Source organism: Phyllostomus hastatus, unplaced genomic scaffold, assembly GCF_019186645.2.
Source record: "Phyllostomus hastatus isolate PE091 unplaced genomic scaffold, TTU_PhHast_1.1 phas_contig_196, whole genome shotgun sequence".
NCBI lineage: Eukaryota > Metazoa > Chordata > Mammalia > Chiroptera > Phyllostomidae > Phyllostomus > Phyllostomus hastatus.
Genome location: NW_025333709.1, coordinates 3,601,429 through 3,722,049, shown reverse-complemented (window position 1 = coordinate 3,722,049; position 120,621 = coordinate 3,601,429). Strand labels below are relative to the sequence as shown.

General features: G+C 56.0%; 1 protein-coding gene across 2 annotated transcripts; it reads right to left on the bottom strand.

Moving 5' to 3' along the window:
• Positions 1 to 781: 781 nt before the first annotated feature.
• Positions 782 to 75,860, bottom strand: STX18 (syntaxin 18). Of its 2 annotated transcripts, none has more exons than XM_045834404.1 (11): positions 75,599 to 75,860; positions 19,469 to 19,536; positions 15,007 to 15,122; positions 13,258 to 13,335; positions 13,029 to 13,095; positions 8,976 to 9,091; positions 6,649 to 6,737; positions 4,949 to 5,007; positions 3,712 to 3,781; positions 2,151 to 2,231; positions 782 to 1,512 (listed from the first exon to the last, which is right to left on the bottom strand). In XM_045834404.1, exons 1-11 carry the CDS (start codon positions 75,767 to 75,769, stop codon positions 1,417 to 1,419), a joined length of 1,011 nt encoding a protein of 336 aa, XP_045690360.1. In that variant the 5' UTR covers positions 75,770 to 75,860; the 3' UTR covers positions 782 to 1,416. The 2 variants fall into 2 exon arrangements, with proteins under 2 accessions (XP_045690360.1, XP_045690361.1); XM_045834405.1 differs by lacking the exon at positions 75,599 to 75,860 and adding an exon at positions 39,471 to 39,519.
• Between the last annotated feature and the right edge of the window lie 44,761 nt (positions 75,861 to 120,621).

The window sequence follows — 120,621 nt, the reverse complement described above, 5'->3', positions numbered from 1 at the left end:
GGGCGGCCGGACGCGCCTCCCTGGAGGTGGTCTGCCACTCGGTGACCGGTGACCGGTGCTGGCCCTTCTGTTCGCAGCTGTCGTGACTAAGTGTGCACCACGGCCCCGTCAGCAAGTTAGTGTTTGGGAAGTTTGTGGGTGGGAAAAGTGAAAGTGTAACTGCCGGTGAGCCGAGGCTACTTCGAGTTAGTTTTGTGGAGCAGACGTAACCCCCCCACCCCCAACCCCGATGTCAGACGGAGGCAGGGGAGGCTGGGGCGGGGCTGGCGCAGCCCTGCAAGGCCAGTGATGGCGTCTCAACCCCCAATCTCTGTAAAAAGTTGTTTCGACCCGAATCTCGACATTAAAGTATGTTTACAAAACTGCCAGTTAGACAGCTAAGTGTGTAAGACGATTAAACAGAGCAGATCCTCAGACATCCTCTCCCTGTGCCCGAGTGTGCTGTTTCTGGCGGGCGCGTCCGAGGTTTCCCTGTGTCTAGTACCCAAGGACAAACGGCGCAGGGCGAGGCCCGCTGCGAAGGAGCACGGCGGCCGCGGGCGTGGCCACCTCCACGCCGCCTCCCGAGCGTGCGTCTCAGACAGACCGTGTTTCCGCCCCAAGGGCCTCTGCGCACGGACCGGGACCGCAGGCGACCGCAGGCGACCGCAGGCAGTGCACACCGTGTGGCAGGGGGCTGCGGGGAGCGTGCACACACTGGTGCCCGCCTGTGGGAAGGTCTCCCGCACCCAGCTCTCTGCAGACACGGTCACGGCGCCAAGGCCCGCCCCACGCATGTTGCTTAGCAGAAAGGTCCTTTATTGACGGTCAGGGCGCTCACACGGGACTCCGGACACTCTCTGGGGGCACACGGAGAACACGAGGGTCCCCGAGGCTGCCCGAGGGGCAGCGCAGGGCCGGCCACGCCCACGCCGAGGTGGCCCAGTGGCCACCAGCGCGCTCTGCACGATGCGGCTCTGGCCGCCCCGTGTGCCCACCACCACTGGGCGTTCCCCACACGTGTCCCTGAGGGTCAGGGGCACGGGCTAGTTCGGGGGCCCCTTCTCCGAACAAACGCTCCTCGGCCCAGAGGCAGGAAGTCGGGGGGCACCCCTCCTCAGTGCCCCCGAGAGGATGGTTGGTGGAGCAGGGGACCTGCTGGGCCGTCCCCGGGCCCCTCGGGCACAGCGGCCTCCGGTCAGACGCGGGGACAGCCCCTCCTGCCCGTCCACCTTGCCCCGTGATCGCCGCTGCACTGACCGCTTCCAGCCTGGGTTCACTTTTCTGCTTCAGCTGATGATGGGCTCGGGTGTCCCTCCTGCGGACTGTGTCTGTCTGTCTGTCTCAGCCCCCGCCCCGCACACGGCTCTGGCGGAAGCTGGTCACGACCGCATGCCGTCGCCGAGGCGGAGACTCGCCCGCACCGTCTGCGGGCGCCTAGCCGTCGTACCAGTCGAGGAAGAGCAGGGAGAAGGAGCACATGACCAGGAAGAAGAGCACCCACACTCGGAAGCCCGCGTTGTTTTTGATGGCCTGGGGGCGGAGCACAGGCGTCAGCGCTGGGCCGGGCAAGCCCTCCCCGGGCCGTGACCCCGACTGTCCCTGCTCCCCGGGCTTCCCCTCAGCAGAAGGCTGTTCATTAAGCAAAACCCGAGTGGTGGTTTAAACCCACCAGGGGACAAAGGGGCGGCCCTGCCCTCCCGGCCAGCCCCCACGTGGAGCTCCCACACCCTGGAGAGGGCTTCCTCCATGCCAGGGTGCACATAGCACAGACTCTAAGCACCGCAGCTGCCCTGGTGGTGTCCCTGGTGGCCAGTCCTTTGTCAGCCCAGCCTCAGGATTCACTCGGAATGAAAGGTCACCCAACAGCTGGCTATGGTGGCCCCCACCACATGCCCAGGTCTCCCTGGCCGGGCCCCGCCCCACCCCTGGGTTTAGGGAGCAGGTCAGACCCTTGAGAAAGCACTCACACCCCCCCGCAGGGAGGTGAGCCCCTGCCCCTCGGAGCCCCGGGCTGGGCAGGGACGGGCTGGGACTGTCCAGCACACGGCAGGGGTCAGTGCTGCAGGCGTGGCCCACGCAGACGCTCGGGCAGCCCTGCCAGTGCGGCTGATGCTCCCGCCAGACTCAGGGTCGCACCGGGGCAGACTTGGGGCCCCAAGGGCACCCACCTCTCGGATGTCCTCGTTGCCCTCCTTGATGTTCTCCGTCGCTCCCACAACCAGCTGGTGGATGCTGTCGATCTCGGCTTCCTGGGGAGGGACAGGGCGCGTGAGCACTGGCACCTCCCCCCACACACCCCACACCAAATAGCAGCCGCCGCACACGAGGGGCGAGTCCGCACCCCCGCACCCGGGAGCCCTCACGGCACCTGAGGCAGACAAGACCCCTTTTTACAAGGGGGGGGCTTAGGGCTCAGAGGAGTTTAGTCAGTTGTCCAAAGTCCCAGCCACCAAGCGGCAGGGCCGTGTTGGACACTTCCTCTCCACCAGGTCCGGGAGGCAGGGCACCAGCCCAGCTTGCAGAGGGAGGTGGGGCTCAGGAGAGCCCCAGACGTCAGGATGTGACCGAGAGCCCAGGTGGGAGCTGGCTGTGTGACTGTCCCCGGCCTCTGCACTTCAACCAGGCTGAGCCGCCTCCCAAAACAAGCCATGACCCTGAGATGGAGGCATCGCATGCCGCTGTCTCGGGTGCCAGGTGGGAGTGAGGACCGTTAGGGTCCCAGGACAGGCTGCACTACGCCTGCTGGAGCCGGGCCGTCCCTGCGCTGTGAAGAGGGGCGACTCCCGGAAACCTGACTTTCCAAACTGCCGTCAGACCCGCGGTGCCGCGTTCCCAGCCTGACCCTGGCTGTGGTTCGGGGCGGGGGTTCTGGGAGTGCAGCGTCTTGAGTCCACAGTCCAGTTAACGGTGGAGAAAAATCTCCTTCAAAGCCCTCCGCAGTCCAGGCAGGCTGAGAGCTCAAGGGCGAGCTGATCAGACCTGTAAAGACCTTGCCGGTTACCGGGCGGGAGAACCTCGGTGGCGGGAGAACCTCGGTGGCGGAGGGAGACCTGCCCTGGGAATCCGTGAGAAGCACCGTAACTCCTGCGAGGACGGGGCCCGGGGGTGCTGTGAGTCGGGCACCCCAGGAAGGCCCAGCCTAGGCTCTCGCATGGAGACTGAGTAAACGCCTCCTACCCGCCCTGGCTGGGCAGCTCAGTGGGTCGGGGCATCCTCCCACGCACCAAAAGGTTGTGGGTTCAATCCCCGGTCGGGGCGTGTATGGGAGGCAACTGATCGACGTTTCAACTGATTGACGTTTCTCTTTTACATCGACAGTCTTTTTCCTTCCCCTCTCAAAAAATCAATAAAAACACACCCTTCGTTTTCATGATTAAGTTTTACCCTTGGTTATTAAAAACCAGTAATAAATAAAAAGCTACTGCCCATCAGGCGCAGGGCCGGCCGTGCTGCGTGCGTCCTCACCGGATGCAGAGCAAGGACCGCTGTGTTTTCTAGATGGGAAACCACAGCTCGGAGAGGCTGCCCCGCCGGCGGTCTGTGCAGAGAGCTGCCCCAGGCGCCCCACGGGCTCTGCCCACAGAGCTCTGCGCATGCGCACTGTCCGCTGCCCCACCCCACCTCCGCCCGCGCGCACAGCTGTGACGTCAGACGGCTTCGGAAGTGCCCCGAGTTCTTCGAATATTCCTCTTTTGAGCTAGAACTTAAAGCAGCTCTTGTTTTTCTTACCTGTTGTAACACCTTTTCTGTAAATATCTCTTGGAGTCTGGAAATCTCAACCATTTTCCCTTCAATTTGCCTTCGTAAAAAAATAGATTACATGTTAACTATTAGCACCTGGTCATCTTGAAAGGAATGTTGCACATTTCTGAACAAATCTCTTTCAAGTGAGGTTGTGTGAGAGAGGGAGGGGACACACTTTGTCACCGGTGAGAGGAGGGACACCACCTCAGGCCCCGGGAGGAAGGTGGGCAGTCCCCACCCCCCCGCCATGTCTCCCAGCCTACCGGGGCGCCCTGGAACCCCACCCCACGTCAGCTGGCCCACCGCCCTGCCTCGGAGTCTGCCAGGCCCAGCCCCCCAGACCAGTGGCCACAGGGACTCATGGGGGGAGTCCAGTGGAAGCACTGACAGCCCAGTCCTCCTGCTCAGGAGGCAGGGAAAGGGTGCGTTCCCCACCGAAACCAGCGCTGTGTGGGCAGAGAAACGGCCTCCGATGCTGCCTGCAGACCTCGCATCTGAGGTCGGCGCTTTCCCCCGAGTGGGGGCGGGCAGCAGGGGTGGGCGCCGGGCTGGCGGGCGTCTAGAAGGGGCACTGGAGCGATCCACTGCCCTGCACGAGCAGTGACAGGCGGCAGGCGGCCAGAGGCTGCGGGCAGTGCCCAGCCCAGGCGGGCCAGCTGGGGGCAGGAGTCCTGACCCGAAGAGCGAGGGGAGCGGAGCAGCCGCCCCGGAGGGATAGCCCGGAGAAGCCCGGGCAGCACTCTGCTCGAGGGTGGGGGCGGGGGGGGCCCTGCGCTCCGTCCCCAGGGCAGGGTGGGCACAGCGCCCAGGATTCACTTCTGCTGGGATGAGCTCTCGCCACAGCGAGAGCTCCGGGCCTTCCTTTCGGGAGGCTGGACACCCCCGGGGCCATGGGCCGCTGGCGGCTCGGCGGGGCCCTCCCCTCCTGTGCTGCAGCTCACTGGGGGTCTGGGAGACAGGCCCGGGGCCGCGCCTGCAGGCGGCAGCGGCCCTCTGCCAGCGGTCCCTCTCAAGGCCCCACTTCACCTTGGAGACAGCAGACCCACAGCTGAGGGGAGTCAGTGGGTGCCGGGGCCCCTCAAGGCTCGGGGGCTGCTCGGTGCCCGGGAGCCACGTGCGGGCAGCGGGGCTGCAGAGTGAGTGAAGGGAGGCCCGCGGTCCCGCAGAAGCCGCACGGGAGGCCGCACGTGCACGCGCACGCAGGCGGGCACGACACCCGTACCTCACTTCGTCGCACAGGCTGTTCATCTCGCCGACGAGGCGCTGGTTTTCCTGTTCAAACTGCGAGGAAACACACGCGTTAAAGATGACGTCACACTGAGCTCAAGTCTCAAAAGTGACGCGGCCAAAGGCACGGCCCAGCAGGACACCCGCACAGGAGCCTCTGAGATCCCTCCTCCAGAATCACCACGGCGCCGCTCCAGCTCGGAGCGGCGGGCACTCCGGGAGCCCCGGCCGTCGGTGTGAAAACATCCGCATCCGGTGCATCCCGGGAGACCAGCGATGCTGGAGGGAGGGCGGGGCCTGGCGGGCTACCTGAAGGCATCTCCGCCATGAGGACATGGCACCCCAGCCCACAGAGGTCCAAGCCAGCTCTGCTTATTATTCCGCAGAAGGGTCCGCAGGCTCTCTCCTGAGACCCTCCACAGCCGTCCCGGGAGAGCCCCGGTGGGGTGGCCGGGGAGGGCCTCCCTGAGGCACATGGCACGTGAGCCCCGAAAGGTGTGCGGGCAGCCATGAGGAGCAGGAGCCCGGGCACACGAGTGCCTGCGTCGGGGAGGCCCGCACTGGGCGGAGACCGGGCCCTTCCTAGCCGGCCGAGCTCGGGAGCGGTGCTCCACTCCCCTCCCGATCAGACTTGGGGTGGAAACGTGCCCCCCCCCCACAGTCGTCCTCAGTGCTGCCCTGACCAACCAGGGGCCTGGGCGGGACCCTCACTGCTTTCCACCGAAGTTAAAAGGAGACGGCCACGCCCCCCCCCTTACTGTGCACATTAAGAGCGTCACAGAGAGAACGCGCACTAGAAGTTCTGTCCCCTGCAGACTGCTGCGCAGACGGAGGTGCCAGCCTCTGTCAGGGACACCCCCCGGGACGCCGCTGTGTGGGAGCCAGCTTCTCAGCTCAGAGGTGAAGGGCAGTGTTCCAGGGGACACCCCACCGCCGGGGCCCGGGGGCCGCCTGGCTGCATCACGCCCTTGCCCGGAGGAGCCACACCGCTGTCCAGGGACTGGCGGGGCTCCTGGCACCCTGTCGGCTCCCTCTGGAGACCCAGCCCGAGCTGGCAGACTACGGCGCGTGGCGGCCGGAGGACAGGGAGCCGGAACGGGGCGAGGGAAGCAGTTGCAGTGCGGTTTTCAGTCACCACTTACGCTGTCCTCACGTCACCATGACGCCAGCGATTTGAGCACTTAAAGGGCAGCAGAGCAGCTATTATAAAAGACCACTTAGTCTCGAAAATATTTTACTGCTGCTGAAAGGATACTAACATTACTAAAATTGTTCCACGGCAATTTCTTTGTTAATTATGTTACTAGAAATTTAAAATATAAAGCATACAAAGAATTAGAAAACCCAGTGGGCAGTCCTGGCTGGTGTGGCTCAGTGGATTGAGAGTCCGTCTGTGAACCAAGGGGTTGCCGGTTCGATTCCCAGTCAGGGCACATGCCTGAGTTTCAGGCCAGGCCCTCAGTAGGGGCCACACGAGAGGCAACCACACATTGATGTTTCTCTCTTCCCCTCTCTAAAAATACATACATAAAATCTTAAAAAAAAGAAAACCTAGTGGACAAATTGTATCTAAAATATAATTTTTAAAGCTCAGTATAAAGATCAAGGCAAGGGTATTTAGGATGACCTCCTACTCAGTGGATATTCTCGCTAGAACTAGTTAAAGATAAACGATTAGGCAGAGAACAGCATTACCATTTGTATTTCTTCTGGGGATAATTCATCTTCACCTTTGCCGTCTCCCCAGGTTCCCAACTCGGGCTGCGCTTCAGCTGGAGCCTTTTCTGTTAAAAAAAAATTAAAACTAAGCAGAAGGCACAATACGCACTTTAGAACCAGCAGACATGACGGACACGGGAAGGAAAAGAACCTCACGTCTGTCCGTCGGCCAACACCCGGGCACGGCAGCGCGGCTCTGCCGCAGTGTTCAGGCGGGCATGTCTGTGTGTCGCACATGCAGGTTTGCATGCACGTGTGCACCTGGTTGGTGTGTGTGTGTGTGTGTGTGTGTGTGAGCCCGCATGTGGGGGAGGCGTGAGGGACCCGTGTGGAGGTTCAGTGCTGCGCTGACCTCGGCAGTTCTTCCAGACCGGCCTCCCCTGCACGTCACTTCAGAACCCACACACACGCCCCCTCGGCTTCTGGAAGAACGGAAGCGTCTGGGCGTTCTCACTGCAAAAAGCCGCACGCACACAGGGGGTGCAGGAACCAATGGCCCCTATCCCTCCGCTCCCATAGGCGGCCTCTGTCACGCTCTGACGTGGCCTCGAGACTCCGTCTGAGCGCGCTCACACGGACTGGTCTAAAACGTGCTTTTCACGGCCTAACGCGTGTCTGGGAGGCCGCCCTGCATGGCTGCAGACGCCCGCCATTCTCGTGAGTCACTGCGCAGTGCTCCCTTGCGAGCGCCCTCTGCTCTTACGTAACCACGGCCGGCTGACGGCCCGGCTGTTCAGCTTTCCCCGGACCACGGCACTGGGTGCCGGTACGAGCTGTGCGCGTGTTGGCGGACCCCAGCTCGGACCCCTGGCGTGAGCGGCTGGCGGGCAGCGTGTGAACAGCCTAGGGCCAGACCTTTTATGGACTCCAAGGCAGGTGCCGCTGATTTCTTTTCTTCTTAATCTCAGGAAGTTTCCCACAGCTGATCCCCGCCCGCCCCTGGAGATGCACAGCGCCCAGAATGTGTGTTCTGAGGCCGATTGGGGAAGGAGCGCAGCGATACACCGACCTAGAGAAGGCCGACGGGCGGCCGCGTGCAGGGCACGGCTGCCCGGGCCCCATCACCACCCAAACCTCCGAGTTGCCTGCGACCCTGGCGAGTGCGTAAAAACTAGCTGTGTGGCTTTTCCCCCAGAACTGTTACCGTATTTGTAAGAGACATAGTTACATATCTTGTACAGTCTGCACACGTGTGAAGTACCTGCGTAACCTAGAGACAAGGTGTATTTGTGGAAGACAGGCGGGAAGCATCTCTGGAAGCCGACGCGGGGCTCTCGGAGACGGCCTTCTTCCAGGGCGAGTACCTGCGCTTCCTTTCCCCCCGCCCCCCGCCCCCAGGGCCCGCTGTCTCCGAAGGGGCCTCATCAGGGCATCCGTGTCAAGCTTTTGCTTTTATGTTTTTTAAGGGTGTGAAATTAGGAACACAAACACCATTCGCCCCAGAGGCAAGCGAAGGTCATGTCTGAGCCGGACGGCGAGGGGAGGGTTAGTTAAGGGAGCTCGCATTCCAACAGGCTCCCCGTGGGCCCCGGGAGCCACGCTGACACGTGCTCGGGGATCAGCCGGCGCTGCCTTCGCTGGTGCTGGTCTCTGCCCAGGCCGGCACGGCAAGGCCAGCAGGCAAGGCCAGACGCCAAGGCCAGACGCCGGGGCCGGCACCCAGGGCCCCACCGCGGTCTGCCCCCCGCCCCCCCCTTTCCCAACCTTCGTTCCTGCCCCCGCCCGCACACGCGCTTCACCCAAGGGGCCTTCTTCCCTGGCTCCGCCCACACCCCTCTCCACGCTTCCTGGCCCCCGAGTAGTACTCGTGGGTTCCCGCTGCCCCAGAACACAGGGCAGCACCCCAAAACTGGGGGCAGGGAGGCAGCGCCCCCTTTCCTGACACACACACGCAACGACCCTTGGGCAGAGACCTCCGACGTCTCTTCCCGAGTCCCCAGGGCCGCCCGTGCTGTGCGGCCCCGTCAGGCAGGCCCCCCGCTCCTGGGCCTGCCAGTGCCCCGGCGGTGGGGGCACCCCCCCACCCGGTCCCAGCAGCGGCCAGCAAGGCCCACTGTGACGGGGGAAAGGCCGCTGCCGAGTCCCTTCGGCTTCAGGTGAGGACACACAGCACACGGGCCCGGGCCCGGGCGCCGTTCCGCCTGCTTTGTGTTGTGCCCGCAGGTCGGAAGGACGGGACGGAAGGCAGGGAGGGACGCGAGGCAGGGTCGCGAGGCAGGGATGCGAGGCAGGTCGGAAGGACGGGACGGAAGGACGGGACGGAAGGACGGGTCGCGAGGCAGGACGCTGAGTCTAACGCGCACCTGGCTGTTCCTCGGGGGCGGGTTTTCCTTCTGGCTCTTGTGAAGGATCTTGTGAGACTTTCTCAGAGGACGTGGCTTCTCTGGTCTTTGGATTTGCTTCCGGTTCCAGCTTGGATCTAAAAATAACCAGCAGCCACACAATTTGCTGAAGCAACCAAATCCCATTTCGACCACAGGAGGGAGCCCCACGTGACCCCGGCAGGCCTGTCCTGTGCCCTCTGCCGGGGCAGAGCCACGGCCTCTAGGCCCAGGGGCCGCCCCCACACGCCTCCAGCGGGCGCTCCTTACAAGGCCCCGAGTCACGGCCTGCAGGGCGGGGACTGCGCACCCCGGCCACAGCGCGCAGGGGGCGTGGCCGGCGTGGGCTGAAGGGAGGGAAGAGCGCAGGAGGCGTCCCACACGCTGACACCAGGCTCAGCACGCGGGCAGCGCGGGCTGCCTCCTTCTCGTTCAGCCCACGCAGATTGTCGGCTGTTTCCCGCCAGTGCAGAGTGCTGCTGAACACACACACACACACACACACCCTTTACACAACACATGGGAAAGTGGTGTCTTACAGTGATTTAAATATGAAAGAACGAGACCTTAAACATCCATTGGATGGAACCAACTTGTCTCAGGAACTGAAAAAGCCTCCTCCCGCTGCTCTGCACTGGGGCGCCCGCCTGTCCTCCCCCGCACAGCCGCTACGGTCCGGGACGACCCCCCGGTCCGGGACGACCCCACCGTCTGTTTCTCGTCCGTCTGGCCCCCACGGCGCACACTCAGGGCGAGGTCCCGGACTCTGTGCGCCCTGTGGGCTGGGTCCAGGTCTGGCCGAGTGCCCGGCACTCGGTGCTTAGTGACCACGTGCTGAAGGAGTGGACGCGTTACCCCTTTCGGTAAAAGGCTAACGCGAGAGAAGCAGCCCTGGTTGTGAAACACCAGCCCCCGTAACGGCTTCCCGGGAACCCACTCGGGGCTACGGGATTACAGGTGGAGTGCCGAGATCTGCGGTGAGTTGTGGGAGCAGGCCGCCAGGCCATGAGCAAAGAGAACCACGTACATTCAGAGGAAGATGCGACCAGTGTCGGCTGACACGGTCCCAAGGGCTGCTCCACCGGAGGGGTGACGCCCGGGGGAGCCCCGGGTGTGTGACCGCAGGGCAGCTGGCCCGCCCGGAGCAGTCTCGGAGGCCCACTCGGCAGAGGCCCCCACGCCTTCCACACCTCCGCCCAGAAGCCACACGCCGCCCTGCCGGCCCCGCTCCACGGCCCGGCTGGGTGCAGCGGCCCACCCGGGCTCCAGGGGAGGGGACAGAGGCCTCAGCCTCTCGGTGGAGCAGTGACAACATCGAATCCTGAGCAGACCTCGTGGGCGGGCGGGCGGGGGTGGGTCTGCTGTGGCCTCCTTTGGAAAATGTGCCCCGCTGCCGTGGGCATCGAAGACACGCACGGTGCCGTGGCCCCAGACACTCTCCGCAGCCCCACCGACGGGGCGGGAGCAGCGACGGGGCCCCGCACCCTCGGTGCCGGGAAGGCACGGTGGCAGAGACTCCGTGTGCAACGCCCACACAGGAGGTAAACGCCAACAATAAAAAATAAAATAAAAACTGCAGCATTAACCAATTTAACAAAAAAAGTCCAAAACCCCTATGTGAAAAACTAAAAGGTGTTCTTAAAAGATACAAAAAAACACTATAATGAATGAGAAGACGTATTATGTTCTTGGAGAGAGAAAAAGAAATGAAAAAAGCCAAACATGGCCAGCAGGCCACCCTCGGTCTGAGTCTGGCCGGCCTTTTCCCGCGGTCGGATTCAGGTCCCGTGCCTCTGCACCGAAGAGGAGGCGGCATTCTCTGCGCACTTTTCCCCTCTTCCTCCTCCTGACCAGCTGCGCCGGTGCTCTGGGACAGCCCGGAGGAGGCGGTGCCTGCCCCGCCTCCCCACCGAGAAGTCACTCCCTCCCGCTTTGCAACCATGAACGCCTGGGGGCAGGGGATGCTTTGGCCCTAGGTAATGAACAATTTCAAACTTTCAGTTTGGTCACTCACTTATTTCTGGCGAGAAGGACGCACGATGCCCTGTTCTGTGCAGTGGGTTACAACCGGCTACGACCAGCGGCGTGGACGCTCTGTCTCCAGGTCGGCCGGGAGAAGCCCCTTCAAATGGCTCATGCCCTTTTCACAAGTCCCCTCATTCTCTGCGACCTTCCTTGCTTTCTGGTGCGACGAAATGCTCCAGGGTCACTGTATACTTGCCCGGCCCCAGAATCGGCCATTTCTCCAGGGAGCCCTGGTTCCTGGAAGCTGAACTTGCCATACAGAAGCCGAGACCCCAAGGGCTACGTGTGCGTATTGCCGCTGGGGCACCCCAGGGCCCAGGCCCTCTCGGTGGACAGCGCTAGAAAATACACCCCTGCGCCTGCACACCTGCACACACACGTTTGCCGCCACATCTGTGTCTACCCACGGAAACCGCAGGCCGTGAGTGCACACCAGTGTCTTCCACTCCCAGCCACCGCCACCACGGGGTCCGTTCCGGCTTCTTCCTCTCACCGCCCCAGCAGGGAGACACCCGGCTCCTGTCACCCTCGCACAGCAGCTGCTATCCGACCAGTCCCTCCGTGCACAGCCCCCCCGCCGTCTGCACCGCCAGCCCTCCGCCCGCTGGGGCCCCGGGGCCCGTGCCGAGCCTGACCTGCTCTGGGAAGCGCGCCCCCCACCGCTGCACGTGCCCACCTCCCTCAGCCCCGCTCTGGGCTGCGCACTGACTGTTCACGAAGGGGAAGGCTTTTTAAAAAATTATCTTCTTACGTTATTACGTTTGTCCCGATTCCCCGCTCTGCCCTCCTCCACCCAGCACCCCCCATGCCCTCAGGCAACCCCCCCACGTCCCTGGGTCATGCGTAAGCTCTTTGGCGGCTCCATGTCCTGTACTGGACTTGGCACCCCCATGGCGCTTCTGTAACTGCCTGTTTGTGCTTCTTCGTCCCCTCCCCTCACCCATTCCCCCACCCCCTTCCCATCCGGCGACCATCAGAATGCTCTCCGTACCCATGACACTGTCCTGTTCCTGTTTGTTGTTTTTTAGATTCAACTGTTGATAGATACATATTTACTACCATTTCATTGTTCATAGTTCTGATCTTTCTCTTAAATAAGCTCCTTTAACATTTCATATAATAGTGGTTTGATTATCATAAATTCCTTTGTTTTTTTCCTTGTATGGCATGCTCATTATCTGCCCTTCAACTCTAAATGACAGCTGTGCTGGGTAGAGCAATCTTGGCTGTGAGTCCCTGCTTTCCATGACTTTGAATATTTCTTGCCAATTCCTTGTAGCCTGCAAAGTTTCTTTTGAGGAATTAGGTGACAGTCTTATGGGAATGGCACTGTAGGTAACTAACTGCTTTTCTCTTTCTGCTTTCAAGATTCTCTCTTTAAATTTTGGCATTTTAATTATGATGTGTCTCAGATGGCCTTTTTGCATCCAACTTGTTTGGGACTCTGTGCTTCCTGGACTTGCATGTCTATTTCCATCACCAAATTAAGGAAATTTTCTTTCTTTTTTTTTTTTCAAATAGATTTCCAATTTCTCGCTCTTTCTCTTCTCCTCCTGGCACCCCTATAATGCCAATGTTGGACCTCTTGAAGTTGTCCCAGGTGCTGCTTATACTATCCTCGCTTCTTTGGATTCTTTTTCCTCTTGTTCTGACTGGTTGTTTTTTTTGCTTCCTTATTTCCAAATCTATGATTTGATTCTCAGCTTCATCCACTCTACTGTTGTTTCCCTGTAAATTGTTCTTTATTTCAATTAGAACAATTAGGACTCTCACCTATAAAACGAGGGGAACAGGTGACCTGCTTTGCGAGGGGCCGGGGGGTGGCTGCGAGCTGGGAGTCTAGCACGGGCCTAACACACGGAGGAGCCCAACAAGCAGTGGCTGTGGCGTTCTGTGCGGACACCCCAGCATTATGGCGCCAAGGGACCTGCGCTGTAACTGTCACCATCATCATCATCATCAATGCTGTCCCCGGGATTAATCATGGAGCCTGACAGAGACAATACTTACAGTCTTTTCTTATCCACCACTCGCTTCACCCGGATGGCTCTTTGTTCTGAGTACAGTTTGCACACTCCTGTTGGAGGGAAAACACCAGAAAACAGACCATTCAAAACTGCTTCTCAGGCAACGGGACCATTAGCTACAGTGAGACACCACGGTCTTCAGCCGGCAGAGCTAAACCGCGCGCCCCAGCCAGTGTGAATGCCGCGCTGGCCGCCACGCTGCGATGCCGTACTTTTCAAGTAGTCCTCGACGAAGTCCACCACGGCGCCTCGGTGCTCCTTCACCTGCTGGGACTGGAGCTCCTTGAGGGCTGCAGAGGAAAGAGGACACTCAGGTCGCCGCACTCACTCAGGTCGCCACGCTCGGCTGCGCGGGGGAAGCAGTCGGCGGCTTCCTCAGGGAGACTGCTGCATTCAAAGCACTCCTTAAAATACAGCTCTGAGACAGTGGGGGGCCAAGTGACAGGACGTTTTGTGAAGAGGACGACTTATCAGGCTGTAAGGGAGTGAGAGATTAAACCTGCAGAAAACCACAGCCACGGGCTCCACAGTTTTTACAGCGCCCCACTTCCTGAGAGCTGACCCGCTCGTGTTAGCGGCGCCCAGGGCTCCCGCTGACCTTCAGTAACACACTGAAATCACTCTCGCAGGCCCGCTGCCGCCGCCGCAGCGCAGCCTGAGCAGTGCTGAGCCGGGAGGCTCCGCCCTTCCCCCTGGCCACGACCACCCCATGTCAGCAGATGAGGGGTGGGACCTCCCTGGACTCCCACCCACAGGGATGCCTTTCGTCTGCACACCGCCACATCTTCTTACAGTCTGCGCCATTTACTTTGACAGGGCAGCTCCCAGTAATGGCGTGGATGAGCACCTACTACGTGCAGGCTGCCAGTAAAATACTCGACACACGTCACTGCTGGTCATCAAAACCATCCAAACGGCTACTCTGACTGTGCTGGTTTCACACACGAGGAAGCGAAGGTTCTGCGGCAACAAGGAGCCCGGGGTGCAGGCGCTGGCACTAACTCCTGGTTTTGTTAATGTTTGTGTGTCTTTTCCAGGACCTGTCAGTGCAGACCCGTAAGGGCAGGGGGCGTGGCTTATGCCCTTCACCTGGGGGCAGGTGGGGGACTCGGAGGGCCCGTGACACTGGGCTTTCATCCGACGCTCCGGGGTTCTAATGGAAGCTCCCAGACGAAAGTCTGTGTCAAGGGCGCAGCAGCCCTTGGTCACTTTGAACTCTACACTGCTGAACGCATTCTGTATCTGCCCAAGCAAACGAAAACACAATCAAGGGGGACAGGTGGCCTGGGAAGCCACCTCAGAGCCTCCGTCAGCCTCGCACACGGTGACCGACAGTGAGGGGACACAACCGGAGGAGGGCCCGCCAGGGTCCTGGGCGCGCCGCGAGGGCTCGCCGCTCACAGCGGCCCTGCGTGCTGTGCCCTGCGATGGCCTCCCGGTCCAGGGAAGGAACAAGGCCCGGCACCATCGGGAGGCCGGCCCGAGGCCGGGAGACTCGGACCCGCTGCAGAGGGCGGCTCCGGAGCCTTCCCCCGAACCGTGGGCGCCTGAGCCTGGCGTTCACCTCACAGCCCGAGTAGAGGGTGTGGACTGGCCTCGCTCGTGGCCGTCCACACGGACCGAGGGAACGCCCCACGGAGCCCAGGCATCACGCACACCCGTGTGCGTGCACACCCGCGCGCCCGCCTCCCGTGCCCCTGGCCCCAAAGTCCATTTCCAGTCCTGTCTGGAGAGTCCTTTTCCACCCCCCTCCCCCCGTGCAGGTGCCTGGAATTGCGGCCTCTCTGTTACTGTGACAGCTCAGGCTAAAGCCCTGACCAGGAGAGGAGAGACTTCACAGGTTTGAAGCCTGGACCCAAACGGGCGCACGAGATGACCACCCCCCCCACCCCGGGGGCTGTGCCGTCGGAAGCCGGGAAGGCGGCAGTCTTGGCTGCCCGCCGCGTCCCCGGACACCTCACCTTGAGTCCTCAGCTGCTGGATGGCCTCCGAGCAGGTCCGCATGAAGGTCTGCGCGTCCTGGTCGATCTGGTCCCGCTCCGTGTCTGTCATCCTCCCGTGCTCAGACATGACGTGGCTGGGGGGGGAGGGGAGGGGTGAGCGGCAGGAGGGAAGGGCGGGGGGGGTGAGTACCTCCCGCCGTCTGCACGGGGTGCGAAGGGAAGACGAGCGCCCCTGAAGTGACCCCGCTGAGACCTGCAGGGGCGGGGGCCGGCCAGGCTGAGAGGGGAGGGGGCATCTGGACGGTGGGACCCACTGGGAAGGCTGGCGGGCACACGGAGCCCCCGCAGAGACCAGAGCCGGCAGCCCCGTGCAGGGAGGGCGAGGAGGGCATGGGGCGGGCGGAGCCCGTGAGGCCCCATCACGACCCCAAGCCCGGACGCAGCACCACGGGCGGCCACCGCACGCACGCTTTCGCACGAGCAGGTGTGCCGACACGAGCTGGCCACCTGACATTTACCAGGCACCATTCCCGTGCACGTGTCTGGTCCTCACGGTTCATTCACGGACTCAATTACACACACCCCTCCGCAGAGCCAGCGCTGCGGCAGGGGTCAGGGGTTCGCAGCTGAACAAGGCTCATTTCTGAACCCCCCCCCCCCAGAGCGTGCCGTGAGACGGGGAGACTGACACTGGACGGGGAGGTGGGACCCGCGGGGGGAGCGACCAGCTCGTGCAGAGCGGGTGCCAGGCGGGCCGAGGGGGAGGCACCCAGAGATCCCATCAGACGGGAAGGCGGACAGGGCCGGGGCAGACAGAGAGGTGCCTGCAAACGACCAACTCCAAGAGCGTCGGAGGAACACCTTCCTGTGCTACGTTCCGACTCAGTGGAACCTCAGCTCGCTGAGACGGAACAGGCCTAAGGGTCAACCTGACAACACTGGTCACACAGCGGTGCTCCCTTCGGACACACTGCACTTCAACCTCCTCAGCTGGGAACCAACAACAGTACGGTTATCCTGTTGGTGACAACAGAAGCCAAGAAAGTCCTGTCGCCAGGATGTTGCGGAAAAGGCCCGTCTACCAGACGGGGGCAGGTCTGTGTCTGCGCGGGCGGACGAGAGAGGCTTCCGGCAGCCCAGGGCCTGGGCAGGAGGACTCGCCGGGACAAGAGGAGGGCAGGACGGCCCCCTCCCTCTGAACAGACTGCAGGCACCGAGGGCACTGCTTCTCCCCTAGGCCCCCCGAGTCCCCGTGGGGTTTCTGCGCCCGTCACCTCCCTGAGGGTGACCCCAGCCTCCTTCCCTCCCCTCCCCCGCCCTGCCCCCGGGAGGGGAGGGCTCCCCCGACTGGCAGCTGGGCAGAAGGACCGGGCAGAACGAGGACGTGCCGGCCACAGCTCCTCTCCCCCTCCTCGCCCTTTGGGGTCTGCCTGCTTGGACGGCAGAGGTTCTGTGCTGCACCCCCTCTCGTCCGCTCTTCAGGCACCCGCCCCTGCTGTCTGTGCCCAGGGTGCTGGGGCTGCTCCGTGGCCCCCGTGGCCACGTGAGGCTGCACAATTCAGGCCCTCCCTCATCAGGGCCGCCTGCCTACCCGCAGGCCCGAGCACGGCCGGCACCTGAGCTTTTGCTGGGGGTGGAACTGACGGCACTTCCCTCCCGGTGACGGCACCTGCCTCCTGCACCGGCCCTCTCTCCTGCTCCCCCTCCCACCTCCCTCTGGCAGGAAACAGAGGTGCTTTCTTTTTTAAACGACCACCCCAACTGCATCATAGGTCAAAGGGTATTCCAATTCAATTACCATTCACCATGGGACTCACGTGTGCCAAGAGCCCTCACACGTAACCCTCATTAAGGACACGGCCCGCAGTTTGCAAACCAGCCAACAAGCCCGAGGCAGCCGTGGAGTGAGCTGCGTGCACCCACGTGACCAACACCTGGCGGAGCTGACGCTGGCTCTCAGGTGTGACGGCCCCAGGGCCCTTGCTCTTCCAGAAGGACCGAACACGGGGCTAGGGATGGAACTCAGAGGACATTCGCCGGCTGGGAAAGGGACGAGAGGCGGGTCAAGACTAGGAGAGCCTCAGGAGCTGCAGCCCCACCAGACACGCAGGTCGCACAGCCAGCGGAGGGCAGAGTGGGCCTGGCCCCAGGAACCCTGGCCCTCAGCCCCAGCGTCCGCTGCCATCGGTGCTGGCGGAGGGAAAGGCGCTGGAGGGAGGCTGGCTGTCGGGGTCTGCAGACACTGGGGTTGGGGGGGAGCTGAGCTGTGCTGTCCCCGAGCCGCCCCAGTGACTCTGCTACACTCAGAGGTTCAGAATAACACCCTGACACAGCAGTCCTTTTTATCAATCAGGTGCTTTTTCTTTTTGCACTGCATTTCAACTCCTGTTGTCATTTTTAAAAAGATTTTACTTAGTTTTAGAGAGGGGAAGGGAGGGAGAGAAACATCAGTGTGTGGTTGCCTCTCATGCGCCCCCCCCGGGTACCCGGCCCACAAGCCAGGCGTGTGCCCTGACTGGGAATTGAACCGGTGACCCTTTGGTTCACAGGCCGGCACTCAGTCCACCGAGCTGCACCAGCCAGGGCTTAACTCCTATTGTCTTAGCTGAGTCTCCCCACTAGCTGGCAAGTGACTATCACCCCGATTACCTCAAGCAGGGCTCCGCAAACATGCGCAGTCTGTAAGCATGTGACACTGTGGGCCCTGTGGCCTGCCACGGCCACTCACCTGTGCTGGTACAGCGCCAAGGCAGCCACAGAAATTCGCCGCCGAACAGACACGGTGCTGTTCCAGGCACCCTTGTTAGCTCACACTCAACTCCGAGTTTCCTATGATTTCCACGTGTGGTGAAGCGTTATTATCCCCCCCCCCCTTTTAAACGTGTAAAAGCTGTTCTTCGTGCGCAGGCTGCATAGGCTCAGGCTGCAGCGTGCTGAGCCCTGGTTTGGAGGAGGACACGGGGTTTCCCGGGTCAAATGAGGCGGCCGGAGCCGAGGCCACGGTAACGCCTCCACCAGCAGGACGCCTCCCCCGAGGCAAAGGGACGTGAGCAGGGCATTCCTGGGAAGGGCTCCTCCCAGCCCCCCACTGGGGGGCCGGTGTTGTCAGGGGCCAAACACAGGGGCCCAGGATTGGAGGTTGAGACCAGCATGAGGAAGTTTCCCAGAGTGACTCCCATTCTAGCGGACTGGACCGTGAAACCGGACTGTGAAACCGGTACTCAGCACACAAACACGTTTAGAAATGCAACTCACACCGCCACCTAGTGTTGGCCGACTCTTTGAGCTAAACTTAAAAAATAAGGACTTCTTGGTACTATGCGTTAGAGTAACTTCTGCTATTGGCTAGAATAATAATTTTAGTATATTTTTAAATTATACAAACGAAATACACTGGAATGTGTAAATCTGCCTGCTTGTTTCAGTAAACAAAGTGGCAGGGACTATCTAAAATTCACCTGAGGCATAGCTATTTTCTCTGTTAAAGAGTTTATACAAACTAGGTTCCTTGTGTGTCCACTGACGAGGTTTCTGAAAAACGCCAGAACGTCCCCTTCCTGCTGTCCCGCTCCGTGAGAGGACGGATGGGCTCTGCGGTGCGGACACCGCTGCTCCCCGACGAGGAGGGCCTCCAGATGCGCCACATGGCGTCCCGTCCGAGGTCCACCCGCCTCCCCCCCCGCCCCCCCCGAGAGTTCACAGAGCACAGGACGCAACCCAGGGTGCGGGGGGTGGGGGGGGGGAGATGGGCGCAGGAGGAGACAGGAGACCCGCCCTGCGGCGTCCCTGACCAGTGGGAGCTGGGGTCTGCTCCAGAAACCGTTCCGGAAGCCTCGGTCGAAACGCTCTCTCTCTTTTTAAAAATCCCCCCGACCACAGCCCTCCCTGGAGGCAGGGGCTCAGCTCCCCACAGGCCGCCGTCACGTGGCTTGCATCGTCCCTCCACCCGTTTACTGAATGTGAGACGCTCTGTCTCACTCACCTCTGCCGTCCACCAGGTGACGGGGCACCCAGCGCTGCCAACGCGTGGGGGCATGGGGACAGGAGACACGGCCGGGGGGCGCTGGTGACTCAGAGACAGGGGTCTGGCACAGCGGCCACCCCCGCACTGGTGCAGGAGCCCCCGTGCTCTGCGGGCCCTATTGCCAAACTGATCTTCCCCCTTTCAACTCTGAGAGTCAGTAAGTAAAAGATAAGAATACAGGTGTGGCCCCGACTGGTGTGCTCAGCTGGGTGGACATCATCCCACAGACTGAAAGGTCGCTGGTTCGATTCCCAGTCAGGGCACATGCCTGGGTTGTGAGTTCAGCCCCCAGTCGGGGTACATCTGAGAAGCAACCAATTGATGTTTCTCACATCAACATTTCTCTCCCTCCCTTCTCCTCTCTCTAAAAGTAAATAGACAAAGTATATTTTTAAAAAATGTAATGTAGGTATGGAAAAGAACAGCCAGCAAATCATGGTAAAAATATGTACTTACCTATAAGCATTAATATAATCTTTCCTGTGTTCCAGAAGAAAATCCCTCAGTTTCCCGATGTGGGAAATCTAAAATTAAAAGAAAAGAAATTTAGAGTGATGTTACCGTCACACGGAGTAAACTTTAAGGCGACAGAGGACGAGAGGCAGGGTGCAGAGAGACCGTGAAGCCACAAGCCGGACAACTCTGGTGTCAGACCCTCGTGCAGCCCCTTCACCCAGGTCGCCCCGTGCCTGGGCCTCGGTCTCTTTCCAGAGGCTCCACCTTCCTGCGGCCGCTGGGCCCTACGGCGGGCGGCGGTCTGCAGAACGATCTCCAGGGAGCTCCGAGACCCCCTGAGGCGCTGCTGTGCCTCCGGCACTGATGACGCAGCGGGTGCCGGGAGAGGGCCGACTCCTCCCCGGTGCGTCTTCACCGGGGTGGCACGGCTGGTGTACAGGGCACGGGTGTGGGCCGGGGCCTCCCCTGCGCGGACAGGGCCGTGCAGAGCAGCAGAGCTGCGGGTCCAGGGGCCACCGTCCACCCCGACGGCAAACCCCCACCGTCCCTCCAGCCACGGGGACAAAAGGAACGGAGACGTGCGGGGGCTTCTGCGCGTGCGGGCTGACCTCCAGCACCGTGAGCGCCGACTCGGAAGCACCCGCTGTGGGTGGAGCACTGTGCACAGAGTTGTGCGCGAGAAAGCCCACGGAATGCAGAGAGGCGGGGGTGGGGGGTGGGGTGGGGTGGGAGGGGCGAGGAAAGGGCGGGGACGGACGTGTTTCCTGAAGGAGGGAGCGACTGGCCAAGCCGGAGGCCTGCTCTGTCCCTCGACCGCCGCTCGGCCAGCTTCCTTGGGGCGCCGTCTGTACTTAGTGCGGACACACACGGCCCGGCCTGAGACGGCCTGCTCGGCTTCCACCTCTTCCACGCAGGCCCACTGTCAAGGCCGACTCCGGCGAGTTTCCGCTCTGCTCTGTGTTGGACAGCCCTCCTGCGCTCCACCCGCCGGCACTCCGTTACGCCCGGCCCGTCCTCAGCCTGAACTTCTCTGCACGGGTGCTTGTCGGGGGCCGGAGCCACGCCGGGAGGGGCCCAGGCACGGGAGGGGGTCAGTGAGTATCTGGGAGGAAGCACGTGTCGGAACACAGAAGTGGTGTTTCCCGAGAGAGACGTTCAGCGGTGGTCTGCGGCAGGTCGGGAGGGGCCTGGCTACATGTCCTACAGAGTCTAGGCTAGCCCCGCGGGCAGTTCGGAGAAGCGCCCTCAGGCCTCTCCAGGGCAGGAACCAAAGAGAAAGCTCCGCGTGGCCACAGTCCTCATTCGTTTCCCAGATGACGGCGGCCGAGTCTGTCCGACTCCCTGTCGGCCGGCCAGGGGCTCGCCTCCGTGCCTGCTACGGCGCCCGCGCCCAGCAGCCCTGGGTGGGCCTCGGCCTCGCTGCTCTGGGAGGGGGACCCTGGCTCACCCCTGGTGTCACCTCTGTGCACGGGCCCGGGCCCGAGGGACCGTTTGAGCCCACATTCCGCACACTTTCCAGCTGGAGACCACAGGAGTTTTCCCAACTCCTGTTTTCCTCTAGAGCTGCAGCGTCAAGTCTGGCTTTTAAGTCTGCTGGGAAAAGAACTTAAGAGACGTGCAAGCAAAGTGTTCACTGCATCACACACAAATGTGACCCAATTACTCTATCTCGGAACTTCCTGTGGTTTCCATGCCCGGCCTGACGAAGGGCCAGGCACACAACAGGAGCGGGTAGAGCAAGGGAGGTGGACCGGCGAGGACCCCTGGCCGCGGTGAGCTCTGCTCTCAACCTGCGCTGCAGCCAAAGCAAGCGGTTCTGCTGGCTGGCCTGCCAGAAAGCAGCCAGCGCCGTTAGCTCTGGGCCTAACCAATGGGGTCAAGTCCAAACTCCAAACACAGCACGCCAGGCCCTGCTCAGTTCAGCTGCAGACGTCCGTCCGTGTGAACTCGGACCCTGCCACCCCGCCCCACCCCCAGGTCTGTGTCCCAGGACTTCCCACTACGCCCACCCACGTGGTTCCCCTGCACTGGGGTGCCCTGTCCTCTGTTCTCCGCTGCCGGGTCCTCCCCCTCCTCCCAGAGCCTCTTTTCCTCCCCACGCCCTCCCCACGCCCAGGCGCAGCCAGGCCCACTCGTGCACGTGCCCCGTGTTAGCACCTGCTCCTCCGCGGCGACGTGAGCCGTGAGGGGCTGCTCCCCCTCGCCAGACCGCAAGCTCCCAGGGGCAAAGGCCCCCCTCTGTGCTCAGAGCCTGTCAGGTGCAGTTCCTGGTGCAGAGCGGAGCCCCGGGGGAGGACTGGGGGGCGCTGCACATCCCCAGGGGATGACACCACCGCAGCAGGCGGAGCAGGGCCGCCCCCCCCCCAAGACGTCCAGGGCCCAGCCCTGCGGCCTGCGAGGATCCTGCGCTGCACTCGGGCGGAAGGGGCCTCAGCGCGGCCCACGGAGCCAGGCTGCCCGTCAGCGGACCTCAGAGCAGGAGAGACCCTGGCCTCTGCAGGCAGGCGGGCAGGCGGGCTCTGTGTCTCCACCACGAGGGCCCTTCCGGCAGCAGAGGGTCAGAGGGCAGCATGCCGGTGGGAGGACGGAGGAGGGGAGCAGGGAGGGAGGGCAGGCGGCCTGCACACACCAGGCCGGGCCGGGCTGGGGAGCGGGCTCCCCTCTGGAGCCTCCCGGGAAGAACAGCGCCCTGCCCAGCCCAGGAGGGGTGTCAGCCCAGGGAGGCCCCTTCGGGCTCCCGACTACAGAACCACCAGGCGGTAAACGGGTGCTGTTCTGAGCCACTGAGGCGGTGGTGATTTGTTGCAGCAGCAGTGAGAACGGACACGCCCCGTCTCAGTTGGTCTGGGCTGCCCTAACGACACAGCGTGGGCTGGGCGGCGTGGGCAGCGAACGCCACGTCTCAGGTTTTGAGGCTGGAAGGCCCCTTTCCCAGGTGCAGACGCCGCCTTCTCACTGAGCCCTCACCTGACGAGAGGGAGGGGCAGGGAGATCGCCTCAGAGCGTCCCTTCCGGTCTGCGCTCTGCCCACGTCTGGCCACGGGTCGAACGCCAGCTCGTCCACTTGGCTCTGGGTATTCTGACTCCTGCATTTCTCTTTCAGTTGGTTCCAAAATTGGGCTGGGAAGAAAGGGGTGCTTTTATAAGCTCCCCTAAACTCTTAAGCTTTGCCAGCTGAAGTTTTGAGCAAGTTGCCTAATATGCCTGGGCTTTACAACAAAGGGAGGGCCGTAAAAATTGTTTTTACAGAACAGTGGTAGCACGAGCTAAGAGCCAACTTTTATTCAGTGCATACTATGCGGCGGGCACCACGCTAAGTGGCCCGTATCCACTCCCCGATTTGCTCCTGGAAACCATCGTATGAGACAGAGCCCGTTACGCGTGCACCCTACAGGTGAGAAGACACCGAGGTGACACGTCTCGGGTAGACGGTCCAGAACAAACAGGAGACGCATCTGCCCACAAGGACACCCCTGCCGCCCCGGCGGGGCGCGGGGCTCTCCGCGAGCTGCTCCCCAGGAGCACAGGCAGCACCTCGGAGAGAAGCAGGAAGCACGGACGTGGAGCAGGGCGTCCTGTCCCGGTTAAGGGCGCGGTCAGGGCGCCGGACAGCACGGAGCTCCAGCCCGGCCAGCTCGCTCGGCGAGCGCCCGGCTCCCTCAGGGAGCTGCTGTCAACCAAACCATCTGCTTAACTCCATTCTGAGACCACGGGTACTCGCCCGACTCGCCTTTCTTTCTCTGAAGATAAATCGGGTTCACTGCCAAGTGGCTACGGGTTAATAAAGCTAATTCTGAAAGCCACCAAGACACTGCCGCTCTCCACACGACCCACCCACCGCAAAAGCACACTGAGTAGGGAACAGCGCAGTGGGTCCCTCCCCACAGTCGCTGCATTCGAGGGAAAGGAACGTCGAGTGACTTGTCCTTACACACAAGGGTTTTGTGCGGAAAGAGCCCAAACAAAAATGAAACATCCCAGCCCGCGCACCGTGAGGTCGGGCCCAGGGGCCGCCGACAGGGCAGGTTCCCCACGAGCGCGTTCCGCGTGGGGGAGTCCACGGCTGCCGATGCGCACGCTGCGCGGCCCACGTGCACGGGACACACGAAGGCGCGCCGCTCACGGGCAGAGGGGGGTCTGAGGCGCCGCCCCTGAGCGCTCGAGGCTGTCTGGGCGGGCAGACGGGGAGGCTGCCGCAGCCTCGACACCTTCCCGCACCTCAGAAGTCCTGCGACTAGCGCGCACGACCTTGGCAATCAGAACGCTTTTTTAAACAGAAAGGTAACCCGCCTCCCCCCGCCACTTCCTGAAGTCTGCCCTGACTCCAGGGTCCAGTCCAGCTCCCTCAGTCCAGTCCCACGGCCCTGTCCCCACTGAGCCTTCCCCCACCTCCCAACGCTGCCGCCTCGCCCAACTGCCGGGCGCCGCGCCTCCACGGGTCTGTGGGCCACCACAGGCCAGGCCGAGACCCCTCTTGCATGTTACCCCCCTGGCTCTGAAATGCGGTGCAAGCTGCTCACAGGCCCCGCCCGGAGCGGTTCTCCGATCGGGTTTAAGGCTGCTCTCCTCTCCTGTAGAATGAACGCCGCCCACAGGAAGTCGGCGACATGCTTCCCATTACCCACTAGAGGGCAGCACAAGGACTACGGAGGTAGCAGTTACAGGAGCTCAAAAATAGCACGTTTTTTCCCAAGGGCTTTTAATGTTCTCTGGTTCTTTGTCTTTGATCTAGAATCAAAGGGCTATTAAAAGTTAACTGTCCTGCGCGGCAGGAGCTGAAGTGACATTGTTTAAAACGCACACGTGCACCCGGATGAGCCCAGAAGGGGTCACCAAGGGGCTGGGGGAGCCTGGCTGCCGCCTGCCGTCCCAGGCGCGGCCCAGACCTGTGCACCCGTGTCACCCACAGGCCGTCCTGCCCAGCTGCTCCTTGGTGGGCGTTCTGCCAGTGGCCCAAAGGAAGGGAAGCGCAGAGCAAAAACCCTGGTGTAGATGACGACGACAGCGGCGGGGTTCTTCGCACAGGACGGAGGACTGGCGTTTTGGCTGCAGGGGAGTTCAAAGCAGGCGGCACTGTCCTCGGAGCCCAGCAGGCGCCTGACTCGCCAGCCACTCCCCCATCCCGCCCCCCAGGACGGCAGGAACTCTGTTCTGGGGCGCTCCCAACCCTGCCAACAGAGGCCTGATGGACTAGGAAACACTGAGCACCGATTTGCATAATTTGCCTCTGCAGAAACAACCATTGTTCAAGATGAAAGAGACTCCAGTGGGTCCCTCTGGCGTCTTGTAAAAAGTTCCCTGTAACACAAAATCATCACTCTTTTCATTCCGTCAGTGGGCACAGCTCACTGTTCAGGTTGGTGTGCCGCCGGCAGCACAGCCAGACCCACCGCTGCTGCGCGGGGATTTGCAAACTGCCGATCGGGGAACACAGTGTTCCACGGCGCCCTGTTCCCGCCTCTAATTGGGGGGCCCGCTCACCGAGTCCCGGATCCACTGCCTTCAGTCGTAATTGAAAACCGCACCCACGCCGGCTCCAGCTACACGTCCAGAACCAGCACACCTGCGGAGCGTGGCGGCCTGCTGGCGGCACGGTGGGGGCTGTCTGCGTCCTGTCCCCGTGCTGGAGAAGCTCCTCAGCACCCCCGAGTTGCCCACGCTGGAGCCCGGCGCTCCGGACCCTGCATGGGGCTGGGGCGCAGCAGCAGCAGGGGGCCTGTCCAGGGGCCGTGCGCACCCCTGCCTCACTCGCTCCTGCATGCCAGCAACCGCTCAGCGCGCGGTACCGCGGGTGGGCGTCTCCCGCCCTTCCCCGTCATTCCCTCTGCCCGGTGCCACCCTGCAGGAGCTGCGGGCGCCGGAGGGCGACCATCACAGTGGGAGCCCTGGCCGCTGCTTCCCAGTCCTCACGCAAGCGCCGATGCCGATGCCAACACCGACGCTGCCCCTGCCCCTGCCCCTCCGAGGGGCTGCCCCCCGCCACGGGCTCCCAGGACACCTGCCCTCCAGGCCCTCCTCTCAAGGCCCATAGCGCCTCCTCACCTCCACCCTCCCCTCCTCTGCTTCCCCTGACCTCCCACACTCAGGTGCAGCCCTCACGCCCGCCCACAGCTTCCTTGACTGTCCCCTGAAAAGGCCCGCCCAGCCCCCCCCCTCACCCTCCAGGTCCACACGAGTGGGTCCCACTGTCCCCTCCTAAGCACCAGGTCCCGAAGCACTCCCACTCACCCCCGGCCCCCGCAGCCCCCCCTGCCCCCACCCCCCAGGGGGGAAGCGCTCTCGCTGCGGGCTCTTCCCTCCCTCTGGCGCACCCCACCCCCACCGAGTGAGCCGGTCAGTGGGGCCTGCCCACTCACCCCTCTGACGGGTTGCCCTAGGAGCCGGCCTGCCCCCCACAGCGCCTTCCCCTCCCTGAGCCGCCCTCCCCCTGCCGGGAAGGCCTTCCTTCTCCTCGGCCCCCCTTCCACTCCCATGTGCTGGGCCCGGGGGGTTCAAGGTCTGCCGTGCTGGGTTCACGGCCTGCATTCCCTGCGCCAAGCCTCCTGGGGGCATGCTGTCTGTTAGTGAATGTATGTGTTATATACATTATATGTGTATATGTATATAGATAGTATTACATGTCTGTAAGTAGTATATGTGTACGTGTATATATAACACTGAATATATATCCCATATAGTATTGAATATACTCATATACACGTAATTGTACGTATTAATATATTGAACATATACACATTGTACATGTACATATGAATATATATGTGTATGTGTATATTAAATACTGAACATTCGGTACAATATTGAATATATTTACTGCTCCATCACATCAGTCTGGAATCCCCTTAGAATAACACACAAGGTGGCCTTGATCTAAGAAAACCTGTATTTAGTAGTTAAATAACCTGTTCAGAACCAATGTCAACCTTACTGTCATTTCCAAAATTCAGCACATGTCTTTTCATAAAGTTACTTTCAGAGAGAGGGAGGAAAAGGAGGGGGAAGGGAGAGGGAAAGAGAGAGAAACACGGGTCAGCCGCCTCCTCCGCGCGCCCTGGCTGGGGACCAGGGGCAGCCCGGGCGCCCTCCCCACCTGGGAGCTGAACTGCCGACCCTTCTGCGCGTGGGGCGGCCCAGGCGGGCCTCGGCGGCCGGGGCGCAGTGCCTTTCAGGAGACGGAGACAGGACACGCGTGCCCACGCAAGAGGGACTGGCTGCCGGGTTCTGAGTCCCGACCGCAGACGAGGCCGGCCCAACGGGGCGCAAGGGCGATGGGCGCCGGCGGGGTGAACTTGACAGTCTGGTTTTTACCATTAGCAACTATCTAACAACCTGAAACGTTCGCTCCATCCTACTGTTAACGTGAAGCCCCATCCCCTTTTAAGAAATTCAGAAATTAAAAAAAAGGTAAGATCTTACATTTTTAGTGTTGACGACATAATGAAAGTTCATGACTTGATTTTTTTAAAGTTGATGGGCACCCTGGGGTGCTCAATGACCCGTGAAGCTCAAGGCAGCTTCTCTTCTAAAAGAGATCCAGGACGGCTCAGCCGCAAGAGGCAGCAGAGGCCTGTCCCGGCCTCCAGCCTCCCCTCCCGCCCCCTCGCTCTGTCTGTCTCTTTCTGTCTCGCTGCGGCCGCTCAGCTCTCATGCAGCCTAACAGAACCCCCAGCTCCAGCTCCCGGAGCTCCGCAGGCTGCCCGCACTGGGGCACTGGGGACACTGGGGACGTGTCTGAGGCCCGGCCCTCGCACTGGCCACCGGGTGACGCCCGGAGTGCGCAGTCCCAAGGGCAGCGGGGCCGGAAGACACGTCCCTGCTGCGTCCACGTGGGGGCCCTGCCTCCTCCAGGTCAGCCGTCCGCTCACTCAATCTGCTGCTGCGCCCCCTCCCCCCACCCGAGTCTCTGCTCTCCTCCAACCCGAAAGCCCTCGGTCCTCTCGAGAACTGCTCGCCCCCCACTGACCGCAGCAACTCCCGGGCCTCAGACGTCAAATCTGGCCGGGGAACCCGGGAACGGACTCGGGGCCCGGGGTGCCAGCAGGAGCATGGAGGAAGCAGGACCCCGCTTCCCCGGCTTCCACCTCGGGCTTCTAGCGACGTCCCCTGTCCCCTGCGCGTGCACTGGCCTGCACGGCCCTGTGTGAAGGGGACTTAACGTCAGCGAAAACTACTTCTGCGACGGCGGCTGCTGCTGGTTCACTACGGTTATTTCTCCCCCTGGATTCTCATCACTTGCCATTCTGATCGTCCTGCCACGGGAAGCATCTGAAACTGAAAACCATCAATTAAAAAACGGGGTGTGAACAGGGCTGAGAAAGCGGTGCGGAGTTACAGCACCTCCCTGCGGTCCGCCAGCTCGCCGATGCCCCCCTAAGGGCCCCAGTATTCGGCCCACTTTAACAACGCTCCCTCCACCAGAGTGCCGCCGAGAGGCCGCCGGCCGCCTCCCTAAGTCGGAGTTCCTCTCCTGTCTGCCCAGCCACCCGACCCGAGGTTCGTGCTGCGGCTGGCGGGCATGGCTGCGCTCCGCAAACTTACGCTGGCTAATCGCCAGCGCTTTCTGTGTGCTTGAAAACCTGTCTCCTATCTGTTCCTTGACAAACACGTAAGACCCCATGCAGGCCAGGCACGGTAAGAACGGAGGTGACGAAGAGAAAGGGAGGGGGGAGGGGGAGGGCAAAGGCACAGGGAGTTCCACCCGGAGGACCTGACGTGGCCGTGCACCGCTCTCAAACCCAGTCCAACGCCGGTCCGGTCTGGCGGCTGAGTGTGGGCTCTGTGCACCGCGTGTGTGCAGAGACCGCGTGTGTGCAGAGACCGCGTGTGTGCAGTGACCGCGTGTGTGCAGAGACCGCGTGTGTGCAGTGACCACGTGTGTGCAGTGACCACGTGTGTGCACCGCGTGTGTACAGAGACCGCGTGTGTGCAGTGACCGCGTGTGTGCAGAGACCGCGTGTGTGCAGAGACCGCGTGTGTGCAGTGACCACGTGTGTGCAGAGACCGCGTGTGTGCAGTGACCGCGTGTGTGCAGAGACCGCGTGTGTGCAGAGACTGCGTGTGTGCAGAGACTGCGTGTGTGCAGAGACTGCGTGTGTGCAGTGACCACGTGTGTGCACCGCGTGTGTACAGAGACCGCGTGTGCAGAGACTGAGCGTGTGGGGTGTGCATGGGTGTTGCGATCTTCCCAGCCTCGGTCACTTAGGCACGGACTCCAGAGTCACAGAGGCCGGGGCTCAGATCCCAGCCCTGTCACTCACTAGTCACACGGCCTCGTGCAAGTGACTGCACTTCTCTGGGCTTTAGCCTCTGTGGGTAAACTCGAGACCATGACTCTGAGGGTGACCACCAGTCGTCTGAGGAAACAATGTCTGGGACACGGCAGGTGCTCAGTCGGCCCAAGTCTCCCTCTATTTCCTCTCCGTCACCGTGTGGGCCTCACCCTGGAAGCCAGGTCCGCCGGGACTGCGGGACAGCAGGCGGGGGGGAGGTGCGGGGGCCTGGGCCTGGAGGTCACGCACAGAACCGCGGCTCAGAGGACAAGGGCGGGGGGAGCTGCAGAGGCAGAGAAGAAACCCTGGGCCTGGCGCACGTCCAGCCCGACAGCAGAACAGGTGGCGGCAATGCCAGAAGCCAACGTTTATTGAGTGCTTACTATACGCCAGACACTCTGCTAGGAGCTTTGCACACACTTAACTAATTTAGCCCTCGCAGCCGCCCCGCGAGGCCGGCGCTGTTATTACCCCTCGTGAAAGAGGGGAAGACGGGGCCCAGAGAGGGATTAGACGTGCTGCCCAGGGTTCCACAGCACGCGAGCGACACGGCGCCGTTTGGCTGCCGTGAGTCTGGCTTCAGAGCCCACTCTGCCTGCCTGGATGGGCATGGGTGGCCCCCACGTGGGCCAGGGCCAGGGGCCAAGGCAGGGGCAGGCGCAGAGCAAAGTCAGGCGTGACAAAGGCAGCCCGAGGCCGGCTCCGTGCTGCGATGGCGGGGCATCTGGAAAAGCCTTTCTTGAAAGCAACTTGGGGACAACTTACACCGGGGCACCACCAGCTCCGAAAAAGACCTGGCCTGGGCACGTGCCCTGCTGTCTGTACTGCTGTCCGTCCTGCTGTCCATCCTGCTGTCCATCTGCACTCGGGCCGCCCCCACGGCAGGGCCGCACCTCACATCAGTCCTAGCTTGAGTGCACGTGGAGAAAGCGCCCGCGGTCCTCAAGCGGCGGGCAGTGGCCCCTCCGGGCTCCAGAGCGCTCTCATTTCAGAGCGCCCCCCCCCCCCAGCTGGGACAGAGCACTGCTCCTTCAGCCCTGCACCAGGAGGAGCGGATGCTTTGAGCTCCGGAGCCGTGGGGAGGGAGCCGTTACTCCTGGGCGCCGGGACCACAGGCAGCAGAGGTCCCAGGGAAACACCACCAGCTTCAGGGCCCGGCGGCCCTGCCCCGGGCCGCCTCCCTCCCTCACCTGCCCTGCAACGGCTGGACAGGAGGGTCTTCTGACTCAGAACTTCCGAGATCACCTGCTGGTGCGCCAGCAACTTAAAAGTTCCCTCCGACCCAACCGTGCAGGTTTCTGTTCATTCCTTTCACGCCTTCTGAAGTGCCCAGCGTGAGTCGGAGGGTCCACCTACAGGGTCCTCACTCATCAATGAGGTGTAGCGCCTCGGGCCGTCCGACCAGAGGAAACCAGACTTACACCTGTGCTCACATCCGTAAGGTATGGGTCAGCTGGACGACAGAAGACAAGGCAAACAGGCAGCTGACCTGTACTTACTGTGACTGTCGTCACGCGAACACGCAGCAACGACGACGCCGGCACGTTTGCACGGCACTGCACGTGTGCCGAGAGGAGCCACCCCGGCTCCGTCCAGGTCGCTCCAGGTCTGGTCGTCAGGGCCCTAGGAGGCGGGTACCATCACTACCCCCCTTACAGGTGGGGGCGCTAAGTCACTCGCTCGAGGTCTCGCTAGGAAGCGGTCGAGCTGAACGTGAATCAGCAGGCTACTCCAGGGCCTACACTAACTTCTCCTTGCTCTTACGATTCTTCAGAACTTTGACGAAAGGAGGAAGAAGAAAAAATATTCTGTTTATACTTCAGCCCCTCAAATTAAAATCTTATCTATATCCTCAAAATTATTTCTGTATCGTATAAAACAAACAGTGTGAAATTCAAGTGTGAGTTTCATCTCCAGGAGGGGTCAGATCCCTGGCCTCTGGAGCGGTCTCCCAGAGAGAACCGTGAACATCTGCAGTGCAGGGGACCTCTCCGCGGGGCCCAGGCCTCTGGGACGCCGACGAAAGCTACGAGTCTGCCCCCTTCCCTTAGGAAAACGAACACCCCCACAGACGCACAACCCTTCTGCCCGCCGCTGTGGGCTTCAGGGACGCTGCGCTCTCTGAGGCTCGGGTTAAGGACCTCCATCCCAGACACGGCCCAACGAGCAAACACCCAAACGTCACGCGTGTAAGGAAGCGCTTCCAGCCCAGCCCTGGAGACAGCTGCTGGCTACCCATCAGGGCAGTCTGTCGACACAGAGGCGAGTGACACTGACCAGTCCCACCCAGGGATGGGCGGAGGGGCCTGCAGGTGTGGGGGAAGGACCGAGTGCACCGTGACAGTCACTCTCACATCTGCCTTACAGCTCGCAGAAAAGGGGGGAGAGAGACGATAACCATCACCATCATCCTCCTCATCCTCAATATTCAGTGCGCTGTACGAAGCCCCTAAGATAGATCATCTCTTTATTCTCGTAACAGACGAAACCGAGGCATAGAACCACTAGGTGACTTGCCCGAGGTCACACAGCTAGCAGGTTGAAAAGCCAAGGTCCACACTCCAAAACAGACTGCAGGGCCTGCGCTCTTAAATCCTTCGCTCTGCATCTCCAAGCCGGGGCTCTCCGAGGACACCAGTCGAGCTGAAAACCGGACCAGAGCAGAGATCCCACGCAGCCGCCTCCAACTTCCCACACGCCGAACGCAAAGCCAAGCCATCCATTTTACTCACCAGCTCCTCCAAAAGCATCTGCTGGCTGTCGTCTCCATCCTTCCCACCCGCGGCCGGAAACACCAAGCAAACACACACACTTACTCCCCACTGCAGGGCGTGCCACGCCGCAGGGATGCGTTCACCGTGTCCCGCGGTGGAGAATTAGAAGACGCAAAAAAATTGTACGTCCAAACAGAACTGTATCGTGTTCACTCTGGATTCCGAAGCCCGGCAAGGTTCCTAGCTCAACAAATGACCGGACAATGAGGGACACACTGTATCAAGAACTTGTCATTATAAAGCAAACATTGAGGACAGCCACACCTGCGACCGGGGGTGACGATGCAGGAAAGGTGTTTTTCAGATGCGGGACTTCCTCGCACCATTTCCGCGCGTGCCCCAGCGCACAGGACAGACTCGACTCGCCATGCCCCAAGGCCAAGGAGCCAGGGCCTGCGGCTAGGGCCAGCAGTGTCCCCTCTCACAGGGTGAACGGCTTGGGTGTGGCCCCGAGGCAGTCTCCTGCCAGTAAGGTGGCACCTATTCCCTCGGGAACATGCAGTCCCCGAAGACTGAAGGCTGCCCTCTGGACATTTTTAAAACCCGCACCTTTTCTTTGAATCACAGACCAACTCCAGGGAGAAGAGAGAAGCTGGCAAGGACCCGCACCCACCCCTTCGGCAGTGAGGAAACCAGATAAAGCGGGCACCTCACCACTGCCCCCTGCCCCCCACCTCCCCCTCCGCCCGGACCCCAGCCTGGGCAGAAACCGGGAGCGGGAACAACATAAAGCCCCACTGTTTGCGAGCCAAGGGGCCGGAGCCCGTCCACACAGACCGGTTCTCCGAAATCTCTACCCACCGCGCAGGGGCAGCTCCCGTCCACCAGGTGGTGCTCTCCACCACCTCGTTCCTCGGGGACCCGTACAGTACATCAAAATGACAACAGCCTGGTTTTAAGATGATTTGTCTCTTGAGGATATACATTTGGTTTAAGTTTCCACTGCAAAGTTAAAGTTCTTAAGATAGGTCATGCAGATCAATTGCTCCTGTAACCTGAGACTCAAAAGAGCAAGTAATATCTAAACAAGGGGAGGGGGTGGCCTGAGCTTAGAAGGTTCCCTAAAAGCCCGGAGACAGTCAGCCTGGCTACCTCTAATCTCATCATCAGAACTGTCACCCCGGCCCGTCTCTGCTTCCCATCAGCGGGGCGGGCAGCGAGATCGACCGCTGTGGTGCCGCGGGGGAACGCACACTTCTCGGCAGATGCCGGTAACTCCCACCCGACAGAAAACGCTGCTCGGTAACATTTGAACCCCCGAAGTTTAAGTGCTTTGCTCTATCAGAACGTATTTTTTCTCCGCCCGCAGAAACAAGAGCAGAGGAATCGATGTGCGTTTTCTCACGGGGCTCTGTGGAACAGGGCCGGGGTAACGAGACGCAGGGCCTCCCGCGGCATCGCAGCAGGGTGCCCGGGATAAAAAGCAGAGCACGCTGGCCTCGGCCCGTCACACGGATGTCCAGATCCCAACAAGACCCAGCGCCTTGGCTCACCATCCCCTGTGCTCCGGAAACCACAGGTCCCTCTCCCCGGTCGTGGTGTTCCTCGGGGTCAACGGGGCACGGAACTGAAAGTATTTCCGTACATAAGCCAAAAAAAAAAAAAGAGGCAGAAATATTATTCTAAGAAATAAGTTACAAAAAGTTCTAACATCGTCTCAGCTTGAAAAAAATGAAAAAAAAAATAGTGGTTTCTAAGATTGAAAGAAACTGCATCAAATTGCTAACTGGTAAGTTTTATAAAATGGGGACAGACTAAGTCTGATAAAAATTCATTCTTGGTGAAGTGTTCAAAACAGCATAAACTAATCAGTCCTAGTGTAACACTTGCCAGAAAAAACCTACGTGTAAAAATAACCAGAAAAACGACGGTGAGACCCTGAGCTGCACATTACACATCTTGATTTTTGAGAACCAAAGTGTATCTTTTCATCCTACTTTTAAGATTTACTGTTTTACTAAGACAGAAAAATTTTAAGTCCTGTATTTGAATTTTATATCCAGAGCTCACTTTTAAAGCTTTAAAAGTTGCACCAGTATATACAAGTTAAAGCCCTTAACGGTTTTTCAGATAATTAGGTAAAGCCTTTTAAACACAGCATGCATAAAAATTTCCATTCTTATCACAGCAACAAATTTCAGTTAAAATTGCCTATCAATTTGTAAGCAATAAAAGTGTCATCGAAATGCTACACTGACTGTCCCCCCCAACACACACACACACACACACACACACACACACTTTTAAGGGACAACGTAACAGCGTCCCAAGGAAAGGACGGTCAGACTTGACCATGCCCCAGAGCTCCTTCGAAACTAGAGGACTGACCCGCCGGCGCCTGGTCAAATGTTGGCATGGTTGTGATTTCAAAAGTGTCCGTGGGTAGCAACTAGTAAATAGGCTTCTGCATTTACAGTATTATTACAGTAAGAAGTAGACAAGTTTCCCCAAGAATTGGGGTACGAGCAACTAAAAATAAAATGCTAATTTGCAATTGTGAGGTTACTGTTATCACAATGAGATCGAAAACCAATTTTAGGTTAAGGCTTTTGAAACTTATTTTTATTTATACTTTACTTGAACCAACTACAATCTTTTTCCTCCTTGCAAAAGTACGGATTTCCCTATATGCTAAAATGGAATGCTTATTGTATGAAAAGAGTTGAAATTTTCCTGGCAACTCAGCGTGTATTCTGTTTCCCAAACCGAATCTATAAACACACACGCGCCGCCCCCGCACCCGCCCTGGGAGAGGGGCGCCGGGGGGCCGTGCCGGGCGCGGAGGCCGGCTCTAGAACGCGAGTCCCCGTGTGGGAGAATCCCTGCCCAGCCCTTGCTCTCACGTGGGCCGGGGCCTTTGTTCCGGAGCCACAGGAATCCCCATTCTTTCCCCGAAAACGAGTTTTGGAGAAAACGTTATTAAAATGTTACATCTGACTTTAATAGAGTCTCCCAATTTGCTTCCGCATGTTTATTATCAAACTCTAATCACGACTTTCCCAAACTTATTTATACTTTCACACAAACTTCCAAAGTTCTCCAAACTTAAATACAAACCCACAAAAACTGTGGGAAATGTTTCGCCTGAAAGATAAAAGTAAATCGGCCCAAATGTACATTTGCCATAAGCAGTGTTTACTTTCGACGCTCAGACCTTCGGCTCACGGCACTCCCACTGTCTGCATTCAGCGGCGTTTCCTCGTCTCACAGAAAAGCGGGGGGAGTCCTTTTCTTTCCCCTGCTGCTCTCAAAATATAAACGCGTGTAATGCGGAGCATTCCTGGACAAGGCATGTTTTAAACGATCAGCAAACCTAGTCTCAGCAGCATTGATATTGCATAGGAAATGCCGTTTTTCAAAACTGCAGTCTGAATAGTTCATGAATCTAATTTCGCTTTTCCTAATAAAACCACGGTGTTTTACTATGTAAGACCCCATGAAAATTTTAGTAAATGAAAATAGCCAAAGAACTGATATAACAAAACTAAAGTGGTCAAGAGGATGAGCATTAATTCATTTACTTAGAAAGTTGGGTTTTTTTTCCCCTCTAAGCACCTCTGATACAGACTTTACACCACACTGATGAAACTATGACAAACCTTTAACCTGGGGACAATTTACCAGTTAACATTATCTCCTAAAAGAGGAAATCTGCTTTGGGTAAGTGAAACACTGGAAACTGTTTATGCTACCCTTGTTCAGAGCTGCTTAGGAAACTGGGCTAAACGCTTTGAAAATGATGACTAAAAACAGCCCAGAGGTCTGCTGCGACACAGCCAGTCCTCGGACGCCGCTGAGTCCGAGACAGACCCCTGTCCGTCGAGGGGGACCGAGGCCGCCCGCTCGGCGCTGCGCGTTTGAGTTAATAAAACTATAAAGGAATGTTTCCGAACAGAATGAACGCATTTTGAAGTCTTCGTGATTGGCAACAGAAAAGATTTTTTTTACTCTTTGAAACAAAGTCTCCTGACAGGAGGAGGTGCTGGCTCTGAAGTGTGTCACCCCAGCTCCCCAGCCACGGATCCCAGTTCATTTTTCAAAATGAGGTCTATTTCCTGTAATTTTAGATATTTTAGAGTACAATTATTTTACATTTTTATGATGCCTTTGGGGTATCATTACAAATATTTTTATGTGTTTAAACTTAGGAAAGTAAAATTAAGTAATAGCTTCTCTTAAAGGGCGCTGTCAACTCTCCCCTGAACAAAAATCTTTGTTTTAAAGCAATCTGGAGATTTATATCCCGAGTAACCATAGAAATTAATCTTAAGCTTTAGGAAAAAAAGTGCATAAAATTCTCTTTATTTAATTAAAATCAGAGCTCTGCTCTTAGAAATAAGGACCCTCTTTTGAACAGCAGGAACTTTCCACAGAGTAGAATTGTTTTAACCCAAGGTGGCAATTGTTGTGATAAATTAATCAAACCCACGTTTAATTGGCTAGAATCTGTGTGCACAGGAAGTTAAATATTTTGTTGGAAGGGGCTTGCTCAGGGAGCACATCGACCGAGCACTTCCAGTGAGAACAGAAAGTGAAACACGCAGGACCCAGGCGGTGTTTGCCGATCACCTCCGAGCGAGCGGAGGAAGAAAGAGCAGGGACAAGGATTCAGTTACAACAATGGGGAGAGGGCCCTCCCGGCGGGACTCGCTGTTCTCATTAGGAAACTGGAGACACCGTCCGCCGCGCCTGAGCACGGAGATCCGTCACCACATCGTAACTCAAGTGGCGTTCTGGGGCAACTCTCACTTTTCCCCTCACACGCACTAACTAGAGACGTGACCTGAATTCCGCTCATCACCGCGTGACCCAGGAGTTCCCTTCGGGTGGAGAAGCAGGCAGGGAGGCCTGGGGGGCTCCGGGAGGCCTGGGGGGGGGGGCGGTCTGAGAGGCCCCCGCCCCATGGACTGAAAGAATCTGTGCGTGTGAAGGAGGGTGAAGACAAACTCAAATGTTTTTTAAAAAGTCAAAGTTTCAAAGCTTATAAAACTCAGGTTTTGATGAAATCTGTGCACCACCAAATTTGATTAACTTATAGCTCCAGGTTTTTCTCTACAGTGAATAATTTTAAAAGTTAAGCCATATTCTGTTTACATTGTATCTTAAAAAACCCAGACATTTGAACTTTTCTGTAAAAAGGAGATAAAAAGAAAGAAGGTTGAGAGTTTGGTGTAGAATTGAAGCGAAGATGCTGACGGTCACGTCGAAAAGCAGTCCGTGTGTCTGTCAGTGCGCACGCAGTGCGCTGGAGGCACGAGCCAGTCTGAGCCACCGCTGTCCCTGCTCTCGGACTCCGAGGCCAGAAGTGGGCGCCTCTCTGGGGGCGTTCAGGGCTGCTGAGAATGCTCGACCTTTGTCATCATCTTCTCTAAGCAGCCCCACTTTCTGGAAAAGACACCGGCGTTTCCTGCCCCCACTGTCCACGGCTAATGTTACAGTCCTACAAAGGAAACCGTTCCCGAGCGTTTAAGAGAATCGAGACGTCTTGGCATATGTAATGAGTTGCAAAATGGGATAGAAAATGTCGAGGCCCCGGCCAGGCAGGTGGCTCAGTGGGTTGGAGCATCGTTCCATTCACCAAGAAGGCTGCAGGTTCGATCCCCAGTCAGGATCGTAGGGAGGCAACCAACTGATGTCTGTCTGTCTGTCTGTCTGTCTCTCCCCCACTCCCTCCCTCCCTCCCCTCCTCTCTCTCTGCAAGCAATGAAAACATGTCCTCTGGGGAGGGGAGATAAACACCACGGAGGGAGTGACCTGGGACCGTGGGCGTGGCAGAAGAGGGAAGGCCTGACCGCCCTGCGGTGGGCCCAGGCACAGTGTGATTCCGTCTCCTCTGGCCTCTCCGCAGCCCCCAGAGGACTCGGACGGGCTGAGAGCCCCTGGGGGAGGCGGCGCAGGCGCAGGACAGCGGGCTGTGCAGTCGACCGGCCCGGGTCTGATGCAGGCCCTGACAGCCACTAGCTGTATGGTCATTCCCAGACTGCTTCACCTTTCTGTGCCTCAGTTTCTTCATCTGTGAAACGGGAAGAGTGACGGTGCACACCTCTCACGGTGCAAGAGGACGAGTCCTTCTCCGCAAGGGGTTACGAAAAGCCCGGCACAGGAGCCCTGCACCAGGGTGGGAAGGCCCCGAGCGCCCAGGAAACGGGTTCCCGGGAGCCGAACACACAGAGTGTTCCCTTGCAGACGGCGGTGACAGAGGACAGCTTTCTTCTTTCTTCCTCTTCCACATTTAGGTTGTATGTTTAAGTGCAAAAAGTAAATGGTAACTTTATGCCAATCCAGGAGCGGCTCCAGCTCCCCCACCCGCGCCTGTGTCTAAACTCTTACACAGGGAGAAAAACAGTAAAATTCACGTTTAGGTGGAGTACTCCGTGGAGTACACTGTAACGAGGTTTTCCTACAGGAGGCTCTCACAGCAACCAAGCGTGAAGAAACGGGACAAGTTAAACTGGGTCTGCGAGTCCAGAACAGAGCGACAAGGTGCAATGGCAACAGCTGTGAGCACACGCGCTGCGGCCGGAAACGGTGCGCGCCTGAGACCCCCCCAGCCGGTGCACGTGGGGGGACGTCCGTGACGGCCGGGCCTCGGCCCCCCCCGCCCCCGCGACCCTGCAGTTGGCCACACTTAAGTAAGTGTGCCTGCATTGAGACGTCTGTCCCTTTCAAAAACAAGAGCTCCCTCTTTCTTTCCCCCACTCGTTCTTTGCATTCCCAAGAGAAAGGTAAAGCGAGTGACCTTTCCAGGGTCTTCCAGTTGAGAAGGAAGTGAGAGGGGGCGAGGGACTGCCCAAGGCCACCACTCAGTGACAGGAACACTGGTTTCTTAAACAGCAACCCCAGGGGACGGGCAAGGGAAAAAAGCAGGGGCTGGGGCAGCAAAACGAAACCGTCCACAAACGGCGGAGGCCTCTCTCATGTCCCAGTGAGCCCTCCCCGCTCTCAGAACGGCCCACGGGCACCCCGTGGCCACAGTTCCGGTGTGAGCCTGCAGCGAGCTGGAGGACGCCCCGTCTCCTGGCCCAAGGCTGGTCCTGGGCCCCGCTCCTACTGCGTGATGCCAGCAGACCCGTCAGCAACGCCCGATTCCACCTCGGACACGGCCCCTGAACCCTGCCCCTTCTGCGCATCCCACCAGCCGGGGGCTCGGGGATTCCTCCCTGCTGTCCGACCCACGTCCACACTCACCCACCTCCCACCCTGCAGCCCGCGCCTGCCAGGGGGGAGGAGCCAGCCTGGGCTGTCTGTGGGCCTCAGCAAGTGGCTGCGGCCTTCCCACCTGGGGGGCGAGGGCCTGGCACTCCACCTCTCGCCCCTTCCACGCTCCCTCTCGACTGTGCCGTGGGCTGGGGACTGAACACACAGCCTACCACCCGTCACACGAAGCCACAGTGTCTCACAAAAGCCGCAAACTCTACAGGCACCAAGTGCACAGGACGCATGGGGACAGCTGCTCGGAGAAGGTGGGAGCCGAGACCCGTGTCCTCTGCAGGAGAAGACTCGGCCACACCGCCAGACAAGTCAGCCTGCGTCCGCGAGGACTGGGAGGGGCTGGCTCCTGAGTGCTCCACGCAGAAACGAACTCCACGGAACCCGAGGCCCTCCCAGCAGGGCCCTGGGGTGCACAGAGCCCGAGGAGCTGGGAGGCTGCTACGGGGACAAGGCGCCTTTCTGGGTTCACGCGCGGCGGCTCAGGCTGAAGGCCCAGGGTCACACGGACAACGCGCCCGCGAAGAGCACAGACGTCCAGTTTCTGAGATGTCTGTGAGGCCCCGTCAGTAGAGAAACCCTGGCGGGGGGGGGGCGGGCAGTGGACAAAGAAAAACTAGAAAAAAGTCAGTCTCCATTCAACTTACACAGCATCAACTGACCAGGCCCTGGAGCTGTGAACATTACTACTTTATTATTACTCTGTGATCAATGCCGAAATCATTAACTGATAACTAAACATCTACTCACCTGCTCACCAGGAAAGTTATACGCTGACCTACTAATACTGACCCAATTCTCAGTAACCACCTCACAAGGCAGCTTTACTTTCTCCGTTTTACACGCAAGGAGACTGAGGCACAGAAGGTTGGCTACGGTGTCAGACACCTGCCCGGCTGACGCCGCGCGACCGGACCCAAATCCCGCGACTCTGGCTCCAGAGTCTCCGCCGCTCACAACTGCCGCCACACTGTGCGTCACGCCAGCGAGAAACGTGTTCGCCGGTCCTCACGGTCCCCTTGTCACGTCAGGCTGCCGGGCGTCTCTCACGCCCGGAACAAAAACCGGCCCCGGGCCTGCCGACTCGGAACGGGGCGGCTTCCCCTTCTGAAGCCCGGGGCCCAGGGACGGCCCCCGGTCAGGTGTCCACACCCAAGGTGCGGGGTGCGCGCTGAACACGGGCAGGGTTGCCAGCCACTGTAAGTGAACCAGAGCTGTGGTCCCCTACTGCTCAGAAAAGCCACACGAGATTTTAATAAAATATTAACCAAGACAATCAAACTTACTTCTTGCTCCACAGAACCCCAGTGCTGTGCGTCACCACAAATTAACAACTCATTTATGCATGTCTTTGTTAACTTTGGAAGATTTTTTTTCCCTCCTTTTTAGAAAGACTTTTCTCTGGAGGGAACCACCACGGCCAAAAAACAAAAAAGAAAAAAAGAAAGAAAAAAAGCAAGCAGATTTGAAGGGACCCTTCTACTTCTCGGGAAAATGCAACAAGCTCAACTGTAATAACAGCCCCCCATAACAGCACTGCTGCCGGTGCGTCCGGTGGGCCTCCCCGCGGGCTCGCCCTCCCCGTGCGCGCGTCTCCGACCCTCGCAGAGCCCCCCGGTCGGTCGGGCAGTGGCTCCCGAACTGCCAAGTAAAGGGGGTGCCCCTGTCCGCACCACGTCCCTCTATCACGGGTCCAGCCCCAAGCCAAAGACTCCGCAGAGTCTCCAGCGAACCCAGCTCCGCGGCCCCGCCTCACCGCGCTCACCACCGCTGCCAACCGCTGCCAGGGCGGGACCCTCGGCTCTCGGGACAGAGGCCTCGGGGCGCTTCGGGAGCACAGTTAGGGCAGTCCGCTCATTTCCACCCGGGCCTGAGTCAGCAGTCCAAAGTGTCCGGCGAATAGCAAGGCAGCGCAAGCTTCAGAAGAAGTTCTAGGTTTCGCGTGGAACGAACGAGGAGGAGGAGAGAGAAGTGGACGGTGAGAGAAGCGAACACGAGGCACAGGGGGACCGTCCTGTGACGGGGGGCACGGACACCCCACCTCACAGGCCGGGGGCTGTCCTCCCGGGGGGACAGGGGCTCGCCCCGCCGGCTCTCGGACCCCCGGCCACGGGTCTGAAACGACACGTATGACGAGGCTGACAGGGAAAACACGGAAAAAAGGTGGCACTTCTTAGCGGGGGCACGACAATTTGAGAATACCATGATTTTACGTAAAACAAACATTTAAAAATTTTTTCCCAGTGCCTAACAAACTTTCCGTAAAAGATCTTTTCTTTTAAATTAGAAACAGTAGCTTTATTAATGCGCAACCCATTTCAAATTTGAAACACAACTCTGAGCCGTACCTTGCGGAGTGGAAAGCCGTAATTGTGATGTGGAATGAGACCAACTGAAATCAATGGAAGAAATTTGAAGTAAGCAAATACTTTTTTTTTTCCTAGGGGGTAGTATAAAACGTATGAAATTACAGTAGTAAGAAGTTATTAATTTGAAATTATAAAGTGGAATTGAGGACTTCAAAATATTCATAGATTTTTCAAAGAATTGTGAGAGCAGAGAAAACCATACCCCGCTCTGGAAAAGCTTCCCTTTCAGAAAAACGGCGCTTAATTTGCACAGCGGCCGCCGCGCCGCACCGCAAAGCAGCAGCGACACGCATCCCACCCGGCCCTGCCCCGACCGGGGCTGTATTTCTGGGGTCACAGGTGTCACCCCGACGGCTCGTACACAAACACGCACTCGTTAATAGCTAACCCCATTCGGTTATTAAACCTGAACCAGGTGAGAACAGGAACTGTGCCAAGCTACCCACAAAACAGAATACTCTGGCACGCAGATTTATGAAAGTTCAACAGTCACTGGGCAAAGAACCCCTGGTTGCAGAACATTACCTTCAAGGCAGAACTAACTTGTGCGCTCTCGAAAACATTTGCTAACTGAAGGGGTGAAGGAATGTTCGCTCCGCAGGGGAAATGGCTGCTCGAGTTTAGTTTTCCCCAGTGAAGCAACTGCCGGTGAGCAGCGCAGTTACCTGTGAGTGTTGCCCCACTGCCCACCATCCAGCCGGGGCTGAGCCGCGCGGTGGACGGGGCTGGGGCGGCACACGCGGCCGAGGCTATACATCCTTTCCGCGGTGGGGTTTTAGCGTGGTTTCCCACCACTCCGTATTACAAAGTAATTGGCCTTTTCAATTACATTTTAAGTTTCTTTTTTTTTATAACTTCATTTTCTGCTAAGAGGGGAGAGTTTGTGAAATATGCAAAATACAAAAAAGAAAAATTCAACCCATAATATCATCACCTAGAAATAAACTTTTACTACTTTGATGTATTATTATCCATTTTATGCATAAATATCCTTTATATAATTGAAACCGCATTAGATGTACAGTTCTATTGCCTACTTATTTTAATTAACACTATAACAAGCACTTCCCCATGTAATTAAAATTCTTCTAAAAATTACTTTAATGTCTACATGACATGCCATTGTTTAAATGTATCATAGTCTGACTCTTTCTCTATTACTGGACAACTGAGTTGTTTCTTCTCTTTCTCAGGAGGGTAAATTACGATGTGATGAACATCCTTTCACTAAACCATGAAGTAGTTTTGTATACTAAACATCTATCTGATTTTGTCATTCCTTAAGACAAAGTATTAAATGAGGAGAATGACAAGGTGAAAGGTTACACACATTTTAAAATCTCGACATGGACGGCAACCACCGTCTCTAAGAGGGAGGGGCCTAGTGGTCCCAGGCCGGGCCCAGGGCAGCAGCGGGCGCCCGGAGCCCCCAGCCCTCCGCTTGCCCATTCAGACTGCGCCTCACAACAGGCCACACCGCGCGTATCCCAGTGCCGGGAAATACAGCTCCTCTGCCTCCAGTCAGTGGGCGTTTTTTATCTGCGGGGCACGATGAGACGGCAGCTTCCTCATCTGGAAAACAAGGAGAGCCAGCCCAAAGGGCCGCTGAGGCTCTCTGAACTCCAGGGCTGCGTGGTTCTCACCTGTCCCGTGCAGCCCCAGCCTGTGTGCGGCGCCACGGGACTCGGAGGCAAGAACAAAACGTTGCCCACCCTGGTCCCTCTTGGAGCAAACCACGAACAGTAACTCCGGCAAATGGTACATACTTAAATACAACTGCCATACCGTTACCTAAAAAAGGTAACATTCACTTCTGGTATTTGAATACATAACCTAGTTTTGGGTTCCCAATTCGGGCTCCATAAAACTAGATGCCACAGCTGGAAATCCTCATTCAGAATTAGGACTTCACAGCAAGCCAGACAGATGCTCTGCCGAAGACATGGTTTCCTGCAGAAGTGCAGCGTCTTAAGAGGTGATCGAAAACCTGTATCGGATTTTCTGCAGACACACAGAAACCTCCAGGACACCACTACAGCATTAAGAAGTTGCACATTAACATAAAAACAAAGCTGTCAACTCGCTCCGTATTCCCTAACAGCAACGTAGCACCTTTATCTGATGCGCGCGCACGGGTCTGCCCCCTGCAGGTGTGACGTGCCGGACAATGTCTGCCCGACTCCTCAGAACCACCGTGGACGCAACGAAAACAAACGACAGCACTTTTTTAACCTTTGAAAACTACACTAGTATACAAGGGACCAAAAATATTCTAAACATTACTTCAGTGGAGAACTCAAGCAGAACCCTGTTATTTGAGAAACAGTAAAAGTTACCTAAAACAATGTAATTGGGAAAACAGAGAAGAAAGAATTTAGGGAAAGCAGAATTATTATTAAGTCAGGAAGACAGCTACTGAGTCAAAAAGTTTACTTATGAAAGAACACTTTTATTCTTGAAAATAAAAAAATGACTTCCTAGCATACACTACTGCTCAGGAATTTTAAAATTATCCCTTTCGTGTCTTTTTAAAGCAAACTGGAAAGGCTAACAGATTTGCAGTCGCTACCAGTGAACTCCTTTCACCGAGTCCCCACTGAACACACGGTGTGGTGGCAACGAGGTTTGGGGGAGAAGGCCCCCGCCAGGCCTGCGGGGCGGGGTGGCGGGGGGGAGTGAGGGCGAGGTGAGGGGGTGAGGGGCGGGGCAGACCCGGAGTCCCAGACCCTCAGCCTCCACACACTCCTTCCTGCCTGCGGCCTGCAGCCACCCACCCCCTGCTGCCCACTTTCCGTCCCTCGTGCCCTAGCAGCCGCCCTCTCCCGCAGCGCACAGGCCGGCCGGGGCTCTCACCACTGCAGTGCGTGGGCCTGGACCACCCCCCACCCCCAATTGTAAACGGGGAAGGCAAGGGCTCTCGTGATGGGACCGCATGTCCTTTCCCAGGTCTGGGGCGGGGCCCCAGCTTTGTCCATTGAACAAAACGAGGGAGGGTCTATCTCCCTGAGTCTCCGGTCAGACAGGTCACTGAAAAACAGCTTCGAGGGCAGTTTCGGCACGTATGGGAGGAAGTGCAGAGAATGGAGGGCAGCGGCAGCGGCCTCACAAACCTTCCCGGCCGTCCACTGACGTCCACTGACGCGCACACACGCGGCTCCCCCCCTCTGACCTCGAGAGCAGTGCAAACGGAGACTCTGGCTGACGGGGCGCCCGTCCCAGTCTGGGAGCAAAGGATGGTCTTCCACCTGCACACGCTCTAGTGGGAGAAACACACACCCATCCATCGCCTTAAGGGGCTTTGTGGATAAAACAGGGTGGTTTTTTTTTTTTTGTCTTCATCCATGTACACTAATGATAATCACAAATGTAACTCAACACAGAACAGCTCCACAGAGAAGGAACCACAGCCTTCTGGGCATCACCGGAAATGTTTTTAAGTTAAATCTCGCCTTGCACGCCCTGCACGCCCGTTTGGCTTCACGGAAGCACGGCGGGACGGCCCGCCCGGCCCGGGGTTCTCAGGCACGGGCGGAGAAAGGGTGCTGGTACTCGGGGGCGTGAGGTGGCAACAGGAGTTCAAGGAGAAAGAAAAGTTTAAAAGTTATGACTATAAAAAAGTTTTCCCAGGGATTTTTTTCAACCAATGATAGTATGAAACATAGTTATTTTGATTTCATGAGATACACTTTAAAAAGTGATCAAAAGTTTCACTTTAAAATGCCAACTTTTATAAGTATACTAGAAATCATATCCCCTGTAATTATTAAAATTTATGATGAAAAACGGTAGCTGTCAGTTTGAAATAAAGGTTGAGTGATTACCCAGTTTTTTAAAAAATTCTTTTCGGGGGTAAATGAATGCACACACTCGAAGGGCACTGGATTCCGCTCTGACGGGGTGGAAAATGCACACACTCGCCAACAGTTCCAGTTCCGTGGGGCGAAAACAGGGGTCCTACAGGAGCATAAGACGACGCGCCCCCGTCAGTCTGGGGGTGGGCAGAGAGGGCCTCTGCCACATGCAAGTGGACCGGGAAAGGACAAGGGTCACACCTGTCTTGTGCACGCTCGCGTCCCCGGGGTGTGGGACAAGCGAAGGACAAGGACGTGTCGGCCAGGAGATAGAACCGAGGAGCTGGGGCGGCAGAGAGGGGGGAAGAGTGTTTCAGACGGAGGGAACAGCACGTGCAAAGGCCACGGGGCAGAGAGGAACGGGAAATGTTCAGGGGCTCGCGCTGGTTCAGGCCATGCTTACAGTCTGTACTAGAAATCTTTTTTTTTTTTCCCCAGAGCGGTAATGGGAAAGAAATATTTTAATCAGGGAAGTGACCTAATCAGGCTTCTTTTTATATATTTATTATATCTCAGGGGGGAAAATCTGTTGCTAATCAGTAAGGAGTAGAGCTCATTCACTCATCCATCAAATACGAACTGAGTGTCTGTTTTGTGCCAGATACTGTATCAGGCTCTGAGGGCGCCCAAGGGAGCAGACGGTGACGCCCTGACAGCGGGCGGCCCCTCCGTCCAGGGGCGTTTCATTTAAGCGAGCTGAAACAGAAGCTAATTGCGAGGCTCAGAGAAAAGACTTGCCAACCACACGTCTGCCAGGGGACTCGTATCCTGGATACATCAAGAACCCTCCATGTCCCGCTGAGGAGACAGCTCGGGTTTAAACCGGACAGGGAAGACAGACACGGACACCCCACCAAGGCGGGCGTGCAGGCGCAGGAGACAGAGCCACCATCGGCCCCCAGGGACGGGCTCACTGACGTGAGACGCCGCCACAGGCGTCCTGAGCAGCTGAGACGTCAGACGCTGACGACAACACCAAGTGCTGGTGCGGACAGGAGGCCCCTCGAACACCCGCCCGCACGTTGCTCGTGAGGGTGCGAGACCGTGAGGGTGCGAGACCGTGAAGGTGCGAGACGGTGCGGCTGCTCGGGGAGACGAGCGGCGGTGTATCCACCTCTTTAAATAGCAGCCTCGCGGAGACACAGTCCAGACCGCCCATGTCTCACCCGCGTAAAGCGTGCGTTTCAGTGGCATCTCGTATGTGTATTGGACCACCCCCCCACCCATTCTAGAACATTTTCATCACGCCCGTACCCTGCACCCGTGAGCTGTCACTCACCACTTCCCCGACCTCCCAGCCCTGGGCGGCCCCCCACTTTCTGCCTCTGCGGACTCGCTCACTCTGCACACTTCTTACAAATGGAGTCGGGCAGCATGTGGCCTTCTGGTACCCAGCGTCTTTCAAAGTGTTCAGGGTTCATCCAAGTTGTAGTATCAGCTCTTCGTTCCTTTTTGTTGCCAAATAACATCACTGTATCAATATATCACATCTTTTTAAAAAACATTTATTTTTAGAGAGAGGGGAAGGGAGAGAAACATCCATGTGTGGTTGCCTCTCATGTGCCCTCTACTGGGGACCTGGCTCACAACCCAGGCATGTGCCCTGGCCGGGAATCGAACCGGTGACCCTTTGGCTTGCAGGCTGGCACTCAATCCACTGAGCCCCACCAACCGGGGCTCAATATAGCACATCTTATTCACCCCATTCATTCATCAGTTGGTGGACATTGGGATGATTTTCACTTTTTGGTCATCATGAATATAACGCTGCTGTGAACCTTTGTGTACAGGTAGTTTTTGTTTTTTTTTAATAACTTTAAACATACACGCCTGGGTATTGGCCCTAAAGAGATGAACATGTGAGGTCACACACAGAAAATCTGTACAAGTATTCACAGCAGCTGTGTTCATAACTGCGCCCAAACTGGAGATGACCCACATGGCCTTCAACAGGTAGTGAAACGCCCACCGCACCGCCACGAAACAGAGCAGGGCCCACTGAGGAGGAAGGGGGGAGCGGCCGACACACGGCACCCCGAGCGAGCCTCAGAGGCACTGTGCCGGGCGACGGCAGTCAGTTTCAGGGGGTGTCGTACCGCACGATTCCACGGACGCAGCGTCCTCGGAGAAACGGGACTGTGGACGCCACAGCAGGGAGGCCAGGTGGTGTGGGGGGGAGTGTAGGGGGCGGGAGTGGGGGGAGCTAGTGTGGCTACAAAGGGGTGACGTGAGGGGGTTCTGGGCGTGACACGACTTCGGTATCCTGACTGTAAATGGTTATACCAGTAAGATGTTGAAATTCATAGAACTGTACCGTGGAAAGGTCAACTTTGCTGTATGTTATGTTAAATTTAAAGTGAAATTAAGGAGAAAATCGCTACTAACTGGGAAGATGCCCACCGGCACCTGCACCGCAGCCTGAAGTAGGCACTCCTGCTGCACTGACCACACCCCCACGGCGACCTGCCCCCGTGCCACTGGCAAGGACGGCGCCCGCCCCACCATGACATAACTGGCACTGAGCCCGAACAAAGGGCATTTTTAAATTTACACACTCGCTGGCTCCCGTGACTGCTGAGCAGAACTAGGAGTCACCCCTGACCGAATGGACCGCAGCCAACACTCTGCCTCGAGCAGAGGACACAGAGATGCCCTCGTGGGGGTCCGGGACTTCCATCCCGGGGCTCACGTCCCAAACGGCTGCCCTTGGGGTTTCTCCCTGCTGTTGAGATTTGTGTTTTGTGTTTTGGTTTTGTCTGTTTTTGTTTTTGTTAGGATCTTGTTTATTTTTAGAGAGGGGAAGGGAGGCAGAAAGAGGAGGAGAGAAACATCAATGCATGGTTGTCTCTCCCACGCCCCCTACTGGGGACCTGGCCCGCAACCCAGGCATGTGCCCAGACTGGGAATCGAACCGGTGACCCTTTGGTTCGCAGGCCAGCACTCAATCCACTGAGCCACACCAGCCAGGGCTGTTCACATGTCTTTATAAGTCTGTCATGTGGGCCTCTCAATGTTCTGCATTTAAGGGGCTCTGGAAGTAAACAGCCTGTCTTTCTGGACGGCCCCTTCTCGTCTCTCATTTATGCTGTGTTATCCCTGGGAGCAGCCCAAACCTAGTTTCCAAATGTGGCGACAATCCAGGGCTTTTGGTGTTGCAGTCAGAAACAAAAAGCAACGTAATTTAATTATGTAGATTATATACGTGAAGTTTGCTGCTCTAAGGCAAAGACTGAGCCCAGAACTTCAGCACACCAGAGGCGGTAAGTCCCCAAACGTCAGGATCATTCAGAAGTCAGCAAGCAGGAGCTGGGTGGTAACAAAAAAAGTGAACTGGGAATCAAAAAACCCCTATTTCAATGACCATGGCTTTGCTTATCATCCAGCCAGGTCCAGAGAGGTAGGAAGCAATAAATACATACACACGTTAAAGGTAACATCATAATGAGCACTAGGAAGTCTGTTAACAAAGTGCGTTGGGTGGTGGTAAGTGTCTCGGGGAGGGAAAGCAGCAGCAGGACGAGGGGCGGGAGCTGCAGGTCCGAGTGGGAGGGAGGCGGTGAGTCACGGTTCTAAGCAGTGTGGTCAGGACGTCCTCACCGAGACAATAGGTGAGGACACGTCAGAAGGCGCAGAGACACCTGGGAGGGGGAGCAGGTAGAAGGGCCCAAAGACAAGAGTGCACCCGGCGCGTGTGATGCAAGGCTGGGAGGCCGAGTGCGTGTCAGACTCCGGCAGAGACACCAGGTGGAGGGTGTGAAAGAAGTCTCAGTCGGAATAACAGTTCGGGAGATGCTGGAAGTCAGATAACAGTTAGCGCTGTGGGGCCGGACGGGACCGCCATTTACTGTTCTTTGAACAGATATTTAATGAGCCAGTGTGTCAAATACGTGTCAAGGAGGGGAAAACGAGAGAGAGATTGAGAGAGGGAGACTCATCCTCACAAATGCTCTCCAGTAGCTTAACTAGAGCAAGGGGGAGGCCAGGAAAAGGATACTGAGACACAGTACCCAGTCACGGCTTTCAGAAAAAGAAAACCTTGAAGAAGGTTAAGGGGAAAAAGGAGGTAGTGTGAAACGTAGGTGACACTGAATCTGATTCCTCACCCAGGTGGTGACGGCAGAACTGGGCTGTGTCGCAGACCCTCGCTGTGAAACCATCCCCCACTTCCCTCCCACTGCGTGCACGCTGAGGCCTGTGATGGGGGGTCAGGAGCTGGGCCCGAGGCCCCCGCTGGCGGCTCCCGGGCCAGCCCCGCTAGTGCAAGGCCCCCCGAGACAGCAGTGTGTTTTCTTCCACACAGCTGAATGTTTGGTTTTCATCATACTTACTCCTAAATGGGCATTTCAGCCTTGGCTGGTATGGCTCAGTGGGCTGAGTGCCGGCCTGCGAGACGCGGGGTGGCCAGCTCAGTGCCTGGCTGGGGCTCGTGCCTGGGTCGTGGGCCGGGCCCGGGGGTCGGGAGCGTGTGATAGGCAACGGGTGGGTGTATCCCTGGCATGTTGCTGTTTCTCTCCCTTTCTTCTCCTTTCCCTTCTCTCTAAAAGTAAACAAAATCTCTTAAAAATGAATATTTCACCCCTGATATATGGATTTAACATAGAGTTCAGAAGAAATCTTAAGGAGGGCAGCATTTTTCTGATGCAATCCTAGTAGCATAATGTGCATGGGCCTCACTTCAGGAGTTCTCAGGCTGGGAGGTGGACTGTCAGGCACCTAAGAAGGCCTGCACATGTCCAGCTGACCCGAGTGGTGACGGGGACCCACAGTCCCTCCCAACCTGGGGGACAGCCTATCTGTGCATGAGGTCAGCCACGTGCCGGAAGTTCTCACTGTGGGGCTGCACTGTGCAGCACCCACCAAGTGCTCACGTTAGCCTACGGTCACCCCCAGGAGCTGATCTCCTCTAGACGGACGCTAATTCCAGCTGGCTTTCACACGGGGTTGGGGAGGGAAGGAGGCACTAAATGGACACTAAGGCTATCCACCGTGTTTAAAAGGTTAAAACTCCAGGTTTATCAACCTCAGCCCTACTGACATTCTGAGCCAGAAAATTCTTTGTCGTGGGGGAATTATTACTACTGTGGAGGAGAGCTGTCCTCCACATTCTAAGGCGTTTAGCAGCACCCTGGCCTCTCCGCTCCACGTGCCAGTACCGGTCCTCTAGCTGTGACAACCAACCATGTCCGCAGACACTGCCAGATGCTCCCTGGAGGCAAAAGCACCCCAGGGAAGAACCAGCGGCTCCATGGGGGAGGCAGGGGGAGGGCGAAGACGCCGCTGGGCCCCTCAGACACTGGAAGCAGGCGTTTAAACCTGCTCTGCAGCCCCCTTGATTTCGAACCCCCCGTTCCTCTGTATTTTAGCTTTAATTTTCTCATTGCAGCTCAGCAGTGGGGATGTGACCACCAACGGCTCCTCCTGAGTTTTGTTAAAATCCAGACCCCTAGACAAAAAAAAAAAAAAAAAAAGACCTTTTCTACTTCCAATTTGTGAAAAAATAAAAAACCCCAGGGAAGGATTCTGATTGGCCTGATCTGAGCCTGGCACCTACCCCTGTTCTTTGGCCCGGGGCGGGGAGGATGTTAGTTACATGGGGACAGAGCGGCTTCTGCCGAGACGACAAGCTCCAGTCCGAGGCAGTATATGCTCCCCAAAGCAGGCGAGCGCTGCTGCTGACAGAGCACAGCGTGGGGACAGAAGCATGGTAGGCGTCCCCCACAACCCTGTGACACTGGACAGCAAACAGGCCGGACATCGGCAGCCTTCAGAAGGGGGACCGGGATTTGCTTCCCTGCGCCTGAGGCATGGCTTGTGAGTCAGGAGTTCTGGGGAGCACCTGAGTCCCCTCGGAGACCGTTCCCAAGTTCTGGGTAACTGGGCAAGTTCAATACATAATGTCTATGCTTGGCTGTCCTGTCGCTGATGTCTTTTAAAGTGAACTTCTCGATGAAACGCTGAAGCAATCCACAGATGGAATCTGGGAATTTCACTATCACAGTAACATCCCTGCCCACAGTCAGACGCGACAAGGAACTGACAGTTGGTATGCGCTGTGGGCTACTGTCAAAATATACTTTTAAAATGCGGCCCTGCCTAAGTCAGCGGAAGACCGTAATTGAACATCCATCGCCCAGTTTGTGGGCTAACAGAAAACCAAATGTTTGCCTTGAAAGTTTCCAACTAAGTTCAAGAATAAATCCAGGAATACGATAATATACACATCACACGGACACGAGTGCATTCAATTCAGAATTCAGAGGAGGGGGCAGTCTAAGTTAAAGTTTCTAGACTTCCCCAAAGGCGAAAGGGAGGCAGGAGAGGAGCCCGGCAACCCCTCCCTGGCTCCCTCGCGGGCAAGTCGCAGCGAGGAGTTCTGGGCTCCCTGCAGCGGCCCCTGCACCCGGGGGGGGGGGGGAGAGCTGGACGAGCGTGGGTCTGGCCCAGGCCTCTCGCCTCGGTGTGGCCTCGGGCAAGCCGAGCTCATGGGGTTTGCCTTGCACCTGTGATCTCCAGAGAAGTCGGCTCACACAGCTGGCCGACCGCCACCTTGTTCCAGGAGAAGCACCCTCTGCTGGGCCAGGAGCCCAGTATAATCGGAGGAAGGACAGAGAAAAGGATGGAAACGACAGGCAAGTGTGAGGAATTTCAACCTGCGTAGGCACCTCTGTCAGCTTTCCAGGTGCCGGGGCCAATGGCCACAGCCCTCTCTGCTCTGTTCTTGGATTTCACTGAGTTCCACTTGGTTGTAGGGGCCACATTCCCCGGAAAGCGACACACAGGATGAGCAATACTTTAAAAGTCCACCATAAGGATTACTTAAATGTGGCAGCTTGAGAAAACTCTCAAATCCCCATGTTAATACAAACCACATTCCTACATTTCAAACAGACGCGGGACGAAAAGGAACAGCCAACAAGATTCTCCGTCTCCCTGGGGTCAGAAGCGCCCCAGCACTCACATCGCTGCTGCAGAGCCAGAGGGCCGGCCTGTGGCTGTGCTCACGCAGGAACAGTGTGCGAGCTGGCTGCACGCAGATGACCACACACTTCTGTCTTGTCTCATATGTGACTGACGTTCTAAATGACGTTATAAATGACGTGGTTTCTTCCCACCTGGACCTGAGGGCCTGGGGGCGTGAGGCGAAGACGTAAGAGTGAGGACCGGAGGCATGGCAGCGAGGGCCCGCCCGCCTTCCGCGGAGGGAGAGCCCAGCCTCACGACGTCGGGAGCTCACGGCACCCAGCAGCGCTCCAAAGCGCGAGACGACTGCCGGCTGACCAAGGGCTGTTCCTGCTCGGCCTCTCCACGAGTCAGGGAGACACGTAAATGCACACGTCGGAGAACGTTCGCCACCTCGCACTGCAGATGGGGACGGCAGCTGCACAAATACTGTCCTAAGTTGAGCAACCCGCTGGCCAGGCACAGCCATAGATGCAGTCCAGCTTCGGTGGAAAACAGAGGCTGCTTCGTGCGTGAGATTCACTCTGCCACCGACCTTATTTTTAAAGCGAGTGAGAAACAAAAACAAAGTCCTCTCTTTCAGCTTTTTGAATACGGCAAAAAGGAAGAGGTGAAATGTCATTTCCGCGTGACCTCCACCGCGGGTCTTCTCTCCGCCCTTCAGTTCTAAGGACCCTCAGTTCTAAGGACCCCAAGTGGACAGTCCCCCGGTCCTCCCTCCCCCACACGCCACTCACCGGACCCTGGCCTCACATCCTGGCTTCCCCCTGAACTCCTCTCGGAAACTAGTCTCTGCACGACAACCAAGTAGCCTGGCCCGGCCTCCCGGGCGCTCTCCCGCCTCACCGTTCGCTCGTAAGCAACCATTCGCTCTCCATCCTCTCTTCCTGGGGGTCTGGGCTAGTCCCGCCTGCGGCGTGGCCAGGAACCATCCCCAGCTCCCGCTGAAGCGCTCTTCTCGGCACCTCCCTCCCGGGCAGCGGGCCTGCGGCCTTGGTGCGGAGCCGTCGGGTGGGGCGGGGCGGGGCGGGGTGGGGCGGGGCAGGGCAGGGTGGGGGGACACGCAGGAACCGCCGGCACGTTTGGCCGCGGGCACACTCTTCTCCCACGGCGCGCAGGGCCGGTGCTCGGCTCCCGCACTGCCCGTCCTCACGCCAGCTCCCTCAGCTGTCGCCGCCGCCGCCGGAGGTCCCAGCAACTCCGCGGCGTGTCCCAGCATGTTCACAGCTGTGCGCATCAGGCGTGTGTGGACGCGCTCCCCTGTGGATGCCTGCCTTCGCGGCCCAGCGGCCCTGCGTGCTCTGCGTCAACAACACAAGCTAATACCGAGCATCTACCACGGGCGGAGCACTACTACACAGGGTTTGCTCTTGTTACTATCACCTCCTGCATTATTTTCCATACGAGCAACTGTACACCTACTTCTGGCACACCCTGCAAGTGACAGCCCCGGGGGCGGAGACCTCGGTCACCTCCACCTCACAGAGGGGGACACTGGTGCAGAGGTGGCCTCGCCCGGCTCGCGCGGGCAGGAGGAGCCGAGTGCGGTGGACATCTAGGCTGACGGAACCCCCGCACCTCCGTTCCGTTCTTAACCTGCACGGGGCAGCGCCTCTGCGTGACCCGCTGTCTCCGGAAGGGAGGGTCGCACACTCGCGGAGGCGAGCGCGGTCTTCCTCCCGGCGACTCTGCAGCGTGAGCAGCGCGCTCTGAAGGAAACGGGGGCGTCTGGTCTACACCGGTGAACGGACTGCACGTCCTTTATCTCTTCACTTGGCCCATCACGCTCCCCCGATATGTGTTCTGCGTTTCTACTGGGACCACGCGCCGTGGACCGAGGAGCGGACGGGACAGGGCCGGGGCCCGTGGGAGGAGGAAGTGGGAAGAGCACCAGTAGCTGCAGGGTGGCGCACCGAGGGGTGAGACCGACGACCACGGGCTGCAGCACGCCGGCCAGCAACAAACCTGCACCGTCTCCCAGGCGTCCGGCATGCACGTACAAACAAAACCCAGAAAACGCTCACGGAGGTCTTGATGGGCCAGAAAGGACAGGGCGTTCACAGCGAACTCGAACCTGAACTCCCGTCCGGATGCTCTGGGGTTCATGGCTCAGGCAGGTCAACCCGGGTTCTCCGAAGCCCAAGGCTCCTCTCTCTCAACAGGGCGGGCTCCCTGGGAGGGTTGTGAGGGGCCAGCGAACATGGCAAAAGCTGGACTGCTTTGAAGAAATGCTAGGTCTTATTCACACACTTAGCTCTCACGGGAGCCCCACAGCAACACGGCCCGAAAGACACTCTGGCCGACACCAAGAGACCAGAAAACAGCGTCCTCAACCGTAAAGACGTAACTTCTCCAAGGCCGTGCTCCGTGAAGTGCAGACGCCCGGCAGGTAAGCACGTGAAGAAGAAGGTGTGGCCCGGAACAGTGAGGGTCCCCGTTTCTTTAAAGGAAGAGCAACGGGTGGCTCGGAGGAGACCGGTGGTGGGTGTTCCGGGGGGGGGGGGACCCGTGGGGGCCAGAGGCACGCACGGAAGTGCAGCCCAGGGGCTGGCCCGGCAGGACAGGAGAAGGAGAGGACGGCCAGCAGTGGGTCACGCGGGGCCTGGCGGGCCTGAGAGAGAGTGTGGACGCGGCGAGGGGGCCGGCCGGTGGGAGAGAGGAAGGCAGGCAGTGCACCCGTCATGCGGTCCAGGGCCGGCCACGAGCCGGGCCCTGTGTCTGGTGCTGCCACACAACGGGGCGTGCACGCACGAGAGGCCTCAGGTCCGAGGGAGGGGCCCGCATAGGCTGGCAAGCACACGCAGAAGTCCCAGCCGTGCTCAGTGCCACGCAGGAGGCGGCTGCGGTGGCCCACACAGCACGTAACGAAAGCACAAACCAGGAGTGAGTGCTGGCCTGCGGAAGGGACTGGATAAGGGAGCGCCGGCACAGGGTCCGAAGGGTCTCTCCAGGTCACGCCCAGGAAGACTGATCTCCGGCCTTCCCTACGGGAGCCTAAGCACCGGGGCAGGAGGAAAAGTCAAGACGGCGTCTGGTCCCGGTGTTCTGGAACAGAGGCCCCAGGGCGGCGAGACAGAAGGTCTTGGTGACCCTCTTCAGGTGTCACTTCCCAGCATCATCTCCTCAAAAAGCTACATTCATGCAACGAAGTAAATGTGCTTTCTTCCCCCAACAGGACCTTTCAAACCTCCCCAGGAAGGGGAGACCTAAACAAACACAACTTAAAGAAATAGTACAGCGTACTGGCCGTGGTTATAAAATTCCTAGAAAAATTCATGCTCTGATACTTAACGATTGTATCCAATAAATACCTCAAAACATTTGTTTCCAATGCTAATTGGAATGTGAATGACTTGAATACTAAAAAATGGGTGGGGGGAGCTTTGACCATTGCACAAGCAAGCATTCTAAAAAACTGTGGTCATCTTTTGTTTGTTTTGTGTTTCAAGAAAAACTTCAATTGCCAAGATTCCTAGATAAAATTTAAATATTTGAACTGGCCACAGCCGTTCATGGCAATTCTCACGAAAGACTCATCAAATCGTAAAATAACTTTAAGAAAAATGGTTTGAGGAGGATTATGAATATTATCCACTATATCTAATGGATACCAGCCTGATGACCAAATGCAATAAAAATGTATAGAGAGAAAAAAACTGTATGATGTGTAATAAGAGATTTGTTTTTAGCAGTCTACATGTATTTTTAAAAACATCTTATTAAGTGTACAAAGCGGCTGAAAATTTCTCAGTTTAAGAGGAAAATAAATTATTTTTTTCCTAGCACATAAAAAAGGAGTTACAGTCAGCAGCAGCAACATTTTAAAGGCTACTTTTAAAAAATACTACTCACGGGTGCCAGCCCCTCCCCCACCCCGTGCAGTCTTTTCCCCAGTGCAAATTATTGATTTGCAGACAAAAGTAGGCATTCAGAAAACAAACATCTGATTACGGCACGAACTATCACTGATACCAAAGCTATGGTAATGAGAAAAAGCAGTATCTCAAATCTAAGAAGGTGAAACGCCAAGTAGCAAGAGTGAATCCTTTAAGAACCGTCAAACCAAACAAAAAACGAAATGAGATGTAAACTCAAGTTTTAGACTGTGGTCAATGGAGGTCTAGACAAAACCCCGCGCCTGCTCGCTGCTGAGTCTCCAGTCTGCTCCAAGTCTGAAAAGGTAATTGAACACAGTCTATAATTACTGGATTAGACACAGATGGGCTCTGTACATTTCAGGGGGAAAAAAGCACTGTTTTGATTCATTTTATGATTGCCTGTAAGGTCAGACTTTTCAAAATGTACTTTCATCTGTTAAATGGTTTCTCAGATTCCCTGGGGTATATCTTCAATAACTGTGATGTTTTAAGCAATTTGGGCCTATCAGATCCTGTCTTTGAATGTAACTAGCTGCCCATTTTCTAGCATTATAAATGTGCATGTAGGTTAATTGCTACATCTCTTACATATTTTCTGAAGTTGCAGTTTTGGGGGAAAAAAAACTGAAAAATTGTGCCCCTTTTCTGACAGGAATTGGTCATATTGACAAAGATTTTCAATTAAAAAAAAAACTTAGCTATTTGATAACAAGTGATTTCATGTCATCCAAAGTCCATGAAAAATATTTTCTAGCTAACTCAAGTGAAAAATAGAAATAAGAAAACATCAACATTTTGGATAAAAGTTGTAAGCAAAGTAAGTTTAGATTTCTTGCAACTGAGTAAGTTATAAATCATACTTGAGTCAAATCCTATGCATTTTTATTTGGTACCTATAAATAACTATGAAGTACGTCGTCTGTACGAACACAAAAAGGGAAAAAGCATTTGCTGATCTAAAAGAAGAACCCCCTAAACAGGGCGCTCTGTATCACTCGCAGTGACAATGATGCCATTATGCAGCAACTATTAGAATTCACGGGGGAAGACGACCTCCAGCTCGGAGAGCTGGGCACCTGGTCCCCTCGGTGCAGAGCCATCCTGTTTCCAAACATCTTCTGTTGAAACAGTTTATTCAACAGAGCTGGACACAAAATTTTTAATTAACAAATTTGTGGCATACTCAACAGCTTGGGTCAAATGCCAGAAAAAGCCGTGCCTGCCCAGCACGCCTGCCCACAGGAAGTGGGTTCCGAGGCCGGAGTGCTGGTGACAGGGCCCCGGCTCCGCAAACAGGAAGAGCCGAGAGGAGCCGGGGAGGCCCCGGGCTGCCGCGCGCGGCCCCAGCACACTGGCTCGCTCCCACCCGCCGCTCCCAGCGCCCCTGCCTGGCCTTCGACTCTGCGCTTTCTTTAAAGATCCTTTCCAATTACGGCTTCATTTTCTACTCCACAAACTCTCTTTGGTTAGCTACTCTGGGATTCCGAAGGGACAAAAACATCCCAATACCAGAAAAAAAAAAAGAAAAAAAGAGTGTAGAGTAAGGAATAATTTCAAAAATCATGTTTACACGTTTTAGGAAGTTGGTCATGTGTGTATATTTCAACACATATGGAAAGGGGAATTTGCAGTCACATAAAACCTAAGTGGATGTTCTTCACACAAGCACACATGCCAGTAGGAAGCACCGACGCTGAGACAAAGACAGCCGCGCCCAAGAAAACTGAGCAGACGCTCTCTGCAGACGCACTTCTGTGATCACTTGTAAGCTCCTCCTGTCACAAAGCCAAGGAGGTTCTCAACAACAGACACTCGTGTTTTTAAAAACACGCTGATGTGAACAGAAAATTTTGTGCAAACAAATGCTTCTATCACCTTGACACGAACACAGCAATCATTTCATTTATGTGTTCCTATGAAATGTTGCAAATATAATGATCTTACATGTACTAAGGAAGTGATTCTCAACACTAAACCTATTATGTACTTGTTAGATCTTTACGCACAGTGAGCAGCTGCTTCTGTTTTAAATTTCCCATCTGTGTGGACTTTCTCGTAACAGTTTGTTAAGCCTAAGATATATCTGCATTAAGTGACCGGAAGCTCCGGGTACCAAGTAAATGCTACAGAAAATTACTAACAATTCCGTCCTTGCCCTCCTTGGGGCTCACACACAAGACCAAGACGGTATCAGACACGTGACCCACGCACAGGAAGCCACGCAGAACCCGGGCCTCGTCGCTGCGCTGCTTGGCGTTTTCCTCGTGAGGGTGTGTGCGAGCCGTGTGCAACAAGCCCGCCGGCACGGTGGGGCAGCTGAGGAGGGGGGTTTCCCTGGGTAAATCTACTGGTGAATTTAAATGGGAGTTTCTCAAGACTGGTTACTAAAAATGTCACCTTAATACTGATTATAGACGCACGGGAACTTAAAGAGAACACAGGGGTCTTTTAAGAAAGATGTCCATGCTGTAAATTAATTCCGTTCTCCCTTCCTCCATCCCTCCCTTCCTCTCTTCCCTCGCTTCACCGCCAGAGTCACGGAAAGCACGTGTTAGGTGGCCACACCGCGGCGACTTCGGTCTGCGCGACTCCGACCCAGCACGGCCGCAGCCCCGCTCCAGCGCACGGCCCCTCCGCTCACGGACACGTGCGCTGTGCGTTCCAACAGCAACACGTATGATACACCGTGAGCTCCAAATCGTGGACATGGATGTAAGGAACAAAAGAAAGCCGGAGAGGTTTCTTCCTAGCCTTTCTCAAAAAAGGCCTTTCCCTTTTTAAACAATTTACATGATGTTTTATGGTCCTTTTGGAAGAGAATTATGGTAAATGGCACCCCGAGCGGGTTGTGTGAACCCACAAACCGCTCCTCATAAAAACTGCTGTAATTTTCTAGGACAGGGACAATAAAACATCATACCCAAGCCAAAGCTAAATCACGGTGTGACCACAGTAACAAACACATTATTTTCATGAAAATTAAGCATGATAAAGCTAACAAAGAGACGAGAGAAAAAAAGAACCTTCTCATACATTTTCTCAAGTACTTTCACAGCGTTTACAGACTTTTCCTCCATTTTACTAAGTGGCTTGAAATCCAGGTGCTTATCTTACACCCGAATTTTTATATGTAAGTTCATGTGTTTCCAGTAAGAGACTAAGAAAGTAAGCAATTTGAACCGTTGCTCAGAGACACTTTAAGTAAACCAATCAGCCCACTTGAAATTGTCAAAGTTTTTGTTTCTAATCAAATGTTATGCTTTATAGAAAGTTCTAATGGCATTTTCGAGACACGCACTTCCCATTTCGGACCACTAGGGACCAACGACGGGCTTCCCCTCCCACACCGGCGCTCACGGGCAGCAGACACCGGCAGAGTCCTCCCTTCTCCCCAGCACGGCCAGATAGATCCGTTATCTGCAAACAGCTGAAAAGATCCCAACACTGAGTAGAAACAAAGGAGGATCCAATAATTTAAGAGATGAAGTAGTTCAAACGGTACAGCTCTTTAATCATCACTACGCTGAAAAACCGTCCCCCTTTCCCTGCCCCTTGGTAGAGTCGCTGAACAGTGACTCTGGAAGCAACAGGAAAACCACGGTCTTCTCACTCCGGGGCAGGAGGGACCCGAGCCACAGCCGCAGGGAGAGCGACGCCGGCCGGGCGCCACCCGCGGCCGCGGGCCCGCGGCTCAGTGCTCAGTCAGGCACGACTCCGCAGTCAGGGTCGGGGAGCCACGCCACGTATCTAGAAAACAGTATCGTTTATGTAAGAGAGCTCTTTTAAATGCAGCTATGACGATGAAGAGAAACGGCATTTTCTGCCTCGACCCGCTATTACTAATTCTGGCGAGAGGGCACCGGTGAGAATGTGTACAGCGCCCCCCCCACCCAGCAGAACGCCGGGCGAGCTGGCTGCTGGCTGACGGGACGCGACAGAGGCGTCTTCGCTGCTTTCGGATTCTCATGCGGAAACGAGCGGCTCTTTCCAGAGTAACAAATTATGTTAAACCTAAATAGTATTTCTGCACACGAAATTCCTAAGTCTTTCCAAAAGGGTACTGTTCATTCACAACTCAAATTTCTAGGAGACTGTGGCAGCGATTCAATTAATCTGCTGACACGCTGTGCACAGAAATTTGCTGTCCTCTCTCACACACACGGTATGAGAGAAGCTCTGCAGCAGTGAGCGACAGAACAAAAGGTGAACACCTGAAATGTATACTTCTAAAGTCCTTTAAAAAATGCGCTTTTACATCAAAAAATATTTTTGCTTCTAAATCAAACTTTAAGAAACAGGACAGTTTAAAACTATGTGATTAAATACAAAGAAACTATGTGATTAGATATAAAATCAGTCACATTGAAATAGTGTGCTGTTAAAAATGAATTTATTATTTACAAGGTTAAAGTTTTTATGACAAAATAAATTGCTGCGTTTGTTCAGACAGTTCAGTGGGCCTCTACTTGTGTTTACTGGAAATGCCTTCCATATACTTCAGCCCCAGATCAGCACTTCCCAAGCGGAATCTGCGGAGAAAAATAACACTGACCCCCACCCGCGAGAAAGACTGTGCAAACAGCACACAGTTCCAAGGTAAATACATCTATCCAAACCAGCCAAACCGTTCCTCGGGCTAATCAAAAACTCCATCCTAGAAAATATATCTTTCAGAAAACCTATGACGTCCAGATGTCAACTTACAATTAAAAATGATCTTCAGAATTAAAAAAATTTCCATTAGCCCAAACACAATAATGAACAATTTATCTAGTTTTGCAAACAGATTTCAAGAGTCTTCAAAGATGCACGATAATCTTCACCTCAGCCTGCAAAATCCAGCCTGACTCCTGCCCTGATCATCGGTCTACCCAACCCCCCAACTCCCCCCTCCCGCCCCCTGCACCCCCCGCCTTGACTGGGCTCTATGTTATTTGCCTAATATGGCAAAATCCTCATAAGCGAAAAGAATTCTACTGAATCTGAATCTCTCTTTGCCCCAGAGCCTGGGTTCCTTTAGGTGGCATCGCGGACACTGCTGTGGCCCCACAGCAGGGGCGCAGGCCAGTCTGCATGTGGCTCCGAGGGCCACCACAAGGCCTTCCCCACTGCCCACGCAAACGCGACACCGCACTCGGGGCGCCCTGTGCACTCAGACGCCAACGCGAGACTTACACGGAGGTAAACTGCAGACATAAATCTAAAAGGGTAGAATTCTACCCAGTGATCCTAAAATTACTTCAAGGAATCAATCCCCAAGAATGCATCATGAAATCAGAAAGGCTTTAAGGGGGGGGGGGGGGGTGGGCGGGGCGGGGGGGGAGCAGGAAAAAAGAAAGTGAAAGACTTTAGAAGAGGCAGCGAAGGTCTCACCAATCATTATACCATTGAAAGGGTTCAAGCTACAGATGAAGTTAGAATATAGAAGATTGTGGAAAGGGCATTTAAAATTATTAACTGATCAAAAATTTGTAGTTGTCATAAAAAAAATACAACTTAGCAATTCAGTTCAGAAAGAGGAATATCCCCAGAACACACACATCTGTTTAATATTACAAGCCAACTGTCAACATCCTAAGTGAAGTTTTAATTTAATATTTTTTCTTTCTTGATGTTTTACCTTTAATCAATGCCTCATGAGAGTATCAGCTTTCTATAAGAAACTGTTAAATATAAAGAAATGTTATTGTAGCATGTTTATAAAATCATAGTTCGAGAACTTTTTATTTTTCCAAAGCCTGACCACAACTTAATTATCTGCAGGACATTCCAGGCTCACAATCGCAAGCTCCGGTTCCCGGGCAGCCCTAAACAATGTCGACTGCGCCGGACGGAGGGTGCACGGCAGACCGCGGCGCGGCTGCGTTTCCCAGACTCAGCACCGGGCCCTTTGGACATGGTTTCTATTTTCATTAAGCAGTATTTGTTTCCTCGCTAATCATTAAATGGTTTTCATCACTGTTGCCTGTTTTCCCTTCGCATGTCAGTTGTTAGCGTCGGTGTCTGTGTGCGTAATAAAGAGGAGAGTGACCCGCCCGGTTCCTTAAAAACGAACACCCACGACGCCTGGCTCCGTCCACGGCGTGAGGGGCTCGGCAGCACGCTCACGCCCCGCGTGCTGCTGCTGCTGCTGCTGCTGCTGCTGCTGCTGCTGCTGCTGCGCTTTAACCCAGACTTTAAAAACTTCCATGGAGTAACAGACGCTGCAGTTCCCCTTTAAAACCGGGGTAAGCTCCGGGCCTGCCCGTGCTATCGTGGGCAAACTGATCTGATCAGCGGTTCGAGACACTGACTTGGGAAAATGGAAGAGGAAGAGGAAAAGCCAGCAAGGTCATATTCCTGACCATGATGGGGAGGAGTCGAGAACGCTGCCAGTTCCTCCAGATGGATGGGAAAAGTAGCCTGATTAGCAGTAACGTGCCAGAAACTGACCAAAGTGTGGGGGAGCAGCTAACACAGCATTCCAGGACCTTGGGGATGATTCTGGGGAAGGAGATTAAAAAAGTAAGACAAAGAAGAAGGGGAAGCTGTATGCTGTGAGGCATCAGGAACAATTTAAAGATATGTTAAGTGTGGAAGAAACACAGAAAAGTCCATCGATGTCAGAGGTAAAATTGACAGTCATTAGAAAAAATAACCCCATAAATGATCTGGGAAACCTTCAAGAAGCCGGACCCGGCGCTGCTGCCCCAGAGCCCCCAGCCTCCCCAGAGGAGGGCCCCAGCGCAGCCCAGACGCGCTGATCTCGGACTTGGGACGAGCCGGGCCGCGGGGACAGAGGGGCAGACAGGCGTGCTCACTGGTCTCCGTGCTTATGCATCACAGCGCTTTGCTCGCTGAACCCTCCCAAATCCGGGGCTGCTTCGTTCCCATTACAAAGGTCCGGAGAGGAAGGTAGGTCGTTCGCCCACGAGTCTCAGGCCAGCAGGCAGCAGAGCCCAGAGTCCGCGCCACACACCGTCCCAGGTGGCACTGCCTGTATCGAGGCAGGAAGAGGTCGGTCCCTGGGAGGGCCCCACACACGCTGAACTTCTCCGCCGCCCCGTCCTCCGCCGGCCTCTCCCACACCACTGCCCGGGGACGGCCGAGGCCTTCTCCCCACCTGGAATTCCCCTTGGGCCCCTTCCTCAAGCCTTCGCCCCCCGACCCACACACCCCCTGATGCCTCTCTGCCTACAGCCCTCGCTCGGAAACCTCTCCTGAGTCCGTTTCTGCACTTACAACCGCCTCAGGCACAGGTCCCTGGGGTGTCCAGCAAGCACCTCAAACAACAACAGAAACTGAACTCGCCTTGACCACCCACCCGGTCACCCACCCCCGAAACCCCGGAGTCATCATTCAGAACCACTGACTTCCCACGCGCACACCCGACGACTTCCGCCAACTGCATCACCAGACTCGCCCGGAATCGGTCCTGTCCCCGTAGTCACTGGCGGAGGTGAGGCCGTCACAGTGTCTTGATTAGACTCAGTAACTGGGTAACTGCAGTAGCTCACCTGGTCCTCCGCCTCGCTGGCGGTGCCTCTCCCCTCCGCCCACCCTACCAGCGGCCAGCGGCCAGCGGCCAGCGGCCAGCAGGGTGGTCTTTCTGAAACCCACACCTGATCCCATCGGCCCCTGCTGAAAGCGTTTTACGGTTCACCACGGCCTCTAGGAGAACCCCTTTCTTTCCCAGGCTAGGACAGCCCCTGCCACCCTTCAAGGCTCAGCTCAAAATTCACCTCTCCTCTGAAGCCCTCCCCATGCACCCCTCCCACTGAGCTCTTCACGTCTACCGGGGCATCCATTTCTACACACTGGGGAAACGGCACTCACTACAGCATGCACTTGCCTACTAGTCTGTCCTTTCACCGAACGAGTTTCTCCTAGTCAGGGCTCGTCTCGCCCACGTTTGTGCACTGATACCTGGTTGCAAGCCCGGCATATCCTAGATGCTCAATAAACAGTGACTCGGTGAGTGAAGAATTCACTGCCAGAAACCCCCTCAGTTCAAAGCGTTAGTGAGCTGTTAAGGTGGAACGAAGGACACAATTTTGAAGGCAATGCACCATCTACTATGGGCCACCCCCCCACCCATGGCTCCCCCCATCAGGGACGACCTCCCCAAACTTCCTTTGGAAATCCTTCTTCCCCTTCTCTCAGCCACACGTGTGATCCTCAGCAGACCAAGCTGAGCAGTGCACCCTTTCCCTCTGGAGGTGGGTGGGTGGGCTCAGGATGGGCACAGGACTCAGTGTGAGCCCATGAGGATGGCTGAGTCCCCGGCTCCGGCAGGTGCCCGGAGGACGGAGCCTCTGCTCCCCTAGGTGGGACATCGTGGGAAAGCAGGTCTGTAGTGTGTAGCTCTGCTTCTGCGGCCACGCAGCCAGAGCTCGGCAGTGCCTCGGGGAGGCCGGCACCAGGAGGGCGGAGCCTGCGCCAGGAGGGTGGAGCGCTGCTGGCACCACCTTGCCCCCGGGTCCCAGCCATGCCAGAGGTTAGGTCACACCAAGACGCTGCCCAGTGGCGTGAGTCTGTCAATGCCCGTGATCACGCAAGCTGATTCCCACGGGCTGCCGGCGCCTCGTCATCACAAGACTCCCGACACAGCGAGTGGCGTCTGTGGGGAGAAAGCCAAGCCACGTGTTTAACGAAACGCGTACAACGAGGAGCGGGTGCGAGAGGGCCCTCAGTCGCATCTAGTAGGCGATGAAGACAAGTCACCGGGACACTCCCGACACAGACAAAAGACCGAGACACAGGATGCCCTGCACCCCAGGCAGCATTAACTGGCCCTCACAGGGGTGTCCGTGGTACATTTGTGAAAAACAAAAAAAAAAAGTTTTATAAAGAGCTAGAAGAAGAAATAAAAAATAACGAATGCTCCTTTTTGAAAACGCCTTTATGAGAGGGAAGAAAAGGGCTCTGGGATAATTTAATCTGGAGAAAGAAAGTCCTAGAGGCAATTTAGCTTGTTGAAGGGTTATTTATAAGGAGGTGACTAAAAAGCTGTTCTCCAATTTCACAGGGAGAAGAATTAGAGGACAGTGATTTCCATTTTGGTCCGAAGCTGGAAGCAGGCGGAGGGAGGAAGCGCTTTAAGGAAGACTGTGAATGATGAAATAAAGCCCAGGGAGAACCTGGGTTTTCACGGCTTTTGGAATATAGTAAAATCACCTCTGCTGATCCTTTTGGTGAAACTACTAAACAAACGTTTGAGAGTGTCTTTATCCATGCAGTCACGTGCCACGTCCTGAACCCCTACCACGGGCCCGCGCGGCGCCAGGCACTGGCGATCCGGGAGCGACTGCGAAGTGACACCGGCCCTGCCGAGACACTGCCACACCGGCTGCGAGAGGCCCTGATGGACGGCCCAGCAGCAGCACCTCAGGGCCCTGCCCTCTCCTCTCCTCGCCCACCCCGCTCGAAAAAGCAAACAGTGCAGTCCAGGACACAGCTCAGGAGCACCCTGAAGGTGCAGCGGCGGTGAGAACCACTGGGCGACACCCAACCACAACACGGAGGCCGTCACAGCCACACGTAGCTCCTCGCTCAGTGAGGACAACAGGCAGCAGCGGACGTGAATTCAGGAGACAGATCAGGAGGGCGGACGGCACCTTCAGAGACGGGGTGTTTTGAGTGAGTGACGGAGAGCGAGGCACCGGAGCAGGAGGTGGAGCAGGACACCGACGAGAAGGCAAGGGAGCAGAGGCGGCCTGACTCGGAGCAGCGTGGGGAGCCGGCGTGGTGGTGCGGGCAGTGTGGGGCGTGAACCTGGACGAGCGGGCGGGGCTGGCTTCACAAAGGCCTCTGGACACCAGCCACACAAACCAAGAACCTGAGAACCCGCCGCGTGGGGAATGGGCAGCACTGTGCGCGTCTGCTTCGGAGCATGATGACGAGAGCCGCGTGTTCTGCACGGTGGCGTGGCCCGGGCTGGAACGGGGGCCGCGCCCAGTGTCCTGGGCGCAGGACGGTGAGGGTCTGGACCCACAGGGTCGCCGTGGGATGGCCGACAAAGAGGAAACGCAGGGCGTTCCTTCACTCAGCCCATCTCACACATGCGTGTTAACTCCGCGCTCCGGGCCGCGCAGTCGCTGTCCTCTTGGGCCCGGAACACGGAGGCAGACGACGGCAGCGACGGCGGGCAGGGCGGACGAGCGCCCGGTAGGCTCTGAAGCCTAGAACCTCATTTATGTGAGCCGGAGCTACACCAGAATGCCGAAACACAGACAGAGAAACCAAGCCTCCCAAGACATCGCCTCGCGGGTATCGGGGGAGACACTGATCTTTGCTGGCAGCTGAGCCATGGAAAAGCGTGGGGGCAAACACGCCTGTGTGGACTGGACGGGACCGAGGAACGAACACACGCAGAAAAGACTTTCCAGAGAGAGAGAAGGCCCCGTCCAGGACAGAAAGGTTCCCCGAGTCCGTCTGCGGACACAGCGGACACAGTCGCCTTCGCAGACTTCTCCCTCGCCCTCGCCCACAGACAGGTATTCAGGGGCTTTCAGAAAATTCATCACCTCTCCTTGGTATCTTTTTTTTTTATTTCCTTCCCTTAATTCAATTTTGATTTAACTTCCTCTTGTCACTGCTGGCTTACAAATCACGGCCCCCATGTCTGGAGCCAATTAGGGCGATAAAGTGCCCGCCACGCCTGCGTCGGGGACCCGTCTCCGTGTACTTTCGTATTTCAAGGGGGAGAACTAAAAGCCCGTAACTCCAAAAGTTTCCAATCAACCATCACATTTTATTCTTTGGAAAAGTATGCTTCTTCCCACAGCTAAGACGACGACATCAAACTGCCCATTTTGCAAGAATATTTCCTTTCCACCTGTGTAAAGATGAACTGTGCTTTGGGAATTCATTCGCCCAAAAAAATGGGTTGAGTGTGTATAATACATGCTTAATAGCAATACATTAAAAAATCTTTCTACCATTTAAAATTGAATGTAATTTCCTTATTACTTTAATAGAATCCCTTGGAGTTGAAGTATTTAACTAGTCCCTTCACATCAAGTATTCATTATATAATTCCCTCTTAATATTCGGGATGTTTGGTATGTAAACTGTCCGCTGACAGAATGAAAACACACATTTCCCCTGGAACAAAAACAGGAGAAAGACAGGGCAGCTTGACTCAGTCTGATAATAGCTTGCAGATTCCATTCCATTCGGATTTATAGTCAAAAATGCCATAAGAACCATTTACCACCTCTAACCCTTTAGGTCATATTTGGAAGAAAAGTATGAACTGCCGCATCACGAAGAGAAAATCTGTCTGAGCCTAGAATTCCTGACTTTCGCCTGCTGCAACGCTGAGCCAGAGAGGGAGAAGCTCTTCCCTACGACCCTCTTAAATGAAAGGCGGGGGTGCCATGTCCGTGGTTCTGCCGTGGAGACGAAGCCCGCGGCCCCGGCTCTCAGGCACAGGGCTGCGCCGCTGCCCTGACTGCCACTGGCCGGCGCCTGAGCCGCGGACAGGCGATGCCAAGCCTCCACCCAGGTCAGCACCTCCCGCCCTGCCCTTCCGTCCGCTGGAGCCGGCCACTGGCTGCACTCAGTTAACGGCCGGAGAGCAAGGAAACCCAGCCACGCATGCCAGGGAAGTCAGCCGAGGGGGGCACGAGCAGAGAGGAAGGGGTGGGGAGCCGACCAGGAAGGGCCAAGGGGCGACGTGCAGCACGCCCCACTGCCCCCCGCCCCCCCCCGCCAGCTACACGGAGCTCCCCTCAGCGGGTTTCCCATCCTGTGCACCGCCCCCCGCCCCTCGGCACCTCTGTCGTGCTCCTGTTCTGTTTCTCCTCTCTGCTCCCAGGTGGGGAGACCAGCGAGGCCCACCTAAACGTCACCTCCTCCAGGACATCGCCCCTCAGCCTCACCCAGAGGGAAGCTCTGTCCTCCGCGCTCTCCAAGTCCCTCTTCGGAAGATGTCTCTGACTGCATGAGCGTGTCTCGTATTTATGAGTTTACTTACCACGCTACCTGACAGAAACACTTTTCTGCACCTGTTTACTTCTTTACTGTAAGTTTCCCATGAGAATATACACCTCAGGAGAGCAGAGACGCTCTCCGTCTTCGCTCTATCCCCAGGGGCAGACACAGTGAGCGCACGGCCTACAGCGGGTGCTCCATGAGTCTTCGCTGAGCGAATCCACGGGCGAGTGAACCAATGCCCCCTTCTAGACTGCGATGCGTTGGTGGCCAGGTGAGAAAACCTCACCCGCATTTCTACCCCAAACCGCTGTCTAACTGCCCCCTTTACTCCCAGGAGCCCGGCAAACACAACTCGGTAAGAAAGCAGCTGCCACGTACTGAGACCCTGCAGTGCCAGGGCGGTGCAGGAGACCGGTGCCAGCAGCTCCACACAGGGCCTCCCTCGGTCCCCAAAGCGCCCCTCAAAGGCACTGTGGTGAACCTGCACCTTCAGGAGTGAGGCCCCGTTTCCCTCCTGCAGGAGGAAGCTGCCCTGCTCCAGCGCTGGGCCTGGGGGGTAGGGGGGAGCCCACGTCCTGTGGCGGCCAACACAGAGAGAGGTTTTAAAGGCTGGCCCCTGCCTCATCAGGCAATCCTGAAAAGTCGTCTCAGCTCGGAAGTTCTCCATAAGAAGACTGTTGAATGAACAAATACACAAGAGAACAAAACAGTATCCCACAGACAGAAAAAGGAGTTACACTTTTTTAATGTCTATAATGTGTAAGTTGAGTCTTCTTCCTTCTCATAATTTTACTAAAACCACAAATCTTTTCCCTTTTCCCCCAAAGCATACCTCACCACTACCTGTGAGAAATGCATTAAAACACATTAACTATTCAAATACAGAAACATAAATAAATCTCTATTAGAAGGTAATTATTGATTTTTTTTTAAAGTTTGGTTTGGAGGCAGCTGTAGTGCCCCGAAAGCTAGCCGGGCACTCTTCAGGTGTGTGCGATTCACGGAGCAAACACGCTCCTGAAGACGGCAGATGCCCTGACGACACGCCAAGGAGAACACGCAGCGCGAGTCCCGGGACCGCACTCCGCCACGCACGTCGACGCGAAGAGCCTGCAGAGGGGCGGGCAGGTCCAGGCGCACAGCACACCCCCGTCCTTGCTACGTCACCCGGGCAGGTCACGTGGCCTTGTGGCCCTCGGCTTCTCCACCCGTGAAGGGTGCCTCGCGCCTAACTTGCAAGGGCAGTCAACGCGGCGATAAAGCTTCCAGCCAGTGCTGGGCGAGTAGGTGCTCAACAAGTGGTAGCCATTATTATCGTTTATTATTTTTTAGAATGACAACCAGAAAGCTAAGACATCCATGCAACACTTGTGGATGATTTTCTTAGGCAGGTTAAGGAAGTCTGAACTGAAAATCCAGCTGAGTTACAGGAAAATTACTCCTTTACCAATGGTCTCCCCGTGGACTTCCTTCAAACAGGGACCCCTCCATTGTGCATTTGATATACAATTAGACACTGCTTACGCTTGGCATTTTTCTAATCAAACGATATTAATTCTCCATTTCCTACTGCAGCATCTCAATAAAAACCCATCTTTCACGAGTTTTACTTTGTTCTGTTCTGCTTCTCATTTCAAGAGTAAGCATGTGCTCATCCAAGAATCCAGGGCGACAGAAGCAGAAAAATAAACCGCCCCAGCGAACAGTCTTTAGGGAATTCCCTGTAATCGCTGTTTCCACACCTAGGGTGCTCTTTGTTTCACGCGCACAGTTTCGGCCGTGCCTGGTTGGGGCAGCGGTGTTCCAACCTCACACGGGAAGCAGCATCAGCGTCTGTTCATGTTCTGACACGCCCTTCAGGATCCCGCGTTTGCCCAGTAACGTCTCTGTACTCGAAATGTTTCTCTCCCTCTCTTTCCCCCTCCCTTCCCCTCTCTGCAAAAAAAAAAACAAACGAAGACACAGAATTAAAAAACAGAAGTAAACAGGACTGTGCAGCACAGCCAGGTGAAAGGCAGGCCCTCTCGGGGGCTGGATGCAGCCCGCGGCTCCCTAACGAAGCTGCGACAAACGGGCTGATGCCAGCGCGTGGCGAGGGGGCTGGCGCACTCCAGGACCCACAGACTGCGGGACCCTGAGAGCGGGCGGGGGTGGGGGTGAGGGACACAGTGCTGCTGAGTTTAAAACCCGCGGTGCTGCAAGCTTTTCACCTCCGAGCTGCAGGAAGGAGTTCTTGCAGCGCACCGCACTTTCATCCTTCCGGTTCGCACGCTCTTCCTCGGAGAGGTTCCCGAGGGGCCTGGAAGCCTCGTGTGTTTTACACACGTTGTTCCTCACAGTACTGGCCGTAACTGACCATGGCAGACTTCGCTGGTACTTCACCCACCAGAGGGAGCCCATACAGATGTCCATGTCAAAAGAAACCTCAAACACCAAGTCTGCACGAGTTCTCGATTATCCACAATACAACCAGTATTGTAAAATCACTTAATAATATATTTCTATCCCAGTAAGATGAAATGAGACCAGGTATGTAAAGTCTCTGACAGAGTACCTGACCTGCAGCAGCAGCAGCTCAAAAATAAACTGCTTTTCCAAAACTCGCATCCTCCACAGCGCCCCAGTGGCTGCGCCGATATTCCGACTTCCGCACCAGGTGACGTGAGCGCGGCTGACGTCGCCCCGGCGGAGGATCCCACCCCCGGCCTGCGCGGCCTGCGCGGCCTGCGGGCGCTCGGGTGCTCGGGCCAGCGAGGCGCAACCAAGCCTGGGCGGGGAGAACTCTCCTAACGCGTCGCCCGGGGGACCTGGTGCAGCAGCAGCCCTGACCTCGTAAGTGACACAGCGAACTGCTGGGGACCTGCCGCCCAGCAACTGGGGAAGGGAACTCTGCCCCGGTCCAGGTGTTTCTTGGCACGAAGGAGACGAAGAACTGGTTGTCCCAGAGAGCCACGCTTCGACGGTACGTGGTGACGTCATTACCACCGAGACAAGCTCGCGTGCCCGAGGAGACGGCGCTCTGTTAAGAGCCCGGCGTGGGGAAGGGCCCCGATGAGTCCCCGAGGCTGACCTGCCTTGATTTCTGCCCACGTGGAGGAAGGCCCGGCCTGCTTGTTGGATTTGAGAGGCGGACCCCTGAACAGCACAGGGGTGAGGGGCACCAAGCCCCTGTGCTCAAAAATCCGTGTGTGACTTTTGACTCCCCCAGAACTTAACTACAGTCACCCCTCGGTACCTGCAAGGGACTGGTTCCAGGACCCCTCCCAGATACCAAGATCTGCAGTGCCCGAGTCCCCGGTGTGGAATGGTGTGGAGCAGGGCACGAAGCTGGCCCTCCGAACCCAAGGGCCCCGAAGCTCCAGACCAAGACGCTGTTCTGGAACTGAAGCGGGGCACAAAACCAGACCCAGGGAAGGCTGACTGCCCGCCTGTTTCTCAGACCCTGCGGGCACGTGCACCCACACAGCTCACACCTGGGCTGGCCCAGGGCCCGCTGTACTGGCCATCTTATCGGCGACTAGCTGCCTCCGAGACTGAAACGTGGCCAAGCAGGGGAACCCCACTGGGCTCTGGCCTGCTCCCCAATCCAGGTCTACAGGAAGCGCTGCCACTGGGGAGGCGTCCGCCTCGGGCCGTCTCAGGAAAACCCCAGGCCGCCGGGCTCCTCGGACCCATTCCCTGCTGCTCGGAGCCGGGCAGGAGGAAGGCAGGAGTAGCGGGCATCCTGCTCCAACTCCGAGAAAAGTGTCACCGCGACATTCATTACCAGGTAACTCTGCCAGCAGACACTGGGCATGGCTCCACCTCCCATTCCTTCGAGCCCCACAAAGGAACACCTCGGCTGAGCCTTGCTCTCACGTATCTCCTGCATCCGTCCACTCCTGGCTCGTGCTGCTGTCGCTAGCTCGTCGGCTCTCCCGAGTGGCTGTGGCAGCCCCCCGCCATCAGTGCCTCCCGATCAGCGCTTCTGTGTCAGCCTCGCACACTCCAAACTCATCCTCAAGGCCGACCATTACTTTAAAACACAAACACGGTCCTTTCCTGTCTCTGCTTGCAAAGCCCGGAGCAAAAGCTGCAAGCTCCTCAGACCGCTGCCGACAGCGCTGTCACCTAAGGGCTGGGAAACGTCCTCCTGAAGGGCCAGAGAGTACACATGACCGGTTCTGCGGGCCTCTGCAGGCCACAGCCCGGCCACCGTAGCCCACGCGTAAACAAACAAACAGGCTGCACTCCAATAAAACTCCACTTAACAAAGGGCGGCAGACGGATGTGGCCTGGGCCTGGTGGTGTGAGAAAGGCGAAGAGGCAAGGGTGCGGGAGGAGAGAGTCAGAGGAGAGTGAGGGGAGGTGGGGTCCTCGAGGAGGCAGGGACCGGGTCATCTGGCTTTAGGTCACTGCAACAACTCTGGATTTCAGCCAGGAACACAAGATAACCCATTCCTAAGAAAATAAAAACAAACGACATTTAACTTTCACAAAAGCAGTGTATGATAAAGAGAACCTCACCTGCATGCCTACCCTGAAGATAAAGTTGCCAAAAGCTCGGTCTCTATTATCTCATATGTAATCAGAACACCTTTGTTCAACAAGGCGTCACGGCAGTTATCCAGTCTAAGCTCTCGGTTTTATGAGTGTGGAACCTGGGGCCCAGGAAGGCCACACGGCCTGCCCACCTGTGGGCTGGCCTTGAGCCACAACACAGGTTTCCTGTGCTTTGCACTGGCCCTGCTGCCCCAGACAGCTTGGCTGCTTCTGGGGGTCTCAGCTCCCCAGGGGCTGCCCTCCCTGGCCTCGGTGACCTTTGTAATTCAGTAAGGAAATGAAGAGCGGCCACCATGCGGCACCTCCAGCCACATCCCCACACCCAAAGCCTGTCACTTACGAACCCCCACAGTCTAGGTTTTCATTCCCCACAGCGGCGAGAACGGCCAGGCAGGTAAGGCGAAGGCAGGTCGGGTAATGTGAGGACTGTTTGCGTTGGGTCCGCCTGCCGGACACCTCCCGCCCCACACCCCCCAAAGCAGCACCCCTCTTCCAAGGTCCTGGCAGGCCAACCACCACAGCAGCCCGCCCACCTACTGGAGGGGACATATGACCTGGGCCATTCAAGAAACCCTCTCCCTCTGGTGCCCCAAGTGAGGGTTCGGGATCCAAGGAGACCCACCTGGAGTCCCTTCCTGGGGTTATACGGATGAGAGCTTGGGAGAGGAGCCCCATCCGGGGTTTCCCAGCTGTGTGAGCCAAGCCACCCCCATTCTGCCCAGGTCACTTTACATTAGGTTACTGTCACCTGCAACCAAAACATTCACACTGGGGCAGGCACCTGCATACCTTTTCTCATTTCATCTGCAGAACAACTTCATACAGTTGTTATTACTCTATTTAAGGTTAAGCATCTTGCCCAAGTTCCTACAGCAGTAAGAGGCATTCCAATTCGGGTCTTTCTGCTCTAAATCCCATTCAGTCTCCAGTTATGAATCCAGTAGTAACTAAGGAGAAGACTCACCGCCATTCCAAAGCCAAAGAACTGACTTCTTGGTTTAGAACTATAGTGAGAATTAAAGGTAGGGGTGGGGGAGGGGCATACAGACAGCATTAAAGCACCTGCCTCCTACTTCTGGCTCTGTCCTGTGACCTCGGGTATCAGGACTCTGGGCAAGTCGTGCCTCCTAGCTGGGCATCAGTTTTCCCACTATAAAATGAGACACCTATACAACAGGAACTTAAGATCTGTACGTGCAGAAAGAGCAAAAGCCAGGGGTCAGCTTTCGGAAGAAGGTTCTATTTTTAGTACATGCCAGGTAAGACATCAAGCGGATTTCAACTTGAATGTCAGGCCCAACACCTGGCGGCGGCTGCCCGGGGCACACTGCTGCAAAGGACGCTGAGCTGCACAGTCTGCTGGGAAATCAGCACTGGCTTGGAGTGAAAGCACAGGAACGCCAAGTGGTTTACAGCTTGGCACCAATGATGAAAACAGTCTAAACTAACCCCATGGGCTTGGGGACAGCAGTGAAGGGAACAGTAATAACCAGAATGTATGTTTATGATCTTATGATACAGTTTCATAAGATCCTAATAATTTGCTTATCAGTGAAGTAGGGTATCATCATGCCCTTTTCATAGAATGGGAAAATGAGACTCAGGTCACAGAACTTGCCCAAGTCGCCCACCCAAGTCATCCACCTCTAAGTGGCAGAACCCAGACCCAAACACAAGTCTCCCAGCTCCAAATCCCACTTCTCTCTCCACTCCCAAGGCCCCCACTGGTCCCACAGTCCAAACAGTGAACTAATCAAGCTCTCACTGCAAAGCGGTAGAGTTATCACTGTTTGGAGTTGTTCAGATATAAGTTCCTTCCCCCACAATTCGAAATATCCTTATTGCCTAATTTGTTTGTAACTTAATGGGCAGACGTGCACTGAGTACATACATTGAGCATGAAAGTGACCAATCTGCACACCTTTGTGCACACTCTTCTCTCAGAGGGGCCTGAGACCCTCCCCTCTCTGCCCCGTCTGCACCGGAACCAAGTACTCCTCCTTCCAGGGTTAGTGCCAGGAACTATCACCTCTATAAAGCCGTTCTGGGCACTCAGGAGCAACCAAACACACTTCCTGTGTGCTCTGCACACCATCTACGAGGCTTTATGGCACTTGTTTTGTTAATGTCTGTTGCCGCCACCAGACCCTTTGAATTGTGTTATTCTAACACAGTGCTGGTCAGAAGCTAGGTGCTTGATCAGTGCTTACTGATAGGTTGACTGGATTCATCTGGCCAATCTCCCTCCCCGGATGGTTGAATAGCCTCTGCAAACTGCCACTCATTAATTCATGTATACATGCATTCATTAAAAAAATATCTGAGCATCTGCAAAGTACCAGGTGTCGGGCTGTGTGCCAAACAGAAGTGGATTTACCAAGAAATTAACGCAGTTGACCTTCAGAGCCCCTCCCTTGAACCTCCCAAGGCTTTGAACCTTCTTTGCGAGTTTGTGTTTTTGTTTCTTAGAGGATAGACAGAACTGTCTAACCTTCAGGCTAGGCAGAAACAACACCAACCCTCAGTGCCAAGGATACAACAGCGAACAAGGCGCACATTATCTCTCCCCGTACAGAGTGTAGTGCAGAAGACAGACACCATTTGTTTATTTTTTCTTTTTTTTTTCCCCATTCAACCACCATATACTAAGCAACGCTGAGCCTCACTCTGGCGATTCTGAGATCAAGCCAAGCCTGTTCCCACCCTCAAGCAGAAGGACCCTGCTCTCCTGAACGAAACCCCGCCGTGCTCAGGGAACAGAAAGGAATTTAGATAACTGTAACACAGAGTGTCTGTGAAAGATAACCCTAAATCAGTCTCAAGACGTACTGATGATCCCTACCGTGCACCCTAATCTACTGCAGGAGGCCCGGGGAAGGGAGAGGTCTGCGGAACACGATCTTTGACCCCATGCGGCGGGGCGGGGGGCACGAGACAATTAAACATTACAGCAAAAACAACGTGGTCGGCGCTGAGATGCAAAGCCATCGGCTGTGGAGACACTTCCCCGGCGTTCAGGTCGGCGGTGACCGCGAACTCATGATCTTACAGAGCAGCCCCTGAACTTTGCGAACAGAGACTTCTGAGCGTCTCTCCAGCCGCACCCCCTCCCTCAAGAGAAATTAGGTTCCTAGAATGCATCTTGCTATACGTCCCCATTCCTCGAAGTGAGGCTGTTCCTTTCCCGAGGCAGCTGTCGGCTATCCGGGGCCACCTCTCCGGTCCCCCCTTTAGACCACTGGTCTCCACTCGCTTCTTCCACACACTGCTTATGGGACAGGCTCTGGTTTGGGGTCTGGGATGTGCGTCGGGGGTCCGCCCCCACCTCCAGCCCTCCGTTTCCATAGCAACCAGCTCACCACTTCTCGAGCCCGGCTGGAGAAGTCGCCCTTGGGCCGGGGGCTCCGGCGGAACAACTCTTCGCGGCTGCCATCAACGCCGCCGCCGCCCACCGCCACTCCCAGCGCTTTGTTCCGAGTCTTCACGGTCTTGACGCTGGCCCGGAACAGCAGCGTGATGTCCACCGCCATGACGACCCGCACCTACAGCCCGGGACCCGGCCGGCGCACGTCAGCAGCCGGCGACCGCTGCGCGAAGCCGGCCGCCGGAGGACCGTTCCGGCTCTGCACGCCTCCGCCCGCCAACGGCGACGCGAGAAGAAAGGTTCCGGCCTCCGCCCGCGCTCGAGACGGGTTCCCACGGCGCCCGGAGCCCCGAGACGCACACACCGGCGCCCCTTTCTCCTACCAGCAAAACCGGCACGGCTCGACCGCAATGGGAGGTCCGGAGTCTGGGGAGTGTGGACCCCGGGAGCGAGAGGATCGGGAAGCCAAAAGGCTCCATCCCATCTGGTGGCTCCCGCACTGACTTAGTCCCGCCGCGCGGGTTGCGGGGACCAAAGGCTACCCGGCCTGACCTCTGACCCCAAGGGCCCGCCTGGTGCTTGGCCGAAGCGCGGGGACGGTGACCTTTTGAGTAAGTTCTAAGGCAGGGCAGGTGTGCATCATGCAGCTAGAAGCATGAAGCCTTTGATTTTTCATCCTTGAACCACCTGAAGCCAGAACCTTCTTCAGAGTGTTACTGTGAGAATTAGTGTTAACACGTGTATTTTGGCGTTGCCTGGCTCCTAGTGATCAATACAAATTAGTTACGGTTGTTAATAATATCACTAGCACTGTTGTATTTACGGTGAAGAGCTGTATAAAGAAGGCATCGCTATTAGAGAAAGGCAGGTTGGAAGGATGACTAAGCATTTATAAGGTGGAAACAAGGGCAGAAGATGTCCCTGGCTTCTGTTCACCCTTGACGTGGAGTTTTTAAATAGAGTCACAGTTCATTAAATTGACTGTTAGCCAATGAGTTCTGACTCCAGTTTGGCGCGAGGTTCAGATTTAATTCATGATCTCATTGATTTCAAGTTTGTTTTCTTTTTTAAAAGAGGTTGAACAACTCTGATATGTATTGAAACAGTGTTGTCAAAGAGTGGTCAGCAAGATGAAGTTGTTTTCATAACACTAAGATGTTATTTGACTTTTCACTCGTTCTCTCCTGCATTGCACACAGCTGAGTTTTCCAGAGGCTGTGTGGCTTGGGATGTTGCAAAAGCAATGAATGCAGAACAGCTGTCTCCTATTAAGCCAGACTTAGCGAGGTTTGCAAAAATGTAAAACATTGTCATTCTCACCAAGGTTTTTAAATTCGTTTTGGAAGTGTATTTTTTCATGAAAAGATGCATTTATGTTAATATGTAAATATGTAATATATTCATTTTTGTTTTTAAATAAATGACTATTTAAATTTTTTGGTTTTTAATATGGTAAATACCAATTGATAAAACCCATATAAATCTGTATACACAAAAGTTAATATTTAGGACCCTCAATAATTTTTAATAGTTTAAAGGAGTTCTGAGACCAAAAATTTGAGACCCATCCTGTTAAATGAGTTTATCAAAGATAGATGTCAAGACAGGACATAGTGCCTAAAAGGAAGAGGGAAAACCCAGACTCGCCACTTCAGCCTTCCTGTGTGAGGAAAATAAGTTTCCACAGTTTTTTTTCTACCTACAGAGTAAGAGAAAAAATGAGAACGAAATTACAAAACCTCGGCCAATGATTCTGTAGTGCATAAATGGACCTTTGTTTTATTGAGACATTAATGAGGCTTTGACTATGCAAAGGTAAGCCTGGGGCAGAGTAGAAGAGAGTTAAGCAACTCTGCATAATGCAGTGAACAGGACTGAATTAAGGGTAAGAGGGAGAAACCAGAACCCAGGGAGGAGGCCCGTCTGTTGGGAAGGGTTTTTGAGGAGGAGAGGGGTCTGAGCCACACCGAATCCTCAGTGTGAGTGGTGTGTTTGGTGCTGTTCCCAGTTTGGGGAGGGAGGGTAAGAGAGTGGGGACAGAGGCCTGAGTCTTCTCTCTGGGTCTGCAAAGGCAGAGAAGACTGTGGAGATGGGACCCAGGTGAGCTCCATAAGGCACAAGTGACCACAGTCCGTAATAGTCCCCGAAAAGCCACTGAGGAGGCCATTAGTCTTCCCACGGACCACAGGACATAAGATTTCGCTTTTATTATTACTATTCTTTTTATTTTATTTTATTCTTTTCACTGTAGACAGCAAGGAACCTTCAGCCGACAGTAGACTAGTAACTATTCGAAACCCCACGAAGCTGAGAGGCCACATGGGTGAAAAGGAAGAACAGGGTGGAGGGATGCTATGAACTGCCCAGTTTGATGTAGCGCATCAACGAGGTCTCCCAAGCAGCAGAGTTTCATTCATTAGGCCAGGCACCCTCCTCTTGAAAAGGAGCAAGGCGTGTTGGAATTCCGAAATACAGCTCCCTACAGCCACGCCCTCCTTACCACCGGGACAGATGCAGGCAGCTCAGGATCACTGGGGGCCTGCACAGAAGTCCTTAAGCGTGGCCTCCGCCAGAAAGCGTGCATATTGCATTGCATATCCGGGTGCCCAACCCACATGCTGTGAGAAACAGGTGCCAGCCACCCAGCTGTTGCCCTTGTCACTGCCTTTGGAAATGTGGGTTGGATTGCCCCACCACGCTGGGAAAGAGGGTATAGCAGGCATTTGCCGCTTGGAGCATGTCCAGTGCCCGAAAGTACCGATTCCTATGGGGTGGCACGGGAGACCAGCATCTCCTGGGCCCACGGAGCCAGGAACTTGCCACGGTAACATAGTAATGGAGACTGCAGTGGTCTCTTTCGTTGTTTGCTTGTAACCAGGGCCTCTCCCTAGGAAAGGATTAGAGTTCCCTGACCTATTGATGACCAGCTACGCCAGGTGATTCTTTTTAGCCATAAAAAGTGACATGTGTTGCAAATTTAAGAAATAAGGTGTGCTTCTCCGCTCCCTTTGCCCTCTGCCACGAACACCCATAAGATTCCAGTGTTTCATCAGCCCGGCCCCGAGTAGAGGCAACACGGAACACAGCCGGCCGAGGACGTGTGCCGGCAGTGAGAAGTAAGACTCTGTTCTTGCTGTCCGGGGGGGTTTGAGGGTGGTTGGTACTGCATCCTAACACACCTATCTTCATTCATGAAACCCGTATCCAGATAGCTGCCCAAACAAGACCATTGGATGCCTTCATCACTTACCGTCATTACCGGGTGGGACTCGCAGGCCTGGGCCTCAGGCAGAGACAGAGGCCCGGGCTGCTGCGTCCCCAGCGTCTGCCGACGTGCGCGCTCCAGGAACCAACCACACAGGTGTGGACACCAGCAAGCAAAGGCTTCCGAAGGGAGCGGGGAGCTGTCGTTCTGTTAACCTTCACCCGTATCCGACCTACAGCTTCTGGACACTGGGAGGCCCAGACCAGCCTCAGCTGTGTCACCCACTCATGTTCTCCGCTCTGGACAGTGGGGGCTCTGGGTGTTTTAATGCCTGTGGAATCGTTGTAGAATGCAAAAGGGCGACATCGTGCAAAGAGACTTCTGAGCTCTGTCTCGTTTAAAAAAATAATAATGAATGAGGAACAGGAAAAGCAAACAAACAAACAAAAAATACTTGAGATTTGGAAACGGAAAGACTGGAGTTTGAATTCCGGCTTCCCTACTCACTCACTGGGTGACTTGAGGCGAGTTACTTCACCTCTCTGGGCCCTGTCTGAAAAAAGTATGAAATGCAGGAACACCTATGACCTGCTCCTGATTCTATGAGGAGGAGTTTCCGCCTAAATGCCTCTTCCCCCTCCCCCCGGAGCCAGCATCAGTCATCTGGTGGTTGGGGACAGCCACCAATCTGCATCTCTCGGCTGGAGTACGTGTCTGAGCTGAAGACATTGGCTCTTTTGTGATGTCAGTGGGAGGAAGTGACTGGGTGAGGGGTCTGTTGTGCACGCTTGTACTTCACCCTGGAGGAGAGCTAGAAACCAGAGTGCTACCTGACCCCTCTCCATCTCTGTCTCTCCCTCAATACAGTTGTCTCTGCAAACCGGCTCCCTCTGCTCCTCAGTTCCTGTGGCCGGTCACAGGCCACCATCAGCCCCTGAGTTGGTGTGGCACGTTTCTAGTCACTGCTCTATCAGTCCCAAGCCCCAGTTCAGGGCACGCAGGGGAAAATCGGTCCAGCTATCTGTGGCTCAGCATCCAGAGACATATGGTTCCAACATGGCTGTCAGGACACTCCGCTGGCTGGGGGCTCAGGAGCTACATCCGTTTCCTGTGGCAAATGTGCACAAACTTAAAACCAAGCAAGTTTGCTATCTTACCGTTCTAGGAGCCGCAGTTCCAAACTGGGTCTGGCGGGGCTGCAACTGAGGTGTGGGTAGGGCCATGTTGCTTCCTGAAAACTCTAGGGGAGGATCCACTTCTTTGTCTTTTTTCTCCAGCTTCTAGAAGCTGCCCACATGTCTTGGCTTCTGGCCCCTTCCTCCGTCTTCAAAGCCAGCCACAGCGGCTGAGTCCTTACCGCCTGTCACTCTGACAACAACTCCTTTCTCTTCCACACGTAAGGACCCTCGTGATGACCTGGGGTGCGCGCAGGTCGTCCGGGGTAACCTCCCCAACTGAAGGCCAGCTGACCGACAACCTGAATTCCATCCGCTGCCCCAGTCGGCCCTTGCCAAGTCACATAACATAGTCACACAGCCCGAGCCTTCGGATTTGGACTCTATTCTGCCGACTGCAGCCGGGGGAGCTCCAACAGAAAGGTGGGGTGGTTATGAGCTGGGCAGACACCCTTGCAGGTCTTCCCGGGTGAAGAGAGGGACCCACCCAGGATTTCCCACTTCTCAAACAACGTGTCTGGGCCAGCTCCTTATAACACTCCAAAGGGCTGCAGAAACAAGGAAGATGGAAGTCGAGCCCAGAAAGGATCTCCTCTCCCAGGAGGCGGTCACGTGCCCGAACGAAAGGGCGCTCTCCTCCGACATCTAGCCCGCTCTGCCTCCCTTGAAGAGGAACTGTCCCCCGGTGCCTGACCCATCTGAAAAGAACACGACGCACAGCAATGTCATTAACAGTTTCCAGAGTTCAAGTCCTCTCGCTCCCTTCACCCCCACCCCCACCCCAGGTTTGGAAGTTGATGCCACTTCTTCCCAGCACTCACTTGGTCCACCCCAGGAGTTTCATAAATCACCTCATAAAAACTCCTTTACTGGTTTCCCCAACATAATGGCAGAAATAAACCGCTAGATAAGCGCTTGGAAACCCCCTCCAGAAAAGGTGCGCGGCGTTTTGCTGGCACGGCATCTCGGTTTCCTACCTGGATTCCTACCGCTCTTGCCTTCTGACGGTGTCTTCCGTAATTAGGACGGCTGGATCCTCCGCTTTTTATTGAGTTGGATGGCAAATCGCAGAATAAATGCTTTCCTTTGCACTTTAAAAGGATTTAATAGGAAAATATTTTTCCTACATCCTGTTTCAAGGGGAAAATGTGATTTTAGGGGACATTTTATAGTTCACAACAGGATATTGAAGGGCATTTGGTTTTGCTTAGTTTATTATGACTGTGTTTCTCCGGCATGAAGTGCTGTTTGTGTGTGGGTGTGATTATTTAGATAAGTCTGATTGAGGTAGGTGGGTAGCCACGGAATTGTGGGAATGTGGGCCTGGAAAAGGCCTCAGCTATCATCCGGGCCAACTCCCTTTGCGTTTTGGATGAGAAAGCAAGTGACTTATCTAAGATCACACATTGAGTTAACGGGGGCGGGGGGAAGGTGGCGGGGAAGGAGGTTAGATTCTTTTTCTCCCAAGTGTTTAATGTCCTCAGACCAGGGTTTTGGGGGTGGTGGGGGTGGGGGGAGAACGGCATGCACACAAAGGAATCTGTATGTGCTGTACTTGTAAGTACTTTTGCATTTGAGACCTGGGGTAATTAGTGTGGATCTGTGTGTGTTTCTTCTATCCTCAACCTTCCTTCCATACATCCATGCATCCATGCATCCATGCATCCATACATACATCTCTTCGTCTGCTCGTCCATCCATCCATCCATTCGTCCACCCTGTCACTCACTCATTTTCCAAACACATTGTGTCTACTCAGTAAGTGGCACTGTGTGGGTACCGAAAATATAAATGCAGATCTGAAGTCCCTACCTTGGAACAAGTCAAACACTAATGGGGCGGACAAGTGTGTACATAGGTAATTATAATTAAATTTAATAGGCGCAAAAATAAAGTTTGTTGGTTTTAGACAACATCTCTGAAGAATTAAATTAAAAAAAAAAACAGCTTTACCCCTGGCTGGGTGACTCAGTTGGTTGAAGCATCATCCCATACACCAAAAGGCTGCAGGTTCCATTCCTGGTCAGGGCACACACCTGGGTTACAGGTTCGATCCCCAGCTGGGGCATGTAGGAGAGGCAACTGATCAAACTTTCTCTCTCTCCCCCTCCCCCCAATTCCTCCCTCCCTTCTTCTGTCTCTAAAATCAATAAATGTATCCTCAGGTGAGGATTAAAAACCACAGCAACAAAACAGCTTTACAGATCGCCCACCTACTCTCCGTAGATAGGAAAAGATCCTGAATGAGAACATGAGTGGGAAGGGGACTTGACCCCAGACACAAGGTTGCAGAGAAGGTGCTTTTGTGGTCCTTTCTGGCCATTTCAGTCGCCCAGTCTTAATGGGAGTCTGCAGAGCCAGACCCAGGTCCCAGCCTGGCCCTGCGGCAAGAGCGTGGGCTCTGAGTCAGACAGACCGGAGTTCTAGTCTCAGTCACTTAGTAGTAGTGAGAGCTTTAGAAGATATTTCTTCAGTAATATATTGTGGCCCATAGGGTGTCGGGGTCAATAACAGCCAGGCTACACGTCACACTGGAGGTGGTGGAGAGTCCTCTTCAAATGCTGGATGGGGCCTCGGCTCCCTCCGCAGGTGGGATGTTGCCAACGAAGGCTGAGACTGCATCTTGGGTGAGTGCGGGAATAGGAGGAGGCACTTTAGGAAGGAATTGGCCACCGGGGTTTGGGCCAGTCTCAGAGAACGTTTCTGGGGGTCAGAGTGTTTATTCTGGAGACGACAGTCCTCGAGCACGTGAACCGGGGGACAAAGAGCATCTGTTCCCTCTTTCTGTTCTGGACCGAATGACAGCCATTGAGCTCCCACTGAGGCCTGAGGGATCTAGGCTCAACGTTAAGAAGTTCCCGGCTGCTGGGGCTGTTGGACTTCAGAATGCATTACCAAGTTCAATGTCAGACAGTGTCTCTTCGGGCCATGCAACTTTACGTGTAGGGACTGCTACACTCTCAAGCTCTTTCCCAACTAGGTGGTCCGCGACACTAGCAGAATCCTCCAACACAAGGTCACGCATCTCAGGCAACCTCACGCCACTGTCCTAGACCTTGGTCTGTCACAGGAAAGAACGGGGATACCAGCTGGATGGTCACCTCTGGCAATCTACCGTTTGAACATTCCACAGATGCCACAATTGCTTACGTAGGCCACTCCAGCAACCAAGCACCGCCTCTCTTTGAAATTTATTAAGAAATTCTCTGTAGGGCTTCTTTCACCAAAAGTGCATTTAATAAAGGTTGGAATTTCCTCACAACACATTTATTCTTGTTGCTATATTTTTAGGTCTCCATTATTACTTGTCTTCACCTTTCTGCTCTGTCGGCTTGAGGCGGGCCGGCACGGCAGGGTGCCAAGAGTTATCAGTAATCAGGAATTGGCCACACCGCTGGAGTTCTCCCCAGCCCTCCCAGAAAAGCCACGTTTCTCCTTGTTAATTTAGGAAGCCCTTAAGCCAGTCACTGGTTTTAATAATTATTCATTAGAAAGGCAGGCAAATTACAGCTCTAAGTTCAAGATCGAACATGAAAGTCTCACTGTGACCATCAGGGGGAATAGTTTTGAGTTCCATCCCCACCCCCCAAAAAGGTAGCTTCTGATGGGTTAGGTTTGTGTGTTCAAACAGATTTAAAGTGGAGTGGCTATAGCTCGGAAGAGATTTTAAACAAAGAACCTGTATACTGGCCATTCAGCTGTGATCAACTATGCCCCTATATACCCCAAAGTATTTTGTTGGAAATGCCTAATTTATTATAAGAATACATTACTTTAATTTATAAAATCCCTAATTATACCCGAAGGGCTTTCACAGGCCGGATGCCCTCATTACAAGGCATAATTACGGACGGGCCCGGTCTAGCTCCCTCCCCTCGTTGTGGAAGGAAGGAGCCATGGTTTCCACAGACGGACAGACTTGCTCTCACCAGGTGAGTCTCCCACAGAGCCCAGGAACGTGTGCAGGCCCCTCACTTCAAGTTCCTACCCACACGAGGCTGGCGGAGGGAGGGGGGCCCGAGGCAGCTGCTCGGCCCAGCCACGGTCCCGGCCCCTGGGGCCAACAAGGACCTCCGCTCTCCATTCCTAAGGCACCCCGTGGCCGCTTTCCGGTCTCCCCTCAGGCCTTTTTCTCTTCTTCCCTTCTTCCCTCTCCAGCTCCTGGGTCTGTGCAGGCCCTGGAGGTCCCCGGGGTCCTGCCCTTCCTTGGGTTGTCAGCCAGCTTTGCATCTGCCGCTCACGCGAGGACCACTGGGAGGTCACTCTGCCCCACAGGGTGGCCTGGGTAAGCTCCAGACCTTCCATCAGAGCTCCCAGCATGCTCCGCTGCCTCCTCTGTTCCTGTGCCCCCGCCCCCCCGGCACTTGTATCCCCTGTCTGTCTTCCCCTTGGGGAGGCAGGTCCCAGGAAGTGGAACATCGGGGTGCAGTGGAATGCCCCATTCCCCACAGGTAGATAAACGGAACATCCTTGCTTGGGTGACTGGTTGTCACTAATAGAGGCAGAGGGTGGTGAAGAAGAAGATGATGATGGAGGCGATGATGCCAATGATGATGATGAGATAGCAGATCACTTACAAGCACTGTTTTCAATGCTTTATGGACAATAAATCACACCATCCTAAGAGGCGGGTAGTCTTATCATGGCCATTTTATAGACATGAAAAATCAAGGGACGGAATGGGTAAGACACCTGCCTAAGGAGACACAGCTAGTTAGTGCAATAGACGGGCAGAGAGGGACCCAGGCAGCCGGGCTCCAAAACCCTGGGAGGCCCCCCGGGAAGACAGCTGCCATGCTGGGGGTGTCTGTGGGCCAGCCAGGTGGGCACGGAGGGTAGCTGCTGGAGCTCCAGAATTGAATGAGACCAGAGGGCCCCAAAGACAGAACTCAGGGGCCATCTCTCCTCATGGGCCCCTGGCCTGGCCAGACCCCCCCCAACCCCCCCCTCTGGGCTGCTTGTCCAGCTCTGCCTTGCTGGCCACACCAGCCTCCTCTCCTTTTCTCCTTTTCACTCCCTCCCACCCATTCATCCTCCTTAGAACCAGCCAGTCCCACTGCAGGCATGCCCAGCTTCCTTTGCACTTGCTGCCCTTGGAGTCACTCCTGGTGCCAAGGTGGCCGCCTCACCCGGATTCTGTTGCCCGCCCGTCCGTCTGGTTCCGGCCCCCCTTCACATCAGCACCCCCGGAGCTCACGGGTACACGCGGCAGCCCCGGGGGGAACTGGGCTTGGAGGCGAAAGCAGACGCAGTTAGCGCGGCCGTCTCCCGGGGCCAGAGCACGTCCGCCAGGCAGCTCTCTCGCCTCATCCTGCTCTGCCCCATCTCTGCTCCAGCTGCTGGTGTGGGGAGGGGCGATAGCCCCGTTCAAAGAATATAATTTACATAAAATAGTTTCCGAAGTTATTCAGGGAGCAGACACCAAGAGGAAACCCATAATTAAGGAGTTTTTGCATGCATTTGATATCTTTCCACTGGCTACAGTTTCGTCTTCCTGAATGGATGAGGCCTGGACAGACACGGGTACAAAAGTACGCTCCGCTTTCAAGACCTGGGGCGTTTGTCATGGTGGGTGGGGCAGGGGCGGAACTCACAGGGAAGGGTTAGAGGCTGGTCCTTTGTGGGTACAAACAGGAGAAGGGGCCTCAGTCTGTATGCAACTCGCTGTCTGCCCATCGAATTTTAACACTTATATTCTGCTTTGTTTTCAAAAGCCAGACGTGTGGACCCAAGAACAACCAGGGGAAGAACGGGTCAGGCAGGCAGCAGGAAATGCCCATGATCAGCTTCACGTGGGCCAAAGGCCACTGTCTCCTGAGTGACAAAGAGCCACTGCTGGGTTTGGAGTCAGATGCCACAGGTTTTGGATCCCGGCTCAGCTAGTTACCACCCTTGACTAGTCCTTCCTTTCATTCCTGTGTCTCTGAGGTCAGAATCACCCTGAACCATCAACGGGTTCATAAATGAATGGTGCTATTAAGCACGTGCTCATGACGTGATGTCGGCCATCAGGGCAGACAGCGACTGCGTCAGCCATTCTCCAGGTTCCCCCTGAGCGGCTGCTGTGGGCCAGGCACTGCTCTCGGGGCGGGAACGACGATGGGGAAGAGAGGGCCCTGCCCTCACTGAAATTCTCCCCAAGGGCCTTTGCTCATTAACAACCCTTACCCGAGGTAGAGGACGATACACAATTCTTCTAAACCCGGGAGACCAAGCAAGCAAGAGCATCGAGGCCAAGAATCTCAGAGACACGGGCTCATAAGATTTCATCACAAAAAAGTAACAGGAGGTTTTGCTGTTTGTTGTTTGTTTTTTAGGAAACTTATAACTGTTTATAAAAAAGAAAAAGTAAATATAACTGGATGTTTCAGCTTCAGGCATTTTTTTTTTTTCTAAATCCCACAAATGGTTGTTTTCACTTCTTCAGAATGTCTCCCCCTCAAACACAACCCCCCCCCCAGCGTCCTTTCTCCTCCCATGGAATAATATAAACAAACCCTACCAAGAACATTGTAGGTAAAAGGCACCGGCGTAGAAAACACATCACCCCTAACGAAGTCCAAAGGGTGCAGGACTCACCCATTTATTCATTCACTCATTCATTCGACACATGTTTACCAACAGGTACTGTTCAACAAGTAGTGGCTTGGCCAAAAACTTCGTTTGTCTCTTCCCCACGATGGCTCTAGTAGCGCTTAGTTGTCTTGAAGTTGACTCAAAACAATTTTGTTAGATTGTTTTGTGACAGCTGTCCTATCAGCGTGCATTTGTTAAAAACTTATCACAATTGGTGAAGTTTTGTGTAGCCATTTTAATATTGAAGATGGAAGAAAATACTCAACATTTTCAGCATATCCTGCTTTATCATTTCGAGAAAGGTAAAAATGCAACTGAAAATGCAAAAAAAAAGATTTGTGCAGTGTATGGAGAAGGTGCTGTGACTGATCAAATGTGTCTGAAGTGGTTTGCGAAGTTTCGTGCTGAAGATTTCCCGCTGGGTGACGCTCCACGGTTGGGTGGACCCGCTGACGTTGATAGCGATCACATTGAGACGTGAATGGAGAAGAATTAACCTTATACCATGTGGGAGAGAGCCGGCACACTCAAAATATCCACATCAATAAAGTTATGGGTGAAAATGAAAAATGTGTCTTTCATTTCGTGGAAAAAAGCGTTAACGGACTCTTTGGCCGACCCGATGCTACGTAAGTGTTCGCAATAACATGGCACAAGAGGAACAGCTCAGGCCTCGGCAAAGAGAGGCTGGTGCCCAGGGAGACGGTGAACATGCTCCGTCAGTGACCCTCTACTGCAGTGACATGCAGAGACCGAGGCTGTGGGTCTCCTCCTCGAGGCAGGGAGAGGGGAAACAGCCTCAGGGGGTCCACGCCCCCGGCACTGGCCACCGTTCCTTTCTTCTTTCCTCCCTCCCCCTTCTCTACGGAAATCCCTGCTAAAAGAGAAATGAACATCTGAGAGGCCAGGCATGGTGGGGACATTACCATCTAGACTTACAGAATAAGATTCTCAGGACTTAGAACTTCGCTTCTACTCCCAAAACGCCCTTGCATGCATAGCTCTCTCCTAGGGAGGCGGCACAGTGAGAAGCCAGGGAAAGTTCTCGGTAAGTGGAATGGGGAAACCGGGACGGACTGCTGAACAAGCTGGCCATGCAAGTCAGAGGCAGATACAGAAGGTCAGGAGGGTGGGAAGTCCAGGGTGCCTAGCAACGGACAAAACTGGTGGTCTTCTATCCCCTGGCACATCGCCCTTCCTGCGGTTCAGACCCCTGAGCGAGTCTCCTCCCTGGAGACAGCACGTGGGCCTCAGCTGCGTTTCAGCCCCAGGCCCAGAGAAGCAGTAAAACCAGGTGGGCGGTGCCAGAACCTGCTGCAATGGCTAATGACCCTGCCCTGGCACTGACCAATCAGTAGAGACCACGACCCTGAAGGGGCACACCTGGAAAAGCAGGTGAGCGTTTTACTGAGACCCTCCCCTAAACTCCCAGCCTTTAAAAACCCTCCACGCAAAGGCTCCAGTGAATGCTCTTTCTTCTTGGGGCGAAGGCGGGGGGCGGCGGGGGGCGGCGGGGGGCGGCGGGGGGCGGCGGGGGGGCGGGCATGGCATGGCCACGCCCCTCTTCCTCCACATGTATACAACCAAGGGAGCAGTAGGCAGCAGCAGCTTGCCCCAGGCTAACCCCTGAACCTGTCTCCCAGCCCCCTTTTCTCTGATTCTCCGGTGAGCTGCCAGCGGCCCTGCCTAAGCTCGCTTCTGTCTCATAACGTTTCTTAGGGAGCCAAAGAAGGCCTATCGAGGCCCTCCCCTCTTGCTTCTTCTGTTCTAGGCCTTTCCTTGTGTCACTGCCCCCAGCTGTAATAAACATACTCTCGAAATCATCTGGATAGGCTAAGGTTTGGTCCCCGGTCAGGGCGCATATGAAGCAACCACTGAATGCATCCATCAGTGGAACAACAAACGTGTTTTTCCTGCTTTCTCTCAAAGCAATCAACTTAAAAAAAAATCACCTGGACTTGTAAACTCTTTCCCGCACAAAGTCAAAAACGCCACAGGCCTGCCAAGACGGCCCCTCTCTGGGTCTGTTCCCTATCTGGTAACTCCGGACAAACCCCAGCAAGGAGGTATTTGTGCTGCAACACCCCCGTGTATGCAGAACTCGCCCCTTTGTGAGGAAGCTTGTTCTGTTTTGGGACGCTCCAATTTGTTCATCCGGCAAATACCTACAGAGCCCAGCACGTGTTTCTGGTTGGGTGCCGGGCACTGTCCCTGCTCTCCAGCTGCTCCCAGCCTCCATCTTCAAGGCCACCTCTTGTGCCCTGCTGCCCCCTGTTCCCTCTGCTGTGATGTGGCATCTTGCTCAGTCACTGTTCACCCCGTTACTCCCCAGAACGGAGCCCCGGACTTCAGGTGTGGTCTAGCTCTTACACCTCCCGGGTCTCCCGTTCTGAAAACTGCACTTGTATTAACTCGGCTCAGAAGCTCATTAATGTTCTCGGCAGCCGGGTTCCAGTCCTGACTCAGGGGGAGCTGGTGACCCCAGCCCTTTGTTGCACGTGCTGCTGTTACGCCCCACCTCCCCCATCGCCTCCTGTGTGGGGCAGCCTGGGACAAATGTTCTGAGCCTAACACCTGCCCTCGTTAAACCGTCTCGTTACATTAGTCCCCTTGTGTTAGCTTCTCGAACTTTGGAATCTTGTTGGTTACCCAGGAAGACTCAAAAGCTCCATTTGCATCTCCTGTGAAAGTGTGTGTGTGTGTGTGCAACACGTGCACACATGTGTACATCTACATGCATGGGCCCAGCTTTGAGGACCCCACCCTCAGAGCTTTCTGAACGTAGCTTTCTGATCGTCCCTCTGTGAATGCAGCTCATTCGCACAGACTCATTCATTCTGCAACGTTTATTCAACACCCCCCCGATTAAACTGTTGTTCCCTTGAGAACTTTTTGCCTAGGTATTATGAAGACAATGAAGCAAAGTAAGCCATCCTAAGGAGTGACTGATTGACAGTGTTCAGTGTCAACTCAGTTACCTATCCAGGGGTGTTTGTTTGCAAACTCAGGGGGAAAACCTTATTGGTGGTGAAACAGCAGAGTAACATCCAGTGTCAGCGGATATTTTTGGATCGTTCAGCTGTGGCAAAGACCTCTCCATGCTACCGCCCAGCCCTCTCCTCCGCTGGAGCTTCCGGGGAAGGAGGCCGGCCACCCCAGGATGCAGAAGTGTTCGGAGGATCTTCAATACACACTCTGCTCTCCCCAGTTACCTGCCGGGAACAGCATTGCGCTCAGAACCCCGAGATTCTCAGATCTGTCTCCAGCCTCAACGCACAGATTTCTCCCTTGGTCTTGGAAGAGGTGGCAGGCAGACCTTGGCTCCAATCTGTTCCTCAAGGCGATGTCTTGCCCAGACCACCCCCAGCTAGAGTGCAACTCCAGCTCACCATGCTGGGGGGAGTGTGAACGGCCTGGGGACTGGGCCCGAGGAGTCTGGGTAGAACTGGAGTAGCAGAGCTTTAGCGGCGCCGGCCTTGGGAACAGTCAAACGGGATAATAATACCCCTTTCTCACAGGATTAACTCCACAGCTGAAATGGCTCAGGGCAGGACGAGCTCAGAGGAGGAACTTCCTGGGGGAGCAGGAAGCTCCCTGTTGGGTCAGGCTCAGAGTGGCACCTGGCCCACGTGCTGTCCTTGTGTGCCCTGGGCCCTGTCCTGCTCTGCTCCCCCCACTCCCCTCCTGCTTCTCCCTGGGAGCTCTTCCTTAAAAAGTCCCTGGTCCACTAACTCTCCCCTCAGTCAGCGTCAGGGAAGCCTGGTCCAGACACTGTCTGCCCAGCACCTCTCTTCCCTGGCTCCCAGGCGAGAGGCTCTGGGTCCAGCCAGGACTCCGGCAGCTGGTCTGGCTCCAGAGTTCCTACGCTGAACAAGCCAGCGCAGGCGCTGGAGGCAGGAGAAGCCTTCTAGGGAGTGGGGAGCAGCAGGGCCTTAGAGGAGGGTGGGAGCATTCCAAGGACAGGGGATAGCTCGTGGGTTGAGGGGTTGCTGCCACAGACCAAGGATCCAGGAAGGTCAGTGTGATGGGGGAAGGGAGGGGCACGCGTGCTGGCTCGGACCGACGCCCCCTCCCCCACACCTGTCTCTATTTGAGAATGACCACCTCCCCCACGTGCCCCCACGCCAGGTCCACGTGAGTACCCGTGGCACTCAATCCAGCCAGGCCCAGACCAACAGCTGTGGGGCATTTTCCTCCCACGGGTGACTCTTCTCCCGGTCGGCTTCATGGGGTTCCTTTGGTCTCAGAAATAGCCAAGGGGGCCTATTTTATTTATGAAAAGGAGAAACTGAAGGTAATTACGCACGCGGCTTGACTGAAATGGACAAAACGCACTTCATTATTGACCCCCTTTGGGGAGGGCGTCCTCGCGACCTCGCACCAAAGGGGCCGCGGTGAACCGCGAGCCCCGACGCCCGCGTCCCTCGGTGTCCAGGGCACGGCGGGGCAAGGGCGGCCCTCGCGCCCTCTCGGATCGTCTGGCCCCGTCGCTGCGCGGGCGCGGCCCTGGCGGGATCGCCTTCGGAGCCGGCGGGTTGCGCAGACTTTGAAGTGCAGACGGGTCTAATGAGGGTCTTGCTGGGCAGCGGGATCAAGTGTCAGCGGCGTCCCGAAACGCCGCCGGGCAGACAAAGGACTCCGGGCGGCTTCCCGGCTCCGGGACGAGCGGGACAAAGGCAGAGACGGGCGCACGGCGGGGTCCCGCGAGCCCGGTTCCGGCTCCTGGGCGCGGCGGCGCCCGGCCTGCTGTCCGGGTACCCACCCCCTCAAGAGTGTTCCCGAGACGGAAACTGCAGCGTAGAGCACCCCAATCTCAACCAGCCCGCGCTTTGGCCCAGCCCTGGCTCGAGCGAAATTCTGTTTGCAACAGCAAGACCTTCAGTTTCTCCTACAAGGTGTGACGTTCTCCCCGAGTGCAATCCTTCCTTTGCACCGTAACAGTAAGGGTTCCCGGCGCCCAGTTGTCTGGGCGCTCTTCTAAAGCCTTGAGCTTCTTCTAGTCCATGCCCTTCTCCCGTAACTCGGGGCGGAAGGAATGGTGAGCCCCACTGCACAGATGAAGAAACCGGGGCAGGAGATGAAGCGCCAGGCACGCAGCTGTCACGCGGTGTCATGGGGCTGGCTCACCCCAAGGCCTCCGAGTTCGCTTATCTGGTGTCCCCCACCCCCCGCCCCTGCGCTTGCCCTTTATTTTGCTTTTAAAAAAAATATTGTATTAAACTATCATTTATCGGGTGGTTTTGTACCCTCTTAAATTTTGCATCCCGAGGGAGTGTGGTTCTCCCGAGCTGTAACCCACTCCTTCCTCCCGCTGGGCGTGGGAGGCCTTTGGGTTCTCCCAACAAGCCCTTGCGGTGGGGGGGTGGGGGGGGGTTACTGACTCGCCTGAACATTTCAGAAGGGGAAGAACCCAGAGTTCGGTGACTTGCCCCAGGATCTCCGGCAGGGCAGCCGGACACCAGCCCTGAGCTAGTTACCGCACCAGGTTCTGGGAAGTCTGGGCCCTGAGGTAGCTCTGTCTTGGAAGGCCCCGCCCTCCTCCCAGCGAACCCTTAAGAAGAGCAGCATCACACACATTGCCTATAGCCTTTTTACTACAACATTTTAAAGGATTTTAAAAATAATTTTAATTTTGCTTTCACTTGGCTATGAGGCCCTAATTTACAACGGCTGCGATTTCTGAGGACTGACTGGGCAAATTGGGAAATTCTTGCAAAGTGAGAAAATCTGAACCGTTTTCCCATGTAATGAAATTTTTAGGAATAATTAATTTAGCAAGTTAATGATGTTGACACGGTGCTACCTTCTGTAGACATTTAATTAAACATTTATTAATTTTGACTTCGCAGTTTTCCTTTCCCGTGGTAGAGCCAAAAATCACTACCCCAGGTCTCCAACATTTTTGTTGGAGAGCCCTCCCAGCAACTCGAGATTCGCCTGCACTTCGCCTCAGGTACCCAGCCCCTAGATTATTAGTCTTGTGCACCGCGCCCCCCGCTGCCCATCCAGGCCCCGCCCCCTCCAGCCCCACCCCCACGCTGGTTCTCGGGCGGGGGGACTCCGGAGGAGGAGGGGTCCCCTCACATCCTTCCCCTGTGTGGTTTTCAGGTAAGCAGAAGTGGCTTGGCTCAGCCCTGCTCGGCTGCGAGCTTCCCCAAGGGGGGCCCTAACTGTAACTGTGTCTCCATCACCACCTACCCCAGATAGAATGAGGACATTTGTCAGTGTTGGCTGATCTGTGACTTTCCCATGGGAGGGGAGGAAAATGGATGTGACACAGGAAGTGTACCGGAAAAGGTGTGGGAGTCCCGGTGCTTCTGCTAATACAGGGTGTCTCTAAGGAGCTCTCTGCCGGTCTCTGTGCTCCATGGCCCCTCCTGGGACTTGAAGATGCACCAGGAGACTGCAAGCCCGACGCCCCTTTCAATCTGCTGGTCGGCCACAGCCTTCAGGAGAGAAGACAGAACTTCCCTCCTCGCTGGACTCGGCCCCATTTCCCCTCAGCCCGCCAGAGCCAGAGGCTCTGGCTGAAGGCAGCTGTGCACCAGGGAGCCTCGGAGCCGGGGTGCTGGAGCCCAGCTCCCGGGCAAACTACGTGCTTCTGTAGACTCAGCAGTTCCTCGGCCTCTCCGAGCCTCTGCGCCCTTGGCGGCACGCAGAGGCTGAACGGGAGCTGCGCCCCTCTTCCAAGGGCCTTGTTAAGTCGCAGTCCGGTTCCCGGAGGGCTGAGGGCAGGTGATGCCATCACTCCTCCCAGGCTTCGGACCAGTTTCCAGGAGCCAAGGACCTAGGAGACTCCTGAGGTTACGTCTGGCCTGGAAGGGCCAGACCTTGAGGCCTGGCGGCAGGCACGTGGAACATGACACTTGCCTACAGGTTGGGCCAGCCGGGGCGGGACAGAATAGAAAATGATTCCAAAGGGTCCTTTCAAGCAACGGCTACAAAAATCGTCACCGCCATCGTCATCATCAACGACAAACATTTGTGCGGTGCTCTTCACCGGCCAGAGCGGCTGTCACATCCCTGAGCCCAGGCGACCCCTGCGTGCACCCTGGTGGGAGAGGAGGAGGCAGCTGGGGAATCTATTCAGCCAGAGCGGGAGGGTCCGGCACGCTCACAATGGCCTCCTAAACTATTGTTTCCCCGCGGCCCTTTGATTTTCTCGGCTTTGTTTTTCTGGTGCCTGCTCTCTAACCCCATGCTCCTTTGTCTCCAACGGCACCTCCTCCCGGCTCCTCGCCCCCCCTCCCCCGACACGCTGTCACACAGTGTCAGGGGGAGAAAACCCGGTGTGTCCGCCCCCAGATTTCCCACTTTTGATCCTCTCTCCCCTCTGACTGAGGAGGACTCTGCTCAGGGATGGGAGCCCTGACCCGTTTTGGGGCGGTCCGAGGCGGCTGGTCTCCGCTGACGTCACCTCTCTAAGACCCACTTGTCTCATCGGTAACGATGGTCCTGTTCCCTAAGGTGCCACTTGTGGAGAGGCCTTATACTGTAAGGGACACTGTGCTCGATGGATCCATCTTCATCACAGCCCTAGGTAGGAAGGCCTGGGACTGTGCACATCTAGGGATCGGGGAGACGGGCTGTAGGGAGCTGACCGGCTCCGAGTCGGCCGGCTGGCTCGTGAGGCAGTCAGGACGTCGTGCCTCGGCCGGCCGACATCCTGACCTGTTGCAGGTCCACATGCAGTGGTAAGAAATACACAGACTGTGTGCGCACCCCCTTCCAGGGCTCCCCAAAAACATCTTGCAAAGCTCTTGTGCGCTGTCACCACCAGGATACTGACACTGATACAATCCACCCATCTTAATTGGATTTCCTCAGTTGTACTCATGTGTGTATGTACATGTATGTATTTAGTTGTACTTGTGTGTGTATACATGTGTGTTTAGTTCTCTGCAACTTTATCGTGTTCACAGGCGTGTGCATTTAGCAGCACAGTCAAGATGCAGAGCAGCTCCACCACCCAAGGACCCCTCGTATTGCCCTTCACCCATCCCGCTTCCTTAACCCCCACAACCATGGAATCGGTTCTGCTGCAAGAACGTCCTATAAATGGAGCCCTGGCTGGCGTAGCTCAGTGGATTGAGCTCAGGCTGCGAACCAAAGCATCAGAGGTTCAATTCCCAGTCAGGGCACATGCCTGGGTTGCAGGCCACAGCCCCCAGCAGCCACACATTGATGTTTCTCTCTCTCTCTCTTTCTCCCTTCCTTCCCTCTCTAAAAATAAATAAAATCTTTTTTAAAAAAAGAATGTCCTATAAATGGAAGCATTCACTTGTATGCTTCTGGGATCAGGTTTTTTTGTGTTTCTCCCCCCTCAGAATTAACTCTCTTGAGATTCACTCCAGTTGTGTGTATCAATAGTTGGTTCTTTCCCACTGTGGAGTAACTAGAAGCATTCCACGGTATGGCCTTGGAGTACCGCAGCTAGTCTAACCGCTCACCCTCCGGAGGGTGTGACCCCTGCATAGCCTTTCCCGCCCCTCTCCCTCATCCTCAACAGCTGGAGGCTGCTCCCCTGCTCTGCTACTGAGGAAGGCAACCTCCGAGGAACCACACAGTGTCACCCTCTGAAGCTCGGCCTTTTCCACTCAGCAAAGCTGCCCTGAGGTCTCCGGGTCGCCGTGTGAGTCGGCGGCTCATCCCTGCCTGTTGCTGAGCAGCATTCCAGGGGCGCGGGTTACACTGTGTCCCCCAAGCAGGCAGTCGGGAGTCCCTAGGCCCTGGTCACAAGTGTGTGACCTTATTTAGAAATAATCTTCGCAGATGTAACCATGCTAAGATGAGGTCACTAGGAAGACCCTAACCCAATATGACTGTCCTTACAAGAAGCAGAGGGGAGGGGCCACGTGAAGACAGAGGCAGGGGTCGGGGTGGTGCAGCCACAAGCCAAGGACTGCCTGGGGCCACCGGGAACTGGGGTGGGGGCCAGGAAGGGCTCTCCCCCAGGGGTGTGGGTGGGAGCAGGGCCTGCCAACGCCTTGAGTTTGGACCTCTCTGGCCTCCGGAGCTCTGAGAATGAACTTCTGTCGGTTAAGCCACCGAGTTTGTGGCAATTTGTTCCGGCAGCCCCAGGACACCGCACGTGGTACAGAAGGACCACTGTCTGTCTGACCAAGTACCCACTGAGGGCAATTCGGGGAACTTCTCGTTTGGGGCTGATAGGAGTAACCTGCTATGAACTCCTGTGTCCAGGTTCCTGCAGGAAGACAAGCCTTTGTCTCTCCCAGAAAAACGCCGTGCTTGTTTATAAAGATTCAAGTCATCACTTTCAGGAAGGTGCCTTTTCCTCCTAGTTTGCTCGGACTTCTTATCATGAACAGGTGCTGAATTCTATCAAACACGTTCTATCTGTTGAAACGATCATAAGACTTTCTACCAATGTCTTTTTCATAGAGTGAGTTACACCAGCCGGCAACCGAGGGGCCAGGCAATCCTGCATTCCTACCACAAACCCAGCTCATTCATGACGAACCGTCTCTTTCACGCTAGAAAACACGGGCTTTGATTTCCCATAATTTCGTTTGGGATTTTCACCTCTGCGTTCATGGGAGACAGTGGCCTGTAGCTTCCTTTTCCAGCGACGCCTTTGTCGGATTTTGGAATCCAAGTCACACAGGCCTCTCCCGTTGGGACTGCCCCTTGCTTTCCATTCCTGAAAGTGTGTGTTTAGACGGGTATTATTTCCGCCTGACACGTGGCTGCGTCGGCTGTTGCTGTCACGTGGGCCTGGAGGTTGCTTGGTGAAAAGGTTATTTACAGACTCAACTTCTTTCATAGATACAGGAAATTCAGATTTTCGACATCTTCTGATGCACTGTGACGACGTTTTAGTTTGCAGCCTGTCCATGGAATCTGTTTCCAAACTTACTAGCGTGACGTTCATAACGTCTTTTTATCATCTTTAAAAAAATCGCAGAATCTGTAAGAATGTCCCCTTTCAGAAAATGGAAGTGTGTGCTTTCTGATCCCTCTTTTTCCTCAAAATGCTTTCCTTGTCTGCCAGCATCCGTGCCTTCAGCAGGTTCCCGAAGGGTCCCCGGGACAAAAAAAAAAAAAAACACAACAAAAAAACGGCAAAGGGGCCGTGACCGGATCTGAGAAACTGAGGCAGCCCGAGAGGGGGGCGGTGTCTTAGTTTTCTCTGGCAGCCATAACCAAACACCAGGACGGGGGGGCTTGAACAACAGACGTTTATTTCATCGCAGATCGGGAGGCTGGAAGTGCAAGGTCAAGGTGCTGCCATGCTTGCGTCTGGAGAGGCCTCTCTGCCTGGCTCCCAGACGGCCACCTTCTCTCTGGGTCCTCACGCGGCCCTTCCTCTGGGTGCATGGAGAGGAGGCAGAGTGAGTGCTCTGGGCCTCTCCCTCTTCTCCTAAGGACACGAGTCCAGCCCTGGCTGGCGTAGCTCAGTGGATTGAGTGCAGGCTGTGAACCAAAGGGTCGCCGGTTCGATTCCCAGTCTAGGGCACATGCCTGGGTTGCGGGCTGGGTCCCTAGTGGGGGCCATGTGAGAGGCAACCACACGTGTTTCTCTCCTTCTCTTTCTCCCTCCCTCTCTCTCTCTAAAAGAATAAATAAATAAAATCTTTTAAAAAAAGAAAAGTTACCCAGATTAAAAAGGAGGAAATAAAACTTAAAAAAAAGTAAAAAAAAAAAAAAAAGAACACGAGTCCAACAAAGGAAGCCCCCACCCTTCTGACCTCGTTTAACCTTAATTATCTCCTTACAGATCCTGTCTCCGAGTACGGTCCTATTCCGAGGTTCTGGAAGTTGGGACTTCAACATACGGATTTAGGGGGGACACACTTCCCCCTGTGACAGCAGGGCTGTCCGTAGTTATGGCTAGTGACAAAAATGAGACTGAGGGTGGACAGCCCCTGGGCCCCCCCCGACCCCAACAGCGAGCGCCCCGTGCGAGAATGTGTCTTCTCATAAGGAGGAGTAGCTGCCCAATGATCATGGTATGGAGCCAAGTGAGACTAAGAGCTGTCACTGGGGTCTCTTCTCGCTCTACAGTTTCTCTCTTTCATCATGTAAGAGCCGTGGCCCAGAGAGGGTAAACGGCGTGCCCACGGTCACACAGCAAGTTGGTGGCTAGAACCCAGGTCTCCAGCCTCCAAGCTCAGGGCTCCCTCCCCAACTCTGACCCCCCCACCCCCCGCCGGTGGCCCTCTTCCAGTCCTTCACTCCCTGCTAAAATCAGGGGAAAAGGGAGCAAATCTGAGCATTGGGAGGCAGCACCAACTCATTTCCTCTCACAGGATATTTGCGCTTCACTCCGCGCCAGGCCGGGCCGGGGAGGAGAAATCGAAGCCATGTGTGAGTGTGAGCGCGGGGCTCTCCCGGTTCCTCAAGGCCGGGTGGGTGGGGGGCAGAGGCCGAGACGCAGGGCCCCGCTGGGGAGGCGGATTTACTCGGCCTCCCAAGCCTCCCACCCCAAACCCCAGCCTCGTCTTCTGATGCCTGTGTGAGCCTGTGCGTGGGTGTGCATGCGGGCACTGGGCTTCCGCAGCCAACGCTCCGGTTTCCCAGCCCCGAGTCCCACAGGAAGGGAAGACCGAACCAGCTCACGTCCTCAGGTCCAAGTTCTACTGTGAAATAATCCATGAAAGAGAAACGTTCCTTAAAATCCTCAGGAAAAAAAGGATTTCCGTTTCCAGGATAGAGTTGAAAACGATACTGTCCCAAAGCGAGCAGCCCTCTCACTGCTAGTTAGAGTTGGTGAGAAAGCTTCCTGAACCTTCCAAGGTGGTGCCGCTTTTGGCCTTGCCAACCGGCGGCCGGCTGGCGTTTGGTGAGCCCCCTGCGGTTCCAGACTGAAGTCGAGCAGGGGGACCACGTGGTCGTGGGTTTCCCACGGCTGCTGTCACAAAGCACCACCGACCACAGTGGCTTAGAACAACCCGAAGGCAGGGAGGAGGAGGCAGAGCCAAGAGGGCGTGCCGGCCGGTGAACCTGCTCTGTGGGGTGGTGAACGTGGACACGTGTTAGCACGCACTGGTCAAAACCCGTAGGACGCAGACCACCAAGAGCGACCTTCACGGAGCCCTGTGGCTGACGGGTTCACATGCCCGTCTCCGGCAATGACATCCGTCAGAGCCACTGGGGGAGCAACGGAGACACAGCGGCGGGGCCCGGGGCCCAGACGCGCTCATTCAGCAAGTGCAAGGACGGGCCTGAACACTTGTATTTCATGCTGGTTCCACGGCGATGCTGAGCGGCCGGCCCCGGACCCCACTGAGGGCCACCACGCAGTAGGACATTTCCTGGCCAACCGCTGAGGCGCAGGAGCTGGAGGAGACGGCCGCCAGGAGGCAGGGGCACGAACGTCCAGGTGGTTGTCCAGGGGTGCCTGCTCCGGGGACAGTGTGCGGCCCAGTCCACCAGGAAGGTGGGCTCAGAAGTGACAGACGGGGGCTGGCAGAGACCATGTGGTCACTGAGCCCCACGGGGCAGTGCATCCTGAGTGCCGGCGGAGGGTCCAGCGGCCGGGCCCGGCCCAGCCCGGCCACAAGCACTTCCAAAGCAGGGACTGCCGGCTCAGGGGGCCGCTGCGCCGTGGGCTCCCAGGGACACCCTTGCTGGGACCACTTTACCTGGATCTTGAAGCCAGAAAACAAGCCAGAGGGAGAATCTGCTTTTAATTCTCAGAAACGAGGAGCCTGGATCAAATGACCCATGGGGCCGGCTGACCGGCCCAGCCCGCCAGCCCGCATGCCCACGGCCCGCAGCTAATGATGTCTTGGCCCTGAGCTGTGCCGGCACGGCGGCGCGGCGTGGCCGGTTGATGGGGTTCATCAGCTCATGTTAACACGCTGATGATCATGAAATAAAGACGACCCTTTCCCTGGGCTACCCCGGGCTGAGGGGCTGCGGTGAAATCATTTGGACTTTTACAGGGGTCACGGTTGAATTATCACAAAACTTCCTTTACTCAAAGCAGATGCTTATTAAGATTAATTTAGTGTGAAAGGTGAACCAGACTGAGCATAAAAGACATTGTCTCCTCAATTACGTAACGGGACACCTCCTCATGGTCCTCTGCGCACTGGCGGTGACGGGTGCTCATCCTCGGGGACATTGCGGTGCACGGTTGAGCCGCCGCGCAATCCCTCTTTCGGGGACGCTCAACGAGGTCTCGGCGTTCACACGCAACGTGGGCCCAGACAGAGGGGGGCGTCGATGGGGAAAACGGGGGCTGAAGACGGAGTCCGTCTTTCTGCCGAAACCACATACTCAGCGGTTCCTAGAGAGGTGCCCCTTGTGTGGAGACAGACAGACACAGGGAAATGACTTGCCCTCTTGTGAAGGAAGAGGCACTTGCGTGACGGGGCGTGGCCAGCGTGTGGGAGTGCGGGTCCAGGGAGGGGGGCTCTGGCGGGGTGTCCGGTTAGGCCCCAGTGACCGCACTCGCCTCCCTTCTGGGCCCCTGCAGAGGTTGGCGTCTCCTCCGCATTTTCTTTCTTTTCTGCTTTGAAGTAAGTAAGGTTCACTCCTCTTGTTTGTGTCCGCAGTTCAATGTGGTTCCTTCTTAAAATTCTTTTCCCTTTGTTTCCGAGACCCTCTGGGGCCCTGGCCTGCTTCCTACCTCTCAGCCTCCCCTGCTCCTCCCTTCCCTGGACCCTCTTCGAAGGGGACACCTTGGCTGCTGCTGCTGCTGCTGCTGCTCCCCGAGGCTCCGTGCTCTGTATCCACTCACGGGGAACACGACTGTCCTGGAATCAGTTTGTGCAGTCCTGTGGTTTCTGCCACGACTTGGAGCCTTGAGACACACCAGCAGGGCTGTGCTACCGCCCTTCATAAAATGAAACAAGAGTCTCCCGGGTGAGCCCCGAGAGAATTTCCTGGTGGGAAGGGGGCACTGGCCACGTGGTCCCGTCTGCACCTCTTTTTTTGGAAGTCTCGCCCTCCCGGCCTCTGGAGCCTGTCAGGGAGGGCCTGTGTTTCTCTGACCAAGGCGTGAACAAACCCTGCCCCCCGCGAGTTTTCCTAAAATGCATTTGTGATGAGACAGTTTCTCAATGAAGCAGCAACGCACAGAGGAGACTCGGAGAGGAGCAGGTGCATGAGGCCCAAGAAGGCAAACGACTCGGCTGCACGAGTGACCTGTTCCTGTGCAACCACGTACCCCGATTCTCCTCGTGGTTCCCGTGGTTCCCGAGGCCTCCCGTGGACGCCTCCCACTGGAGGCCCCTCCTGTGGTTGCGCTCGTGCATCATCAGCGGGGGCTGGCGGAACCCCCCCGCCCAGGCGGTTCACTCCCGCGGCCGGCCAGTTCTCCCAATGCTGCAGGTTGCCCGCACGAGTTCTCGTGGGCTGCCCGTGGGGGGTGGCTGGGGAAGGCCGGCTGGCGACGAGGAGGGCTGCGCAGGTCGGACGGTGCTTCTGTGAGCATTGGGAAGGGGTGCTGCTCTGGGCCCAGGGCTTGGGGGCGGAGTTTGGGCTCCGTCCTCCTCCCTGTGGAGGGGGGTGCTCAGCCTGGACAGCCATGCAGGGCCCTGACTGAGAGGCCGTGGTTCAACCAGATGCTTGTCTCTCCGTGAAGCGAACTCCCAGCTTCCCACACAGGTCCCCCCGATTCTCCTCTAACTCCGTGGGGATGTTGGGCTCCGAGCTGGAGTTGCATCTACTGCCTGACTTGTATTTTTCTATTTTAACTTTTTCGTTGACATGTAATCGACATACACTATCTTATTAGTTTCAGGTGTACACGGTGATTCAGTATTTGTACACATGACACAATGATCCCCATGGTGAGTCTAGTTACCCTCTGTCACCGTGCCTAGTTGTGACAATGCCATTGACTGGACTCCCTGTGCTGTGCCTTGTGACTTATTTATCTCATAGCTGGAACTTCGTGCCTCTCCGCCCCCTTCACCAACCCCACCAGCCCCCTTACCCCGTCTCCTCTCTGGTCACCATCAGTCTGTGTCTGTGGGTCGGTTTCTGCATTCTCCTGTTTGTTTGGTTCTTTAGATCCCACATGGCAGTGAAGTCATCTGGCAGCTGCCTTTCTCTGCCCGACTGACTTCTCTTAGCATGACGCTCTCCAGGTCCACCCGTGTCGTCACCAATGACGAGCTTCCCCCTTTCTTGTGGGCGACCCACATTCCAGCGGGCAGCAAAGCGCGCTTTGTTTATCCACCATCTGTCGACAGACACGTGTGTCGTTTCCACCTCCGAGCTACCGTGCCGTGTGCCGCTGTGGTAGGCATGTGCGCGTTTTCGGGCGGACACCTGTTTTCGGTTCCTTGCGGGTGTGTTCCTGGGAGTGGAACTGGTGAGTCAGACAGTGATTCAATGTCTCGCTTTCTGAGCACGCACCAAACTCTTCCACGGCAGCTGCCCCGTGTGCCATTCCCATCAGCAACGTGTGAGGGTTCCAGTTCCTCCACGTCCTCGCCGACACTTGTATTTCTCGTTTGAAAACGTGCAAGCCGTCCTGGTGGGTGGGGAGTGGTATCTCACTGTGGTTTTGATCTGCATTTCCCTGGTGACGTGGTTTCATGTGCTTGTTGGCCATTTGTATACCTTCTTCGGAGAAATGTCTCTTCAAGTCCTTGGCCCCCTTTTAGACAGAGTTCTTCGTCTTTTTGTTGTTGCGTTGCAAGAGTTGTTTATACAGTAGCACCCCCTGTCTGCAGGGCATATGTCCCAAGACCCCCAGTGGGTGCCTGAAACTGCACCCACCAAACCATATACACACACACACACACACACACACTACCTTTTCTCCTGTGCATACATACCTATGATGAAGCTTAAGTTATAAATTAGGCACGGCAAGAGGTTAACAGTAATAACCGATAATAAAATAGAACAGCTATAACAATATACTGTAATACACATCACATGGGTGGCTTTGGGGCCATGCCTCAGTGCAGTAAGGGCCCCTGGAGCTCAAGCACCGTGTCATTGCAGCTGTCACCCTGACAACCATGCCGGCTGCTGAGAGGCCGGCAGTGGGGAGCTTCTCTGGGGCTGGGACACGGAGGGAAGCGATGGTTCACTTCCCAGGCGGGAGGGAGCGTCTCGTCACTCAACTCAGAACGGCACACCGTTGATAATGTACGACTTGTTTATTTCTGGAGTCTTCCATTTGATAGTTTCAGACCCTGGCTGGCCATAGGTGACTGATGCTGTGGAGAGCAAAGCTGCAGGTCAGTGGGGGGGTGGGGGCTCCCATGCGCCCCGGGTGCTGCCTGGCTTCTGTTCTGCTGCATCAGGGGTGCATTAGGCCGTGGGTTGCCGTTTGAAAGGAAGACAAATCCTCAGTGTAAGCCTTACCTCTTTCTCTCTGACTCTTGCAAATGTCAAGAAGTTACTGGGCACCTTTGTGTCAGTTTCCTTATCTGGGAAATGGGGGTGATAGGAGTCCCTGCTGCCCGGGGTCGTTTTGAAGGTCAAAGGAGCTAATGTGTAAAGTGCTACATGAGAGCCCAGTAATGATTAGCCACTGCTATCATCATCATCATCATCATCACCATCACCACTATTTTTATAAACTGGCACAACCACTGTCACCATCGTCCTCGTTTCACATCCTGAAGACGGGCAGAGGTGAGCAGAGCAACCCTGGTGCCCAGGTCCTGTAACGCTGAAGTCGCTTTCCTTACGGCTGTTAGGTTTCTCCACCCTACGTCCATCGGAGGCAGGTAGAACGATCATTTGAGGAAATGGGGCTCGGAGAAACTGCCCAAGGTCCACAGCTTATCCGAGTAGGATGGACACCCATGTGCCACCTAGATGCCTGTCCCCAGCTGGTGCCCCAGCTGCTGTCAGCATTCCATCGGCCCTTCCAGAGGAGAGGGGCCCCTTGCCTAAGGTCACAGCCCTTCCCAGGGACGCCTGCATCCAGCTGGTCAGAGAGAGGGTGGCCAGCTCCAGGAGCGGCCCCTGGGGGTTCTGGGAGGTGTTGGATGGGCCTGTGTTTACTGCAAGGAATTGGCTCACGTGACTGGAGTCTGAGAGGCCCAGACCCAGGCGAGCCAGTGGTGTACTCTCCAGCCCTAGTTCAAGCCCAGAGGCAGGAGACCAATGCCCCAGCTTAGAGACAGTCAGAGAGGGGGAGGGACGGAGTTCTTCCTTGCTCAGCCTTTCAGTCTGTTCAGGCCTCCTGTGGCCCGGATGAGGCTCCCTCTCCCCCTCCCTGGGAGGGCAACCCACCTCACTGGGCCCGCTGAATGGGACGTGAGTCTCACCCAAACGCCCTCGAAGGCGCGTCCAGCACCGTGTCTAACCAGATGCCTGGCCACCGCCTGGCCCTGTCGGAGTGGACGCCCAAAAGGAACCATCCCAGGGAGCACACGTGCCTGCAGACGCCTAACCTGCACCCTCGGGGTTGCTCTTGGGCCGGGCTCGGCAAGGCGTTGCTGACTGTGGGTCGGATGACCGGCTGCTCGAAGGGGCAGTCGTATCAGGCACCGGGCACTTCTAGGACGTGGGATTCGGGACGCGCAATCTCACGGTGGGCTGGAGTAGCCATCCAGGGTCCCCGAAACTTGCGTATGTCTCTGCACTGATCTGAATAGCGTCCCGTAAAGACCCACGTCCTCCCAGAAGCTCAGAATGGGCCCTTATTGGGAATGAGGTTTTGGCAGAGGTCATTAAGCTAACATGAGGTCACGCTGGAGGAGGGTGGGTCGTAAGTCCAGCGACAGCATCCTCATAAGAAGAGGACACACAGAGAGATAAACAGAGAGAAAGTGGGCATGTGCAGATGGAGGTGGAGGCAGAGTGATGTGGCCACAAGCCCAGGACCACCGGGGACCACCCGGGGCCACCCAGGGCTGGGAGAGGCACGAAGGACGCAGCCCAAGAGTCTTTGGAAGAGGGGGGTGTGGCTGTGCACACACCTTCATTTGTTCTTCAGGCCACCTGGACTGCGAGAAGGTGTGTGTGTCGTGTTCAGTCCCTTGGTTTGTGGTCACCTGTAACGGCAACCGCAGGGAACAAACTGTCTCTGTCTCGGACAAGCACCCCTGGGCCCTTCTGCCTCCCAGGGGTGATTGCCGGCCACTGTCTCCCTCCGGGACACGCGGGGGGGCTTGGCATGGGTGCCCTCTCGTGGGCCCGCCCCCCTGGACTGGGGATGCTCTGTCCCTGTGGGTCCCTTTCTTAGTTTTCCATTTCCCTGCTGCTTATCTGGGGCAGAAGGTCCAGGTTGAGTTTGAGGAACTTATTTGCATTTTAGACAAAAAAAGGCCTGCTGACGCTGTGCAGTAGATGCAGGGGGTAGGGGAGGCGCTGAAATCGGACCCACGGGGCCGCCGAGCTTTTCTTTCGCCAGGCACAGCGGGCGGGACCCCGTGACCATCCATGAGGCAGGCCGTGCACAGCGCCCGCGACCTCGCAGGCTTCCCGCCCCGCCCCACCCCGCCCCACCCCGCCCCGCCCCGATGGAAGGAGTTTCGTCACTTCTTTTCTAAGTGTGACGCCCCCGCACATTCACAGAAGACCATGCAGACAGTCAGGAAAAGTGTGAAGTGGCAAAAACGGCCCAGGATGTCGCACCATCATTAACAGGGTAGCACATGCCCTCACTCCGCCCGTGTGCACACCCACGCCTCAGCCTTCGGTGTCGACGTCTGTGTGTGTTCGCACTTTGGGAGGACCTGTGCGCAGCACGCTCCACCTTGCCAGCGGCTTTTTCACTTTGTAACATGCTGTGCGTGTCTCCCCACACCACCCACGACCGTGGACCCACGGCTGCAGTTTCTCAGCGGCTGTGTAGGAGTCAGCGGTTGCTCGCCCCTCCTTCCTCCAGCACCCACCCCCCCCCGCCACTGGCACTGAGGTCCCAGTGTGCCGGCAGGCTGGCGTGCGCCTGGCTGGGGCTGAAGGGGAGAGTTCCAGGCTGGGCCTGGTCAGTGTTGAGTAGCTTTCACGTGTGCCGTTGTTTTCCTGGATCCGAAGTGTGTGTGTGTGGCGACTTTGGTCACTGCTTCCGTCGGATCTCCCCACCGTACTGGAGTTGAAGGGGAGAGGCAGCTTTCAGGCGGTTGGCTGGAATGCTGAGTTGTGAACTAAAAGTCCTGAAAGTTAAACCCGCGGGGGGCGGTGAAGGGGGAGGTGTGTTTGTTGCATTTTTCACTGTGGGAACTTGGAGAGCAGTGAGAGAGGAAGTCGTCTGAAAAGCCGCTGTTGGTGGCGGGGCAGGCTCAGGCTGTTTGCCTGTGCCAATAGGCCGATGAGCAGATAGGGGTGGAGGGGGGTGCATCGGGGCCCTGGAGCCCACGGCTGGTATTTAAATCTCACCCCCACTTGCTCCGAGGACAAACCGGGGGGCTCCCTGACCTCTGTCCACCTCAGTTCCCCACACTGCGTAGGCTGGTGGCTGAATGCAACAGGAATGTCTTCCCTCCCCGTTCCGGAGGGTAAAGTCCAAAATCAAGGTGTCGGCAGACTTCCAGCGGCTGGTGGCCCTGGCCGTCCTTGGTGATCCTTGGCGTGTCACCCCGTCACTCTGATCTCTGTGTCATCGAGAGGCCCCTTCCCTTCCGTGTGTCTCTGGGTTCAAATTCCTCTCCCTTCTCGCTCTTTTTAAAGATTTTATTTATTTATTTTTAGAGGGGAAGGGAAGGAGAAAGAGAGGGAGAGAAACACCAATGTGTGGTTGCCTCCCAAAGGCTCCCCACCCGGGATCTGGCCCACAACCCAGGCATGTGCCCTGACTGGGAATCGACCTGGCGACCCTTTGGTTCACAGGCCAGCGCTCAATCCACTGAGCCACACCAGCCAGGGCTCTTTTCTCTTATAAGATGCCCACCACTGGATTTAGGGCCTACCCTAACCTCACGTGGCCTCCTCTTACCTTGATGACATCTACCAAGACCCTCTCCCAAATAAGGTCACGTTCAGAGGTTCCCGGTGGACATAAACTCTGGGGTTACCTTCATTTAACCCAATACGCCCGTTCTCTGGGAGGAGATGAACTTGGGAGAATTAGTCAGCACACACCAAGCCCTGAGAGCCGAGGCTGGCCCCGGGAAGCCCTCACGGTGGCGGTCACTGGGGTGTGAGGGACCTTTGGAAAGGCGCAGAGGAAAGGTTCTACGGAAATGGCCGGCCAGGCACGGTCAGGCCAAGCCAGTCCGTCTCTCTGGGTCTCTGTGTCCCGTGTGCCCGAGTCGAGCTTTCCCCTCGCAATCCTTCCATTAAAGAATGGTTTATCTGTCCGTTTGCTTATGTGTGGAAAATGCATAAAAATTTATAAAATAAACCCATTTATTTCCAGACGAAGGTTAGCATTTTGCCCGGAGTGAATTTTTGTGGCCGGGTTATAAAATTCCGACAGCAAGGGTTTCTAATGAAACGGCGCTACCCTTTAATGAACATCGCTGCCCTCGCTGTAATAAAGAATGTACAATATTTGGCATGATGCACTCTGGAAAAATCGCCTAATATGTAATATAAGTGATTGCCCACTCTGGGAGCCAAGCTCTGTTTCCATTTCGTGGGGGAATTCAGCTCAACAAATGCGTATTGAGCGCCGACGCAGCCTCGGCGGCTGCGCTGGGCAGCGGGAATGGGAAGACACGGGGGGGGGAGGGTGCAGTTCTGTAAATAATAATGCGTTCTTGACCAGGTGCATGTTGGGCGCTGTTCTAAGCGCTTTATGTACCCACGTAATCCTAACGGGGTCCCCACGTACAGACCGGGCACCAGAGGTACAGGGAGGAGGGGTCCGAGTGATTGCCCGCCATCGTGCAGCCAGCAGCTAGACCGGCGGGGTTCATGCGCGTCCAGGCAGCCCGGCGCCAGAGCGCATGCGCCTCGCCACTTCCTGGGGCAACTTCATGGAGAGTCCCTGTGCAGCGGGGTGGACACGGGGGCCGTGGAAGCTCACAGGCTCCTCGGAGGGCCGTCTTTCCAGAGAATCAGAGCCTGGGCTGGTGGAGGAGAGGGGACAGCACCGCCCCTGGCCGTAGAAACAGTGTGGATGGATGGCCCTGGGTGAGCGGCTCAGAGGGTTGGACCAGAAGGTTGTGGGTTTGATTCCCCAGGCAGGGGGTGGGTATGGGAAGCAACCGTTAGATGTCTCTCTCTCTCTTTTCCTTCCTCTTTCTCTAAAATCAACAAATATATCCTGGAGCGAGGATTTTAAAAGTATAAATAAGTTAGTTAATTAACGAAAAGAAACAGCATAGTGAGGGCACACCTGCGGGGCTGTGCCCTGCGTTCTCAGAGGTGTGCTGGGGGCAGAGGGCACCAGGAGGGTGGACCTGGGCAGGTGGTCCAGGGGCCCGCTGAGGAGCCCTGGACAGTGCCCTGAGGAGCCTGGAGAGCCCCCTGCAGGTGAAGGAAAGCCAAGCCAGGGGTTTGAGGAGGAGAACGCCCCACCTCTGCCTGTCAGCCTTCCTTGCTAAACCCCAGTATCTGAGGCCGTGTCTCCCGGCTGTTCGTTTGGGAAGAAGAAGAGAACGTGCAGGGAAACTGTATCCATTTCTTCGTTCGGCCCCAAAGGTCTGAGCCGTGAGTCGTTGCCGAGAGCAGGGGGTTCCTGCCCACGGGAAAATGACCACACGCAGCTCTCCCGAGTCCCTCCTGTGCCCAGATGTCGCTGCAGAGGCGCCACATGGTTCCATTCACTTCATCCTCACCAGGGCTCTACTCCAGGCAGCAGCACTGCTGGTACCCGGCTTTCACGGGAAACTCTGAGACTCAGGGAGCTTCCTTGGCCTCTGGACGCTGAAAGGGGCTGAGCCGGCATTTGCAGCTGGTGAAAGGCTCCATTCACTGTCTCAGTCCACCGTTGCTCAATGATGGGCGTTTCCGGCAGGCAAGCCACACCGTCCGTCTTGTGCTGTGGACTGAATTGCGTCGCACACCCCCAACCTGTGTTGAAGCCCTCACCCCCGTGGGGGTGGGATTTGGAGGTGGAGCCTTTAGGAGGTGATTCGGGTTAGATGAGGCCACGAGGAAGGGGACCCACGGCGGGATCAGTGTCCTTGATCAGAAGAGCGCTTGCTGCCTCGCGCCCTCTGCCCCAGGAGGAGGCCGCGAGAAGGAGGCTGTCTGTGAGCCGGGAGGACAGTTCTCACCCCGGACCCGACCTCGGTGCACCCTGACCTCGGGCCTCCAGCCCCCTGCACTGCGGGGGGGGGGGGGGGAAGGCCTGTTGGTTAAGCCTCCCCGGTCTGTGTTCTCTGCAGCAGCCTGAGCTCACTCGTAGGAGGGGCGCCAAGAGACGGACGCCAGCAGCCCCGGGGCAGGTGGAGACGGAGACGCACACTCGCTGGCTGCTTCTGGCTGGTGGCAGACCCCGGCGAGTGGACCCACTCTGACGTGACCTGTGTGTGTGTGTGTGTGTGTGAGCCTCGGCAAGACACAGGCAGGGCCACGTTGTGTCCCGCTTTGGAGTGAAGGGCACTGTCAAAATCGGTGAAACCTGGTCCTGTCGGAGGACTGGGCCTGGGGGCAGACCCTCAGGGGCCGGGATGCAGTCTCTGCCACTCACAGGCTCTGCACAGCCCGGAGCGTGTGCAACGTCTCTGGGCCTCAGTCTTCTCACCTGCAAAATGGGGGCGATAATCCCCCCATTTTACCGCATCAATGTGGCATTTATAAGGAATACTGTTGATAAAGTGTCTAGCACACAGTGGATGTTTAACAGGTGGTGGGCAGACATTAATATGATAAAATTTGTTTTCAACACCTAGCTCAGGCCCTGGCCAGGTGGGCCAGTTGGTGGGAGCATTGTCCCATACACCAACATGTTGTGGGTTCAATCCCAAATTGGAGCACGTATGGGAGGTAACCAATCGGTGTTTCTCTTTCTTTCTCCCTTCCTCTCTCTGAAATCAATAAACAAACACATCCCCAGGTGAAGACTTAAAAAAAACCAAAACCCTCTGCCCTCTGTTTATTCATCCCTTCCCTGCTCTCCCTCACCCACGTACTAAATAAACAAACAAACAAACAAAACCGAGCTCAGGCCGCCCCTCCACCTGAAAGCTCTCCCTGGCTCTCCCTCCCCGGTCTCCTCTGTGCCTCATGCACTCGGGCAGCGGCTGCTCCTTGCCGTAGATATGAGTTCCCCGCTGACTCGTCCGCCAGCCTCCCGATACACGTCAGCTGGTTGGGGCCTGCAGCAGCGGTTTGGAGGAAGGGCTGGAGACCGGTGCGAGGCCACGGAAGGAAGGTCATTTCAGAAAGAGGCATGTTGTCATGCAAGAGGGGGGCTGGGGTCTCTGGGTGAAGAGGACAGGAGCAAGTAGGGGTGCCAGTTGTGTGGGAGGAAGGAACAGGGGGAGGTTTTGGGGTGAGCAGGGGTGCAGAGAGCTGGGGCGTTGTCCCAGGTGCACCCATGGGCCCCGGCAGGGTTTTGAGCAGGGAGTGACGGGCTCAGGTTTGCTAGAGCCAGGGCCCCGCCTGCAGCGTGGAGATGCCCCAGCACGGGTGGGCCTACAGTGGCTTGAGGAGCCGGTGCAGCTGGGGCCCCGGGTCCCAGCCCAGCCTCTGGGTGACTCAGAGAGTTCCTCTAGAAGACAACGGCTGTTAATGCTCCCACGGCGGGCTACATGGTCCCCAGACCTGCTTCAGGGACCCCCTTCTCCCCTTCCCCTCCGTGCCATGGGGAAGCCGGGCTGGAGATGGGAAGCTTTCTCCTACTTTTTTGTCCCGTGATCATTAGGCTTGCTGATAAGCAGGATTATTAATTAAAGGGATAAAGTGTATGCTTCCAAGGGTGATTACCGTTACTGTAAATCAGACTTAATGGCGGCAGAAACTCATTAGGGATTCATTTCCTAATGATAATGAATTGGTCGGAGCAGATGTCAGACGCGTCCGTGACCGTAATTGTAATTCTGGGCTTGGGGAGGGGACCACGTCCGGGGAGGGGACCGCATCCAGGACGGGGAGGAGTCCGGGGCAGCGCCCTTTCGGAGGCGTGGGCCCCCGCTCTGCCGCTGGCCGGGCTCGTCACGCTCCCCTCCAGGCCACGCGCCAGCTACCGTGTCTCTGGACCGCCACCTCCCGTGGAAGTTTCCCCTGACCACTCCAGGTGGGCTCGGGCCCCCCGGGCTCCCAGAACACTGACCACATCGTCATTCCCTCGGGGTCAGGGTTGGGCTTGACTCCACCTCGGCGGGCCCAGCACCTGGCGCGGAGCTGGCGCCCCGGGAGCTGCCCGGGTTGATGGGTGGTGAGTGAGCAGGTGGGTGTTTTGCCGAAGGCATCGGACAGGGCTTACGCTGCAGCGCGCCATTTCTGTCGGGAGCTGGGGGCCGGTGGAGAACCGCCTGGGGCAGGCAGGGTGGGCCGCCTGGTTGCCTGGACCATTAGGCCTTCCCATTTGGGCTGCGGTGAGTCCGGGTTCTTCCTAGATTAGGTGGGTCCTGGGTCTCGTGAAGTTCAAGGAGATTAACCTTGGCAGCAGAGGGAGAGAGGGCCTCAAGGACGTGGCTGCACCCAGGCTCCTCACCTGTGTCCCTGGTTACGGGGGGGACATGGATGAACGCATGTCATGCCTACGTCCTGAGCACAGTGCCCGGCTCCTGGTGGGTGCTCAGCAGATACCAGCATCATTATTTTGCAGAACTGACGAGGCGGAATCACCGAGCTGGTGACGAAAGGAGACCGTCTGTGTCTGTAGACAAAGACCCAGGCGCAGGCTTGGGAAGGGCGTGGCAGGGCGTGGCAAGGCGTGGGGTCAGTGGGGAGGTAACAAGCAGGCCCAGGAAAGGTTGCCCCCAGGGGGAAAAGGGCAGGAGGGTGCCCAGCGAGTGGGGGCGGGAAGCATAGATGGGGTCTGGCCCGCTGAGTGCCATGTGGCCGAGGCCATGGTCCCTGTAGGCCTCTGGAGCAGTCGGGTCAGGGACATGGGCTCAGTGGATGGAATGACTGTCCCCAACGCACACACAGCCCTCCTGTATCTGCTCTGTCCAGCCGGGTGCTTGCAGAGTGAGTGGGTCCAGGTGTGGGCCCCTCTCTGGCTGAGGACCCAGGGTCCGCGGGGCTGAGCCACCCGGCCGCAGGTCACTGAGACGGAAGCCCCATCGGTCCGCCTGCTGCCGTGTGCAGAAGCCTGACCCGCTGGTGCCAGAGGAGGGCACCGTGCTGACTGGGTGACCGCCGAAGGGGAGGAAAGTCCTTTCTGACACTGTTCTATTTTGTGGCTGGGCTGGGAGTTAACATGTGGGTCCGGTGAATGGCCAAAGCCCCTTGGGAACGGCACACAGAGGTATCCATTCTTCGCCTTAGACACATCGTTCCCTCCAATCCTGAGCCCTGCTGCTGGGACTCTGTCCCGCAGAAATGCAGCCCCAGCACAGAGGCCACGGGAGCCGGTGTTTTGTGGTGGCGAAAACCTGGAAGCAGTCTCAAAGTCCATCGGGACCGTGAAGGTTGAGGAAACTGTGATACGTGCCTTTTGGAATGTCAGCCTTTTTAATCTTTTTAAAAAGTGTTTTAAAAAGATGTTATTTACTTTGAGAGAGAGGGCAAAGAAGGAAGAGAGGGAGGGAAGCAGCAATGTGCTAGAGATACATGGATCGGTTGCCTCTCATACGCCCCCTCCGGGGGCCCAGGCCGACAACCCAGGCATGTGCCCTGACTGGGAATTGAACCAGCGACCCTCTGGTTCACAGGCCAGCACTCAATCCACTGAGCCACACCAGCCAGGGCAAATATCAACCTTTTTTAAATTGCATTTCTATGAAGTAATCTGGAGTAATGTCCTCAATACGTTAAGTAAAAAACAAACAAACGAAAAGCTTCAAGTTAGCCAATCGTATGAATTATGCAGCACCATAAAAGTAAAAAAAACTTACATATGGACATTTCTATCAGTTTCCTTGAGCCGCCGTAACACTGCACCACGGGCAGCGGGCTGGGGGCGGGGGGGACTCAAACCGCAGAAACCTGTTTTCTTACGGTTCTGGTGGAAGCTCCGAGTTTGAGAGCAGGGGTTGGCAGGGCTGGAGACTGGGAGTAGCTTGGTGTCACTAGACTCTGGGTGACTGAACATGGCAGGGACACCTTGGGGAAGGAGCCTGGGACCAGACCCTTCCACTAAGGGATAAGACTCGGAAACAGGGCAGGTAGGTAAAACCGTTCAAAAAGCCTTCCACGTTTCACCTCGCTGAGGTCGGTGGATAAACTAGTAGTGTCCCCATTGTACAGGTGGGGAAACTGAGGCAAGGAGCGGGTAGGTGACTTGCTAAAACCGCTGAGCTGGTTAGCGGTAGGTGAGCATTCCCACCCAGGCACGGGTGTTCCACAGGCTCTTCGCCCGGGTTGCCCAAGTCCCTGTGTCCCAAGGCGCCTGCACTCTTCTCATGGGTGACCTTGACCAGGCTTTAAGCCCCCATGACAGCAGCTGCTACATCTGTTGTGCCTCGTGCTGAGCCTGGTGCCCGGCAGATCCTGGCTCCGTTCTTCAGACTCGGAAGAACAAATGACCTGGTGAGACAGGAAGGGAGTACTGTGCCCATTTAACAGATCAGGAAACTGAGGCTTTGGGTACTTACCCCCCTGGCCGAGGTCATGCAGGCAACTCCGTACCCAGGATCCTCTCCTTCCCTGTGCTGCCTTGCAGACCCCCCCAGCCACCCTGTGGTAACATCAGAAGCGTGTCTATCCCCCTGCAGGCGTGAAACGGAGGACCCGGGGGGTTAGGATCCTGCCTGCCTTCTCACAGTAAGTGGAAGGAGACAGCGTTCTAGTTTGGTGACGTAGGGCCTCACCTCACCCCTCAGAGGCACGGCGTGCTCACGGCACATCTGGATGCGGTTGGCAAAGGGCCCTCGTGCGAGGGTTTTCTGTCTGAGTGCCTTCTTTATAGGCTTGTGATGAAATTCCCTGCGCTTTGCTGATCCCAGCTTGCTGCTGCAGGAGATAACTCCCTCTCCGGCCGGGAGACGGAGGCTTTCTCTTTGCTTCCCTCTCCACAGCTGAGACAGGTGTGCCGCTCTTGGACGTCTGCACGGCTGTTTGGAAACGGGTCCTCCCTCGGGGCGGGGTAGGCCGCGGCGGGGGCAGGAGAAACACCGTGCTGGGTGCTTTCGCCAGGATCGCATTCAAGGCCCCCGACGTCTCTGCTGTGTAGGTGCTATTATCGTGTCTCGACAGAAGACGAGACTGGGGTTCAGTGAGGATGTGGTTCCCGCCCAAGTAAGCGGCCGAGGCAAAGCTCGCTGTTTGAACAGTCAGGGATCTTGGCCCTCCTTCACTGTTTTCTGAGTGGCGCCTGCCTGGGTCCAGGGTCTTTCTTCAGTGCCCATCCGAGGCTCTGAGCCTGCACCTTGCCCCTTCGCCTCGCTGCTGCCAGCTCTTCCAAAACCATGAGTCTCTCCAGCCGTGTTCTTGCTTCAACCACCGACACGTCCCCGTTGGCCTTGGGAGAAAGCCCGCTTCCTCGGCTGCGCTCCTCTCTTCCGTTTGGAGGGAGTGCTTTCAAAACCCATCTTCGCAGGAGCCGTTCTCGCAGAGGAGGGACATGGCGGCAGGACAGGCGACAAGAGAGGACGACGGACGCGCAGGCAGAGGGGGCTGCAGGTTCGCACGGCGCTCCTCCGCAGGAAGAGAGAATGCGCTTCTGGGTGTTCTGTGCGCGAGCGAGCCCGTGCCGTGGGCGGCTGCGGAAGGCAGAGGGCCCCAGTCCGACAGCCACGGCTCCTCCGTCTGTCCCGCAATGGCACGTCGTCTCGGGGCCGCATGGTGTCTTCCAGGCAGGTGCTCAGACTTCTGGTTTCTTCTCCTCCCTTGGCATCTGAAAGGACTGGGGGTGAGGCATCCGTGACGCCATGGAGGCAGGAGGTTGGGCTGTCTCTGGGCCTCCCTGTCTCTGTGGTGGCATGTCCAGCTGGCTGATCTGGTCCCTGGGCCTCTGTGAGGGGTTCATGAGGGACAGCGGGGCCCAGCTGGTCCTCTGGGCGTGAGCTGGGCACTCAGTGCCGATGGCCTTGGCCATTCGCTCTGCTCTCGAAGTCCCTGCGCTCTGTGGCTCCTTTATGCTGACTTGGGCCCATGCTGGCTCCCTTTGCCATTCACCTGGGCATTTGGGAACCTCTTGATCCTCAGCCAGTCATGGAGAATGAGCAGTGTCTCCTTGAGGCCATGTACGTAGACATTTCCTCTGTCCATGCTTCACTGTTGCTCTTGACCTTCATGTCGGATGTCACGGCACACGTGATGCGGGCTTCTCCTAGAGGCCTGCAGCCCCCTCTGCCTCTGCCTGGGCGGGCAGCTCATGAGCCTGATGCCCACCCGTTCCTCCAGACTATCTGGACTTTTCTGCCTCAAGGTCATGGGCCTATTACTTCCCTGTCCTATCTCCTTCTCTCTCCTCTTAGGGAGCCAGATGGGTTTGGTTTCACTCTCCTCCTTGTCTAGTAGGGACTTTCCTAGGTCAAGGCCTCTTCCTTCCGAGGTGGCCTTCTCCTTCCCCTGTCCCCTGTCCCCGGGGACCCTGTAGCGGAGCGGCCAGCAGGGACGGGATCCGCAGTGTGAAGAGGGAATGGAGATGCACCAGCACGAGGCACGCAGACATTCACATCAGAGTAAGCAGAGGGATCCGTGGAGTTTCTCGGGGGCCTGGGAGGTGGGAAGGTGGAGGGATACGGGCTCGTAGAGGTGCAGTGATTTCTCAGGGTCACGCGGAAAGTCAGTGAGGAGCCCAGGCTTCACCTCGGAACCCTGACTTCTGGGCCAACGCTTGTTCCCCCAGACAGAGACAAAGGGACATGGGGGTGTGTGGAGCACACAGGCCTTGGAGTCAGACAGACCTGGGAGTGACTTCCTGTCCCCCACCACCAATTCTGGGAAATGACCTTCAGAAAGCTGCTTCACTTGGCTAAGCCTATTTCTTCAGCCAAAAATGGATGCTATTAATCCTTCAGGACTGTTGTCGCAAGTAAACAGAATAGTGTAAAGCACGACATACGGCATGCACCGTTAGGATGCATTGGGCTCTAAGTGAAAGGACACCCCTCCTCAGCTGCCTGATCAATAATGAACTTATCTCCCATGAAAGGAAGTCTGTCAGTGGCAATGTCCTGGGGTTGGCTAAGTCGGCAGCTCAACAATGTCAACAAAGACAGGGGGTCCTGTCCATCTTGTCTCTTTGCCACCCATCCTCAGTGTTTTCACCAGCTCTCCTCATGGTCACAAGATGGCTGCTGCAGCTCCAGACATCAGATTCTCACACACGCATGCCCAGACACAGAGCAAGGACCTTTATCCCTGGGCACATCTCCTGAAGAGTAAAGGAGTCTTTCCCAGATGAGCCCTATCAGCCTTCCATGTATGTTTAATTTGCCAGAAGAGATCACAGCTTATTCTGGATACCTGCAGCTACATAAAAAAATTGCTTCTCAATTCAGTGACTAGTAACCACAATGATCATTTATTTTGCTTAGAAGTCTGCCTTTGGAAGGGGGCTCCCTTGGCAAGGACAACTGGACTCGGCTCCGTGCGTAAGCTGGGGCGGCCCCGTCGGGAGCTCCAGGACCCAGCCTCGAGAGGACGTACGCACACAGCCGGTGGTTGGTGCTGGCTCTTAGCTGGGGGCCCAGTTGGGTTCCCCTCATAGGGCGCTCCCCATGGACTGCTGAGGCTTCCTCGTGGCACAGCCACCGCGCTCCAAGAACAAGCATCCTCAGAGAACTGAGTGGAACCTGTCTTACCTTGCATGGCCCCGCCTCGGAAGTCCCAGAGCATTCTTGTACCATAGACAAAAAGGCGACCCAAGTTCAAAGGGAGGGAACCCAGACTCCCGGCTGTCCGTGGGAGGCACGTCAAAGCCGTAAAGTCAGAAGGCCATGGGGAAGGGGATGTATACCGATGCAGACGGCTTTTGGAAAAAGCAATCTGCCACACACACACTTCTTAACTAATCAGTAACAAGGAGGAAGAGACTACCCTGTGTGGCTCAGGTCTACCTGGATTTATTAGAGGGGTGGCGGGGCAGGACCTCAGCCACTGTGGGCGACGTGGGAACTGCCGTCGGTCAGGGGACCCGCGGTATTTGCATCGAGAGCTGCTCGGCACATGATAACTGTTGTGACCATCAGCCATCCAATTCTAGGACCGGGTGACTACGGGCTGAGACTCCGCTGTGCAGCTAGTTAGAGCAGAAATACCCTCCACGGAGAGTTTCTCCAGGGGCAGCTGGACTTTCCCTCATGCCCGAAGGGCGAACGTTTGGCCAGCGTGGAACATTCCAGCAGGGCTCGGTGGTGGCGAGTGGAGCTGTTTCTGAAGCAAACCGCCCCCCACCCCCCATCGTCCCCTGAAGCCTGTCTATTTCCTTGTAGCTGTTTCCGAGTGCTCGAAAATTGGATTAAGCTTCAATCGCATTTTCCCCTAAACACAAAAGTCCAAAATTAGTAGCACATTTCTAACAGACCTCACTTAAAGCCACATCAGATTAAATAGAGTTGTTTTAAAACGGCCCTGTATACATTGCGCAGCGTGGATTGAGGAGGTTTATGAAGTGAGGTATGTTTGTAAATACTGGGAAGCTCAAAATTGTTTTGACCTTGTGATATTTGAACCATATTCTTGTAAATTGCATTCGACTTGGAATTGACATCCTGTGGATTTACAGCCCTTTCCCAGCCCCTGCATATTGCTTTGGAATTTTATTACCAGCTCATTTGATGATGTTTTGTTTTCATAAATGCCGATGTTATCCGCAGTCGCCCAAGATCAAAGCATCCTGAAGATAGAAGCCTTCTGTGGGAGATCCTCTTCAGCTCTCGGAGCCCTCTCCTCTTAGGGATGGGTAAACTGAGGCTCGAGGAGGTAAAATAAATAAACTAAGCCTCTCGGAGCGTGGGTGTCTGGGCTGGGAATTAAATTCAAGGCCCCCCTGCATGCGGATTTGGGACTGGAATGAACACGCGCTTTGAAGACAGGGGCGGGTCTGGACTTCACACCGAGCTCATCCCTTAAGTGCTGTGTGACCTCGGTTGTGTCGCTAACCTCTCTGAGCCTCCGTTTTCTGCCCCTGGGAAGTGCCCTTATCTGAGGGTGGTTGGAGGAGTGAAGCCAGAGGATACCCAGTGCGAAGCCCAGAGCCCAGGACCTGATTCCAGGAGGTGCCCTGACAGGTCCTGCTCTGTCCCTTTCCCTAACGCCCCCCCGCCCCCCCCCCAGTCCGGCACATGTTACCGGCAAACAGCCCAGGGGAGGAGGCAGCCTGGGGTGGACCTGAGGCAGCAGGAGAGGGTGCCCCAAGCAGAAGAAGGTGGTGGTTCATTTCATTGTCCAAACTACGGCTCTTGGTCTCGGGGGGGCGGGGGCTGAGAAGAAGTGAGAGGACCGAGGGGTGGGTGTCACACAGGGACGATACCCGTGGGTGCAGAAGCCCCTGGCTGGGCCAGTAGGGGAATACAGTGTGTCTCTGTGTCTTCGCCATGGGAGATGTCCTATTGCCGCCATGTTTACCTCCCAAGACACGGCTCAGACATCAGCCCCCTCCCCCAGCCGCTGGCGCCCACCAATCCGAGGCCTGCTGACTGCACAGATTCGTCTCTCTGACCCATTTCGTGTGCATGGAATGATGTGTGGCCTTTTGTGCGGGGTTTCTTCCACTTAGCATGTGTGTTCAAGGCTTATCCGTGTTGCAGAAGCAGAACCTCCTGCCTCGTAAGGCTGGGCGATACTCCCGTGCGTGGATAAACCGCGTCTTGTTCAGGCATTCGCTGGCTGCTGGGCGTTCCCCCACCCGCTGACGGACACCGGGCGGTCTCCGCTTTCTGGCTGCCGTGAGCAAGGCTGCGATGAGCCTGCACACGCAAGGTTTTGTGTGGCCGTGTGTTTTCAGTTCTCTTGGGTGCAGGCCTGGGAGTGGAACTGCCGGGTCCCGTGATCACTCTGTGTTTAACTTGTGGAGGCGCCGCTGCTGCACGGTGTTGTACACTCCGGGCCACCGTGCAGCGGCGTGCAGGGTCCCGCTCCTCCGCCTCCTCGCCAACACTCCTTGCTACCTGTCCCTCCGGTGAGAGCCGTCCGAGTGGGTGTCAACCGGTAGCTCCTTATGGTTTCCACTTGCATTTCCCTCAAGATGAGTATGGTTGGGCACCTCTTCTTGCGGTAACTGGCTATGTGTATGTCTTCTTTGAAGAACAGCTCCTTGGTCCCTTTCAAAACTGAGGGGTTTTCTTTTTTTTTTTTTTTTGTATTGTTGAGTTGTAAGACTTCTTTAATTACTCTGGACACTAGACCCTTGCCCTATCTATGATTTGGAAATATTTTATCCAATTCCCTCTTTCCGCTTTCTCATTCGTGTTCTTTGATGCACAAAAGGTTTTAAGTCCAGCCGAGTCAATTGGTGTGTTTTTTCTTTGGCTGCTTGTGCTTTCGGCGTCAGAGCGGGCAGCATTTTTTTTTTTAAACCAAGGGCACGGAGATGTATGCCTAGGGCTTCTTCCAAGAATGTTAGTGTTAGCTCTCACATTTTGGTCCTTGATTTGCTTGGAGTTAATTTCTGTAGTATTTGGTGTGAGGTAGGGGTCCAAATTTATTCCTTTTGCATGTGAATATCCAGTTGATCCAGCACCATTTGTTTCAAAGACTATTCTTTATTCTCTGTCTCATTAAAGGGTTTTGGCACCTTTGTTGAAAATAAATTGACCATAAATGTGAGGGGGTATTTCTGAACCCTCCGCTCTGTCGCTTTGATCTGCACACGTCCCTCCCGGTGCCAGAGCCGCAGTGTTTGGCTTACTCTAGTTTTATGGTGAGTTTTGAAATCGAGAAGTACGAGTCCTCCAACTCTGTGCTTTAAAGTTTGTTTTGGCTTTCCCGAGTCCCTTGCATTTCCATAGGAATTCTTGTGCGCTTTCCCATTGCTGGAAATAGAAAAAAAAAAAGGCTGAGTTTCTGTGGGTTAATTTGGGGAATATTGCCATTTTAACAACATTAAGTCTTCTACTGCACAAGCACAGGGGACCTTTTTATTTATTTAGGTTTTCTTTAGTTTCTTTCAACTGTGTGTTGTAGTTTCAGGGTACAAGTGTTCTACTTCTTGGGTTAAATGTATTGCTAAGTATTTTATTCTTTTTGACAGCATTGAAAATGGAGTCGTTTTCCTAACTTAATGTTCAGGTTATATACTACGAGCCCCTGGAGGGTAGAGTCGTTGGGCAGAGTGAGCCAGTGAGTGGTGCCTCAACTCGGGGTCCCTTGTCCCCAGGCTCCGAGGTGTGGCCCTGGGCATGCGCTGATGACACGTGAGCAGAAGCGGCCAGTTCCCGGCCTGGTCTGTATGTACCCCACCCCACCGGCCTCATCCTCCACCCCGTCCTTCCTCGCCTCCTGCCAGAGGTCCAAGCCCAGGAGGTCTGTGGGAGCCACTGGGGGCGTCAGCAGAGCCTCCTCCTCTGTGGCCCCGCGGCAAAGAGTGGGCCCCGCCCCCAGCAGACAGGTCCCTCTCTCTGGGACTTCTATGGGCATGGGAAGCAGCTGATGAAGTCACTGAAATGTGGGGGGTCTTCTTACAGGAGCTGGTATTACCTCGACCGAGATCATCAGTCTGAGCCTCCAGCATCAACACGCATCAGAAGGAACAGGCACTCAGTGCGTTCGTCGAATGTGTGAGCCTCCCTGGCTGGACACTTCCAAGGTGTCGTTGATTTCCCCCTTGCCCCTTTTCGTCAACAACTGATGACATTAATTCTTTCCAGCACTGTCTGCAGCACAGCAAAATGATACCCGGGGGAGGCAGCGAGAGGAGAGATCTGCGGGTGACGACAAGAACCCTTTCACTGGCAAACCCTTCAGACGCGGTCTGAACTCGCTTCTCCATATGCATTATCACCTGGTCCCCATCCCGCCCCCGGGAGGTAGGTCCCAGCTGCCCCGTTTGACCGGTGTGGAGACTGAGGTCCAGGAATATAAAGCAATGGCCCAGAGTTGTATAACTAGGGACTGGGTCACTTCGGAAGGAGAAGGGAAAGTGGGGGTCACCCAGGATGCTTTCCAAGGACCCCGGCCGAGTGGCCCCCACCCCTCTGCCCAGGCCCCATGGGCCGTGACTGTCCGATGGGCCCCAGCCGAACGGCACGGGGGGCCAGGAAACGGAGAGCAGGATGGGTCCGGGAA

Coding starts and splice junctions, on each gene's coding strand:
- STX18 (XM_045834404.1), bottom strand. CDS start 75,769: ATGGCGGTGGACATCACGCTGCTGTTCCGGGCCAGCGTCAAGACCGTG. Junction 13,336..15,006: donor CCAGCAGCTGAGGACTCAAG/GTGAGGTGTCCG, acceptor TTTCCTCTGCAG/CCCTCAAGGAGCTCCAGTCC. Junction 1,513..2,150: donor GCAACGAGGACATCCGAGAG/GTGGGTGCCCTT, acceptor CTCCGCCCCCAG/GCCATCAAAAACAACGCGGG.